Raw genomic sequence first — 121735 nt, 5'->3', positions numbered from 1 at the left:
TACATAGAGTAGAATTCACTGAGCAAAATGCCGAAAATTTCATCAAAATCGAATAACAAATAATTAAGTAATTGAAGTTTAAAGTTTAGCAATACTTTGTGAAAACAGTCATGAATATTCATTAGGTGGGCTGATGATGTCACATCTCCACTTTCCGTTTTCTTATGTTATAACATAAAATCATATTTTTTTCATTATAAAATCATATTTTTTTCATTATTTCATACTTGTGTGAATGATATGTCTCTCTTATAATGAAATAAGTTGCAGCAATAAATATCTAATGCACAAATCAATTGTCAATCCAATTTTTCTATTTCTTGGAGGAAAAAATGAATAAACCTAATTTCATGTAATAAAACACAAAAGAACAAGTGGAGATGTGACATCATCAGCCCACCTAATTAATATTCATGACGACTGTTTTCACAAAATATTGCTAAACTTTAGAATTCAATAACTTTGTTATTTGTTATCAAAATTTGATGAAATTTTGCTCAGTGAATTCTACTCTATTTATCAAGCTATAAAAACTTTCAGCCTGGACCAACACTTTAAGCATTACTTTATGTTTCTGGATGCGTCTACGACTGTATCTGAATGTGGAAGGGGGTGCTGGGGGGCATAGCGGTCTGTGTAATGTTGGGGGAACCTGGACGTTTCTTTACAGCATTGACTTTGGCTAGTCATACATACCTCCAGAACATACCACTCTTGGGTCTCCTGTTCGGTTGCATTCAAGAGATCCGTCACCAACTCCAGGACAGTCGAAAAAACTATCTTCAGTTCCAGTACAGTACACGTTATCAAGTGTGACATCGTCATGGGTTTTATTTTCTGTATTGGATACGATGATGCTTTGCGCATTCCCGTAACCAAGACTTCTGCAGAAAATGTCAGCGTTTGGCATATTCCACTTTTCACTGCAGACGGATCGCCATTGTTCGTAGTGGTAGTACAATATCTTGCCTTCGAACATATTGCCTCCACCCACCAGACTTAAAGCTGCATCTGGAGTGGATGGGAAAGGGGTCATGATCTTTCACAGAAAATTAAATTTTGTTGTAAATCAGAAATACATCTTTACCATATCTCATGCTCTTAAGGAAAATCTAGTCATATCCATCTTTAACTTAAAATCACCCTTTAAACAAAATTTCCTGCATTGTTTCAAACAGACCACTGTTGATAGAATTACCTTTCTCCTCTTTCTTCAAAAAAAGGAACGATGGGAGCAATTCATGAATGCAATTTGGGTCATTTAAAGATGAGATGCTTCATTCTTCCTTACACAGCTATTGTCCAATTACAATGTGTAAATTGAAGTACAATATCTTTAGTATAAAATAACCTATATATATCTTGGATAATTGGCTTACGTCCAGTCGTAGGCCCATGGACTTATATTGCAAGACGCGTCTTTCTTTGGAAACCAGGAATGGCACATTGACAATGAAACTGGAATCGGTCGCAAATTTCACGGTTGTTTCTAGGGTGCGTTTTACGAAATTATTGTATTTAATATCAGAGTAACATTTATACAATGATACATCCGACAACCTTCCGGAAGAGAAATCTCAATTATTTCCGCTTCAAAAAAGAAGATTTAATCCACTGACTGTTCTTATGCCATTATCTATTACAATTGTTGATGACCGTTCGTGACACTATTGCTACAGTCGCACCATTCAATCAAACTCCAAACTGACCGATGGTCTATTTTTGATAGTATACAATTAATGCACATTTATGAGTGTGTTATGACGATGCAGCACACTCGAGGGTATTTACAATTATGCGAAAGCAATTAAGAGGCGCTTGCGCCGAGTGCTTTTGCATAATATTGTGAATGCCCGAGAGTTGCTCGCATCGTCACTAACATCACGAATCTTAAAATGTGCATTAATTGTTTTATAAAACGGGTCGGCAAAATGATTTTTTCATGGAAATCTTGTTCAAATCCCTCCAACTTGTGTACGATCGCACAGACGAAGAGATCACAAGACTGTCAATTATGACATCACAGGCGTATCTACTATGCGCGCCTAAGTAAGCGCATCAAAATCCTAGCCAGCCTCTTTTACTGAACGCGTATCAGTTTTTACGCGCAACTGGAACTAATGCTGCCAAAGACCTTATAATATATTACTAGACCGAAAGCTGCGCGCGCGTTCAGCACAAAACAAATGAGATTAGACTCCGCCTACCGCAATCATTTGAAGACAAAAATAAGCCCCCATTGACATTCATGAGCTTAAATATATTCATATTCCGGCCTTGTCATTGGCTAAGAGCGTCATTAATACGCGATTTCCCCGATTCTTTGTCATCGATACTAGTGGTATCGTGTTACAGAAGTAATTATTCATTTGACCTCATTACGTCATCTAATTTATTCATTCTGAAACTTTTCTTTCCACACAAAAATGGACCTACGAACACTCCGGTGAGTATGATGGTGGGCCCCAAGTCTGCGCACCTAACAATTTGAGTTCAGATTTAACATGATTTTTTTCTTATTACACAAAATCTTTGAGTTGATAATGTTCCTTATATTATTAAGAGTAAGTGTACCAAATTTCTCATTAAAAAATAAAAGAAAATATAGGATTTTCTTGAAACAACTGGGGGCAGTCATTTTCAGATTGAAAAAAACAATGGAACCCCATGTCTGCGCACTCATTCAATTTGCACACGTTTCAGGGATTTTGATGACAAAGGCTGCATTTATGAGGCTGTCACATGAAATGCCCTGAATTCATTATTTTTCCACCATTTTGAGTCGGATTTTTTAATGAATACCTGCCTATGTATTGCATTTGTAAAGTTCGTGCTCGTTGCGTATCTTCTTTAATTAGAATCGCGCAGATACGCGGGTGCGCAGACTTGGGAGACCGCGCAGACATGGGGGAACTGACCATACGTATAAATTGATATAACCACATGAATTCAGTGGACTATTTACAAATTTCACACTGTATTTTGTGATCTTAGGTTATTTCTCTACCAAATTAGAGAGTTTACTATCATTCTTCTGTTAAAGGAAAGCAGAATTTGGTCTTTGAAATTGAAGTTAGATTGTCATCGTCGCCCAGTGCAGTGCAGCCTGTATGTTGCAGTGTTGCGGTTATGCCGCTGTGTTAACCACATGTATTTTGTACGGGCTCCTAGCCGATTGGGCATCGAGAGAATTTCGGGCCGGTTTGGTTCACCTCCAATTAACAAGGACCAACCCACGATTGATTAAAGCAAGAATGAAGCTTCTTTTTGTACACTGTAACGTTAGATCTAGAGGGAGATCTGCATCTATCTTCAGTAGATCGAAACCCAGTCAGGAATAAACTGTGAAGTGGAGTGTGGATGAAGATATATTGCCTGTCATTGTGTCAATCCTCACTTTCAGTTTCAGAATATCAAATTTATTTTGCATAACTTCAGGCTTCTTCATTTAGCCCCCACCCATTTTAACTTATTGTTATTTATAAATAGGGTCTATAGTTAGACTCTAGACCAAAAGCTTCAGTCTCTCTATTTTGGTTGTTCCGCTGAACTGTGTTGGCTCACTCACGAATAGTAAAAAAATGTCAGAAATTGTTGAATAAATCCCCAGAAACGACGGTTATTCCTGTAGGCCTATACGAAATAATATGCTGCTCTGCATGCATGTTTGTCTTATTATCAATAGGCTAGCTAGATCTAGGACCTAGATCTAGATAGGCCTAACGTTAGATCTAATTTCTAACTTGGTTAACAGAGGATCTAGGCCTAGTGTTACTGTTGCTTCTTATTAATATTATTTTAGACTTAGATCTAGGCCTACGGTACTTCACTTTTATTCATCGATGCTTTCTAATTCTAGGCCAACCTAATTCAAATCGAGTCATCTAAATTATACTTTGCCAACCCGCGACACTTACCCAAGGCCCAGGGCTTATGATCTAGGTCTGTAATTTAGGCCTAGATCTAGGTCTGGGCCTAAACGACTCCATTTACATGTACGAGTATGCCTGTCAGTGTCAGTGGACCAAGGACTAGATCTAATCTTGGTCAATAATGGCAATGAAGTTTAAACTTTTAGCCAGGAATAAAAGACATCAAATCCATATAGGCCTAGATCTCAGTTTAGAACCAAAGCTTTACTTTCTAGGTCTAGATAGATCAAGAGTCCATTGTTACTATCTAGATCTAGACCTACGAGTAATTTAGATACGCGAATGCTGTTGCACAGCTCTGAGTCTTGGACTAGATCTATACTTTCTTACAAATAGATCTAGACCTAGTGCATGAGATGAAATTATGTTAAAGTCAAATGAAATAAGATTCGGAAATAAAAAGATGCAGATGTTTCTTTTTGGGGGGGGAGGGCAGACATTTGAAAAAATTTAGAGAAACCTAAAATTCAGAAAGCGAGGGCCAGAAGTAACCAATATTACCTATGGCCGTTTTGTGCATTTTCTAAAATAAAATTGAAGGATGTCATGCAATTCTTTTTTTGATGAAGGTTTTCACATTTCATCTCTTACCCAAATCCCTCCCCTATACATACGGCCATGAAAAATATCACTTCTTATTATTGTACTCTCTTTTCTTTCACAAACAGGTTGAGTTTGAAGGACAAGAAAAACGGTATAGAGGTCTACCTATATGGTTCAAGATGATGATCATAAGTGCATGCATCATCTTGCAGATTCTCATCCAGGTACAAAAGTTAAACTAACCCATTCAAAATTACAGATACATTACATGCATTGAATGTTAACCATGTTTACATTAAATAAAAATAACCTGAGCCACAAAGAGGTAGGATCTGTACGGAACATACACTTCTTAAATATACAGGCTGTCGAGTCTAAAGTAGAACCAATGTCAAAAGATGTACTTTGGGCAAATTTATAAAACTAGGACATGTCCTTGATCTACTAGTAATTAAATTGCCTTTTTATTTCCTATTTGTTTATAAACAAAGCAAGATTCATTTTTCATGAGTTATATTTTATAAAATTCATTTTATTCATGCTTTAGTGTGATATTCATATTTCATATTTGTAGATTTACTATTTTTTTTGGGTTTTACATTTTGTCTAATAGGATGATGCAATTTGACAATTTCCATGGAGGTGATTGATGATGATAAATAATTGGTGAAGTAGGCCTAATAGAACAGTGCCTGGACCACAGAGAGAAATACAAACTACAGCAGTTATATGAGTGAGTGAGTTAGTGATTATTTTTGATAATGGAGGTTGTTCACATTTTTTTGGCAACAAATAGACCTGCCTTTGAAAAACCCATTTCAATTTTGTTTCTAGATTATAGTTAGTGTCGTTTTTAATTACAGATCAAAATATTCTGCGCAACAAAACATATCAACTTTAATTCTGACTATTCATATAATTTACATATGTTAATTTATATATTCATATTTACAAGAAATTTCTGTCATTTTTTCGAAGAGTACATGTAGTTAGAATGGAGAGTGGTATGTAAACTGCAGAGAACATGTTTAAGTGATATGCTTTATAGAAGTACAACTTTATAATTAGAAGTAAGATTTCCTATGGTATGTGTTGAAGAAACATATATACCTATGCATAGTCTCACTTTTCTTAAAACATTTTTTTATAAATCATGACAATTTAATAGATTTTCTTTCTCTATTTTTTTCAATCTGCAGGACTGGTGTAACAGATGTTTTCATTCAAGAAATCCAACTATTCAACATTGAAGACTTAGGAACCACGTGATGAAGATGGAAAAGGTTTTTTTTTCCAAGTCCAATTAAAAAAAAAAAAATTATTATCACACCCCAAATTCATGACGTATGAAATTTCTTATTGATTTTCATTAAAATTGGTTGCAAAAAGAGAAGCTATAAACATACAAATAGGAGCAGCGGATTGAAGTTGCTTGAAAGTGGGGGGGGGGGGGCACAGGGAAAATGCTGTTTTATGTGAAATTTTTAAAAAGTTGCGAGCAAGCAAAATTTTGACATTTTAAAAACAAATATCCAATTTTGTGATAGATTTCGACAAAATATTCAAAATGATATATTCACCCTTTGCTTTCCTTTTTCTTTTTTCCCCTTGGTCGTGATTTTTTTTTTTTGGGGGGGCTAGAGCATTGGCGGCGGAAGGCAAAAAATTTAGGGGGGTCCACCTGAATTTATCCACCTAAATCTTAGAAGGGACCACAAAAATTTCCAGCAAAAAAAAGGTTGTCAACCACAATTTTAGGGGGGCACAACAATTTTAAGGGGGGGTCTACCTGAATTTAGGGGGGACGCAGGATAAAAAATTGACGAGCAAAAAAAAAAAAGATTCTCAACAAAAATTTAGGAGGGAGGACTGTCCCCCACCTCAAATTTAGGGGGGGGGACAGGTCCCCCTATCCCATCGCTTCCACCGCCTATGGGCAAGAGTCCTTCAAGCCCCCCCCCCCTCCATATGTACGAACCTGCTTATATACTCCACTCATATGAATTATTAAACTTAATGCACACAGGATTTCCTTCAGAAGTATATTATAGAAATGAAAATATTGTTTTCTTGTTTCAAAGGGCACTCGTCATGGTGACCATAAAACAGATCCTTCTCAAGTGAAAGGGGCACAGAACAAATTCTTTAGAAGCGCTCTTCTTGGGTAAAAGGGGGCAGTGATTCAAGAAAGGGCACTTTCAAGAAGGCGAGGGGGCACTTTGTATTACATGAAACGGGCTCTCAGATGGAAGGGCACAGAAGACGGGGGGGGGGCATTTTTGGGTGAAAAATTGCATATAAGGAAGAGCACTAATTGGTATTACCTAAAACAGGTTCTCATCAGGTGAAAGGGACACAGTACACGTTCGTGAGGGGGCATTTTCTTGCATAAAAAGGCACTTTTCAGTGCTTCAAAAGTAGGGGGAATTGTTCCCCCCCCCCCCCAGCACACAAAAACTAAACATATTTATTTTGGTTCAAACTATTAACATACGCTTAAGAAAAAGGTAAAGCTTAATCCTCTGATAATGTGATTTTTTTCTGGATAATTAATAAAATTCACCACTAACCAGAAAATTCCTTCATGTCTTTCATTTGTGTTCATATAGTATTTGTACCGAGCTAAAATGAAAGGGATTTGGAATTGGCAAAATTCAAAGTGAGACGGAGATCGAGAGAGGGAAAGAGTGATGAGAAGTGGGTTGAAAAGAGATGAGAATGAAATGGAGGGGCACATAATTATGAAGAGATAATTTAGAGGGGGTGGTGACAGAGCTGGTGTTGGAAGTAGGAACAAAAGGGGTGGAAGAGAAATAAGACGAGATTTTTGGAAACCAGGAGACAGATAACAAGTGGGAAAATAAGAAGGAAATATATGAAAAGTTAAGTTGCAAAAGGGGCTAGGGCCACTCCAAGAAAATTATTTTTTTTTATTCTCCCATATTGCAATATTCTTATGCGAAAATGAATTTTCATGATACCCTACCATTAGAAATTCAAAATTGGGTATAAGAGAAATCTACTTATCTTCATATTTTTTTAAGATATTTTTTTTCCAGAAAAATTATGAATGGACCTAACCCCTTTTGAAAAAAGTGAATTTTCTTTTTTTAGTTCACTTTTTTTATGGGAATTTCAAGTTTTCTATGGTATCATCTTATAGAGCTACTAAAAATCAATTAAGACATAAAAATCAAATTTGATTAAAAATGGACCTAACCCCTTTTAAAACTGAGCTCTTCATATGTAGGAGAAGGGCGGCACAAAAGAACATGAGTGGGAAAATGATTAAATGGAAAAAAAAAACAGAGTAAGAAATGCTGGAGAATAAAGGGGACAGGAAACATATTGAGCATGCCTAAACTGGGGCCCGTTTCATCATGAGTTACAAGTATGGTAACTACGAATACCAATCATAATCAAGGTTCCCACGGTTATCACAATAATAGCGATGTTTAAATAGCTCAGTGTAATTCATTATGAAACGGACGCCAGAAGAAAGCAGGCACGGGGATCCATGAAGATTTTTTTTTACTTCTCCAAATTAAATTTGTAACAAGAAATGACTCTGTTAGTGGTGAAAGTTATTTTTTTCAGTATTCATACTCAACCAGTGAAAATGAATACCATCATTGTAATAACCATGATTTTCCCCCACCCCACCTCCACCTTTTTACCTAATCGCGACTTGATCTACTCTTTTCATCTTCCCTTTTAGAATTAGCATAGGCCTATAAGACGCAATACAAACATTGTTTTGTTTTTAAGTGATATCGCTTGTGATATCGATACTTTATAAAGCGCAACGTATCGTCTCAGATTTGCGCTTGCTTGATTCGCTGAATCCTTCGCGTCACGAGCGCGTAACAAAATGAATACATTAATAAATTTGCCAAGTTGACCTTTGCCATTGCGCTGGTGTGCGTATTGTCTAATACACGTACAAAACCACAGTTGACGAGGGAGCATCGTACGAAATTAATATTAATGGGGGCTTATTTTAGCTTCTAATGGATTAAACAAAATGGCGGTAGCTTCGGGGGCCTGAATGCTGCACAAAAATTGCACGGTGTTGCACAAAAAAAGGACAGTGCTGCACGAAAAATGCACGACTGGAAGGTTGCGCATAATTAAAGCATGAACACGTGACTTGAATACGCACTCACCATTGGCTACATCCTTGAACCCGTTTTATAAAACGAAATAACGGTCGGTTTTGCGGGTGCAATGTTGCATATAACTAAAAAAAAGCTTGCTAAGTAGACCTACATGAATCGACACATTCTTTATGTCTAAAATCAAACAATATTATTTCTCAATTCAAGATTTGAGAAATATAATGTATTTCATTTCCATCCAAAATTTATATTATACATCAAATGCATATACATAGCGAATACAAAATAAGTACAGATCGATTATGAGATTAAAATAGCCTAACTTTAGGATGAGGAAAGCTTGTTCAAAGTAATGCAGAAAGTGTATGGAAATTAAGGGATCCACTAAGAAGTGCTGCTTGTAGAGAGAGGGTCCTAGCTCAAGATTTTAGTCACTGAATTAGCCGGGCGTCACATTTCTCGTTTCAGTATTACCGACAAATAGTTACGAGCGGGCAAACTGAATGTCTTGGGTGATACGACACCAATAAAGTAAAAAAAAAACCAACCATTTACTTAAATTTTAGAAAAAAAAATTAACTGACAAAATATAAGAGCCATGAAAAATAGCACGAACCTTGCGATAAGCAACTAATGTGAGTCTTATAGGAAAAACAGGCGTCAATTCCTGATCTGGCAAGGTGGCAATCAAAAATGTTTGTCTCGTCTCCTGTACACTGTGCCTCGGTCAAGTATGTATTGCCATATACTGAAATCGATCGAAAATCGTAAGATATATCTCCAACTCCAGTAAATCCCAAACTTCTGCAGATCACGTGAATATTAAAAGAATTCCATCGGTTCCCGCATGTTGGGATCCACCGAGACTGGTAGAAAACCTGGACTTGGCCTTCATGGTGACTTTCACCACCAACAAGACGTACTTTAAAGAGAAAGAAAATACACATGATGGGAAACATGTACATGTATTGTATCATTCATTGCAAAATATAAGTTGATCTGAATCATATTTTTTCTTTAATCAATCAATTAATGATGTATTCATTGGATAATTTGGGGGAAAATGATAATCGAAAAATTCTGAAACAATGATGGAAATTTGGTATTATACATTAGTATAAACATATTCTTCATGAACCGACGAACCTGCGTTCTGTATTAGCTGCGCAGATTGCTGCTGAAAGATGGATCACGGAAATATATGAGACCCCTTTAGGCCCAAAATATCAAGCTCTTGATTTAATAATCTACAAGGGATACTTGCGTGATTTGGAATAAAAGATGGAGATATTTACATTACCACCAACTAGCCCCGTCCTTACCTCCCACTGAACATCGTACTTCTGCCAAACGGGATGAATTGCACATGTCTTCCCCTAAGGTTGAACCAAGACAGTCGAATATACTGGATTCATTCCCTCTGCAATGTATATCAGTCAAGCAGCTGCCGCCCTTGCCCTCAATATCGGTGATCCCTACATCTAGACTTTTAACTGTTCCTAGTCCAAGCTCTCTACAGACGACCTGTGCTTCAGTGATACCCCATTGATCGTTACAGATTGGCTTCCAAGTTCCTCGATGGAAAACTTCAACCTTGCCCTCAGATGGGTAGTAACCACCAATGAGACGAACTGAAATAAATTCATTGAAATTTGGCTAGTCAATTGTCACACTTCTGTTTCACAGCAAGTAGAGAGATAATGTGCCAAGTAATATTAAAAACTGTAGGAATATTTGATTTTTTAGGTTCTTGGTTAATTTTCGGTTCAATCCATTGGAAAAAATAAGTATAAGTAAAAACACTTTCTCGAAAACACCAGCCATGGTGCTTGGGGGAATAAATGCACCGAAACCAAACAAATAAGAGATTTTCCTTTTACCATTAGCAATTTAGTGTATTTAGCATATTTTCTTGTTCATATAACTTCTTTTTTAAATTTTCGAATTTTACATCGCCAAGGAGACGAACATGCAAGCCGTATAAGGTGAAAGATTTTCCTTCGTACGGAGTGTTGCTTTTTAAAATCATGAAGATGATATAATACATTGAAAGATTTTAAAAGTGAATGCATACTGAACAAATGTATCTTTCCAAATATTCAATCTACATGAATAATGAACACATTTGGCTACAGGAAGGATGAAAACCGACCCTAAATGTTGTTAGAATCGCTGCGAAAGTCATTGATGGGCTATGAAAAGATCAACGCTTGGAAGCATATTTGGAATGCTATTGTACTTTTGTCAGAGTCAAGTGCACGAATCAATTACAATGTTGGTAACGGTAAATGTCCAGTCCCATTAGAATCCATGGTTCGACTGAGTGTTCAAATGGGTGTTTTATAAAGCTGTTCGTAAGTTAAGAGCGACTGGTAATCTTTTCTTGTGGTAAATAGTATATTCATTGGAGATGGTTTAGCGCATAAGAAAGGTTCACCAGTCATTCTTAAAGTCGCTCTGAACATCTTTATGAAACAGCCCCCAGCTGCAGATATTATATGCTTACCTTTGTAATTTGAGCAATGCACTATCGCTTTATTTAGAAATGAACAGGTTACAAAACCTTGATATCTGCTGTGATTGCATTCCAAAATATTGGACTCGTTCCCGAAGCAGTGTACATCCTTCAATCCACCCTGGTAATCCAGCCACATGACCTGGCTGGAACCCATTGTCCCGCTAAAGCCGAGACTCCTGCATACCACTTCTGTATTTTGGATGCTCCAATCATTTTGAACGCAAACAGTTCCCCAAGATCCGTTCACGGAGACGTTGACCATTCCTTCCATCGGAAATGTTGCATTGCTTTCTTTGTTTACCAGGCGTATTGTCCCATCTGTCATAGGACAATTGTTCAAAATGATTGAAATAGAGGAAAGAGAGAGTGAGGGAGAGAGGGGGGAGGGAGAGAGGGGAGAGGGTGGGGGGAGTTTTATTTGAGAAGAAGGATATTGTTTAAGACGCAGAACCACGGACGACGCAGACATGTTTGGGGCGATGATGAATGACAAGAAAGAGAACATGGATATTATAGATGGTAGAGGAATCAGGATAGGAAAAATTGCATAGAAATAATGATTTAGCAACAATAAAATGAGAAGACAAGTAAACCTATAAACTTTAATTCTTAGTCTTTGTTTCATTATTTCAATAGTACCGCAACCAGTGTTATGCTAGAGGCCAATCTTGGCTTCGAGAACAATCGTATGGCCTTGGCCTTGTCATTTGCCTCGATCGAGCGTATATTAGTCCTCGACCTTGGGTTCTGGTACTTGTATCAAGCTGGGAGGAGTCCAGGAAATATTTCAGAAATAAGAAGAGAGCAATAAGTCAATAGTTGTTTTTTTTAATGGAAATTCATTTGTAGTATTCTCAGTTCCAGCCTTCGTCTTGAGGGCAGAATGCGGTCCTGGCCTTGGTCTCGGGTATAGTCTAAGGCATCGCCTTGCAAATTCAATTCAATTCAAAATGTTAAAGCTTGCATTTCAAATAAATCATCAATAACAAGGTTGGAATAAGATTCAGGGTATGAATATTATGACTCAATGGAACAATGAAAAATGCTATCTACTAATTTAAAAAGAATATCAGATTTTAAACATTAAGAAATTAAACATTTTCATTTCATTTATTTCCTCAAATTAATCAAAATACGAAGAAAAACATACAACTCATTCCGAAATACTATGCATAATTACAATATAATGCAGATTCTAAGTGGGTGGACCTAAAGGAAAGCAAAAGCTTGTTGTGATAGGCCCTTAGCAAAAAAGGAAATATTTCAAAAATAAGAAGAGAGCAATAAATCAATAGATATTTTGTATGGAAACCCATTTGCAGTATGCTCAGTTCCAGCCTTCGTCTTGAGGGCCACTTATGACTAAAGACCGCTTTGCTATCTCTCCAGAAGTATCCTATTATATTTCATGAACCTCACGAAGATTTCGCGTTTATAAAAACCATTATACTCTTTATGCAAATTCTTCTGTTCTCTCCTGATTTTTCTGCTTTCAAATATATCTATTTTGTTAAACAAAAAAAGTAATTTATATTTGACATTTAAAAAGGCATTTGTATGAATACAAAAAGTCGTTTATTATGTCTCTTAAACTATCAATAAAGACTCTTGTATTTTACTCACCAGATATCAACGAGCTAACAACTGATGAGTTTGCAGCTTTCTGTCCAAAAATGATAAATGCAGTTATCACGACGATTATTCTAAATGATAACATCGCCATATTTCAAAATGTTTTGATCATTGTACAGCCCTTAACCAAACGCACAGCCTGAAACGTATAAGATCGCAACAAACGTATCAATGGTAACATATCTCTGGTACCCTGGCATCTGACTTGTATGTACCTTCACCCTGTTAAACCTCGATAGAATGGTATCCCATGGTCATGATGGTATCGGTTCATTTCATCATGCTACCCCATCTGCCTGTAGAATAACGCCTTTATTTATCGTGTTTTTAGCTTTTCCTACATCTAAAATGGTATCCGATGCCACCATCCGCATGGCGTGTAATAAACATTTCACGTCACCTCGTTCTTATTATAAAAATCGTGTTTCAGATACAATATCACGATATATTTGTATTCATACGTTTAACCTAGATTAAACATCCTGACAATTTTGCTACTGGGGTTAGATTTCCCTAACAGACTTCCCTCATAAATTTTGAAATATTGTTCTTTTTTAGGTAACAGTATCCCTATGTTTGATAGTTATTTCAAAGTTTCAGTGCGAGAAAATTAAAAAAAAATGTAACCTAAATTGTATTGATTACTAAGACAAATTTTGTAAGCGAAAAGGATGTGTAAATTTGGTGCAAAGAAAAAAAAATAAAGAGTGAGAGAGAGCACAAGAAATACACAGAGTGCGAAAGGGGGACAGATAGATAGAAAGGAAGAGAGAGAGGGAGGGAAAGAGAGAGTGAGGGTATCAAGGACACGTATACCGCCGTCGAAGGACGAGATCTTGAAGGTGGAAATTTTAATGTAAAGTAAATAATTCCGAAATCTGCTATCAGGTCTATATTTTCATATTCTGTCACGTACACACGTATTTCAGTGAGCTGACGAAATTCAAAGAGGAATTCTATAAGTACAGCAAACAATGCTGAAAGCTGTTATCTTGTCTACATAGTCATACTCCACTTTGTACACACCCTTATAGCTGACGAAAGAAACTCAAGGAGGAAATCTATAAGTAAAGAAAATATAGGACTGGACGCTGGACGTTTTCCACATTTCCTTATTCTATATCTTTACATATCGAATTAGGTACTAAAGTATGTCCATCAAATACTGTTATAAACCGGGGGTGAGTAATAGGATACGGTATAGGATACTGTTTAACTTCCTAGTCAGCAAAGGGGAATAAAACAGCAAAGTCCACACTAATGACAGTTTGATTTGGGGTAAAAAGAGGGAAAACGGACAACTCATAAGGAAAGCTTATTGATATGACGCAAATAGAAAAAATGACACAAAAATCTGTTAAAAGAAGCATTTGATAAAAGTAATATAAAAAGCTTGGATTTTTCTCAGGTTACGAATACAAGCATATAAAGCAATTTAGACCGATAATTTTGAAAGCTCATATTGATTAACCAATGACTTAAAAAAAATATTTACCTTTTATTTGGCGCGGAGTTTAATTCAACAATTCACATTGTGAAAAATACAGAAGGGACCACAATATAATGTATTGTAGTCCCTCCTGTATTTTTCAAAATGTGAATTGTTATTGTTATTATATTTGGATATGAGGGGCAATGAATATATTCAAGTGTATTTATATATAGTGAGAAGCAGGACTCAGTGAATAAAATCAGAAAATTTGCAACCCCCCTTAATCTTTAGTTCTTTCGCTTTCTGGATTTTTTTTCTTTCTTTTGTAATTGTGTGTATGGTTTTTAATGTGAATAAATGAAATGAAAATATTCACATATTGTCGACCATGTGAACACACTTTGAACAGTCACACTGTCGGATTGTGCACAGTGTGAAAATATCTTACACTGTCGAGCATTTTAGAAGATTGAATAATATTTTAACTCAGTCCACTTTGTGAACACATTTTGTGGTGCTGCGTTCATTACATCAGGGACGGATGTGTGTTGTGCAGAATTTCCAGTCCACCATCTTTGAAACACATCCATAGCATTTACGAGTATAATCAGGTCCATAATATTCCAACGTAAAACGATCAGGTAAATATACAAAGAGTAGAGCAGGAAGTGTAAACCGACCATTTACCAATGTAAGGGGCTGTTTTCAGCCCAGGAATGGGTAAGTCACAGTTGGTGGCAGGTCACCAGGGGTAACCGAAAATAGCCGATGAGGTGAGCATTTTGTTGTTTAGTGTAAAAACGCGCTGAAAGTTGTATATGCTAAATGACCACGTTTATAAGGGGCCCCCGATGAATCTATGATCACCGAGCGATGTCCGGCAGATGTCAGTCACATTGGCCATACATCGATCATACACACTGTATAAAATATTGGGTAGAATTTTAACCAGCAGGAGGGGTAATTATGTGTCTAATTTGGGGCAGTATTTTACCCAACGCGGGAAACACATTGTCCAGTAAGGTAAAAAAACATATATGCAAAAATTACTTTAGAATGGGCAAAATTTACATTACACTGGAGAAATAAAAATGCCCAAAAGAAATGCCAAATGTTGGTTGGACACAAAATTGTCCTAATGGGGCATTTTTACTCAATTTTTTTTTAAAAGTGTATCGATGCGTACTGATCGGATATCAGTCGGTTAGTGACTGATGTTCGGACAGACATCAGGCAACAATCGGCCGATGTCTGTCCGATATCTGCTCTCAAGGACCTGACCTCCGATGTTAGGGACATCGGTCGACCGCGGCCGATTCACGACCGAACAACTGACGATACTTGAACGATTTGTCAAAGATGGGCCGGCGATTAGAGAAATAAGTGGAGTACTCGGAAGATGTTATAGCTCCCAGTTACCTTTGTTTCCCGAGAGCACCGGGCATCGTACGAACGCCCCGGATGTCCTGCCAGCCAAAATGACCCTAAAACACATCGCAAGTACACCGTAAACTTAATCGGACTGAAATGTCTTAACGATCACACAGGGTATGAGAGACAGACAATAAAGACAAAAATGAAACGCACATGATTTTTTTATTGTCAGATTTAATCACAGCGATTAGCCTTTATTCCAGTTTTCACGAATACCGTCTGAAAGTAGACAAAATGTAACATGATTTCACCCTATGTTGTCTAATTAAAGAGAAGGACATACACAAGACATATACTTATTCCGTTGAAATAGAAAGATTATCCTTACAATTTCTTCGCGTTTCACTTACTCTCTTTATTTATCAAACTTCTGGAAACTTCAGTCTTCTTCATCTATGTTTCGTATAATGAGAATATTTCATACTTCAAACTCCAGTGTATAAAGTTGGCCAACTTTTCATCAGTCAAAATAATGTTCAATATCAGGGTGATATTACACAAACAGTTGTGTTGGTCTTTAGTAATTAGCATCATGATTAATTTGATTATTATCATCATGATATCTTTATTGTTAACACAAGTTGTACTAAAAATATTATTCAATTATTATCATTATTACTAACATTTTATTACTATCATTGTCATTATTTATAAATAGTAATAAAATCATCATTATTATCGTTTTTCATCACAATCATCAAATGTGGTTCGATTGTTGTCCTTAAATGTTTTGCATCACTGCACAATAAGTATTCCAAAGTCCCCATCCCCTCACCAAGAAAAGGCATATAAGATTAATGAATTCATACATGAAAATATGGTTCAAATATCAATACTGAAATAAGCAGGATAAGCAATCGGAAATTCCAGTTAAATGATGAATGCTAATTATACAAGCATATATTTACTACTTATTCACACCTATGAACAAACAGCTTTTGCTTCAGAGCGTCGCTACGTCTAATAAAAAACCAAAACGCCGTTTCATTTTCGGCTGACTGATATCAACGAAATTGACACTTTGGCTATGTCATCGCCAAAATAAATTAGGTTGTGTCTTTAAATTTTATATATTCTAAATACTAACATTAACAAACAAACCTAACGCAACTTGTCCTTTGACTCAAATTTTATTCAGGATTTTTCATACGGATATATTGCTCAAAGTCAGCTAATCAAAGAAACGTGGTTGTCTTATTCCTAACGTATTAAACACACTTTATAAATATTTTCAAATGCATAGTTTCAATCTAGAGAAATTTATTAGACGCATCAGGTAAGCATTGGTATCCATCATTATAAGTGGAAGAAGGGTCCTATGCCTTTATGTAGGAATTTGGCATATTAGAACTGAGATTTTCATGAATTTTGACCTTTGCCTATCTTGCGGTCAATACTTCTCTCACTTTATTCCGAACCATGTATTGTGGAACTATTTCTTCCATAATTATGAAATACTAAATGTGAAATGATGTTTAGAATGGTTTTAACGATCTAGACCCTCTCTTGTTACTGGTGACATAATTATTTCCCCCAATAGGGACTTAGGCCTACATTACACTTCCCGCTACTGTCGTAATATTCTTGCTGTCGTTCATGTAATGCCCATCATTACTGAGCTGTGTCAGGGAAGTATTGCTAACAGTGGCGCCTGTGCGTTTTGTAGCGACAAGCCCTTCAGAATTTGACTTTGACTGCATGTTTTTCTTTGGCTTATTCTTACCATCCATGTAGTTAGCAAACGTGTATAATATGGGATTAATGGAGGAGTTTATTGGGATAATGAATATTACACACCATGCATACAGGGATGTTGGTAGTACAACCAGACCGGATTGTGTGAGGATACCCATGATAATAACCGGCATCCAACAGGCGAAATCGGTTCCTACAATCAGCGCCATTTTTCGTGCTACTTTGATTTCTCGGTTGCGGATTGTAGCATTACCGACACTCTGGGTTGATTTTCTCACTTCCATAAACATTATGACATAGCACATCAGAATAATAAAAAATATAATCAAGTTGACACCTATGAATGTTATTATGGAGTAGATCCAGGATGGACGAGATGTACTGTCGGTTACTATGTATTCGGCTGAAAATCGATTTTCGTGATTTTGTATGCTGGTTTCAATATGGAGTGATCCCGTCTGCTCTGATTCAGCATGTAGCGGTAACCCGATACAAACATCGGATAGTCCGTAAAATCCGGGGAGATCGGCCGGTACCACGAGTGGGATTAAGCTCAGGACGCCTACCAGGAACCATAATATTGCTATCATTGCAGCTGCGGTTTTCAAAGTAAGTCTGTATTTGCTGAATGGAAATTTAATGCATATAAGTCTATCACACGTCATTAGAGCCAATGTAAAAACAGAACATTCACTCGATAGAAAAGCCAGGAAGTTGGATAATTTACACAGAAAGGACTCACGCCAAATGGGAGCGCTTAAATAGTACATCTTACCGAAATAGAAATCAACGGAGGTGATTATGATCATGTAGATACCCATTATGCAATCAGCAAAGGCTAGATTCATGATCAAGAGAGTTTGAACACTTAATTTTGTTTCTTGACGGAATCGAATTATTAAGACAACAACGTTGCCGACAAGAGAACAGAGTCCTATGGTCCAACCAGCGATTCGCAAAATGACGCTTGGAAAGAGTCTACCGCAGGTTTCCAGAGGACTTGTGGGGGTAGTCCTTGCGCAAGTTACGTTTTCCTTTTGATCAAGAAGACAACATAGCCTGTTGTCAGAGGTGGACCTGAAAACAGATTACAAAAGTATGACTGAATAGAACGAAACGAATTGCAATTCTTTAAATGATGATGATAATGAATGTTATATCCATTTCTCAACTTCTTATGATTCAGGCACCACTTGCCCCTTTCCTTGACTGATAATTCAATATTTCAATGTAATATCATAAACCCGGGGGATTCAAATCAGTTTAGCATTATTCCTGATGATACTTGATCATACTCTAATGACTATTTAATATTAACCTAAGAACGCAATTTATACAAATGAAAAAAATATATGGGCTCATTTTCTTGATCTTCTATCAGTTCTGCCTCTATGTTGGCATATTGATTGGTTGAGACATGGTCCGAACCAAGATTTCAGAATATTAAAGAAGGGTATAATTAAAAAAGGCAAATAATACTAGTATACACTCCAAGATCAGTCCTCTTTTCTTTCCACAAAATCATTTTTATGTCTAAGGACACAAAAGACACCACTAAATAATTATCCAATCTACTTACAAGACTTTCAATGAAGAGAGACCAGTAAGTGTGTTCTCGTGTATGGATTGCAGATTAACGTTCACGAGTAACCTGTGAAATAAACAACATATTTTATCAATTAAAATGTAACTATAAAACGTTTATTTGCGAAGACACAACAGTATCATATCCAAACACATTTGCTAAATGGGTCGTGGAATGTTCCTTCACTCTTTGGAATGCGTCTTAAATATTTTTCAAGTATATTTCATTGTATAACTCCCCATACTGGAGTATTACATTAAGTTATGCATTAAATTGCCACGTAGAATTGCTGATAAATTGAATGTAGATCAAAAATAAAACAAACTATCGAGTACCGACCGAGTGTTTTACTTACGTGTATTGCAAATTAATTGCATAATCAAATGCCATAGATTCGATGACTGCGATCGGGTTATTGCTAAAATCACTGAAGATGAGAAAAACAAACGGATTTACAGGTTATACAGAGTCGTACGTATAAAACCAGCTCCAATATTAGGAGATATATCATGCCATGAATACTTTCTACGCTTGGTGGATTTGGAGGATATTCTGGGGATATCTGATTTTGACACATATTTTGATATTATGTGAAAGGATATTAAACTTTCACCAAGTAGAAACATGAAAAAAATGGAGGGGGGAATCATACCCAATGGTTACTTTTCAATCTATTGCTGATAACAATAATGTAACCAGCAGCATTCTTAAAACAATTAAGTTCGAGATCTTTTTGTGAAAAAACGTATCATATCATCAAATATGGGTTATGGTGTATAAACTAAGCAGTGTCTCTATGATATCATAAAATGGTATTTCGAACATACTTTATCAAATCAATCATTAATTCAATCATTGTGATTCGTAATGAAATATATATCACTATGATAATGAGTACTGTGAGACCATCTTCGCCATCATCAGTTTCACCAACAATACCTTCATATCTTAAACGCTAATGATTATCATATAGCAAGCATATAACTTACAGAATAATCAAGTTTATTTGGTATTTTAGGTCTTCCTTGCCAATGTATTTGATGTCGTTAAACGAGAGGTTCCTGGAAGGAGGTGAAACATTTATAAAACTAGTTTTATAAATGGTGGATTTGGAGGATATTCTGGGGGATATTTGATTTTGACACATATTTTGATATTATGTGAAAGGATATTAAACTTTCACAGCGTTGATAGACTATCTCAACGCTTTGGATTTTCTGGGAGTGTCCTTGACTGGTTGAAATCTTATTTGAATAGCCGCAGTCACACAGTAAGAATTGGAAATGCTGTATCAAAACAAGTAGATGATACATGTGGAGTCCCACAGGGATCGGTCATAGGCCCCCTCCTCTTTACTCTCTATATTGCACCCATACAGGACATCATCCGTGCCCATAACATGGAATCCATGTTCTACGCAGATGATACCCAAGTGTACAGCATTTTCAATCCTGACGAGAGAGACTCTGTCATTACTAGAGTCAACAACTGCCTCCGAGATATCCGAGCGTGGTCTACGATGAACAAACTGACTATGAATGATGACAAGACGGAGGTAGTACATTTCACCTCAAAGTTCCTTTCAAGGTGTTGTCCTGATGTCAGCATACACGTAGGAGGTGAAGCAATACTCAGTAGAGAAGTTGCCCGAAACCTCGGAGCCATGATTGATCAGCATTTTACCTTGAAGGCCCATGTAAATAGAATATGCAGTTCAGCTATGGCGGCCCTTCGCAAGATAGGAGGTATTCGGGACTATCTTGATCAGCATACTGCAGAAATGCTTGTTCACGCATTTGTGACTTCGAGGCTGGACTCATCCAATGCACTGCTTGGAAATTTACCTGACTTAGAGATCAAGAAGCTTCAACGGGTTCAGAATATAGCTGCAAGGATAGTCTTAAAGGCCCGCAGACATGAGCACATTACACCCCTTCTTCTCTCTCTCCATTGGCTTCCTATTCATCTACGTATCCAGTACAAAATCCTTCTAATTGTCTACAAAGCTTTGCACGGTAACTCTCCTTCCTACATCTCACACCTCATCAATTACTATGTACCTAATAGAAAGCTCCGTTCTGCCAATCTAAACCTTCTCCAAACTCCCAGAGTCAACACCCAGTACTATGGAGAACGTGCCTTTACCACCCTTGCATCACATCTATGGAACTCTCTACCACCTCAACTGCGTGAAGCCACTTCAATAGCTCATTTCAAGACAACAATCAAGACCTATCTTTTTTCAATGTTGTAGCTTAATATACATGTATTTTAATATAGTTTTATTCAATATGTTTAGTACCAAATTAATACCATGCAATGATATATGTATATTTAATGTTTATCACAATGTAGCACAATGGATTTTAAAGACGGCTTGACGATTTAAAATGATTTATTAGCGGGCTAGCAAAATACACATTTTAGTTTGTTTTGATTTTGAAAGGGGGCGTGGTTGCCCGAGAAAGGGCTCGTGACCCGACCCGTAAAGGGCGGGGCAGCGCTTTTTGGCGCCCGCGCCAAAGAATTTGGGCACAATGCCAGACATTTGCCGCGGTTGAGCTATGCGCGGATAAAAGTGCGGGGAATGCTTCATTTTCGTTTTGGCTTTCAATGAAGAGAGATGACGGTGCATGTGTAAAGCGTGCTTACAAAATTTTTTGAAAATTTTCTTTCGGCACTGGCAACTAGGCCTAGGTGGCAGATATTTCGACATTTGTCTAGCTACCTATACCGGATATCTACACAAAGGATTCATACTTTTATTGGATTATACAGACGCTGATTTCAGTTTTTTACTGTCTTCAGACTTCAGCCTCAGGAATTGTTGCCGTAGAACTAAGACTAAGTTAGCTGTGCCGATTTGTGGACCTAAAAGATTCAGTTTGCAACTTCAGGATTGAATTTTTTCTTGGCGGTTCGCTTGATTGAACTTTGGAGGTGATTGCATCCAGGATTCATTGGACTTGGGCTGAGTGACGGAGCTTCGAGTCTAACTCTAGTTTCGCGAGTTGATCATGCCAAAGGTTAAGGCCAAGAAAATAACGACCGCAGGTGCGAGGAAGGGAGATGACACACCGAAGAGGAGGCCGGGTCGGCCGAGAGGTCCACGGGCGACGTCAACCCCCGCAAGTGTGGATCTGGGGCTGGGAGGCGGCAACAACGGGCCAGGAAGGAGCGGTGAGTTGAATCCCTCTCAGTCTCAAGTTGTCGATGTTGATGAAAAAAGTGGTAGGCCTAGGTCTAAAGTTGGTGATAAAATGGCAGAGCTAGATCTAGATCTAGTGGGGCGGGAAGGCCAGGCGCCCGTGGGCAGATCTATTGCTTGGCATGAGATAGTAGCTCAGGAGTCGGATACCGGTAGCTCGGGGCAGGCTCAGCCAGCAGTTTCAGTGCCGGCGCGGTCGGCAGGGGTAGCCGAAGATCTAGGCCTAGATCTAGTGGAGGTCGGTGTTGAGAGATCTGAGCCCCAGGCGCCTAGGCTTTCTGCCGTGTTGGGGCACCGGAACCATTTATTAGCGCATGCGACCCACTAGGTGTGGAAGTGGCTATCTCACTGAAGGAAAAAATTTGGGCAAGTGAATATATAGATTTGGGAGTGCTCCTTAAGCATAATAATGCACGTGATGAGTTTGGGGCCTTGAGTGTAGGTGACACCACTTTGAGTTTGTGTCAATCGGGATCTGGTCTTGGTTTGCAACTTCAACCTCAATCAAAGGCTAAGAAAATCATGTCGGTAGAGCAGTGGACTTCGGTGTTTCTAGTATTTGCCTCAATTTACGCTGAGAAGCACATTGAAAGGAGCAGGGAGCTCATGAAATATATGGATTTGATAAGGCATGCAGCCCGTGCGTTTGCAGGTTATGGCTGGCGTGACTATGACACTCAGTTTAGGAGCAAGCAGGCGCGTTTACCCGGGCGATCCTGGGCGAGCGTCGACGCCGAGTTGTGGTTGATGCTGGTGGCCTCTAATGGTCCGCGGCAGCGCCACAATTTACCCCATGCCCCTCGCCATCAGTTCTACAGAGGGGAGTACGGCGCGAGAAAATCTTTTCCCTTCGGAGGAAAGGGACCCGGAGCCAATGGCACACCCAGCCGAGGCGTGTGCTTTGCCTTTAATAGAGGCAAGTGCATGCGAGGCAAAGCTTGCATCTATGAGCACAAGTGTTCCCGCTGCCAGGCGACAGGTCATGGGGCTAAGCAGTGTAGCCAAGGGCGGGCCGGTTCCAGTCCCGCTGGCAGTAAATAGGTCTACGGCTAGTGCGGTGTCGTCTATTGCTCCGACCCCTATTAAGTTAGCACGTTTGGTGCCCATGTTAGCTACTTATCCTAATCAGGAGCATGCTCAGTGCTTGTATAATGGTTTTAAGTTTGGTTTTTCATTACATTTTGAAGGGGACAGGGTCCCATTGGTTGTTAAAAACCTGAAATCAGCATTCGAACACATGGATACGTTGAAAAAGAAATTGAGGGATGAAATAGACTTAGGTAGGATAGTTGGGCCTTTTGTTGTTCCTCCCTTCGAGAATATGAGGTGTTCACCAGTGGGGTTGGTGCCCAAAAAGGCCCCAGGGGAGTTCCGTATGATTCAACATTTATCGGCACCCAGGGGAAATTCAGTTAATGATGGCATACCGGAGGGGCAGTGTACAGTAACATATTCGTCCTTTGATTCGGCGGTAGATATTGTGACGCAATTGGGGCGGGGTGCCCTTATGGGAAAGACTGACATTAAGTCAGCTTTCAGGCTCTTGCCTGTTCACCCAAAAGATTTTGAGTTGCTTGGGATGTATATAGATGGTCGTTACTATTTTGATCGTTGTTTGCCGATGGGCTGCGCAGTTTCTTGTTCCACTTTTGAATGTTTTAGTACTTTTTTAGAGTTTTGCGCGAGAAAAGTTGCGAAGTCGCAAAATATTGTCCATTATTTGGATGATTTCTTTTTTGCAGGCGGCCCTGCCTCGGAGGATTGCAGGCGGGCAATGCATTGTTTTGAAGCAATTTGCGAACGATTTGGGGTGCCCATAGCGCGAGAAAAAACGGAAGGCCCGACCACACAGTTGTCATATCTTGGGCTGGTAATAGATAGCGTTTCTCAGCAGGTTCGGGTACCGGAGGACAAAATTGAGAAATTAGTAGGGAAATTAAATTGGGCGGTACAGAAACAAAAAATTTCCCTAAGAGACATTCAGTCGATTGTAGGTAGTCTAAACTTTGTATGTAAGGCAATTGCTCCAGGGCGAGCATTCATGAGACGGCTCATTGACTTAACTAAGAGCGTTAAGCGTCCTTTTCACATGGTTAGGTTGACGAGAGGGGCTAAGGCTGACTTGCGGGTTTGGTTGGAGTTCTTGGCACATTTTAATGGTCAAGTTTTCTTCCGGGCTCCAGGCTGGTTTGGAAGCGAGGAAATTCAGTTTTTCACTGATGCGGCGGCTGGCATTGGTTTTGGAATTTTCTTTGGAGGCAGGTGGGCTCAATCCAGGTGGCCTGCTGATTTCCAGGCCGGTAGGAGGTCTATAGCTTTTTTAGAGCTATTCCCTATTTGGGTAGGCTTGGAGATTTGGGGCATGGAGCTAAAGGACAAGAATATATTGTTTAATTGTGATAATCAGGCCGTGGTGGCAGTACTTAACAAGCAGTCGGCGCTATGCCCTGATATTATGGTTTTGGTGAGGAAGGTGGTGATTATATGTTTAAGCAATAATATAGTGTTGAGGGCTAGGCATGTACATGGATGTGATAATGGTATAGCTGATGCACTATCTCGATTTCAGATGCCGAGGTTCCATGCGTTAGCACCGGGGGCCGCCCGGGAGGGCGTGGAGGTTCCAGTCCGTCTTTGGAAGAGCTGGCTATCGAGAGAAGTCGACTGCTGATGGCTTCTAGGGCAGCTCGAACACACACAACTTACTCTATTGCCTTGGGGGCATACGTGAAATTTTGTAAAGTGTACGGATACGACCCCCAGCTACCCCCTAATGTAGAATGGGTGGCGCAGTTCATTTCTTATTTATCCTTTATGGGATATGCAGGGTCTACTATTCAAACATACATATCTGGGTTGGCATTTTATATGAGTTCATCTGGGCTAAAGGATGTGACCAAGAGTTTTGTGATTACAAGGTTAATTGAAGGGTGTAGGCGAAGTACTTTGAGAAGAGATGCTAGGCATCCAATCACATTGTCTGTGTTAAATAGAATGCTCGCCTACTTGAGGCATGTTTGTGGTAGTCATTACGATGTTTTGATGTACTCTGCTGCTTTTTCAGTGGCATTTTATGGTTTGTTGAGAGTTAGTGAGTTGACAGTAGAGTCCAGGCATAGATGTGAGTCTATTCTGCAGCACACAGATGTTAGGGTCACTGGCGATGCACCGCATCGCAGGGTGGAATTATTCCTAAGGAAGTCAAAGACTGACCAGCGGGGAAATGGGTGCACCATTTCGATACCAGAGTTGGGGACAGTTAGCTGCCCTGTGATGGCGGTTATTCGTTATTTAGAAATCCGCCCAAAGAATGGTGGAGCCTTCTTTTGTTCATATGGTGCTCTCCCGCTAACTAGGCGTGAATTTGGAAACATGATAAAACGATGTTTGACATACGGGGATATGCCGGCGGCAATGTTTTCATCGCATTCCTTTCGTATTGGGGCGGCTACGACCGCTGCCATGGCCGGTTGCTCGGATGAGGAAATCCAACGCATGGGGCGTTGGGTTTCGAGTGCACATCGGAGATATATAAGACTCGACATGGTTAAGTAAAAAAATAAAAAAAAAAAAAAAAAAAAAAAGAACGAAAATATATATGAAATGATGATTTTAGGTTATTTGACATTTTGACCAAAATCAGGTGTAAGTTATCTTCCAATAATGTCACAACGCGTTTACTTTACACGAGGACATGTGCTTTAATCAAAGCCGTGGCCGATGGGTTGTTGGATATTTGGGTGTATAATTCTCAATATATCTGCTTACATGGTATTGTTTTATTTTATTCAGCCCTATTCAGAAGCAGGGTGGTATGTTCAGTGCCAAGAGGCTTGTTTACAAAGGAGCCCTTGTTACAGTATACATTATACATTATACATTATGCATCATATATTATACATTATACATTATACTTTATTACATTCTTTATACAAAATGAAGAAAGAGATGGTACTATATTGATGGGAATGTGTTTATACGTTATACATTATACATTATACCTTATACATTTTACATTATACATTATACCTTATACATTTTACATTATACATTATACATTATTATAAATTGATTGGAATGTGCTCAGACATTATACATTATACATTATTATATATTGGTTGGAATGTGTTTATACAATATACATTATTACATTATACAAAAGGAAGAAAGGGATAGTACTATATTGATTGGAAGGTGTTTGGAACATCAGATTGATCATAACGACCCCCCCCCCCCCCTGTACATGTTGATATCAATATACATGTATCATCAAAATAACTCTGGGCTTAATATTGAATGAGTAAGTGCGGGTTTAATGATATCACACAATTACGAGCATTCTGCTTTTTAGAGAGAATGTTACAACGGTATAATGACGTGTTTAATATCAATGCTTTCAGGATTAAGGGGAGGGGTCAAAAATGTGATTACATACATTGTATCTTGGAGGGGAAAACCCCGTGATGAAGGGGTGGTGAAGGGTAGCAGACCTTTCAGGGGGAAATTTTCATACTTCAAAATTCTGCCCAGCCCTCTTTTCTTGTTTTCTATTACAGGACCTGTGGTGTGGATCATAGGGGACTCGATAGTGTTTTGGGCACATCGCAGGGCGAAGAACACCGGCGAGGCTGACCTTGGACTTGGAACGTCGGTCCGCTGGTTGGGGAAAAGGGGGCTACGAATCGAAGGGGTAAGCGATTGGTTAGATAAGATGGGTCGGAGTGAACCAAAGCCTTCAGTAGTAGTATTGCATGTAGGAACGAATGACATTGAGGCACTGTCCAAGAAGAAGCTGGCTAGTTTGACGTATAGACTTTTTGACGCCAATAAGGACAAATTTCAAATAGTGTGGTCGGACATTTTGGAGAGGGTTTGGTACCCCGCTGGCTGTACAGGAGATCAAGGTAAATTGGACTTAAAGAGAAGGGCGGCCAATAGGTACGCCAAGGCTTTAGCTGCAAGATTTCATGGTAAAGCCATACCGCATCCATCAATATCCCATAATGACATTTCGCTGTACAGAACTGATGGCCTACATCTGGCCGATGAAGGGTTGGACAGATTTATCAGTGAGTTAAAAGTTGGTCTTTCATATCTTCGTTGAGTATGTATTTATACATTTTACCTTAGTCGCTCCGGCGTGACCGACTCCAGACCGTCCGATCCGATAGTATGAATAAGGGTTTTGGCTGGTCTGGAGCCGGTTTCACCAGTGTGTCTATGCTTTCATAATGTATCATTTGTTGTTATTTAGCTGCTCATGCATTTACGTTCAATGTATGCATGCATTAAATCATGTTGGGGTCAGTTATGGATAACCTAGATATACATTGTAATGGAGGAATGAGCAATGTTCCCTGGTACCCCCCCCCCCCCTGGTAAAAGCACTAAGGATGATAACGTTGGTGAATACTAGTAGAATGATCCTGTAATGGTTGCTAAGATTTATTGAATATCTTGGTAGATACGAGTAAAATTTTGACGTGTTTGTTGGCGGTCGATCATATATAAATAAATTATATATTCTCGTTTGGCGGTAATTTGGCAATTAGGCCACCTGAAACACGTATTTTCCAAGAATAATTGGGTATTTCTGGTCATGCCAGGGCAGGCATGTGGATTTTAATCAATTATGTTATGTTATTATGTAAGTTGCAGGTCCCCACTCGTTACCTAGGTGAGGGGGACCTATTTGTACATACAAATGTTTGAGAACGCTGTTAAACTGAAATAATTGTGTCATGCTTAAAGTTTAATCTTAGCTTGACCTGATCTTAAAGGCGGGCAGGCTGGTCTATAGTCATGGGCATTCATATATCTCTATATGCTATATTTATGTCATCTGTAATCCACCGATAGCTCATAATTAATAGCTGTGCTGGGATTCCGGTCCGGCTAGCAGGGAACCAGTGGGAAAACAGCCATGAATTTTAAACATTGAAGAACTTACGAGGGGGGCCTTCTAGCCGGGGGTTTAACCCTCTCCGAGGAGCTTATTAAACAAGGGTATCGGTTGGTTACAGACATTATCGGTATATGTATATGTGATGATATTCATACACTGTACACAAAAAGCAGAATTGGTAAAGATGCACATTCATCTCTATTTTCATTAAAGCCACGACAAATCGCAATTCACTTGTTCTTGTTGTTTTGTTAGCCGTGAATAATGGATTTTAAAGACGGCTTGACGATTTAAAATGATTTATTAGCGGGCTAGCAAAATACACATTTTAGTTTGTTTTGATTTTGAAAGGGGGCGTGGTTGCCCGAGAAAGGGCTCGTGACCCGACCCGTAAAGGGCGGGGCAGCGCTTTTTGGCGCCCGCGCCAAAGAATTTGGGCACAATGCCAGACATTTGCCGCGGTTGAGCTATGCGCGGATAAAAGTGCGGGGAATGCTTCATTTTCGTTTTGGCTTTCAATGAAGAGAGATGACGGTGCATGTGTAAAGCGTGCTTACAAAATTCCCACCTCCTCCCCATTACCATCCTCTAGTTATAATTAAGGGGGATGTTGACATATATATCGTGGGGGGATTCTTGCATATTATGGATATTGGTTGTGTATTTATTGTACTTGTGCATTCTTAATGTTATTTTGTTTATTTAGTTTTTGTTTGCAAGGAAGAAGTCAATTCGAAATTACTATGAAGCAGGTTATGCCTCAAACGTTCATGTGAGTTGTCATAAAAATCCAAGTTATGGATGGTTATAGAAAAAATCTGGGGATTGAAATTATAATTTTCTCAGGTCATTTGAGAAGAAATGTTTATGAATTCATAATTTCTATGTATGTTTTATTTTCCTCTACCATGAGCATTATATATGAAGAAATGTTTGATAAGATTGCATAGGCTTCATTTCAGATAAAGTTATTTCTCGGGTCTGCATCGGACTCCTTAGGAATTAGACGGAAGTATTGTCCCAATTTTTAGTCTTCTTCATGTTCAGCCGCATGTTCAGGTCTTTAGGCGTAGTATGTTGGTATACTTATGTGAATTTGTATGGTAATTTTGTCATGGTGTATTTATTATTAATACTGCCCACCTTTGGTATAGGAAGCAGCTCACGCATCAGTCAGATTTGAGTTATGGTTTTTAAATATCTGTTGTGTGCTGCCCGTTCAGGCAGAAATTGTGAAGAAATGATCGTTTTGGGGAAAGATATTGAAGAAAATATTATTTAGTTTAATTGCATTGATGTATATGTTAATGACGAACACACATTGGTCATTTACAACGAGTGATACTTTCGTACCTTGCTTCCCTTTGCCAGAGTATGGCCATATTAGTGAATTTCGTTTGGTGAAACAAATTTCTTTCTGAATTCAATTTCCTTTATTAAAGTTCCTTTAAGGGGCTCAATATTTTCAGTGGGATGAAAATTGGATACCTATAGTTGGCTTGAATACCAGCAGTAGTTGATCTTGGCAAAGTGTGTTTAGGGGGGGGGGGGGGGTACAAGTACTTTTGCATTTATATTTTCCAGGGAAGTTGTATTTGTTGAATCTATATGATACTCTATAATGAATGGGGTATGAAGTAGTTGGAGGGTGATGGTATACTTTTCATGGTTAATTTCAGAATCTAGGCAGAGCCTAGGCTGATAGAAGAGCGTAACACGAATCCAAATTCGAGGGTGTTTGACCTGGTCGCACACCAATCCTAACAACGATCGTCGTGCATAAGTGGGCCGTAAGGGAATTTTATCCTCCTGTCCTATTTTGGCCAGTGGGCAGGCGGGTTTTCGCCCTTACTCGTTTTTGGGAGGAGTGTTGACGCCTTGTGTGTTGTTGAAAAACAAGCAGTTGAAGTTCTGGGGGCATGATTTCAGTAAGAGGCGCATTATTAAAGTACCTCCTTTTTTCCTTTCCATGCCAGGGCAGGCATGTGGATTTTAATCAATTATGTTATGTTATTATGTAAGTTGCAGGTCCCCACTCGTTACCTAGGTGAGGGGGACCTATTTGTACATACAAATGTTTGAGAACGCTGTTAAACTGAAATAATTGTGTCATGCTTAAAGTTTAATCTTAGCTTGACCTGATCTTAAAGGCGGGCAGGCTGGTCTATAGTCATGGGCATTCATATATCTCTATATGCTATATTTATGTCATCTGTAATCCACCGATAGCTCATAATTAATAGCTGTGCTGGGATTCCGGTCCGGCTAGCAGGGAACCAGTGGGAAAACAGCCATGAATTTTAAACATTGAAGAACTTACGAGGGGGGCCTTCTAGCCGGGGGTTTAACCCCTCTCCGAGGAGCTTATTAAACAAGGGTATCGGTTGGTTACAGACATTATCGGTATATGTATATGTGATGATATTCATACACTGTACACAAAAAGCAGAATTGGTAAAGATGCACATTCATCTCTATTTTCATTAAAGCCACGACAAATCGCAATTCACTTGTTCTTGTTGTTTTGTTAGCCGTGAATAATACTTAGTTTAATGTAGAATAGTATTTTATTTTTCATTGAAAACCATATTAATAATTTGATTTCGTTTGTAATGGATAATTCTTTTGTTAAGCGCATAGAGATTACAAATATTATGCGCTATATAAGTACAATATTATTATTATTATTATTATTATTATTTGAAAAAATACTCTAACGCTTTTGAAGAAAACACTGAGAGTGGACTCAGTGGGGGCCATTCTCAATGTGTGCAGAATCGCATGTATATAGACTTCCCCCATTTTAAAAAAGGAATATTATAGAAACACGAGATAGGAAATCTTTAACTATTGATGTGGTCTTCGAAACTTTTCACTGATATATGTGTCGTTACGAAACCTACGGATATATTTTTTACAGGTCAAAACGGTCATAATAATTTGGCGTCATTTTTTACTTTGTTGTTTTTAAGCGAACAATGCCGATGTTTCATGTTCAACTACTGACTTTCTTGCCAACATCAATTGTATTTATGTATTGATTTTTTTCTTTATTACCTCTCACCTTTATAATAAATCCTAACTTTTTTCTAAACATTTCATTGCAGACAAACAGACGTAAAAACACGTAGATACACATTTAAATGCAGTTTTGCAAAGTAAACAATTTAGATAAAATGATAATACAACTGGCTTGCTGTCAATATTTCAAGATAACCGTAAGATATTCGTTGTCTTACAGTAATTGGAGTTCAGGCAATCCATTGAGCATTCCTCTGATTGTAATAAGTCGGTTGTGTTGCAATTTTCTGCGTGTTAATTAAAAATGATATTGATATGTTTGTGTCATCTCATCGGGTTATCGCGTCGGGTCGGTCGTCAATCGCGGAACCCGACGATTATAGCAAAATTCTCGAATGGTCGGATGAACTGGGCCCGACGTTTCGGAAATTTATGGGCCCTTTTCTTGATTTCTTTTTCATGAGTGCGTGCCTAGTTACAAGAATGCATAGAGCATTTCCATTTATGAAATAGCACTTTTGACGCCGTGCCCGGGAATCGAACCGCGGACTTAAAAATGTCTAGTCAGGCGCCTTAGACCACTCGGCCACGGCACGGAACGGCAATTTGTGGGTACAAGCGTCCTTACGCGATAACCCGATGTGATGGCACAAGTGCAGAGATAAGAGGCAGAACACAAAAAAGAGAAACTTGCCGAAAATATTGTCTTGTTCACTGAAGTGAAAAATAATTGTCGAGAAATTTCTCCAATCGAGAAAAAAGTAGCGAAATATAAATAAATAGGTGCATAATTATAGACATATGAACTGATAATCAATACACACACACATATGGAGAAAGGGGTATCGAGTTAAATAAAGTGAATTGAATGAATAAGATCCTTAGAAAAATCTTCCACATTTTGACAATCACAAGGACAGGAGTGTATCGTTTTGCAGCATCCAAAAGTGTAAAACTTTGTTGATTGTGGAAAATGCAATGTTTCCCTATATGTCAGGAATTAGAATTATATAATACTAATCTGCATTAACTCAACTTATCATTATCATAAAATACAATAGATATAAAAAAATGAATCAGTTCCAAGATCTTACAATTGCTGAATGTGAAGGCCGTCAAATGATCCATTGCCTATCTTGTGTATGCGGTTATGATCTATGTCTCTGGATTATGTAAGATAAATGATAAGATGAGTTCTTGACGTTAGTTTAAATTGTGATAGAAACTGCCTCAAAGTCTTTGCGAAGGTTGTTTATAATGCGGGTGTTTGCAGTAAATTATCGAAATAGTCAAAATGACAATAACTCATTAGACATGTTAGACAAGTTCGTATGTTACTGCCCCATTTGCTCATGTCCAAGTGACTCTAATATCCATAAATAATTTTAAACATGGTTAAATCATATATATACTTAAAACTCACTCGCAAAGTAACATACACGACTATGAGCCCCCCATTGGAAATGAAATACCTCAACCGTTATCATGGAAAGGACCAAGGTTTTCAGCTATCTGCCTTGTTTCAACTTTTCTTCCTTATTATTCGAACGTGAGGGAATTTTAAGGGTAATAATTTTGAGTGGACAATATTTATCCATATTATCCCAAAAGAAGAATAAGCAAGATTTGTTTTCATATCTGCTACTAGAGCTTAATACGACCTTTAACCATTCGAAGTAATTAAAATTACATAATTAGCTTTCATAGTTATATAGTTAAAGAACTGTTCCGTGTGGTAAAGTGCAGTATTTGTCCGAGGGCACTTTGCTTTTCCACAAGTTATATTGATCGATAGTTTAACTTTTCAATGCGGGTTATTTTAAGATGCTATATTACATTAAATTGAAGGTAAGATAAAATTATGTCAAATGTACCCATACTTTTTATTAAGGAATTCAATAAAATACACGTTTTTATGCACTAGTTTGGCATAAGTGTATTTTGTATTTTGAATATATGTTGCTTAGATCTTGTTACGAAATACCTGTTTATGACAAAAGCTTCATGTCATCATCGACATCATCATTATCAAAGGAAAATTAAAAAAAACCCTATCAACAATGAAGAAAAAATAAATGAAACTTACAGTACATTAAGCTCAGTTAATCCCTTTAAATTGCTACTATTCAGTTCGCGGAGATTATTGTTGTTGAGCCATCTGCAATTTTAAAGGAAAATCGAAGGAGCTTATAAGCCAACACTCAGTCAAAAATGTCTAGTAAATAGGGTCAGCTGGGTGAAATTGTTATTCTAGTTATATTTGACTATTTTCTAGTCGCATTTAACTAGAACAGAGTTTTTTTACGAGAATATATTTCAGAAATTTGGACTAGAAATATCAGTTGCACCCAGCTAACTAATGGTCTAGTTAATTTGACCGACTTGTTTCAAGAGTGAAGAACTAAGTTAACTAGTTATGCAAATGACAATACAATCAAATATGAAAAATCTATACCTTGCTGTGGAAAGAATAAATTCGAAGCAGGTGGTGAAAGCCATAATTATATTTTCATGTAGGCCTATCACCTATAGTCAAAATGCACAATGCATCAAAACGATACTCAAATTAGAGATGCGAATCAATAAAGCCTCGATTTATCATCTAAAGCGTCTATTTAAAACACTTAATAGAAATAAAAGCGCAACAGATTTAATAGTATAATAGTTCAAATATATTTCCTTATTATATATGCGAGTACAGAATTATATGCTTGAATAATTAATGAATATTTATCAATGTTCCAATTCTAATAATCCTCCATAGACTTTCTTATAGACTGGTAAATTTGCAGTATCATACAAAGATCTGCAACCGAATAACAAGAATATACTCTTACTCTATATTTTTTTAGTGTAATATAATTAAAAGACTGTGGGAGAAATGTGCTGAAAAATTAAACTTACCGTTTCTTAGGAGAATATCTTGGAAACAAATTCATATTGGAATAAATGGGACTAATGTAAAAACAGAACAATTATTAACCACATTATAATTTTGATAAAATTCATGATCTTCCATGGTAGGGAAAAGGGGTTACCTCCAAATGTAAAGGAAATTAGAGATAAATTAATTGAAAGTAGAAAAGAAGAGAAACGGCTTGCAACGGAAAGGGGAACCTTGGCATTTCATTTAAGAAAATGGGAGCACTTTGACGAATCAGCCTCACAGTCTTCCACCACTTAGGTTTTTTTTTTCTTTATTACCATTATTATTATTCTTTATTTGTAGTTTATGGGGGTAGGGGGGTTAAGTGTAGCTAAGGGTCTGGTTTTAAGTTGTGTGTATGTTTTTTTATTAATATAACTTCCTCATTAATCAGTTTAATTGAAGAGTATGGAGAATCTTAACTTGAGTTTTATATACAGATTATAAGTTTATTTCCGTAATTTAGATTTTTGCTGTTGTACCCGGATTCTGTTCTGTATTTATCCCTTCGTGATTATAAGTTGTTAAAGAAATGTGAGCAGATTAATTTTAAGTTTACATTTGAAATTCATATATATTCCTTTTCTCACCATGTTAAAATGTTAATGTGTAAACTTGAAACAATTAAGTTTTAATGATGTCATGTTATATATATATTTTCTTTACATGTGATATGAGGAAGAAATAAATATGATTTAAAACAAAAAAAATACTCACAATCCATATAAGCTACCGAAGTATATTTCGTTTGTTAAAGCTGTTACCTTGTTATAGTCGAGATACCTGTATAAAAGAAATGTAATCAGAGATCAGATATTGAGTAACGTTAAATGACTCTTTACATAAGGAGAATTGAATAATACTTAAGTCGTGATATGTAAAGAGTCATTGAAAGTTACTTTTATATTTACATTATAAACAAGACTTAACATGACGTCCGTGTAGCTGGTTATACTTTTATAAACCGCTGAACAAAATTCCATTGCTCAAAACCTACCAAAAGCGTAACGTTATTTTTACTGATAAGTTTCACTCGTCCTTTACAAACATCCCTGTTTAAAGCTTTGAATGAAAGCCTATTACTATGACGCACGAATATTCACTGCTCAATGATACGTGCCGTATAAACAACAGCAATATTTATTTACTTCGCTCTGGTGAACCCTAGACTCATGTTCGTGTAGTAAGTCATAAATACATTTGCTATGACATTTAATTGTGTATGAAAGTATGAGGTGGGTAATAGTGTTCCAAGCATTGATTGCAGCAACAAATGCTATCTCAGTGCACCATAATCCTGTTTACATGTAGATGTATTCTATCAAAATTATTTTAAATCTATGAAACATAATATGGATACTGAAATGATAAAGTAAAAGTTGTAATCAGCACGTATCAATAGGAATGAATTTGAACTTGGATTATCTCGTTCCTTCAGTTAGATCTTAGTAAAAAAAAAAAAAACAGTTTTAGGGTTGTTTTAGTTTACTTTGTGAAAAAGATTTATCAAGGTTTTTTTTTTAGGTAGAATTGCCTTTTAGGGCTACAAAGTTCACTTTTTTCAGTTAAAAGTATCGGGGTAATCTGAATATTTCATACTCACGTTGAATTACTTTGTCATGTTTGTCATAAGGTCATGCCTTCATAAGGCAACGACTAATGAAATAAGATTATTTAATGGCAACGCTGATCTTTGGCTGTCTGCAAATCTCTCTGAGAGCAAAGCAATATGAAAGAGGTATTAAGAAAGAATATCGGACAATCTGTAAGCAGATATATAATCCATGCAGAGTCAGAATCTATCTCTGTCGGGTCTATGCCTGTAAGGAAATCTGGAAAAGTTGATATAGAAGTCGGATGACACGATATTTTCAGGAAAATTTGGGCGAACACGTTTATTGTAATGATAAATTAGTCAGTGTACTCACAGATATCGCAGTGACGGTAAGACATGAAATGTTCCACTTTGAACACGAGTGATCAGGTTTCTTCCAATAGACCTGTAATTTGTGAATACCGTACATAGAATAGAGTATTGTCTACATATTTTAACACATCCTTTCTCTTTCTTTTTTATTTCTGTCTCGCCTCGGTCACATCCACACCTCATACACATTCTTATTGTGTGTTACATTGGAGACCCATTTATCTTTCACATCAAAGTGGTGACGTGCGTGTTGGTGCGGCGCTGCATTCGAAATTTTGAATTTGACCCACTAACCGGGCTCAAGTTCAGACATAATACAAGTAAAAAACAGGAGCGTAATCTCTCAAGTGACCACACGTGCAATTTGTGGTGTTTTTATTTTCTTTTAATTTCAATTAATTAAAAATAATTTAGATTCATACCACATGGAATAATAGAAATGAACGGTAATGAGGACTACAAGGAATAATACAAAAGGCTTTAAATACTTACAATGTTCTCAATCGAACAAGACCAGAAAAAACCGCCGAAGAAAGGGACTGGATACGATTCTCAGACAGGTCCCTGAAATTATATATATTTTAAAAAACGATATTGTTCAGGAATATGTTGTTTGTTGTCATGGAAGATGCAAAGAATTAATTTAATGGAAATACAATACTTACAAAAATCCAAGTTTCTGCAGACCATCAAATGTTCCATCTTCAATATACTCGATGACGTTTGCGCGTAGAATTCTAGTACAAAGTACAATATTGAAATACATGTACATCATTTTTTTCTCTTTAAAAAATTGAAGTATTTCTATAAGTCTACCTTTCACTTATACGATTCTTACTTCAGTCATTACCAAATTCTCTCATATCTTTACATGTACATCATAAAATAGCAAAAGTATATCAAGTGGAAATACTTGGTATACTATTCTGGAAGTCTAATGTATTCGTTGACAGTCATAGTTAAAATGTAAGTAATATACGGCAAACATACGGCGCTATCATTCTACATGTCAATCATATCATACACGGAGTTCATAGAGTATAAGGACGAATTATGGAAAACTATATAAATCAGATATGGATATATTAAGTAAATGCGTATATATATTCTGCAAATTCAACAAAACACCTTACATCAGTAGTGAAAAAACGAGACCTTGATCACAACACTAGAAATTAAGTTGGCACAGGTGTTTTAAGAAGCTGAAAAGATTAAGTTATAAATGATAAAAACAAAATTAACGATAACAAATAATCAAATCGAATTACAGTTAAAGCAATTTAAATTCATAAGAGCATTATAAATTAAATTTATCAAGTCATTGCCGTTTAATGACTTGGAAACAAGACTATACCTAATTCATCTAAAAATATTTCAAATACAAATGTATATTTGTTTAGAACAGAATCAGCTCTCTGTTTAAATGATTTCCTTTTGTAATCCTTTCATTTTAACTCACTTGGAGTCAATGTGTAGATCGTAATAACCGAAATGTATGATGACACCATGAAAAGCGCCCCTCTGTCTCTTTTACTTCAGACTTTGTAAAACAGTAGCAAAGAATAGCCATATATAGCTTGAATGCGAGAATTAACCCCATTTAGTACTTACAGTTGCTCCAGGCTCACCATTCCTGAGAAGACTTGCTTTCCCAATGAAGAGATCTTCTGTCCCGTTCGAGAGCTGCGTGGAGATAACAAAGAAAACAGAAGTTATCGGAATGCTTTCAGCAATCGGGTGTACTGATTGAAAGGCGAAATCTCACTGCCCTGTGCGTGCGTGATAGTGTGTGTGGGTGTGGGTGGGTAAGTGGGTGTGTGGGTGGGTGTACGTGAGCAGTTTGTCAAAGTTATCATATTTTTTTTTCTATTCTTAATGACAGCCTATGTCTTCATTTTAAAGGAAGCATTATATTACCCTTTTTTCCATTGACATGAAATATAACATACGGCATAGAGATGGTTCAGGATAATTGTTTCGCATTATTCCAAGTGATATGAGCTTATAATTTTTAGAGAATGTCAATTAATGTCTAGTGCCATTCCGCCCATCAACAATTCGTCTAACAACCATTTGGTCCAATAATCAATTCTTTTAATCACTATTTCGTCTGTGACGATTTGGTCTCATAACCATTTGGTCTACTAACAATCTCCTTTTTTTTAAATTTCGCTAAATAACATTTAGTCAAATTAGACCAATGGTATGTGGATTAAATGGCTATTGGACCTACTAGTTATTAGACGAAATGGTGAGTCCTCTGTACTTGAGAAATTTATTTTATCTTCACCGCTCTTTTAATATTGATTGATTAAACATACTGGTAAATATACTGTATAAACACTTGCCAAATGAGAAGACATATCATGTCGGTCACCATGGTCCCTGAAAGCTATTGGCATACTGTGCCAACGTGCGTACGCGGTAAATAGACAAAATGTGTAGGTTTTTTTTTTACATGTTTGTAAGACGGAAATGGATTAATGGATTAGGTAATGATATAATTATGTAATATGTCTTTCATAATCAGTTGTGTATTTTGTTAGCAAAATTTGATTTTTCATTTTGATTTTTTGTAAGAAAAAACACTTTTGAAATGCATTGGCTTCAAAATTAAATTTAATTAACTGATATGATTTTAGAATTTAAATATAATTTCAATATTCTCTCCAGATACCAAATTCATCTTGTTGAGTTAACTCACATTGCTCTTTCATCCTCTTGGCACTTCAGTATTTGTCCAAGGTTAGAACTAAATAATTGCAGCTCTGTTGAAGTCCTTGAGGAAATAAGAAAAAAATTATTGTACCCGATTATATATCAGTTCAGGGAGGTATACTACATTAATCATTATGATGAATACTTGAAAATTCGATCAATATGTTTTAGATCATTGCAATGGTACAAAAAGAGGAAAAAAAATCGCACATTCAAAGAGATCTCGCAGTGCAGCATTTGTTCACCATTCAGAAAGTCGAGCCCTTTTTTTATTTAAGTCTTAGAGTGAAGAAAGGGTTTTCTCTCATCACTTCACAATTTTCATGATTAATTATAAATGACGTAACACTCTTTCGCAAATGAACTGGAAATTGAATACTTACATACATTTCAATGCCGCTGATGTATAAGAAGTTTCAGACAAATCATATTGATAGCATTTTCCTAAAAAAAGTAATGAAAAAACCCCGGTCATAATCGTTTAATTTGAAAAGGAAATATATTTCTCTTCATTTTTCGTGATAATAGATATGCCAACTGGGCAGCTTGCCTACAAGTGCGTGTAATTTCTTTAATATATAATACAATGTAAAGGACTTGTAGATTCCCCCCACCATAAATTAAAAGTTTGTTTAAATGTATAATTCGAAGTAATTTCGATTAAATAAAAGGTTCAATGATCTTACCTGAAGACGGGTCGTTTGCCTTTTGCATAAGAGAGTGACACTCACTTTCTTTGCGGAAAAAAGACAATAAAAATGTTATTCTTTAGGACTTGTATTTGAATAAAATCTAGAAAAATATTTAGTACAATTTCCATTTGTAAAATATTTGTCGCGTTAAGCCTATTTCAAGATTTGGTCAATCCTTCCAAACTGTCAGCAACCTAATTCATTATTAGATTATACAAATGGGTATGCTCTAAAAGAGTTACGATGCCGATGATAAAGAATACAAATGGATTTTGATAATTTCCATGACAATTTATTCATTCGGGCGCCCGACCCCCCCCCCCCATAAATCACCTTTGTTGCTTTCTGATATCCAATCACAAATTTTGTAAAATACTTAATCAAAAGAACCGTTTAGAGAAAACTAAGTTCACTTTGGGAGATAGATAAATAGATTGATAGATGGATGGATCAATAGATAAAAAGTGGAGTGTTTTTTCATACCTTGCAAATTCATTCCAGAGGTACATAAAGCGGTAATGCAGATATTTCCTGCAATATAAATTAGAATATGTATTTACGAGTTTTGATTACTATCCATAGTGACGTATCGAGATCGTTCTCAGTAAAGACGCTGTTTAATGTTTGTTTATATAAAGATGCTCACTCTAATGAAATTTACCCCCTTAAACAAGTGTTCAAATTTAGAATTAACATGGATGTTTAAACTGTTAAACAACTACTATTAAATTCATAGAGTAAACTGCGTTGTGTAAAATTTTGAACAGCGTTTTCAATGCGTTGGTATAAGAGTATCATGTTGTTTCCAACTTTCAAGGGCATAATAAACAGAGTAATATACAAATATGACTTCATCATCATATAAGTGTGCGCTAATAATAACCTAGTGTTTTTACTTGGTATTTTTGCTAGTTTTAAAGCTAGATTAAATATTTACCTGTTTTTCTATGGTTACTACGTTGAACAAACATTTGTAATTCATGTATTTTTAAAAAAAATTAGGTTAACATTCTTTCCCATTACTTTATGATTTGATCTAATACAACCATAATTATTTTGGTGATATAAGGTTGTCTTGTAATTCAGATAAGAAAGAAAATGATGAAGGTTTAAAGTGTTCCAGTGTTCTTCGCTCTCCACATTATCTGTTTGGCAAAGTTATCCAGAGGCAACGATAATTCATACATACCTCCTGAACAAACAACCCTTGCATCTTGAGAATGATTACATTTGTCTTTGTGTGCTATTCCCACTCCAGGACAATCGAAGAATCTGGATTCATTCCCAGAGCAATTGACATAATCAAGAGTAACATCTATCCGACTGGCATCAGGAATACCCCAAGAAGAAATTTCGATCGCATGTCCTTGTTCAAGACTTCTGCAGACAACATTACCGTCGTTCATGTCCCACGAATCCGCGCAAACTGACCGCTGTTTACCATTATAGTAGTACATGACTACACCGTCTAAGAAACTTCTACCATCAGCTAGATAGATTTCTTCGTCTATAGATTGAATGGAGACATACAGGAACAAAATTTTGACTTATGGGAAAGATATTTATAATTACGGCTCAATAAACCTTTCCAGGGCAATCAGCTTTTAAATATATATAAACAAAATAGACACATCAAACAATTACAATTCGTTCACCCATAGACCCTATTGGTCTTGGCTGAATATAAACCATGATATAAAAGAAATATAGTGCGTTGACATCACATTCAAGCAGGTATTGCTTAAACACGATTCCCCCTTTCAATGTGTTTTTATTCTGGTGGAAATCACTCCAGCAAAGGGAATATATTGGTAACTTATTTTTTTTTGTAATGAGTTATCATGCCAGAATACAGATTATGTGTTGATCAATCTATATGTATATCTTTCATGGGATGACAACTTTACAAGTCGAAGTGTAAAAATACAGGAACAAAATATAGGTAAATACCTTTAGAGGAGCAAACAACCTCAGCTCCATGGAGAAAACAATAGTCTGATCGTCCAAGTCTTGCATTCGGACAGTCCAGTATATTGGTTTCCTTACCAGTGCAACGGGTATCTGACAGGTATACATTGCTTTCGCCAAACCCGAAGGAAAAATCAGTAGGAACTTGCAGGGCGCCGGCGTAACCCAAACTTTTGCATATGACATGTCCATCATTAAGGGTCCAGTCTGTGTAACAAACAGTGCCCCATGTTGATTTCGAAAACACTTCTATTCTTCCTTCACTCCTATTTCTGCCATCCATGAGACGAACTGCGATAAGAACAATGAATAGAAAAAAATCCTTCTTGACTTCATAGAAGTTGTGAAATGTTATATAAATGTTCGATTAAGACATATAAAACATATTATGAAGCTCTGTATTGTTTTAGGGCTATTATCTTTTTCGATCGGTCATGGCCTCTTTTCCTCTTGGTGACAAAATACATGTATAGGTACAGGGTGTCGGTTACACTTCGTAATTCCGAAGGTTCTTTGTTCCGAAGGTTCGTAATTCCGAAACACGTAAATTGCCTATACCTCGATGTTCATTAATCCGAACATTTGTGGCGTTATTCCGAAAACGAAATAAGGTTCGTTTTTCCGAAGGTTCGATAATCCGAAAACGAAATAAGGTTCGTTGTTCCGAAGGTTCGATAATCCGAAAAAGAAATAAAGTTTGTTGTTCCGAAGGTACAATAATCCGAAAACTATATAAGGTTCGTTGTTCCGAAGGTTCGTTAATCCGAAAACAAAATAGAGTTCGTTATTCCGAAGGTTCGTTTATCCGAAAACGAAATGAGGTTCGTTATTCCGAAGGTTCGTTAGTCCGAAAACGAAATAAGGGTCGTTAATCCGAAGGTTCGTTAGTCCGAAAACGAAATAAGGTTCGTTGTTCCGAAAACGAAATAGAGTTCCTTATTCCGAAGGTTCGTTAATCCGAAAACGAAATGAGGTTCGTTGTTCCGAAGGTTCGATAATCCGAAAAAGAAATAAGGTTCGTTGTTCCGAAGGTTCGTTAATCCGAAAACAAAATAGGGTTCGTTATTCCGAAGGTTCGTTAATCCGAAAACGAAATGAGGTTCGTAATTCCGAAGGTTCGTTAGTCCGAAATTGAAATAAGGTTCGTTGTTCCGAAGGTTCGTTAATCCGAAAACGAAATAGAGTTCCTTATTCCGAAGGTTCGTTAGTCCAAAAACGAAATAAGGGTCGTTAATCCGAAGGTTCGTTTAATACTTCGAAAACGAAATAAGGTTCGTTAATCCGAAAATAAATAAGGTTCGTATTTCAGAAAATGAAATTAATTCATTTTGGTAACAAGAACGGTGCTGTTCTTGCAAAATAAATAAATAAATTATGCAATGATAAACTATCGAACGATGATATATGTGTGTGTTGTGGCAAAAGCATGTATTAATTTAAGAATAGGCGCCCGGATCAAACATATTTTTATATTAATTTCGATTTTATCTGAGCAAGTGTGTCGGTCGTTTGCGAGTAACCTCCAGATAATAGGATTTGTATTTGAGGGATGTCAGTTTTAACAAGAGCTTCTCCTGAAAATTAATCTAAAATGTATACTTTAGAAAGAGTATTTATTTTGAAAAAAAGGAACTTCCCATTTTGGAAAAAATAGCATTTCCCAGTTATTTCTTTATGGGGTACAAGTGCCACGTGCTACCCCCCCCCCCCACAGGAGGATCCAACAAATATTTTTCACCCATAATTTCCCGGATCGGCAGCTTTAAAGTTGATTTTTGTTTGTTTCGCTGAAAGGGTATTGCTAATAGCCAATAATTATTATAAAATAAATTAAACATGTAAGAATATCATGAGCCCTTGTTAAATAATGCGAGCGCGAAGCGCGAGCTACAGTTTTCGTTGAAAATATGATGGGATATATGTTTGTGATCTTCAAAACAAGTTGGCTATGTAACTAGATAACAGCTGCGAGCAAGAAGCGCGAGCATAAATTCTAATTATAAGCTCTGACCTGATCTAAAAGGGACATGTTAAGTGATTCTTGCAGTTAGCCATGAAGACGATACATGTTTCAACCATGGGCGGTGGAACGTATTTTCCTTTTTTTTTGGGGGGGGTAAAAAAGTGCACTTATTTACCAAAGAGGGCATTTTGGTGCAAACGAATATTTTCACCATGATATTATCATTTGTGCAAAGAAGTTGTGTGTTTTGTAGTAATTAAGTTGAGCAAAGTTTTTTCATTGATTTCTGATTGATAACATATATATTTAGGTTTTATTTTTCGCGAGGAGCGTAGCGAGCAAGCGGTTTGGAAAAAATTCAAATCTGAAGTTGTAAATTCGCTCTTTAGTCAATTATGGACTTAATTACTGTTAAAAGGGCATTATTGTGAGATGTTGCGAAATTTTGGAAATTTCATGTAGGCCTAATAAGACATAATAATAACATTGGTACTATTTACCAAGGGAAGCCACCTCAGTTCTGAAAAATGTTCTCCCAGCGGGCCCTACTATTATTATTACCCCGGCTTTAGCCGGGCTGTCTAAGCGCCCAAAGGAAGGCATTTAATTAATTTCTTTATACTCCATGGGTACCCATTCATCTCACCCGGGTTGAGTGCAGCACAGTGTGGATAAATTTCTTGTTGAAGGAATTTACGCAATGGCTGGGATTCGAACCTACGACCCTCTGTTTCATAGTCAGAAGACCAAACCCCACTGGGCCACAACGCCCCACATAAAAAGTTAACATTCCGAGCATTTTTTGTAATGATGAAAAACGGATTAACATTGTTAACACTAGGAAAGCGATCAATAAAATTTTATTAACATTTATATTCTTTATCACCATTTTTGCGATGTTTGCGATTATTATGTTCATCATTAGTATTTTTTTTATTACCAGCAGAAGCCCCTCCAATACTAATCCTATTATCTGGAGGTTACTCACAAACGACCAACACACTCAATTCCCTGCATCTTTAAACCATTTGCTTGGGCAGCATTTGCTCAGATAAAATCAAAATTAAGCGTATGTTTGATCCGGTCGCCTATTCTTAAATCAATACATGCTTTGGCCACAACACACGTATAAATCATCGTTCGATAGTTTATTGTTGCATAATATCCTGTTATCTTGCAAGAACAGCACCGTTCTTGTTACCAAAATGAATTTATTTCATTTTCTGAAATACGAACCTTATTTAATTTTCGGATTAACGACCCTTATTTCGTTTTCGGACTAACGAACCTTCAGAATTACGAACCTCATTTCGTTTCGGACTAACGAACCTTCGGAATTACGAACCTCATTTTGTTTTCGGACTAACGAACCTTCGGAATTACGAATCTTCGGAATAATGAAGCTTCGGAATTACGAATGTATGCGCAGGGTGTCAACCATCGAAGAGTGACCACACGACCACTTGTAAAAGCCCCTTTACGATTATCTTTTAAATGGCACTATTGCTGTAGCGATAGTGTATTCATAAAGAAAAATATATATATTTCATAATGGCTTACTCATTCGCATATAACTGTGATCAACTTTGTCGTGGAAAAAAGTTATATTGATGAAATATTCCCTTAATAAGATTAATATGGAATATGTATGATACTTTAGAATATACTTTGGAATATCGGACTAATTTTATGATATACCTTTGTTCTAATAAATCTACCAAAAATACTGAAATAGACATATCACAAATTCGATCACAAATACAACGGTCCCTCTTAGCACTTACAGTTATTAGACATCAAAGCGTTACGGGCAAACACGTCCTGAAATTTCAGCCTATTCCATGCTTAAGAAATGGTCAACTTAAAAAAAAGCAGATATCACATCTGTTAGGGCAGTAGATTCAAACAGATTACAATGTGAAATCGCAAAATTTATCAAGTAAAACCCATTTTATAATGTAACCCTATGATTTACCAAATCTTTAAAGTGTCTTAACAAAAAATAATTTTCATGCAATTCATTGCACACAGAACAAATCTAGCATTTCGCATGGATGAAAAATTGTGTACATTTACATTTTTATCATTTTAACACTCGAAACGATATCAAAATAACACATAACCGATTTGTTAAATTCTGGAAGTTACACTTTCAACGAAACTCACCTCCACTGGAACACCGTACTCTCGCTCTTCGAGTAGAGTTACACTCGCCAAAGCTGAAAGTAGATCCAGGACACGCCAATAAACTGGATTCACTTCCATTGCACCTTACGTCACTTAAAATGTAATCTTCACTCTCGCTTGTAGAGATATAACTTTCGTCAATGGCTAAGGCTCTACCAAGTCCAAGTTCTCTGCAAATTACGTGTCCATCGTCTAGATCCCATTGGTCACTGCAAACCAGCCTCCAAGATCCGAGGTAGAACAACTCTACCCTTCCTTCGCCCAGAAAGTGGGAGTCCGTCAGGCGAACTGCAAAATAAAAATCCATGATTAGGCCATATGATTTACCGGGAACCAAATAAATACGAAATGCGATTATATTGGAATGTAAGATTTGTGGAAGGATTGTTATATCCTTATCATTCCCCCCCAAAAAAAATGTTTTGGACAATGGATCGAACAATCCAATATAATATAGAGGAATAAATAAATATATATGAGTAAACAAAACATCTCCAGGAATGATTATCCGTTGCCTAGTGTGAAATTGTGACGATATTAGAGGGTAAATGTCAGAGGAAAGATCCGTCTGGCAACGATCATAATTATGTCCGATATAGCAGCCCTTGATCAATTGGTAAACAAGAAATGTGCGATCATTTCCATTTCATCGTAAAATGCATCAACGCTATCTTGATCAAGCATTAGCAAGTAAAATGTTTTCCATGTACATGATGTAAACATTATCATACAATACTCACTTGTGTAATTCGTACAAACTACCGAGGCTTTCAAATATTTATTACACACTCCAAATAGATCGACACGACTATTCGGACAATCTAACAAACTAGTCTCATTCCCGACACATCGCACATCATAGAGAAGAATACCGGGATCCTTTTTGTAGATGTAGTTATCATTAAAAACTGCACCGCTGAACCCAAGTTCTGAACACGTAACTTCAGCATCAGCGAGACCCCAGCTAGGTTCTTCGCAAATGCCTCCCCAAGTTCCATTTATATTGACCAGAACGAATCCTTCAGACGATTGGTCATTGCCGTATTTGTCAACAAGACGGACGTTCTTATCTGTTGGAATAAAATATAGAAAACATAAAAGGGAGCTCAAATAAGCGTTGAAAAGGCCTGCCTAAATGTTATATACAAAATAAACCTATCGTATTTCTTTTACATTGGATAGAAGACGACAAATAAAATTGAAAGTCATATTAGGAACTTACCAACTGATTGACTAACATTTTTCATGTTAGACAAAGAAACATTTATTCTTTCTCCCAAAATACATATCATAAATGCACCGTAAATAAATGGAAGTGAAATTTTACGAAGAGGCATGGTCAATTTTGCCGTCTTTAACAGTCAAAAATCAAAGGAATAAAATCTTTTCCATATGAAACATTTTCTACTGCACCTCGAGATGAACGTATTTATACCATTTGATGGCTTCTAAAACAAAATAAGTAATCCCTTGTATGACATATTTGACGTAAGCACATCAAGGAACGCCATAATGGAAGCCAATAAAGATGTTTACTTTACGATTTCAAAGCTGTAGTAAAGTGTATTCTGGATAATGGTTGAAAAGTCAGGAGCCGTGAAGAAGTCCAAAGGATACGGTGATGTCTGTCCGAGATCTTGTATGAGTTTTTATTACATCATGTAGATTGTGTGAATTAAGATTGATGGGCACTTGATATACGGAGGTGTTTGAAGTACTGAAGAAGGAAATGGCTGCCGTTATTGTCAGTCATATCTGTACCCTAAATCTAAAAAAACAAGATGACAGAAACAGATTGGGGACAGGTCACTAGTACACCCACATTGCTTAGGCTTCTTATCCGAGGTTGTGCAACATGTTTTTGTTTAAATATGGATCCTACTAGAACTATGGTTCGAATAATGCTAACGATCATTCCCACACATATCCAACAATCAACACAAATACTCCCAAACACCCCAACACATCAACACATCTTACATAACACTTTCATGCCTCGATGTGTCTGAATTAGTACGCTACCCAAAGGAACGAAGATAAAGAAAGTTCTCCTAATCTATATTATCAGAATCGAAATTGAAACAGAGATCCGTGATGCAGTTGATCTCAAATTATTTCCCCATTTCTGTTTGATTGAGACAATTTCATTCAGAGAATAGAATTTTATCATATACTGCAATTAACATTAATTCAGTACCATGATATATTCTGTAAATGCATTCTCGAAAAGTTGTGAATAAACGAACACTTTTTTAATTAAGAAGGAAAATTTCATAATCTATTTTATAAAAATCATATCAAAACAAATTTGTCACTAAACGATGACTAATTTGACACTACTAAAATTTATTCTTTTTCTTTTATAGCAAACGTAATCACATAATCTCTACATACTATGAAATATTACACAAAACAAACACTCGTGTAATGCAATATCACACAGTCCTCAAATTGATCAAAGGATATTTGACTAAAAACATGAAAAGAAAAATAAGATGACACTTTGATTACCCAAATCCTTGTTAAAAGGTAGATTTGTAGCATTATTATACGAAAATGGGCCATCACAGCAGTGATTTCTTTATGGTAAGTACTTGTCATTACAAATAAGAAGCATCAAAAGACAGGGTAATGAGTGACTGGCACCTTAATAATTGAACAATTAAACTCTCTCACTATACTATCACAGATAAAGCACATCGGCTGCAATATGAGACCAAAAGAGATAGAGAAACTAAAAACAGGACCGTGCTTAATTGTGACGGAAGAAAATTTGGCCAACATTAACCCATATCGCCGAGTCAAGATCGTGACAGATCGGAACGAAATCACGTGTACTAGTAAAATTATTAGTACCGTTTTGTCAAGCGAAGGTTTTTTTTCTACACAAAGCACACACGCTTCAAGATATGGTAGACTTTCTGATGCGAGCTTATCAAGTAAAACTTTATATAGAAAAAAATCCTGACTCTCAGTAACTTTGATTTCCGACATGTTGCTTGAACTCTTACTCTTTACTCAAAAAGTTAGAACATAACTTAATGTAAACCATGTAAATAGACATAGAATGCATGGACACAGGGGAGTTGAAAAAGGATGAGCAAAAATGATGGTTGCCTTTTTAGAGAAAAGGTACTTCAAGTCACTGGTAAGAGTTGAAAAAAAAGCAAACATACAGATAGGGAGAGGGAAAGAGAGGAGATAGTGGAAATTTGACAAGAGAAATGTGTTATAGATAAGAATCTGCCATTTTTCGTTTAATTCTAAGATTGCAGTGCAAAACCAAAGGTAATGGTAAATGCTACAATTTTCTTCAACTTCGTTTTCAGAAGGTCCCCATTCATTGCCTGTGTTTCGAAATGTATTTTTAAAGAAATGATCATCTTTCTGTCTACAAACTTTGTTATATGGGAATTATATGGTATGTTTTTTACATTTACCATTTATGTATTATGACGTCATTTTTTTATTTTCTATTTTGTCTGAAGAAAAAAAACAATAAGCAAGTCAATCAACCATATTGTCTGATGTGTTTCTCTCAATATGGAATATGGAGTAAGAAATTAAGTGTTTTAGTTCGATAAGGTATCCACTGTATAACTATTAATTATGATAAAAATATTACATTTTGGGTAATGAATCCAGTTTAGCTGACGTACTTTTTCTTTTTCAATACATAGATGTAATTACATTTGTTTTCTATATAATTGTGGTTAAGGTAAACATAGAATTGTGGTTAAAGCAAACCTACACTAGGTTTAACTCAATCAATAAATTCTGTGTCGTTTCATATCATAATGTCCAATATAGGCTCTTGTCTCCATTTGATAAGAAGATGCCGTCTTGAAAGTTGCATCTGCATCAGTGAGAATGATGTATGGAATACAACTTACTGTTGTTTTTTAAACCATGGAAGAATAGAAGAACTAATCTGATTCCATAATGATATTGTTTGAAAAGTAATATGTATAGATTAAGCACATCGAATGCCTTACTCAGGTCACAGAGCATTCTAATTACTTGCACTTTTATATATAATGTATATATTATACATATATATATACATATACACACACACACACACAACACCCCCCAAACGCACACGCACACACACACACACACACACACATATATATATATATATATATATATATATATATATATATATATATATATATATATATATATATATATATATATATATATTGTGTAAGAAATCAAGTGGATGAAGAGAACGAGAGAGCCTCTGTGTCTAGTGGTTATAATGAACAGGCGTTCAAAGCTGGGGGCCCCGACTTCGATTAATCCCGGCAGAGACATTTTTTCGGCATCACCAGTTTTCCGAAGGGTAGATAGCTCTGGGGAACCTTGATTTAAGCTACGCCTACCACTGTTCTCTTCATCCATTTCTTTAACAAAATATTTAAATAAAAGAGTTGCCAAAGCTGTTGTACATGTATAATTTCACACATTATTGTGACGGCCTCGAATCCAACCTTCAGCTGACACAGTTTTCTTGTCGGGATGCCACCGTGCCTGACCGTAAGTTGCGTTCGTTTGGTCAGAATATATGACCGTTGCTGATGGTTTATAGAAAAGACAGGTAAAAAACCATCACCAACCGTCGACTCTTGCCTGGTTTCTCTATTCAGATCATCCGTCAACTGCAGTCGATCACCTTTCACGTCTCACTTCAGTCAATCAAACATCCGTCGACCTTCCATTCACCAGCATTCATTAAATCACTTTCCCTTTTTATAACACTCCAAATCACGTAGTCTAGGGTGTAGGATCAAGTTTGATCTTTACTTTTAATTTCTCAAAGATTAATCAGTGCACAGAATATAATAAGACCCATGAAAGAAGGACGGAGTATGTGTAATGGCGAAGCCTTGAAACACTATCCTATGCATTTACGAAAACTTCGATAACACAGTTAAAAATGGCTCTAACCGCTACAATAACTCTCGCTGAAGTCCCCTTTTCAGGTGCGGTGTCTTGCACCATTCGTTGCTTCGTCTGCGGAACTGTTGCCTGGAGGCTCTCCAGGCATGCCAGGTACCTCGTCATTGGGCGGAATGTCTCCTGAGGAGCTTCCCAAAGTGTGGTCGTCTGTCAAGGCGTCATCTGGTTCACCTGCAGCCTGGATTAATTAGGTCTGGTGAATCTCCAGGCACATCCTCATCGGGCACGACGTAGTGAAACTTGCGGTATCATGGTCTGTTGTCAACGTGTCATATTCTTGTCCCTCAGATGCCTCTTCACCTGCTGGTGTCTGGCCCGGTGGGTCTCCAAGCACATCGCTATCAGGCAGGATGTCTGCTGGGGAGTCGGTTGCGTCGTGATCGTGTATGCTGACACCACCTGATGACCTACTTTCAACACCTTGATAGGGTTTCAGCCAATCAATTTGTACTTCCATCGTTTAGAACTTAAGACCTCCTAGACTGTTGAATCTGATAGGCATCTGATAGGCGGTAACAACCAGCTATGGGCCAAGCCATCTTGGTTGCAGTATGGGGTAGCGACCTTTTCTCTGGTATTCTTTCGTAGCCATACAAATTGTCCAACAGCGTAAGGAGCTGTATATGCACCTTCCTCTCACATATTATTCTGAGTTTAATCCGCAACCATAATTCAGGGATCGATTGCTTGAATAGCCATGCACGTTTTTCCATGTATTTTAACACATGACTATCGGCTGAAAAACGGATGTTTGGATGATAGCAGCATTTGACAGTCATTCTTCAGAGAAGGGCATTTTTGATTAAGAGTATTAGCTGTATTTTTTTTCCAAGACTAAAAAACACAAGAGTCATTTGATCCAAATATATGTAAATTAATAAGGTTAGGGACGATGTATCCGACCGTGAGAGGGCCTTTGCTAAAGGGTGAGGGAGGGGTGCGACACCCCACAACTTGGGATATCTTCGGTAAATCTGCGCTGACGTCGTGAAAAAAGTAAGGAAAAGGGGCGAGAGAAGAAAAAAGAAGAGGTAAGAAAAAGGAAAAGAAGCGAAAGAGAAACACATATAAAGAATGAAACCAAGAGGGGGATGAGAAAGAAGAAAACGAATTGAAAACAAAACGAAAATAAAAGGGAGGAGAATAATCAGAGGGGGAAAGAAGGGGACAGGGTAGAGGTTTTGATTAGGTAGGCATACGTAAAGAAGCGGAATCCGTAATGTTAGTGTCGGAAAGTGGAATTTTCATTGAGTTACCCGAGAAGAATGTGCCTAATTTGCATAGTATTTTCGTACAGGTGTTTGGAATTTTCTTGATCGACCGGATCACTAGATAGGGTTAGGATGATCGATGTATGTACGCTCGAAAAATATAATTCTAGTTATTTTCAAATCCTTAAAATCTGTAAATTACATAACAAGGATTTGAAAATAACTAGATAACTTGTTATGTAATTTACAGATTTTAAGGATTTGAAAATAACTAGAATTATATTTTTCGAGCGTACATACATCGATCATCCTAACCCTATCTAGTGATCCGGCCGATCAAGAAAATTCCAAACACCTGTACGAAAATACTATGCAAATTAGGCACATTCTTCTCGGGTAACTAAATGAAAATTCCACTTTCCGACATTAGAAAAAAAAATATTGTCTGTTACATCGAGGCTGTTAGACTGATGCCTGTCGGGAAATTACAAACCGTCGGGTCACAAAAGATTGTTTTAACTGCTCCAAAAAAACAATTTCTTACTCGGTCTTTACATCTGTCAATAAATGTCAAATTGCATTCTGTTATCTTTAAATTGTATTATCCTTAATGCGAACGTGGGGAATTCTCTCTCTGTACCGACAGTGATTTACAATATCAAAAGTTGTCAGTTTCTCTACCGACAGTGATTAGAATGTCCCGGATTGAAGGTATAAATCTAAAAAAATCAGCTCGCACCAAGTATTTGGTGAGATCGATATCCTATCTATAGTTTTCTATCATATTGGACAGTGCTTAATATTTCCCTTTCTGGTAAAAAAATTCACCTCGTGCTTCACGCTTGCATTATGTTTATTACGATACACCTCTCGTTTAATTACAGATGCGGACTCTGAGTTTGTTCTTTATAAAAAAACTTTTAGAATGTCCCGTGTTAAGGTCAAAATATCCACACAAAATAAGCTCTCGCTTCGCGCTCGCATCATACATTTAGTGAAATCCATATCCTCTCCATAATTTTCTTCACTTTGGACCGTGCTTAAACATTTCCTTCGGGTCAGTATATAAAAACTTCAGCTCGCACTACGCGCTTGCATTATTTTTATTAAGATTTACTGCTTGTTAAATATTACAGATGCAACATCTGTATATAAAAACGTCTGAAAACGTTTAGTATTCAACTCAAAATATGAATAAATTCTCAGCTTGGGCTTCGCGCAAGCATGATGTTTATTGAGATACACAGCTTGTTCAATTACAGATTTTGAATCTGAGTTTGTTCTTTATTTAAAAAGTGAAATATTTAATTTTCAAGTTAAGATATCAATTATTTTCAGCTCGCGCTTCGCACTCGTTCTATTTGATTAGTGAGAAATACATTTTATTCATAAGTCGCTGCAGTCATTAACATGTTCATTTTCAGAAACAGTCTTCCATCAGTTATATACGCATATTAGTCATATAAAAATAATGTCTAGAATGGTCAGAAATAAAAAAAATTAGCTCGTGCTTCCTCGCTCGCATCGACTGTTTGGTTGATACATCCTCTTCATGGTCACAATCGAGTTTAAAGTCGAAATATAACAAAATTTCAGCTCGCGCTTCGCGTCAATTGTTTCGTTAATATATTTATCCTCTTCATGGTTACAATCGAGTTTTCAGGTCGAAATATCATTTTTCTTTAGCTCGCACTTTGCACTAGCATTTTTGAATTGTTGAGATATATATTCTGTTCATGGATCACTGCTACATGTAACTATCTGTCACATGTCTTTTTACAGGCCAGTATTTCATCTCGCGCTTTTAGCTTGCATGGATACTCTAGTTAGATACGCATGTATTTCATGATTACAAATGCTACTCAAAATGTTCAATTTTCAGTTCTAACTAAGTAAAATTTTCAGAAAAATTGAGCTCGCTCTTCGCGCTCGCATGGTACTTTTTATGTTCAGGCTACGTGAAATGCCTCATCTTGTTTCTATGTATGAAAATTTAGTTAGACTACCCCCCAAAAAATATCAGATTTGCGCGGCCGCGACGGGGAAAATGTGAATGAAAACATATTTCGCCCGAACTATTGATTAGAGCTTGACATGCCCCTGGGTATGAAGAAAGAAAATGTTACTAAGGAGGATGAGGTATTCTAGCCTGACACATGGTCTCCGGACGTCGGTAATTGGTACCGATATTTGTCGGTAATCAGGGCCTCCCCCCCCCCCCCGGAAAAATCCTACCGACGCCCGTGGTGAAAACTATTCAGTATTGTATGTCAGTACAAATAACGACTTTATAATGGAAATGGAAATGCAATGTCCTCAACCCTTTACACTTAGAAATTATAGATATTACACTCACTTCACGTGGGGTGAAAAGTAGTAATTAAAAAAAATCATAATCCGGCAGAAAGTGATTCCTCACAAAGCTGCATTGACCACCGGAATCGGTAGACTAGCTTAGCCGGGGTAACATCGGAGCGCCTTGAGAGCCTACCAAGGTGGATAGTGAGCTATATAAATCCTGTAATATTATTTTTGTTTATTCATTTATTTTATTAATGAACATTTACACTGCTTATATACTTTCTCCTGGATTGATCTTTCTTTAGTCATTTTCAATTCATAACGGCATGCTATTGGAAAATAGAGTGTTTCTCCATCGGGTAACATTTTTCATGGGATTGCAAAAAATAAAATGATTTTTCATTAAAGAATGAATAGGATGATATATACGAAGATTTAGTTTTTAAACACTAAATTGATATTAATGATATTTTGCAGTTGTAACAACTAAAAGACAAATGTTCAGCGGTCTAAATTTTGAATCTTGAATTTAATTATTAATTCTAAAATATATTAAAGCTTTGATAATTGAGCCTATGATTAAATAATTAATGACTCCTTTCTGGTAATTATGACATGTCCATCATAGATAATCATTTTAATGATGAGCATTAATTTCGGTCAGTGAGGTGTCATTTACACTCACATTTTTTGATGTTCTACCACCCCCTTTAGAATTGGTTTTTACTTGCTGTGGTTTTTTCTTGTTTTCGATATAATTCACGAAAGTGTACAAAATTGGATTGATTGAAGAGTTGATTGGGATGATAAATATCACGCTCCAAGCATAGAGGGATGTCGGTAGTACAACTAGACCGGACTGTGTGAGGATACCCATGACAATGATCGGCATCCAACAGGCAAAATCTGTTCCTACGATGAATGCCATTTTTCTAGCCACTTTGATTTCTCGATTACGCAAAGCAGCGTTTGCTACTGACTGGGTTGATCTCATTACCTGTATAAACATCATGATATAGCATACCAATATAACCATGAATAAAAACATGTTCACACCAATGAATGTTATAATGGCGTAAAGCCAGGATGGACGCACTGTGTGCTCTTCAACTACATATTCGATCAGAAATTTATCATATCTTCTCTCAACTGTATACACGAGCCTTCCAATCTCTTCAGACTCGGCGTGTAGTGGCAACCCAACACAAACATCAGATAGTCCATAAAACCCAGGTAAATCAGCAGGAACTAAATTCGGTATGATACTAAGAATGCACATGACCAACCACAGAAAGACCATGGCAGTACCCGCTGACTTAACGGTCAAACGATATACACTGAATGGAAATAAGATACAGATGAATCGATCAACTGTCATGATTGCTAGTGTAAACACAGAGCATTCGCTTGATAGAAAGGCGAGGAAACTCGAAAATTTGCACAAATACGATTGACGCCAAAGTGGTGCACTCAAGAAGTAGAGGTTGCCGAAATAGATGTCTACCGATGTGATGACAATCATGTAGATACCCATGATGCAATCTGCTACGGCCAAGTTCATGATTAATAGTGTTTGGACTGTCAGTTGTTCCTGACGAACGCGTAGAATCAGTGCTGTCAGGTTTCCGACCAGGGAGGTTAGACCAATGATCCAGCCAGCAATTCTTAAGACGACGCTCGGATAAAGCCTTCCACAGGTTTCGAGAGGACTCGTTGGAGACGTCCTGGCACATGTTACGTTCTCCCTTTCATCAAGGAGACAACATAGCCTGTTATCGGATGTTGATCTGAAGTACAAGAGGACATATGCGATTTCGTATTAGATATATATAAGATCAGTCATTTACTGTCTGTCTCTTAATTATCGCTATTCCCGAAATAACTAACAATCATCAATGACTTTAAAGATCTAATTAGGAGATTTGGGGGAAAAATCATCTATTTTGCAGCATGCACACTTTTCTGCAACAAGTAATCAAGGCAGTTTGCCTTCTCCGCTCCATATCCACATTTATATATAGCGCACCCCCACTCCCACACATATACACACATTTCGATTATGGTACAGTGCCAACAACAGAATTAATACTTACATAGCCTTCAAAGAAGTTAATCCGGTAAGAACATTTCTTTTGATTGAATGTAATTGTAAATCCACCATGAAACTGTATTGAATTAAGAAAATTTAAATACTCAGTCATGATAAATTAAGTACCTAAGAAAACAGATGACAGAATTTTCTAGCTACTTAAAATTGATTATTGCATCTTTGAATATAATACTTCCACACATGCTACATGTTAACTTTTTCTCTTTCCTTCGAGAATGAAATTTCGTTGGGGTAAATATCTACAGTCCATCTGCATGTGGGTATAGCGAATTGATTTGGAGGTCCTTAAGATTCAGGTTTCATTAACATAATTAAAGTCTTCCGGGTCGAGATGTTAAAGGTTTGACCCCACACATCCTATTAGACACACCCTTACCCTCACCAACGTACACGTTTTAGCCAATTTAGTTTACTCAAAATAAGTATTCCACAAAACAAATGATACAATGACGGGTAGTTAACCGTAAATTAAGAAAGCTCTATCTACTTACATAAACTCAAGATGTGCAGTGTTCAAGAATACGCCAGGATCAATCTGAACTATTGGATTGTTGCTTATATCACTGTGAAAGAAGTAATTCAATACATCATTCACATCATCAAAATACTATACAGTTGCATATAGTTTTATGATGTAACTGCGAATTCATATGAATGTAATTTGTCAAGCGCTTAATTCAAAGCAATCGCATTTTATGATTAAGTCTATTTGTGTATTAATGACCATCAGAGTTTGGTCTCAATCTATATTTTTAAAAAAAATCCATGATAGCTGACATTACCAAGATAGATACATCATCATGCTGGTAGTATGATTCATACATTCCTCCGATTTTTATGATTACCTTATATAAGGGAACAAAACTGTATTTCTTTGTCACACAGGTGAAGACATGTCGACTTACGTGACGCTTAAATTCAATGACGTTGATTTTGTATATTTACATATAGTCTTATTAAATCGATTCAACAAAGAAAGAATCTGACGAAAATGGTCAATCTCAAGAAAAAGATGCCCCTAAAGAACACCTCTCTGATTATGGCCCCATATTGCTTATTTATGTTTATTTAAAATTTTGAATGAGAATCGAATCGCATTTTTATGCCTTAAATTTTTCCTTGAAAAATAGATGTACTTCGTATTAACTTCATAGTTTGATTTACAAGAGTAAAAAAAAAAATATTTTTTAAAGCGTTTATATAAAACTGATTTTTGAATACGAACATTTAATTTCTTAACTCACAGAAAATAGAGAGTACGTAGATCCCGGAAGTCTCCTTTAGCTAGGTGTCTGATATCATTGCTTGAAACGTTTCTAGAAGAAATGATGAGACAAGCAATAATTTGATATAATCAAAGAAGCATTTCCCAGGCAGGTGACTGCTCGTCAAGCGAAAAAAAAAATACTCAGTTATTAACAATGTAATAATGGTGGAGGTAGTTTATAGTTTAATACTCTTCGTAATTGAGTAATTACATTTTTGCAGAATATTTATACGTATATGGGCGAACGTCACCCTTTTATATAATAATCACAATGAATAAGGTCTATTATCCAACTTCTAAAAACTAAGCAAGCTGCCACCCGACGCGGTCTCGCTATAATCTGTCCCAGAGCATCATTTGTCATCAAGCCTATAATAACCACTTATATGGTTTGCTAAAAGAATACACGAAGCAATTCAGTAGTATATTTGTTCAATTCTCACAAGTGTTCCAATTCATCCAATCCATCCAACATTCCATCTAATGAAACTAGGTTGTTGACCTGAAACCACCTGTATGCAAACGAGAGGACAGAAAAGAAATATGTATATACATATATTGATCATAATTGATAATTAAACTGCAGATATAAACTCTCATTCTTTTTTCATTATTCAATCATATGGCGAATTTCATACTTTCAAAATAAATTCATCCCATTATTATTTTTTTGTATACCAATACGTTATTCATAAAACAATACCATAAACTGCCAATTATAAAGATGTAATATTCAAAGTGGCCATATCAAATTAAAACAATTGAGGATGTGTTGAATCGAATGAATATCTTTCTCCTTGATTACAGGATTGCAACATGGCGTCTGATTATTTCCATAATACTTACAATTGATAGAGGCCCATTCCGTAGAGTGATCTATTCTCGATTAGACTTATCCGATTGTCCTGAATGTGTCTGTATCGAATGAAAACATTTGATTACCCTACATAGATCCAAAAGTACTGTTCATGGATAAATATTAAATAACAATTTTACTTCAACACTCATCGGAATGCTCTGGTACTCAAACCCATACATGAATAAAACCACTATTCTCCTAAAATACATTGATAATGAAACTGAACGAGAAAACTATTGAGATAATTACGTTGAATCTATGAATAAACAAAACAACGATGACTTTGCGTCAACATAATGAGACGTTTTGGCGCCACCCTCGGTCCTCTTAATCCATGAAGATTAGGATTGTACCATCGGTGTCGATTCGAGTTGTGAATTTATTGTTCGGGGGGTCCATTTTTGCCCCCCCCCCCCCTCCCCCATTTAAAAAGTATGGCGTCACAGATCGACACCAGTGGATTTTGCTATACTCCTCTCATAGCCTCATCTTTCAAAGCCATAATCTTGTCAAATCATGTCACGGAACGTTTTTATCCGATTCGATGGTACGTCATAATAATTAGCTGGACCTTAGGTTGATATGGCACAAACATGCACTGTTCTATTCGATCATTAGCATTATATTGTTTAATGAAAGTTGGAATATTGGGTATTAGACTGTAAGGATACATTATCAAAATACTGCATTCTGGGTGAAGAAACTGAGGGTGTTTTACAAAGAATTAAGTGTGACTAATAGTCTCACTTAAACACCCATTTGAGCGGTATGAAAGGCATCACCGCATTGGTCAAATCATGCGTATTAATCAATAAGATTGCGCGTCGACATTCAAGCATGACTCGAAGTCATACCGGACTCTGTAAAACTCCCCCTGGCATTGTTAACTACAATTCTATTCAATGTGGATGTGGTATGATGACTTACAGATTTAGGTAAATCGAACTTACAAGAGATTGATAGTGCCATCGAATACGTCTTCTGTTATCGTCGTAATATTGTTGTCGTTCAGATAACTGATAAGGAAAAAAACTCTTAGAAATAAGCAAACCTATATGTAAGAACTACCCTAAACCTTACTTGCCTTACAAAATCCAATTTGTAACATGGCCTAGTACTTTGGCATTCACAGCCGGCTAATTTGAAAATATCTTTTAAATCAATTTATTTCACATGAAACTTTAAAAATATCTTAAATGATAATTAAGCATGTATGTATTAAATACATATTTTTTTTAAATATCATTTTAATCATACCACTTGCGCGTCTGTTTGTCTTTGTAATGCTTTCTAATTATTGTTAGATATATTTTGGAACTTCTGATATCGTCAATAATTGCTATTCTTTTTATGGTAATTTAGGTCGGCCGTATTATAAGGTAATACTCTCCTTCTTGGCTGTTTCCCTCTCAATGTCTTTGATGTTATGTGTATTCTTTGTTCCTCACGTAGTTTATGTTCATTTAATGCAGGGAGACAAAAACTTAAATTGAATTGAAATAATGAACTCGATATTTCCCAGCCAATACTGACTAGTACAAAATAGAAGCTATAATCAGGGTATTGTTATATGCACGGTGATGCAAAAAACTACCTCAACATTTTTACTACATAAATTTAAGAGCGTAGGAAAATTGATCAATTGAAATTATTATAAGATTATTGGATTAAAACAGACTACTCAGCAAATTAACATGTCATTTATTTATTCAATCATGTACTCTCGTTTAATCATTTTAAAAAATACTAACATGTTTTCCAAAGATGGTAATCCATGGAACGCTCCGCTATGTATCTCTTCAATTTTGTTGTATTCCAGGCTCCTGTAAGATAAACAATATCATAGCCTGTTAACTATTTTTTTACACAATCATAGATGCTCATTTAATTCAATCGGCAACAAATAAAATTAAACTTATCTTAAATTATATAAAACAAATATACATAAAATAATGATAAGATGTTTTTTAATAGACAAATATTAACATAGATGGACTCATACAAACCTCTCACCCACAAATTTCCGAAGGTATATCTCTGTTCCACACAAATGATTGAAAGGGAAGGAAGCGAGCGTACATGGTGTAGAACTATCATTGAACATTAAAAAAATGCATAAAAAGAGTATGCATGCGCGTGGACTTGCCTTTACAAAATTATGGTCGATTTGGGTCGTTCGCGTTGCCATGAATGAATCAGCACACTAGGATTGCCGACACCCTTCTAGGCCATAGGATTAGATCTCTAGATCCAATTCTTAAACACCTTAAATTGCCATTGATGACAAGGCATGGAATTCCGTGCTTATTCTGCCAATTTCTCAGCATTTTTACGCATTTTCTTTCAGAGCTATTTGGCAAATATAACATACAAACACTTTGGTGGTAATTTCATTTGACTCTGGTTGAGCTCATTTTGAGATCGTTACAATTACTGGTAGGCCCTATTTATCTTTAATTCCGAACTTTGTGTTTACTTATGTTAAACCAATGAGATAAAGTTAATACACTAACCTACGCTTTTTGTCTTGTTATTAATGGCAACTTGATAAGTTTTTAATAATTGGATCTAGATACAGACCTAAGCCTAAAGCTAAGGCCTAGAAGGGTACCGGCAATTTGAGTGTGCTGATTCATTCATGGCATGCATCTTACAACGTGAACGGCCCAAAACGACCACGCGCATGCAAACTCTTATTCTGAAGACGCCAGTCATGAATATTCATATTGGGGTCCGGGAAAAAATGATTTCGCCATCGGGTGATCTCCGAAAACACCTACTCAATGAATATTTATTTAATTGTTCGAATGGGTGAGGAATTCATTTGTATATATGTAAGACAATTATCAATCAAAACCAAATAAATTTAGTAAAGTCAAGGTGTTAGTGAATTCAGGGAATAACAAAGTTATATTACAAGTTCAAGGCTAAAGCATTGGGTTCGATTGTCGGTTTATGTGAAGTAGAGATTGGGTTACGTGCCCACAGTTACATAAATAATGTTACATTATATAATGTGTTTATATTATCTTATGATGATGTTCATTATGTTTGCACGGAATTCAAGTCTTTGATAATAATTCGTCGTCTTCCGTATTAGACTAACGTATACTTACACGGTACCGAGATTTGGCAAGTTTGCAAAAATCCATGCAGAGATCACAGTGATTTTATTGAATGATAAGTCGCTGTGAGAAAAACAAATGACGAGGATTTATTATCAAGGTTCTAAATGATTGTTATGATGCAAATCTGTTAAACAAAATTTTCAGTTTCAAAGTATTGTAAGATGTCATAAAGATAAACGTTCTGAAAATCAAGATGCAAAATATTATTTTCTATGTAAACAAAGAAACTGAACAATTTTATATCAACATAGGCAATCTTCAACAGATCTAAGATATGTAATTCACACTTGGCTCTAGACGAAAACCTCAGTCTTGAAACCTTTACACCCGAAATGAAAAGCCTTGCGCGATGTAAGCATATATGAAACGTGTGATATCAGTAAATACTGTACGTGGTAGTGCATGATATGCGATCATAAACTGACCATTCCAGTATGTTTTACCTCTATTCATCTGTGATCAACGGGTTAAGTACAACGGTAAATCTGACTTAATATTTTAGGAAACAAACTCCAAGTTGTCGACTGGATGCATACGTTCTGTATTTATACGCATACTTACTGACTCCTCATTACACACACATACACACTCACACCCGCACACACACACACATACATATATGATAATAATAATAATAGATTCAAAATGTACTAAAAACTCTGTAACGATTTTCACGTGCCCCCCCCCCCTCTCTCTCTCTTATTAAGCTGGTTTACTCCTATGATAATAATATATTCAAAATGAACTAAAAACTCTGTAACGATTTTCGCGTGCTCCCCCCCCCTCTCTCTCTTACTCTTGCCTACTCCTCTCCTTTTCTTCTCACTTCTTCTTCTTTTTCTTCTTCTTAATTTTCCTCTAATATTCTTCATCTTTTATCTCCCTCTCTTACCTCACCTCTTTCACTCTATTTTACACTCTGCTTTTGTATTACCCCTCGCTTTATGTTTTTGCTTCTCCATTTGTTTTGCCTTCTTGCCTCCTCTCTGCCCCCCTCTCTCCCTCTCTCTCTCTCGCTCACTGTTTTCTTCTTATTTTTCCTTGTTACGTAACAAGCACCACTCTGTCTAGTGCTTCCGCATCCAAGGCGGTACCTGACAGAGCTGGTACGCGCTTAACTGTTTTTATCATGACGCATTTTCAAATCTTGGTAAGGCCCTATGGCAAAAATTCGTGAAATTTCGTAACGGACTTTTTATTTCATCTTGAATTTATTTTATTTGACTGACTCCGAGCAGAACAATATCACCTTTGTCTACATATATATATATATATATATATATATATATATATATATATATATATATATATATATACATAAATGTGTGAAGCTATACATGTACAACAGCTTTGGCAACTCTTTTATTTAAATATTGTAAAGAAATGGATGAAGAGAACAATGGTAGACGTAGCTTAAATCAAGGTTCCCCAGAGCTATCTACCCTTTGGAAAAATTGGTTATGCCGAAAAAATGTCTCTGCCGGGAATCGATTCCCGGCACTCCCGGCAGAGACATTTTTTCGGCATAACCAATTTTTCCAAAGGGAAGATAGCTCTGTGGAACCTTGATTTAAGCTACGTCTACCATTGTTCTCTTCATCCATTTCTTTACAATATTTAAATAAAAGAGTTGCCAAAGCTGTTGTACATGTATAGCTTCACACATTTGTATATACTTTCTCACATACGTGTACTGTATCGAAGCAATAGCTTTGATCCAGCTGAGGCATGACGGCTTGTCATTGTTCAAAACCCACCTTCACCCGACAAAGGTAATTGGTATAGTGTCGAAAATCTGTCTTTCTGACGGTCAATCAGATCTCGGTCGGCCTAGCCACTAGCCCGTCTCTATGGTCTAGTGGTTAAGGCACCGGCATTCAAAGCTGGGGGCCCGGGTTCGATTCCCGGCAGAGACATTTTTTCGGCATAACCAATTTTTCCAAAGGGTAGATAGCTCTGGGGAACCTTGATTTAAGCTACGTCTACCATTGTTCTCTTCATCCATTTCTTTACAATATATATATATATATATATATATATATATATATGGTATAGTAAATGCTGTAGAAATAAAATCAAATGAAAGGTAAAGTCACATTCTTCGTCAGTGCCCATGATGTATATATATATATATATCTATATATATCTATATATATATATATATATATATATACATATATATATATATATATATATTGGGAAGAGAGAGTAAGGAAGAGCAGGAGGGCATCAATGGCCAAAACGAAGTTATTTTTTTTTTATCTTACATAAATTCCAGATTGTCGAGTCCTTCGAAAATACCGTCTGGGACACTTTCAATAAAGTTGGAATCGAGAAATCTATGAAATTAAAGGAAGATAATTGATTTTAAAAAAGGATAACCAGGGCTCAGTGTCATTCAAAACCTGATATCGATAAATAGCACATGAGAATTATGTATGTGAATTAGAACTGAAATAGCATAAAAATCAGTGAAATTACTCAAATGCATCAAAATCAATACATCTGCGAGGTTCACATCTTCTTTAGATTTCAAATCCCATCTTCGCCATTTCTCTATACCGCGTAAACGTTCTAGTGAAATAGATCCTTGCTGGAGAGAACACGCCATTATCCAAGGTGTTTTCACATGATGGACTCTGTGAAATTGTATTTCAATTGTAACAATCTGAAGGTAATTTCACAATGTTGGGCCATCTACACCCTTAGATAAAAGGTGCGAATAGGAACCCTTTTGTTCCGTATTTTGAAGCCTTGAGAAAAGGGAATCTAAAACAAGTGGCCGTATAAAGTTTTCAAATACAGGACAAGCTCTGGACCCCATGAACCCATTTTGCTAAGAGTATAAAAGGTGATTGTTTATGGTGTGGTCACATATTGAAATCTGTAAATACGAGACTCACAGTGTTACATATTAGAGGGTTGTAATAGTGTGGATGTAATTTCACATTGTGTTACACAATAATTGAATACGCTGTGGTACGCCGATCTTTACAGTAGGGACAAATTAATATTTCCGATAAAATCGTCTTACTAAACTTCCATCCAGTACCTTTGAGGATACCTGCGAAACAAAAGAACATTCTTGATTAGATGAAATTTTAATACAACTCACAAATATTTTAGGAACTTCATTTCTGAGAAAACCTCTTGAGCTAATAGAGTAATGCTGCTTGAACTGAGACGGCTGCATAATGAAAAGGAGGAAAGAATGTGGATTATACAAAGAAGCAATGATGCACTAATGTATCAATGCAAGTGAATAATAAAACACCGTTTAGATTAATGATGTGTTTCGAGTATTCGGTTTTTTACTTCAGGTTGTTATAAAACTTATCAAATACCAGTATTTATAATCTATATGGGCTTTCAATAATGAAAGTTAACAATTGCAAATGTTTTTTATCTTGCCAACAATGGAGAGATCTTCGTAAAAAATACATCAAATCCCTTCCGTAGGATTGTAAAGTGACTTTATAACTAAGTAGTAGCTAATCCCATCGTATGTGTTGGCACACTTATACATCACAGTCCCGCCAACTACTCGTTTTCCGAAAGACAACTGAGTCTAGAAATTGAATAATAACCCGTGTCATACAACTTACACAGTTTTAAGTTCTTTCTGACAGTCAAGGATTTGTCCAAAGGAAGAATTTGATGACTCGTCTTCTAAATGTGAGCTATTTATGTAGAGAAGAACAATTCATAACTAATGTAGTATTGTCAGTTCTGCTAAGTATGAATTATTATATCTTGTGTTATCGTGGATATTAATTTTTCAGAAGTTTTAAGAGCATATAAAATATCAGGTATGTCTTAAGTTTGTAAATTATGTCATAAATTAGTTCTTGAATGATGGATAATAATACATTGATTACAATAATATCTATTCCACATGTTTATAGAACAACTAAATCATTTTTACATTTCATGATGAATATTCTGAAATACGATGAATTACAAACGAAACAGCGAGTGCGAGACATCATTTACTACCCCTTTTCCATACTACCCGCGTAACTTATTCGGCGAAATTTAGCAAAATTTAATTTTACCTTCGATTTAGTTAATTTTTCAGGTTTTCAACTTCTCTTTCAAATTGAATCGACCTTCTTGTCCGCTGTAAGTTTGTCACAAACATAGCACAGGAAGGGTTTTAATTTTATCATTATTATTTACACATGGAGAAATTTGTATAAAACAAGCACTGACAAAATATACTTACAGACAACGTAGAATAATTGTTCCACCTCCAACGTTCCTATGTACATACTGATAGCAGTGACCTATATGAAAAGTAAAGGCAGTAGATTATTCACTCTTGACTAGGACTGATGTTCATCGACAATGACAGTTATCACTCTCAAATAGTTTTATAATCTGTTGGCATCAAGGACTGTAATGACAGAACATTTTTTTTAAATTGACGTTATTGATAAATGAATTATAATCAATGCATTGGTTATAATAATAATAATAATAATATGAACATTTGTAATATGATATTAATATAATGAGTACAAGCAACACAATATTCATCCTTACCTGATATTGGTTCTAGATATTGGCATCCGTATCCTTGAATTAGAAAAACAGAATATAAAACAATATTGTGTAATCATACAATTTTTATGAAGCATCAAACTTTTATATGAGCTGTGTCTCATATAAGAATTGATGTGTATAAGATATAAAATGAACATAAATTCCCAAGGATACCAATATTTTTTTATAACATGCTTACATATATTTTGTGCCTGTACATATTATTTGTTACTGCCTTATATCTTGTTATAATATTTGCATTATGAATTATTTGTGTTCCTTTCGTTAACAGGGCCACATGGAAGACTACCAATTGTTGATATGTCCTACCCTGTATAATTTTCAGAAATAAATTGAATAAATAAAAATACAGTGTTTTCAATAAACTTTCTTTTTGCTCAAAGATAGGCAAATCAAAATTGAGATTATACTTCTAGATATAGTTTAGGTATTTGATAATGACCCATTTTACGGTGTCCAACGTCTTAGACCATGAAAACTAAATGCAAACAATTAATGGTTCCATACCCTGTATTTGAGGGTGGCACAAGCCGGCCACGCAAACATCTCCTGCAATGAAAATACCATTGAGAATATTAATTTAGTACGTTGCACTCTTAAGAAAACATAACGGTAACTCTACAAAGCTGGCGGAATTAAACGGATGCATCACGGTCCCATGAAGGAGGTATACTTGCACTGCGGTTGATGCGGAGCAGAATGTGGGAGCTGCAGCTGAAAGGCGCCGCGTTTCGGGGAGATTGGCGTTTCGACCGCCAAATCCGCAATACTGCCGTGATAAAAATTTGTTAGGAACGTATAGCATTTAAGTATTTTTTGCCATCTTTGGGACATATTTTTTACAAGGGTTTCAGAGGAATCAGAGCAGCCATAAATCCCCATCTAAACCGGTTAATGATCGCCCTCTCCTACATAAGGACCATAAAGTTAAAGATAAATGAAAGTCTGTAAAACCAGGCTTAATTGTCAGTATATCAACGAGGATTTAAATCTGGTACAGTTACATCAACTGAAATTTGTGAAATCTTGAAATCTACGCTGAAAAATGTTAACATTGAAGATCACCAACACAGATAAGCGCACGTGGGACAGTGTATGATTATTGCTTTGAATGTCTGGCCGGCGCTTGACCCAAATCCCGTGCTTATTTGCTAATTTCTCAGCAATTACACATTTTCTTCCAGAACCCTTTGGCACATATCTTTTATTTATGCAAACAGACACTTTGGTCGTAATTTAATTGGATTCCGTGCGAACTTATTTCAAAATCGTTACCACAACTGGCATTTATTTTTTAGCGACGGTTACCTTTTTGCCTACTTTGTGTTGAGGAACATGTTCTTACTGTCTTACACAATACGGCGCCGAAAGGACAGAGGATTAACATTTCAATTCATTTATTTGACATACTTTAAAAACATATAAATATATATACAAGTATAATATGATACAACAACAAAGGAGTAAAAGAGTTTAAATCACGGTATAAGCAAAAAAAAATAAAAGAAATGAAAAAAATTGTAGCGGATGTTGGAAGTCAGGAAGGCCATTGACCTGTCAAAGCCGACTCCCTTGCTTACTACATCATGGTACGATTAAAAATACAAGTAGAATAGTGGCCAAAAAATAACAGACACGAACAGGTCGACAGCACCCCCCCCCCCTCCCTCTGGAGCGTTGTGGCCCAGTGGATTAGTCTTCGGACTTTGAAACAGAGGGTCGTGGGTTCGAATCCCAGCCTTGGCGTAATTTCCTTCAGCAAGAAACTGATCCACGATGTGCTGCACTCGACCCAGGTGAGGTAAATGGGTACCGGTAGGAAGTAATTCCTTAAGAAGCTGTGTGCGCTATGAACGCCTAGCTTAGCCGGGTAATATAGGAGCGCCTTGAGCACCTAACAAGGTGGAAATGTGCGCAATATAAATATCCTATATTAAATAGGCAGTTGGCTGGCTAGCGCCACAAAGTGGCGCTGTAACACATTAGGCATACACTAGGCAAAGTGTAATAGCGATACGTACCTCCGGAACAAATGACTCGAGAAACTTCGGACACATTGCATTCATTTTCAGATCCGATTCCTACACCAGGGCAATCGAACAGTCTGGATTCATTTCCCGTGCATTCTACTCGGTCGAGTGTGACACCGTCATGACTGCCATCAGAAATATGATGATACACGGGAATGTGTAGTGCTCTTCCTAATTCCAGACTTCTGCAGACAACATCGGCGTTATTTCTGTTCCAGAAGTTTACACAAACTGATCTCTGCCGACCGTTATAGTAGTACATGACAACACCGTCCAAAGAGCTGTTTCCGTCTGTAAGATAGATGATCTCATCTATGACGCAGGAAACAAAGGCACATGGTAAATTAAATATCTGTGCTTAATAGAAGATACATGTAATTTACCAGCATCTTCACTTTAATCCATTAATTGTCAAATCATACCGTAACTGAGGCTGACTTGTATATCAAGATCATGAATCCTATTCCTAGTAAGAATACTTTCCGCTCAGTTAAAAATATTATTGGTAAAAGCTGAAAATATTGATAAACTTAAAGCAAATGTAAGGCATATACTGAATACATTTGACTTTCAGACGAGTATTATAGATTTCTGACCCAGAATTGTAAAGAGAACGTGGAGCGTTGTGGCCCGGTGGATTAGTCTCCGGACTTTGAAACAGGGGGTTGTGGGTTCGAGTCCCAGCCATGGCGTAATTTCCTTCAGCAAGAAATTTATCCACATTGTGCTGCACTCAACCCAGGTGAGGTGTATGGGTACCTGGCAGGAATTTATTCCTTGAAATGCGTGTGCGCTGTAATCATAGTAATTACGGCAGCCAAGCTACAGCTGGGGTAATAATATCCAAGTCCTTTGGAAGCGCATAGAGACATTATTCATAATTGTGATATGCGCTGTACAAGAACTGTTTATTATTATTATTATTATTGGATAAGCGTAAACATGGTTAAAAAAGATATAGGTTTGGAGCACAGTTTACACGCTGTCATTAAACTCTTCGGCCTAAGGTTCGGGTATTGTCGGCCTGAAAATGCGAGATTTTGAGGCAAAGTGTGGATTATTCAGTGCTATACACAGTGATTCAACTACAGGGGCACGAATGCCCCCCAAAAAATAAAAAAGGGGGAGAAAGGAGGGAGAAAGAAAGAGAAACATAGTTAAAAGAAATAATATTTTTTCATGGTTTCATGAAACATAATTTGCTTAGGGCCTACGTGCTCACCACCCATGCTGCTCGCATTGCTTGTTTAATGAGATAACTAATCACTTTCAAGAAAGTTTGAATGGCACTAGAACATCCCGTTTTCAAGTCAATATAGAACTTTCCTCGCACTTCGGATTTTTCTTTTATTCTATGGCACATGCTTCTTTTTCGTGACTACTTAGAGTGACTTCCACTTTTTAAGGTATGAATAAAAATAATTTTCAGTCCGCACTTCCAGTTCGCATTAGTGTATTAGTGAGATATACATGCCCTTCATTAATTCCTTAAAATAACAATACTCTTTGTGGTCTGAATATCACAAATTTCTGAAAGACAAAAAAAAGTCCTATGGAAATCTTTCAATGGTAACATGTGATCTATCAGAATTCTTTCCATGGACTCTTTCAATGATCTCTCCTGAATCTTACAGGGATCTCCGCAAAATCTTGAGAGACTGTTGAAAGATCATGGAAAGACTAGTAAGGACTTTGAAAATTAACAGAAAGACAGCTGAAAGACTGCTGAAGGACCACCAAAAGACCATTTTCCTGAAAGACCGCTGAAAGACCCTTCAGGAATCCTGAATGACCTCGTAGATCTTTGAAAGTTGATTGAAAGACCTTTGAAAGTTGAAGCAAGTTTCATGTTCTTACAGCAGTCTTTTAGAAGTCTTGCTCTCTGTGGAATGAGGTTTAAGTGAGATATAAGGAATTCCTACAAAAAAAACCTTGGATTGCCCTCTTCAGGTCTGAATATCACAAAATTTCAGCTCGCGCTTCGCGCTCGCAATATTTCATTAGTTTGATACGTATCACATTCATGATTACAAAAATTTCTTCATGTATTGAAGTGTAATTCTAAAAAAAAAAACGCTCTCGCTAGGCGCTTACACTAGTTGATTATGGTGAGATATGTATGACTTTCATGAATTCCTAAAAAATATATCTTAAATGTGTCTTTGTGGGATCAATACATACAACAATTTTAGCTGGCGCTTTGCGCTCGTATAAGTAGTTTAGTGAGCTATGTACTTAGCATGATTACAAAAATTGGATTATAATGAGATACGCAGCGTTATCTTCATTTAAAAAGAGCTTAAATTATCCAGTTTCATATCAGAATATCCACAATTTTTGCTTGCATTATTCATGTAGGAAGATGCCCTTTCTTTTCATTTTAACAAATATAAATAGAGCGTACCATTTTAGGTCAGAATATAAAACATTTTCCGCTCATAATCGTGTTCTGTGATTAGTGGCATAGTCTTTTAGATATATGTTTTAGGACATTGATGCTACTGAGCGCATCATAATCATCATCTCCAAAGATCGCCCACCAACCAATGAATAACTGTCTTTACCTAATCACGTGCAATGGTATTTTTATTAATTATTCTTATTAAATAATTAACTAATATTAAGTTATTTACCTTGTGTTGAGCACTGAACGCCGGCACCATCGTAATATAAGCAGAAATCGAACGTTTCAGATTTTGAACCATGACAATCGAATATGTTGTTTTCCCTTCCAGTGCACTGTGCATCAAGCAAATGTATGATATTTATTCCATATCCAAATTCAGGTATATCGAATGCCTTTAGAGCACCTGCAAATCCTAAACTTTTACAAATAACATGTGCGTTGTTAAGGGTCCAATCACGGCCACATGTTGTTCCCCAAGATGACCTTGCAAAGACTTCCACTCTTCCTTCACTGACGTTTCTACCGCCAACAAGACGAACTGCGGTGGAATAAAAAATGTAAACGATTCACATCTTCTGATTTATCAGTGTAGACTATTCTCATCTCATGAAACATGGCAAAGTACATTACATAATTGGTTCTTTTTGCAATAGTGATGAAGACCGTTACAAAGTCGAAAGGACGTACAGAAATGAAAATATGTTCATGGGAATACATGCAATACGAAGTAAAGAGCACATCCCCTAATGTAACACGTAAGTCCCAAAAGGCACACACACACCCTCACCCCACACACGCACACCCATGCACATTTATTTTAAACAACACGTGCAGATGTTGATATCAATAATGTTTCATACATTTTTATTCATATTTACGGATATCATATCATATAAAAGAACAGTGTAACAAATACGACCTTTCGAAGGTGCCGTAACCGAGAATCCAACCTCTGAGTTTCAGGTCTCAACCAGGCGCCCGGATAACTCGGCAACGGCACCTTCACGCCCAATAACGCACATTCACTATCCATGCACAAGTTCTAACGGAGAAGGAAGGAGAGTAGGCCAATCAACAAGGGATTTCTTCACGAGGTAAGTATTACCAATCTTCGTCAATTCATATAGAAAATTACATCAACGCTACTTTCATTACTCATCTTGCACTCCGATAGGATGTTTCCAAGCTGTAAGCTTCTTGTTTTTCAAAGGAATAAAAAAAATCTACCATGCCCAGGTCTGAAAAAGTTACCCTTTTGGGAACTTTTCTCACACTCCTCAACAATAAAGCCACGCCAGTTATGTAGTTTTAATGGTTGAGTCACCAATAGTGTATTGGTTCATGTAACCTCCACCAGCTAATGCTTTATCTTACATGACAGAGTGAAGTGCATCTCACAGTAGATGATTTAATTTCATTTATTTTTTCCTCGTGGCACAGCATGATGGATGTTGCCTCCAGAAAAAACGGTAAAGGGTGTTACGTCGAACACTCATAAAATAGGATGATACAATCAGCTACAGTTTTCAGTAATTAGGGAGTTTTCGCAATTATAACGCAGAAAATCTTTAATCAAAAGCCCTTCATTGAAAAAACAACCGTTGTCGAAAATCGGTGAATCAAAACAGCAGTGTCGACCAGGACTCTGGGCAAACGGCATATTTGCAATTTTCATCCAGTCCGATCGAGTCTTCGGAGGATCTGCTGTCCCGATCAAACTTTCGACAGAAACATCTTGGCTGTCCATTCTTATTTGACTTGCATTTTCAAAGGAATTGATACATTGTAGAAAGAGTCTGCGTAGTTATTGCGAAAATTCCATATTGATGCAAGTACCAGTACAACACAATTGCAACTTACTGCCATTAGAACACCGGACCATTGCAAATTGGGTCGAATTGCACGGTTGCGGATTATACCACGGACATTCTAGTATACTCGATTCATTCCCTCTGCAATGAATACCATCTATCATATATTCCTCGGCCAGTCTCTTGATATTGCTAGCATCATTCGGATGTTGGTCAGTATCGAGAGCCCGACCTATACCTAGGTATTTACAGACAACATGTCCGTCGTTGATGTCCCAGTGGTCATTGCAAACTGGTCTCCATGAGTCATTATAAAACACCTCTACTACACCTGCCCAAGGGTATCGGCCACCAGTCAGACGAACTATAAAGTATAATTGAAACAACATTGATTTAATGGTAGTGCGTAAAGTGGCAATGTGCTATCATTTTTATTACATAAAGAGATTCCACCAATACTTTTTCTCCAATTACATTGGATACGAAACTGATGTTGCAGACTGCCCGCCTTTTTATGTTGGAATGTTGTTGGTTTTTTTTAATGTACAAGTGATTTAGAGGTTTAATATCATTCGAAGCGACATATAGGCGTGTATACCAATAAGGCAGATTACCACTTTGAAGTATTTAATTCCGATTTTGGAACCGCATCTGGGTCGAGTGTGATTTGATACCAGTACTTTTGCCATGGATATTGATATCTATTCTTCTCAATTCGCGTGACATGGGATAAACGGATTTTAGTATCTTGAATGGTTTATTCATGATACAGCCCTTTTTGCTGATAATGTAGTATGTAACATTTCCTGATCAGGTAAACAAAAACTTATATGACTGACCCCCTAGTTTCCAGCATTCAGAGAAAATTTGGTAATATCAGGAGCTTACTTGTAAAATTGGTGCATGTTGCTGAAGCCTTTAATGAAACTCGACACTCTTTCGGTGCGTTGGTACGGCTGTAGTTGCACTCTGCGAACGAGGACTCGTAGCCCGAGCATCCTACGTCAAACAATACATTAGGTGAAGCTGGTTTATAATCGTCAACGTTGGTCGCGTAAAACGAGCCGCTGAATCCCAGACCTCTGCAAGCTACATCTGCATCACGCCTATCCCAATTAGAGAAACAGATATCGCCCCATGACCCGTTCAGAAACACCTGTACTATTCCCGAAGAAGGCAACACATTCTCATAGGGATCGACAAGACGCACTGCCCATTCTGTAAGGAAGGTAACAATGATAATAATTATTATAATATCACTTAAGCTTATTATGGTAATATACATGTCTTGTTTTTCCTACCCGCCAAATTTATTATCCATAGCAATATCTAGTCTTATTTTACAGGTTCCTATTTATTTCTTTATCAGGTGTTTCATGGACAATGGACAAATCTGACGATCGAGCTCTCATCCAGTTTCCGCAGCTGGAAGTCATGAGACCAGCTGAAACTTGGCACTCTTGATGGGTTACCCATCCAATTTCTTGGAACGATTTGTGATAAGAATGGGGTTCATCACTATTAGCATGAGACCAAGGAACATTAAAACAATGGAAGCATCCCGTGCCATCAATATCAAAGAAGGCGAACTGTTTGTCCATTATTTTTTTTCATTAGACACTGTGATACAGGAACCTGCAATATCAGATTAGATCCGATTGCTTAGATATTGCTATGACCAAGAAATCTGGCGGGTAGGATTAAGAAATGTGAATGGATAAAATTTGGTCTTTATGTCTTAATTCGTTCCACATGACATGTTGTTAGACTCAAAACATTTCAGTCATCTACCGTACAATCAAACTGATAGTAATTCGCCTTAAGTTTGTATTGTCATGATAATAACTAAACATGGTTTTCTTCTGCATAATAATTGCTTTTCATTTCATCTCTCTCTGTTCCTCTCGTCTGTATAACATACAATAAGACGTTCTCGTAAGAAGGTCTCATAAAATAGAAATATAAAAAATAAAATAAAAAAATTCACAATATGATAAATAGCACGTTGTTTAGCCCAGAGTTTAACCCTGTCACGGTAACAACAAAAAGTTGTTTAAACTTTTTTTGAAAATGTTTTAAACTTTGACTAGTTTACACAGTTTAAACAGTTGTTTAAAAGGTAGCTGTTCGAGTGACGGGCCCTATGTTTTAAAAAGCGTTCTTTGCGTCAGATGTCACCCCTAAAAGGAACAATAAACTCACCATCGGCGACATTTCGATGAGGCAAGAAGAGAGACGCATGTTTTCCAGATGTTACGAATATTAATATGTAAACCAAATGACACCAACAAATTACATTTGATTTGTAGGGATCCATTCATAGCGTTCATTTAGACCTGATGTCTTGATGTAGGATCTTCACTAGCGGATTTTCAACATGATTTTTAAAAGAAATTTACTGTGTGCATGTATATAAATGCTTTTCTCACAACAACCAACTGTCATAAAACGATGATGGTTGATGCAGCAAGGAGTGCGCTCCAAAAAAAGGTTCGCTTGTGAATTGACATTAATTAAATTAAATCATACGTTAATGTATTCAACTGAAAAGATGTGACGGTAATAAATTCACGTACAAGTAAAGTTGTAGGCGTCTACAAATTTTCTTCAACTAAATTCAGAATCATTTATTTGGTTCTCTGAAAAAAGAAAACACTGGAAAGGCGAATGAGATAGAAATTGGGAGCAAAGGAAGATTAAGTTAAATTCATGGCAGACATTTTTTTTGTTAGAGATATCTCTACTTCTCGAGATGGAAATGTAAACAAATAATATACAGAAGGACAACTTTCATCCCATCACACTCCGTCCTCATATGTTCTTGTCATACCTGTATAGTTTGGTGTCGCAATATTTGCAATCGCTGAAATTGATCGCGTGATGCTTCAAGAATTCTTTATGCTCCATCTAGCGAAATGAATAAACAAAAAAATGGAAGATAAAACGTACCAAAGGGGGAAAGTGGTACTCAAGGGGAAACGCGTGCCGAATTGATCTTAGAGACAGTGGATGCAAAATATGTTTGACGTATCTTTAACTGGCCCAGTTCGTGAGGAAATAAAGAGAAGCAGTATTTTTAATTAAATCTCCCATTTACCACTTGAACCTAAACTAACATTGAGCCCATTTGCTGTTCTCTTGTTTTGGTCTGGAGAACAAGAAGTACATGATGTAATGTAAAAACAAATTTAACTAGAAACGATAAAAACCTTTCGGATTTTGCACTCATCTATCTATCCACCGAATATCTTCATGTATAAAGAGAGAGAGGGGGGATGCAGGGAGGAGAGAGAGAAAGACAATGCATGCCGTAAAAATGTAATTTTAAGGATATGGCATAGTTTCGGATTTTGCACTCATCTCAACCGAATATCTACCCATATGTAAATAAATAAATGTATATATATATACATATATATATATATGTATATATATATATATATATATATAAAGAGAGGGGGAGAGATGGTGAGAGAGGGGGCAAAGGGGGAGAGATGGAGAGAGAGAGAAAGACCATTCATGCCGTAAAAAGTATAATTTTAAGGATATTGGTACTCTCATTTACTACTCTATTTGGTCACATGGAAAATGATCTAGCCATTCCAATCTGATTGATTTTGATTTTAATCCTCCGTGAAGTTACTGTCTTTTATATTATTATGCATTTAAAGTATTATGTGATGATTCCGTTCGGCGACAATCAAGCACCACATTTTCAGTCTTCTAAATGCTCTTTGATTTTCCCAAATTCAATGACTCACATTCCTTAATATCTGAAACTGATCTAATCAGATTTGAATAGATTTCCGGGTCCGATTGCCCTCAAAACGAATCTACTACAAAATAATCTGATTCCTCAAAGTCGAAGAGAACAAATGCTACTTTATTATAATGTTAACTAACGCTAACACTTTTATGTCAAATTTGCTACAGTGCAAGAGCCAAATCAGTTAAGAGTGGGCATTTTGTCCACCCCGTCACCCGTGGTTTCCTATGTTGAAAGACCTTACCCATCCTTACCCACTTTTTTTTTATGTGTTCCTTAGATATTTTAAGATTTCTTGAACGATGTCATTTTCCCACAAGGGTGCTATAAAAATACACTTTTTTTAGAAAAAGTGCGGGTACGATGCGACGTGGCATCCTTTTAGCGATTACTACAAAATCAATGATTTAAAAATGATTTTGTGTGAATGATTTTTTTACTTAATTATTATTCCAGAAGATATTTGATACTTCCGATTTTTTGGACAGCTCTTACCAAAGAGTACTAGGAAATAATATACGTAATTTCTTTTTCTCATCCGTCCATGACATCCAAATTAAGCTTGATTCATGCAATGTATCTTTTATTGTAAAAAAGAATCTGTATGGGGACTTTTTTCCTCATTCTTTTATCTTCTTTTTGCATGCAAACCAAAATTACAAAGATACCCCCTAAATATTTGACATTATCCTAAGGAAAAAAACGTACTTGTACACGAATCGATATTTGGAAGTGTTTACAGGAGAGGAAGTAACTGGAAGAAAAAGTGACTGGGAAAAAATATTCGATGAGTGGATCAAATGTGGAAATTCGAAGATGGCGCACTTAACAGACCTCAGAAAGTTGATATCAATTTCAAATAAATGAACACTCGATAAATTTGCAAAGTATAGATGAAGAGCTCATTTGCAAAAGGTTTCACGGGCCTAATCACTAGTGGCAGGCCATAAATACTCATTCGAGCCAACCCATTGCTATTTTTTTTATTTTGATATGGCTGATTGACAAAGTGTATGCATGTGATTGTCCATTTAACACTGATTCTATTTTTGGTAATTACTGAACTTCCTTTTCCCAAATTGGGAAGAAATATCACCAATTTTGGACTATATTTTCACTGGCGGAAGGATTAGGGCTATTTTGCTGTTTGAGGTGATGAATCTGCTCCCCCCGAAGGTGTCTTCAAACACGCCAATTTATTTTTAAAATGAGCCGGTCGAGGGACCCTTTTCTGGTCAGATATGGATTGCCAGATATAAATCCTATCCACTGGTAGTGAACATTCAACCCCCGAATTTCATCCTTATTTTTTATGAATTTTTTAAAGTGCCAATTTAACACATGAGTCTATGGGGAATGAATTAGGCCTGTGAAACCAAAAGGGATTAGATCCATTGTTCATCAAATTTGATTTTGTAGTCCCAATGTATAGATTTTAAGTCGCTCTATATAATGATACCAAAGAAAAGTTGAAATTCCCATTGGAAATTGAACAAAAATGGCAAAGAAAAATTGCTTTTCAAGAGGGGTTAAATCCATTTCAGTTTGTTAGCAAAACAGGCCATATCCACAAAGGTAATTTTTGGAAAGAAATATTTTTTTACAGTATGAAGACATGCAGATTTTTTTTACTACCAAATTTTGTGTTTACATGGTAGGGTATCATAAAAAAATTGTTTCACCTGAGAATATTGCAATATAGGAGAACAAAAGTGGGATTTTCTCGGAATGGTCAAAAGTGGATCTAACCCCTTTTGCAAACAAACTCTTCAAATATACAAGTCATCATTTAAATACACGGCAGTATTTTTATCACTAGACCATGAAGCCTCCATGACAGAGGTTCAAAAGACAAAAGGACGTGCTACTATATTTTCATATTTATTTATTATAAGTATACAGTTTAAGCAGAATTGCGTTTTCCAAATGTCAAACAAACAGAGTTTATTATTCGTTTTTTTTTAGGCTAATCAAATTGACCAGGAAGTCTAATCTAAATTTATTTGAAAATTATTTTTATACCTTTAAGATATACTGTTTGTCGAAGATGGTATATATTATGTAGATAGTGATATCAGATTTGCATTTTGCATGTTAGAATTAATATGACTAATAATATTGTAGAAATAAGTACCTTGCCTTTAAATTTTATTCTTGGGAAATATTTTTCACCTATATATCACTTTCTACCCCCTCACTGAAATTCATTGTAATCTTTGAAAAAACGATGTCAAATGGCTCAACTTGCCCCATATGCGGCTTAAGTAGTGCCACCTTCTGGGGTAAGTTGAGCCGCCAAAACTTTGTACAAAATGTATGCGGGAAGAGGCAGCATGTCATTTTTTCTATTTCAAGTCTTTTTACTTGCTAATTCTCTGTAAATACTAACATTCTATAAAAGTAAAAGAACTGTCCTGTGAATTTGCACCTTTCTGCCTGCATATCAATGGCTTTTCATTTTTTTTTAATTATTATTATACATTACCATAAGAATTACATGGCTCAACTTGCCCCATATTGGCTGGGTCAAAGTACCCTATTTTCACATCCACACATTTCTTATGCATCCATCATTTAAAAGACTATGACAAGAATGAAGATCCATACCTGGACTAACAATATTGTTCTTATTTCTTTATTAAATTTAAAGACGTATGTGGGTGAAAAACACTCATCTATTTTACACCCTTTTTACTTTTTTGGCTAAAATTTGTATATTTCCCGTTTAAAAAATTACTTTTTGTTTCAAAGTCAAAAACAATGTGGTTGGGTAAAGGAAAATGTCTGACTCATTCATTATTGGCCTGGGGATGGTGGCTCAACTTGCCCCTATGCTCAACTTACCCTGCCTTCCCCTAATTGATGAAAAGTACATGTTTAACGTTTTAAATAAAACATTTCGAGTAATTCCTTTTTTTATGCAAGCAATGATACTAATTATTAAAAATGTGATTGTGTCATGACTGTGAATTTTGGTAATGTTTGTAGTAAAGTTTTTACAGACATATTTGAATCTGATGTGATTATTGATGTCTAGGATCGATCTTCAGCATCACCATCCAAAAGACGCGAACCAGGACTTGAACCACGAACCTCGGCATTAATTCGGAATCTACCCCAATGTAGCTTTACTTGGATTAAAATGGCACACAACTCCTTGTTGTGTCGTCTTGGCACTTCGGGTTGTGGTCTTGAGATCTATGATAGTCATTCAGCAATTTATGGAAAATTCGAAAATGGAGTATAAGTGTAACATCCAACGCCCGTTAAGAGACAAGGAACAACTAAAAAAATCTTAGTCGAAAATCTTTTAACCGAGACAGCAGAGCTGACGACAGATTGCCAATATGTTGTTTGTCCAGAATCTAGGACTAAATTGCTCTTTTGATTCCCAATTATTGTCCGTCCCTATGCAGAAAACTCCCTAGTCTCAATAAAAAGTGATAAAAACTATCTTTAATGTATCCTTTGATTCGTGTCAGTAAATTATCATCGTCCATTGATTGTTATATTTATGTATTTAGTGAATATGGTTAACTTGTTTTACATGGGTGGCGAAACACCAGAAGACAATGAATAATTTCTCCTGTTATAACTGCGTTTATGGTAATGGATTGAGCACACACATTTTTAAAGGCGAAATGATATGGAATACGGTAAGCATTCAGGTTATAGGTTCCTTCAAAACTAAACAACCAAAGAGTGTGTACCTTGAAATAAATAGTAAAAAACAAACAATTGACTATTATGGAGAAGTAGACGAGTTGAGCACGAATCGCTGAATATCTGATTATTTTTCTACCGTTGTCGATCCATATTCATGTGTGCAAAGAAACCTTTACCAGTCTGTCCTACAAGCCTCTCTTTCACGAGCCAGATAAACTCTTCACCTTTCATCAGCGGCTTATGTCGAAAGGGTGGGTGCTGTCGCGTTAGGGTGCGTCAACGCGAACGCGAAGATTCGTCCAAAGCACCCCCGGTTTGGCCGAAAGGGTGCGTTGGGAGCGCCACGTCGCGTCGCGTTCACTGGAACGCGCCCTTTCGTCCAAAGCCCCCCCGGTTTGGACGAAAGGGTGTGTTTAATAATAATGAATAAATAAATACAAATTTTTATAAGAAAGCTGAATATAAGGTATTTTGTCAAACATTGCCAATTTGCACGTAAAATAGTGGATTTTCAATCATTTAAAGCATTGACAATTTGAGGAAAAGAAAGAAAAGTTCAACTAAGAATAATAATGATAATAATAATAATGATAATAATAATTATGATGATGAAAATAATAATGACAATAATAATAATAATATTAATAATGATAATAATAATGATAATAAAATCAGATACCCACCCTTGCAATAAGCCACTTGGCGCCAATTTTTCACTCCAACTTCATTTCCATAAATTCACTCTTTGGGGTGAAAATTATTATTATTATCATTATTATAAGTATTATTATTATTATTGTTATTATTTTTATTATTATAAGTATTATTATTATTATACAAACAACACGCACATATTATTATCATTATACACACAACACGCACACATACACAACAGATACATCTCACAAAATATACTGAGGCAGGGTCTCAAGTGTAAAATATAGTAAGGTATAGGTCTGAAGAGTTAGTTAACCGTTGTGAAAGCTGACCCGACATCAATTTTGGTCTTGCCCTTCCAGGACACATCTGCCGTAAGTTTTATAATTTGGGGGACACCAAATATCTCCAGGTATACGAATGTTTTCCTTTGTAATAAATACACACCTGCAAAGTATACAATAAAGGTAAGTTACTTTTTTTATTTGAAAGTACCTTGAAATCAGTCATAATTTTTACATGTATCAATATTACACCATAAAACATTTCCACCGAAAAATCCTCATGCAGCATGCCGTCGTTGTTTTTTTTTTACCATATTTTTTTACCATTTGTGCCATATGATGATTTATGTTCCTATGCAAATTTCACATATCACTCGTCTTTTTTGTTTGTTCAGCTTTCTTATAAATATTTGTAGTTATTTATTCATTATTATCAAACACACCCTTTCGTCCAAACCGGGGGGGCTTTGGACGAAAGGGCGCGTTCCAGTGAACGCGACGCGACGTGGCGCTCCCAACGCACCCTTTCGGCCAAACCGGGGGGGCTTTGGACGAATCTTCGCGTTCGCGTTGACGCACCCTAACGCGACAGCACCCACCCTTTCGAAATAAGCCTTCATCAGCAGGGTCTTATTTCTCCTTTCTGTTTCCTTTCTAAATCACTTTCTCTTAATAATCTTCTCGTCTGCTGACATTGATCAAAGTTAAGATTATAATCAACACTAATACTCACATGTTACCATGTTTGATGAGTAGAAACCAGACCCTAACCGAAGTTTAAACATTACACTGTATCTACAAAATGTTCAAACACTAATCCATAACTTATGAACAATGAACCACGTCGTATTGGGTAAGTCAGCTAGGCTCTTAGTTAAGTTGTCCATATCGAATCCACGTTTTCCACAGATATTTTTACCCAAATGATATGCGATGGAAAGGTGCGTGATCACTTCTGCTTCAGTGGTTGAAAAGATGAAGTTGTAATGAGTTGGACTTTTCAAAGATTAGAGAAGAACATGTTTACAGGGGTCGCTAGTCATTGGATCGGTTTTATTTTCAGCTTTTGATATCACATGCGGGTAAGTAAATCAATGGAGACTATTTCTGTCATTCATATTCTGTGTGAAATTACAAATTCTACTTGAATATAGCAGAAATATTGAAAATACAGACGTAGATTTTTTGTAATTGTGATTTTTTTTATTATTTTGATTTCAATCTTTTTTATTCAGATCAACTTTGTATTTGAGTTGAATCGCTGTTCAAATCAAATTTATAAAAATGAAAAGGAATAAACAAATGATTACACAGGAAGTACTATACTGTCTGACTGAGCAAATAGTAAAAAAGTAAAGGTAAACATGGAGTGTGTTACATTAAATAAATTTCAACTGATCTCGTAACATTACGACAACAGACGATACTCTAGAGAACTATATTGTTAGAATGAAATTTTAATGAAGTATCCCTCGATGACATGTAAATTTTTATAGGTATAAACTCAAATAATGAACACAGTGTCCCGCAGTGTGTTCACAGTGGGGAACACAATCTGAAATCACCTTCACACTGTTGACGTTGAGCATTGAACAGCGTGAATCACATATTCACATACTTGACTATATGAACATGTTAGGAACAGTCACACTGTCAAAGTGTGTCCACAGTGTGACAATATTTTCACACTGTTAAATATGAGCACGTCAGCAGTGTGAATCACATTTTGACATACTCGACCATAATGAACATATGAACATTCACACTGTCGAAGTGTGTCCACAGTGTGAAAATATTTTCACACTGTTGAATTTGAGCGTTTTTAAGAATGAATAATATTTTAACATAGTCCGCTATGTGAACACAGGAAATTATTCAATTCAATTTTAAATTTATGTATATTTTGCCAGTACCATCCAAATTATTTATACGGTGTGTAAGGGAAATTGATATTTGTAATAATTGTGAGCAAAAGGGGGATCTAAATACATGTCTTTCACTTTTTGTGAGTCGGTTTTATTCAACACTATGTATATGGTGATACTGAGTGTCTGCTGTGATTATCTCTTTATCAGAGTAATGCTGTATATAAATAAGGAACCAAAGCAAAAAATTTGAAGTGATATTGAATGGAAAATAGACAATTGAGAATAGAGATTAATTTACAGAACATTGAATAGTAATTAATATACTAAAAAATATTTTTTTCAAACAAATCGTGTAAGTTTCGTAACAAGAAAACTCAGTCATTACGACTCCACAAGGTTCAATTTTCGGACATATGCTTTTCGATATGCTGTGTTTTCACATCATTAGCAGAATTATGCCAGATAAAAATTAGGAACCAATGCAAAAAAAACCCGAAATTATATGAAATTGTTAAAAAAGAGAATAATTGACAGAAGATTGAATCGTAATAAATCTACTGAAAGATAAGTTTGTAAAACAAATCGTATAAGTTCCGAAACACAATCACCCATGACAATTCCTCAAGGTTCCATTTTTGATCTATGCTTTTCGCTATACATTAAGACCCTGCAGCTATGTGTTTTATCTCACAGTTACTATGCTGTATGAGTATAAATATTTCATATGACATAGAAATTCGTTTTTATACAGCTATACTGAAATAAATTTCAACCTAAAAAGGCTGTCATACCGGAACGTTAGTCAGCGTATCTGTAGGGGCTGTACGAGTGGGCTGGCTTTGGGAGCTCAAACAGAACTGAATAATGCAGAACCCAATTCGTGCCTTTATTTGCTCTTACATGAATATTTTTCCTTTTTTTTATTCGGTTGCTACCTCGCAATATATTGAGTCAATTTAGAATGATTCAAGCGCGAGTATAGCATAGTGTTACCCAACTACTTCAGCAACCGCGTCGCGGAACTCTTTCAAGAAGAAATACAACATTTATTGTCAAGTGCCCTTCATAAAAACCAGCATCCCCCTCCCCGCCACACCGTGAAATGAAATTGCAGACCCTGTGTCAAATAGGTGCAATGGTTGTAAATTACATTTTATCAGGTTAGTTTTAACATGAATGTTTTTTTTTACGTTACAAGTAAATTATCGCCAATACGGTGTAAGGGGGGAAACTGATGTTACAGACATCTTTGGCTAAAAAAATACATTTATGTGCTCAAGAACCTTTAAAAGTTCCATATACGAAACCTTTAATTCTAAGAGTGTAATATTGATAATAATAAGAAGAATTTAGTATAGAAATCGCTATTTCTTAGTATGCCGCCACACGTAGGCAACGACAAGCCGTTTCCTTAATCGCATTTCTTCATATCAATAATTGTCTATTAACAAAACAATTTTTTTTTGTTTAAAGAAACTGAATTCTTGATATCAAGGACGTCCGCACAGGCTGAGTAAGACGTATGGGTATGACAGCCCCTTAACATATTATTACAGTAAACCTATACTGTATAGTATCATAAAGAAGATCTAGTGTCCATGTTCAAACAACGATGCGTCCTCAGAAAGCAACTTGCGTATGTGCGGGCATCGGGAATCACCAATTTTCTAGTCAGTAGCATCAGTTGGCGCGGAAGGCTGGTTTCCTGTTTGCTTGTTTTGGACCTGTTGCAAACCAACTCGTTTTTCCTTGCTCTCCATCTTCTTCCTTTTCTTTTTCATGGCATCGATGTGCACTATGAAGGTGTACAAGAAAGGGTTGATTGACGAGTTGATAGGGACAATAAGAATTACTGTCCAGGCGTAGAGGGAAGGAGGGAGGGTGACGGCGCCACTTTGAGAAATAATTCCCATGATGATGACCGGCATCCAACAGGCAAGATCAGTAGCAACGAGTAGCGCCATACGAACAGCCAACTTGGTCTCTTGCTTATTGGATTTGCTCTTATGGGCTTTCTCCGAGGCTTTAGAGGACTCGATAAAAATCATGATATAACAGATCAAGATGAAAGCGAAGGAAACCAGATTAAAACCAATAAAGATTATGATGGAGAATAGCCATGGAGGTCTTGAACTGACATCAGTGATCTTGTAATTTACCTGATATTCAAAGAAGAAATCTCCAGTGATTTCCAATACCCCTGTGTCCACAGCTTCGACATGCAGCGGGAGACCAAGGCACACATCGGAAAGTCCGTATACATCAGGTTTGTATGATGTAATAATCACTAGCCCTAGACTCAGCAATATGGTGAACACCCAAACTGAACCGACAAGAATCATGGACCCCTTATGCTGAATTTTGAGCTCTGGCCTGAATGGGAACACGATGCATATGAACCGATCCACTGTGATCAAGGTCAGGGTCAAGACCGATGCCTCACTCGATAGGAATCCAAGGAAACCAGCGAACCGACACATATGAGAATCCCTCCATTGAGGAGCCCTGAGGTAGAACCCATCCCCATACCTCAGATCGGCTGAAGTTATAATTATCATGTAAAGCCCCATCAAAATATCAGCCAATGCTAGACTACTTATCATAGTATTCTGGACCTTGTTCTTTTGCTTTTTCCTATCCCGCAGTCGAATAAAGAGAACGGCACCATTGCCACATAAAGCCAGCAACCCCATGATCCAACCGGCAAATCTCAAGGCCAAATTTGGATATAACCTACTACACGTATCCAAGGGGCTGGTCTGAGATGTCGTAGCGCAGGTGACGTTTAAGCTGACGTTTTTCTTGTCATTTAGAAGACAACACAGGCGATTGTCAGAGGTAGACCTGGATGGATATTGAAAAATCGATTGTAACATGAATTATTGCTTGCAACGAATTTTTTTTTTAAATTTACATACATCTGTTTTTTTTTCACTCCGAAGAGCAAGCTACAAACTAATATTACTTAAAATTGCTTTAGAAGTTCAGTGAACTGATTGATGTTTACTAACCGTACTAGTCAGGAGTTATTTAGTTCTAATAAATTACTAGAATATAATCAAATATGATTAAAATACACTTCATAAAATCATGTTTTCATAAGAAGTTCTCATCATAAATTACCATACCTAATATGGCATATTATTTTCACATTAGATTTACGAGTCACCTACATGTGGCCAGATTGAAAATGCAATGCATATTGCTTTTTTATGATAATGTTTTTTAAGTAGCCTACTGTTCCAACAAAATTTAATTCAATAAACAACTACCCAACATACCCGAGGTTCAAAATGGGCATTTACACAAAGGTTTTTATATACTTATTGTAAACAAAATCGGGAAATTTCCTTACATCTTCTCCAGGGAATTCAACCCAGCAAGTGCATCCGGGTTTACAGGTCCTAGTTCAGTTCCAAGGAAGAACCTGTCCACAATCAAAATAAAGAACAGCTTTTGCATATTGTATATAGGCCTACAACAATCATGATAATTCCATTTTAAATAGTGAGATCCTAAGAAAATCAATTACCAAAGTTAACAGTAAGGAGTAAAATACTTCAATACCATTATGTTGCTGGAAAAGAAGTTTTGAATAATTTGTGCATAGATGATACCATTACATATTGGTGTGTAAATCATGATGAATTCCAGATTTGAAAAAATGTTTCATGCATGTGCAATAGTAGCGTTGACATTACTTACAGATATTTAAGGGACTTCAATGATCCAAACGCATGTCCGTCTATAACGTGTATAGAGTTATCAGTTAGAAGACTGCATGAAAAAAATAATAGATTTAGGAGTGTACGTATATATATATATATATAATATAGATACATACCTAAATAAATATATTATATAGATACATACATAAATAAATATGATACATGATGAAACGAAAATTAAACTACATTTGAAATAACCATGGTGCGCACGTTGCGTTACCGATCTATTGCACCGGCGCGCCGGCTCCATTGCTCGAGCGTGCAATACAGTGAGAGAAGGCGGGGTAAAGTGTGACACCTTTTGGTTATTGCATGCTAGAATTGATATGGTTAATAATCTTGTAAAAAATAAGTACCTTGCCTTAAAATTTGATTTTTCTTAAATATTTTTCACCTATATATAACTTTCTACCCCCACACTGAAAGTCATTGTCACCTTAGAAAAAAACGATGTCAAATGGCTCAACTTGCCCCATCTTTGGGGTAAGTGAGCCACCTTCTGGGGTGAGTTGAGCCACAAAAACTATGTACAAATTGTATGGGGAAGAACCAGCGTGTCATTTGTTTTATCAAAAGTCTTCTCAGATTCACTTGCTAATTCTCTATAAATACTAACATCCTCGAAAAAGAAGAGAAAAGTCGTGCTAATTTGATCTTTTCTGTCTGCATATTGATGGTTTTTTTAAGGTTTGTTTTTTGTATGCATCACCATAAGAATTACCTTGGCTCAACTTACCCCATGTTGGCTGGCACAACTTAACCCAGTCCGAACTTAATGCGGCAATTTCGCATCCACACATTTCTTATGCAAGCATCATGTAAAATGACTATGACAAGAATGGAGATCCATACCTAAGCTAACAATGTTGTTCTTATTTCTTAATTATATTTACAGATGTGTGTGTGTAAAAAGCACTTTTTCACACCCTTCTTTTTAATTATTACTTACTTTTTCAAAGTTCAAAGCAATGTGGTGGGGTTATATGCAATGGGTCATCGATGGATAACACCACCACGATATCTGACTCATTCATTATTGGCCTGGGGGTGGTGGCTCAACTTACCCCACCTTTCCCTAGACTTTTGCAAGGCTGGCCTTTGTTACATGGGCATAATTACAACTGGCAGGCAAAAGATATTCATTCGAGCCAACCCATTCTCAATTTTTCAATTTTATATTTTTGATTGAGAAAAGTGAATGAGTATGATTATTAATCTGACACTGATACTATTTTTGGTAACAACTGAACTTCCTTTTCCCAATTTGGGAATATATATCACCAAGTTTGGAACTAAATTTGACTGGTGGAAGAATAAGGGTCATTTTACTGTCTCATGTGCTGAATTTGTTGTTGGTGTTTTCTTGGGTTTTAATGCGCGTACCATTCAGGTGAATATTTGATCCTGTTAAGCATAGTCTTCATAAATGCCGATTTATTTTTAAACTGAACCGGTCGAGGTACCCTTTTCTGTACGGTCAGATATGGAATGCCAGATATATTTCCTGTCGACTGGTACTAAACATTCGACCCTCGAATTTCATCCCTATTTTTTTATGAATGTTTAAAGTGCCACTTTAACACACGAGTCTATGGGAAATGTTTTAAGCCTGTGCAACCTCTTGTTGAAGGTTGCAATAGCCGACTATTGCAAGAATGTCATGAGCTGGCGTGCTTTAGATGATTCCTCTGAACATGCTGAATGTCATGTGACACGCATTCATCCAATCAGCTGTCAAGAATTTATGTATGTGTTGTGTAAACAGGGATACATCATGAGTGGAGCTTCTAATAAATATAATAATACTCTATTTCAAATAATTTGATAAACATTATTGGAGTTTATACGTAACAAACCTAATTCACTGGGTATTACCATGGACCTATTACGAAACTTGACCTATTAATTTTCCATTACTATCATCATCAATACAATATCATCCAACAAACTTTCCATTCTTGTCACAATCATTAATGCATTAATGTCATTGCTATTACTGTTATAATTATCGTAAGCGTCGTTAATATTATTGTATCGTTATATTGACTTACAGATACTGGAGAGACGAGAGACCGGAGAATATCCCACTTCTTAAATACTTGATTGAATTCGAAGACAAATTCCTGGCGGGTGGGGATTAAAGTATACCATGAATTTAATAAAAATCTGTTTCTTCAGTCCATGGGTACATCTTTGTCACATTGGTGATTTTTTTCATTTGTGTTTCTGGGTAAGTAACGAATCGAAGAACGTGGAGGGAAGTGTGTTCCAGAAACGCATTTTGAGGAACAATAACTAATCATGTACTTGAATCTATCTTGTAAAATGAGGTTGAGCATGTAATTAATTTCGTATCATAAATTTCAATTTCAAAATGTCACTTTGAATAACGATTAAAAAAAGAAAGAAAAGGAAGGAAGTAAGGTTGTGACTAAACAGGGGTTTGCGGTTTGCTAGAAAAAGCGATACAGGTTTTGTTCAGTAGGATAAGATTAAATCAAGAATAATAATTGTACATTTACAACATTCTTTGAAAACACAGTCCCCTTCCTCCTTTAATCACTTATCTATTGCACATATAAGAAAAGAGTTTATATTTCAGGGACTTACAATATTTGAAGGTCTCCCAGTTCTGAAAATGCTCCAACTTCAATATCGCTGATGTTGTTCGATTGCAAGTACCTAATTGTGAAAGCAAAAATTTCATTAAGTCACTCATCTCATCGTAAGAAGCATTTGCATCACGAGCTAAACGAAGTAAGAGTATGAGAACATGCCGAAAAGCGGCCGAATACAGAAGACACGTCTCATTTGTTTTGTCTGGTAACAATACAAATTATGAAAAACAAATTTTCCCTAGATCCTATGAAAATCAGATTGATCTAACAATTTATTTTAGTGCAGGGGTCATTAATTATTAATTATGTCAAAGATGGCATATTTATTTGACATGTACATCCCAAAGCAACCATTTCGAATTATATCATAAAATATTCATTAGTGAATTCATTTGTTAAATCATAGATTCATTAATTATAAATCAGGGCTTGATTATCTATGTCTTATTTCAATATCTTATATTTTTATCAACTGTTTGTGTTTTGTATCTTTGTAAATCGTATGCAATTAAGCCGTACGGCTGCTATTTGCAATGTTTTTTATACCGAAATAAATAAAAATGACAATAGACGATATTGTTTTATCTGTAAGGCGCGTTTCTTGTATGAGATGACATCCATGATTTTATGAGCCCCCCCCCCCCCGAAAAAAAATCCCGCGGTGCTCCATATAACTTTATAATTCATCCCCCATTTTACATTAATGTATTCCTTACAAAAACTGTAATTTCTGCAGACCGTCAAAAACTCCTTTCTGAATGCTTCGAATCTGGTTGTGAAAGAGAGCCCTAATCGGAAAAAAAACATGAACAACGATAACGACTACTGTAGATTTTATTTCATGAACATTTATCATGTTGCATAATGTTTTATTCAATTTTAACTCTATATGGTATTAACCACACCCTCAACACAGGACATAACATTGACTGCCTTTAAAAGCAAAATATTACCAAGAAGAAAGAGTATACATATGTCCAGTGACCAAAAGATGTCAGGCAGTACATCCGATATGTGTAATTCAAGCTCGGGATAGTCCACAAGCATGGATAAAAGCATGCCAGTAAAATATCGAGGTTCATGTTTGAAAACTTTAACGTGTCATAACAAAATAATTTCAACCCACTTGCAGTTCTCTGGATCGGAAAATGATAAGTCTATAAAAATGTGGGGTTTTTAAAAAATTGTACCCGTTGATAACATATAGATTGTTGTACGAAATAAGAAATTTAAAAACTTATATGGGTTGTCAAAATCTTGGTTGTTTGGTAAGGCAGTTCACAAGTTAGAGAGAGATATTTTTTTACCATTGAGGTAATTCAAACAGAGATTTAATAAGTTCAATTAGCTGATTTACGTTGCTATGATGGTATCATTAAACTGGTAAAAATCTTAACTATTCATTTAAAACTATCAATATATATTTTTTCTCTTACAGTTCTCGAAGGTTTTCCAAACCTGAAAAGACACCAGCTTGTAGAATTACTAAGGAGTTGTTTTCGAATTCCCTAAAGTTTAACAAAACATGAAAAAAATTGAGAACATAGAGAGTGTATTAGTTATGAGTTCATAAATTCATGTCACGTGTGTTTCTAAACTCTTGACTATCGGTTTAAAAGAAAAACTTTCACTTTTTTTCCATTAGTGAAAATCCATTTGATTCAAGCTGGATTGTGACTATAGAAATATAAACTTATTGTTCAAAGTGGGCCTTGTCTACACTTTTGGAACAATGTTAAAATTGTTTTATAATTCCTATATCTTCTTCTTCACTTCCTTTTTCTTCTTCTTCTTCTTCCTGCTCCCCCTCTTCACCTCCATCTTCTACTTTTTCTTCCTTTTTTTCTTCATCTTCTTCTCCGTAGTCGACTATTCATTCACCTTCCTTTTATTTATTTATTTATTCTTCTTCACTTCAGGTAAAAAATCTGAATGAAAAACGAAAAAAAGAAAATGATAATAACTTGTTATCGACCTCAAGTATCCCATCATTTATGAACTCTTGCATCTTTCTCTGTTTTTGCTGTACTGTTAAAGATACCCCCATCCCCATAGGATAAAAATGTACTCACAGAAACAAAAGAGCTTTCATATGCAAAAACGTGCCGTTTTCAATATCGGCTATCTTGTTGTGACGAAGATTTCTATCAAGAAATATCAAAATAGAAAAGCAATAAGATACACACATGAAAATGGTAATAATTCAAAGCAAGAATATAATTCCCGTCAGGCCGAAATAAATTTATGCATCTGAATTCTAAAAAAAAATGTATTAAATGATGATTCACTTGAAGATATATTCGTCAATCAACATATTTGTTTTCTCCTAAAGGTCAAGTCCACCCCAGGAATATGCTGACTTGAACAGAGAAAAATCAAACTAGCATAGTGCTGAAAATTTTATCAAAATCGGATGTAAAACAAGACAGTTATGACATTTTAAAGTTTTGCTCATTTTTCACAAAACAGTGATATGCACAACTAGATGAGTCAGTCGATGATGTCCATCACTCACTATTTTGTTTTTTATGGTTTGAATTATACAATATTTCATTCTTTACATATTTGACAATAAGGACGAACCTAGCTGAACCATAAAGTATTAAACAATGCTAGTTCCACATGTTCAGGGAGGAATTAATCGTTGTCTCACTTGACAGTGAGGAGAAAAATATATTTCATATAATAAAATACAAAAGAAATAGTGAGTGGATGACGTCATCAGTCTCCTCATTTGCATACCGACCAGGATGTGCATTTAACTGTTTGTGAAATTAAGCGAAATTTTAAAATGTAATAACTTTCTTATTTACATCCGATTTTGATGGAGTTTTCAGTGTTTTGCTTGTTGGATTTTTCTCTTTTTAGTCAAAAGAACTTTTTGTTTGAGTGGACTTGTCCTTTAAGTACACACGGAATAAATTCCCTAACATTTTATTTTCATGTCATCATATAATGAGAGAGTGATCACTGGCATTGAGAGGATGATCTTTAGCGAGGGTGAAAGAAGATGTGTTAAGATGGGTTAGATATATACTCGACTGTAATTATGTAATTAGATATTGACTATAATTGATCATTATTAAATAATTTCATTGAATAATCTCATGGGGGGTCCACAATTTTCAAGCAGCTTCACAGTGGACCTCACCATTTATAAAATGTTATTTTCAGCTACAAAATTATTTTCTCATGATCCATCCAGTTGTAAAATGTATGATTAAGATCTATATTATATACGCAGTTCATCCCACATAAATGATTAATCATAAATCAACAATAGACAAATGACCAATCATTGCAAATCTTAGAATATCCTATTTCATCTGGTACAGCGTACAATTTTTCTCATTCACGCATGAGTGAGTAGAAGCAATTTTTAATAAATTGTACCAAACAGTCATTTGGCGTTGGGTATCCGAATTTGAAAAAGAAAACCTCATGCTTAAAAAGTTCAATATCTGCTCTTTATTTTGATGCCTCAATCACAGAAAATGGTTAAGAAATAACACACTTCTGTTCTTTAGAAACATTGCTTGTATTGCCATTATTTCAATAACTCCCCTGACATACATATTCATGTTATCTTCTTAATGTGTATGAGTCTCTACTACACTAAATCATTACCTCTTGAGTTTAGATGTGCATCATATCATTTCAATATTTTTTATTTCATTATTCTTGCATTTACTTGTAGTATGCTAAGCCCCGCACCATTAAAATCCACTTTATATTTTTCTGCCTTTTGTGATGTCAGAAATAAGCAGAAAAATACACAATGCTATGCAACTTGCCATAAGTAATTAATGTAACATTGCTAACAATCACAAACAAAACTAGGACCTGCATGGCAACCAATTAAATGTTACTTAGTTACTGCTTGTGAGGGGGTATTTTATGAAGACTTGTGATTGTTAGCAATGGCACATAGTTTCCACAAGAGGCAAAAAATAGTCTATATAGGCGATTTTAAGGAAGCGGGGCCTAGCATATTGCAGAGAAAGGCAAAACAAATGAAATAAATTATTGTTACATTATGCACATTTATACAAAGTAGGACATGATTTGGTGAGGTAAAGACTCATACACAATGACAGAAAATATTCTGTATTTTCATGTTAGGAGACCTTTAAACCAACGTGTTTTCATCACTTTCCAACCGAAGCTATCGCACATTTGAATGTCAAGTCCACCTCTAATAAAAGAAATGTTGATTTGAATCAACAGAAAACTCTCATAATGCTGAAATTTTCATCAACTCAGATGGAAAATAAAAAATTTATGACACAAAATATGACATAATTTAGTCACATGGAAATGAGAAAATCGATGATGCCCTAATACAATATTTCGGGAAAGCAAATGTTAAAAAGTACTTACAGATACTTTAATTGTTCCAAACCAGTAAAAGCTGTATTCCTGATTTCCTGTATTCCGTTTTCCCCCACGATTCTTTGAACACAATTAGAAGTAGAGCATTTAATTAAGAATTTAAATTTTCACTCAGTTTCTCATAATCCCTCTTATTCTCCCCACCCCCTCATTTTCTCTGCTCGTCTATATTTATCTCTCTCTTCCATTGGCGGCGGAAGCCACAAAAAATATGGGGGGTTCTACCTGACATTTTGTGATAGACACATGTAAAAAAAAATTGACAAGCAAAAAAAAACAAAACGGTCCTCAACCTAAATTTTAGGGGGGACAAGAGACATTTTAAGGGGGGTCCACCCAGGGTGACCAGACGTCCCGTATTTCCCGGGATTGTCCCGTATTTTGCTCCTTTGTCCCGGCGTCCCGACAAACCCTTCGCGGGACGCCTATTTGTCCCGTATTTCATATTAATAACAAAATGTAGTTAATACAAAAAGTGACGAATTTTCATTAAATAACTAACGGATGACGAAGCAGAGACAACAATTAGATTGATAACTACAAACTTTTGCAGGTTCTGCGATGATTTTCTTGCTAATTCATTGCAAACGAACTGTCCTCCTGCCTAGCTGTGTGTGGCAGGCTACAACCTAGGCATGTAGGAGAATTTGCTCTGATCCTACTAGGATCAGAGCAAATTCTCAATTGTGCAAACAATGTCACATGATAAATAGTTTTTCCACCAAAATAATCACAAAATCGGCGGGAAATTTTTATAATTATATTATGGATTCTCAGATTAATTATTTGTAGATGTAATCGGAGGAACAAGTTATTGACTTTTCATAGATCTAATTGTTTCAGCTTTCATTTTAAATTTTGATGTGTATGATGCCGCGATGTTTTATCTAATTTTTAAGTTATGTTTCACTTTGAAATGTTATTCATTTCTAAAACATTTTACTTTTTGAAATTTGTAAAACGCATTAAAAAAAAAACACGTTTAAAAAAACACCAAATAACATGATTTTCATTAGATGATTGGATTTTTTTTTTGGCTTGAAGTTTGAACTTTTTCCCTTTTTCTTTCTTTTCTACCCTATCGTTCCTGCTTGCCCTATTTTGTTCCATCTATCTTTATTTCCTTTCTTTCTTTCCTGAACATTTTTTTCTCTCTCTGTTCATTTTTTCTTTCTTTCCTTTTTTCTCATACTTTCATTTTTTATCAAATTTCCTTTTTAATTCTTTCATTCTCATCTTTAAAATTACCTTGGCTTCCTTTTCTCTTCCTCTCCTTTTTTGTTTTTGTTTTCTGTCTCTCCTTCCATTATTTTCTCTTTTTTTCGTTCTCTCCTCTCTTCATTCTTCATTCCCTCCCTCTCTTTCTTCCTTTCTTTCTTCCTTTCTTTATTTTATTTTTTCCTTTTAATTCTTTTTTCTTATTCTTTCTTTCTTTCCCTTCCGTCCCCCCTCCCTTCCTGTTTTCTTCTTTCTTTCAAAGAATAAAGAAAACATATTTCTTTCCTTCGTTTCTTTCCTCCTCCTTTTTTCTTACTTTTTCCCTATAATTCTCTCCTTTACTTTGTCTTTCACACATTTATTAATCTTCCCTTCCTTTCTTTCTTTCGTTTTCTTTCTCTCTTTCTTTCTTTCTTTCAAAGAATGACGGAAACCTTTTTTATCTCTTTTATTCTTTTTTTATCCTTCTTTTATTCTTACTTTCTGTTATTGTTTCCTTTATTTTCTTTCCTTCTCAATTCATCTCTTTTCTTTCGCTCCTTCATTCTTTCATTCACCCTTCCTTCTAATTCTTTATATTCGTTTTTTTCACAAGTCTAACACTTTGTGTGGGCTTCTTGGTTGATCTTTGTTTGTCAATTGTCCCGTAATTCATTTTGTGAAATCTGGTCACCCTGGGTCCACCAGAATTTAGAGGGGACGCAGGAAACAAAATTGACAAGCAAAAAAAAGACAAAAGAAGGTTAGCAACTAAAAATTTAGGGGGGAACCGTCCCCCCCCCGCCTCAAATTTGGGGGATCTGTCTCTACCCCCCCCCCCCCGCTTCCGCCGCCTATGCTCTCTTCCTCCCTCTCTTTCTTAATCTCTCTCACCCACTCAATAAAAAGATTATTTAAAAGAATAAACCCATATCGATTAAAAAAACATGTCCATTTCCCATTTTTATTAAGTTTAACATCATGATTATATTCGCGGTTGTTTATTTTTGCACAATGCATTTTGTTTTTATTTTCATACAGTAAATACAACCAAACCAAACACCTTTCTATATGAAAATAATTTTGAGTGCCTCTAATTCAAAGAATAATCACTTTATACAATGGAAAAGAAGAACAATAAAAAAAAAGACAAAAGAAGGTTAGCAACTAAAAATTTAGGGGGGAACCGTCCCCCCCGCCTCAAATTTGGGGGATCTGTCTCTACCCCCCCCCCCCCGCTTCCGCCGCCTATGCTCTCTTCCTCCCTCTCTTTCTTAATCTCTCTCACCCACTCAATAAAAAGATTATTTAAAAGAATAAACCCATATCGATTAAAAAAACATGTCCATTTCCCATTTTTATTGAGCAGTAGGACCTCCATGAAGAACAGCGCCATTTGTACACTGTATATCAATGGCTCTGAAATGACTGACCAATCTGTATCTTTTTAAGTTTAACATCATGATTATATTCGCAGTTGTTTATTTTTGCACAATGCATTTTGTTTTTATTTTCATACAGTAAATACAACCAAACCAAACACCTTTCTAAATGAAAATAATTTTGAGTGCCTCTAATTCAAAGAATAATCACTTTATACAATGGAAAAGAAGAACAATAAAACAACAAAAAGCTAACCCATATGATAATAGTATTTACTGCGAATTATTCATCAAAATAATTTCTACAATATCGACTGAAGTATGTTTAAAATGAGATCTTGCTCTCATCCCCACAAAATACATGTTTGCGATGTATTTCAAATACGAAAGAACAATTCCGATTGACTCTTGATTAATGCTTTAAAAAAAGCGCATGGAACAATGATATTGATTTGACCTTTCAAGGTTGTGAATGATTACAAACCTATGTATTACGGGACCCTGTTAAGTCATGCATGAAGGGCAATTATTACTTTTCGAGAGGTACAGGGGTCATGGTTATTACGCAATAATAACCAGGATCATGGGAACGATATTTTAATATGGATGCTGATTAAAATTTGGCAGGCAAAAAAAGAAAGAAAGATTAGCCCATAGGTTCATTACAAAATGCAGGTTACTTTGTACAGGAAAAATTGACAAGCAAAAATTAATTTAAGAAAGAGTTTTCGCTACAAAATGAAGGCGATTTTGAAGAAATTTTCACTATTTAGCATACCTACTTGATTTCCAGGGGATGCTACCTACGGTGAAAAAACCCCGCCAAAACACAGGCTTTAGTATAAAATGTAATAGCAGAAGAAGCAATATCATCATAGTAAAGTATAAAGAGGAATCGGGACATTTTCAACATGTAGATGACAATCTTCCGATCACGGAATAGCAAAATAACTCACAGTGATTGGAGGCTTGGAAATCCGGTGAAAGGACTATCTACAATATGATGTAAATCTATGTGAAATAGAAATCTGTGGAGAAACAAAACAAAAACATTAGCTTACTGCTTATCATAATAATAATAATCATCATCGTCATCAAAATCATAAAGATAGGCATTTATATGGCGCCATCTCAAGAATATTCTATTCCGAAGTGCACAATAAAAAGAAGGAATGAGAGAGTTTGGATTAGTGTCAAAGTGCCAATAACTAATACTGTTTAAAAGATATCACAAGGTTCTATAGATATTCTGGCGCCATACCATTTAAAATTTTGCAAATGAGAAGTATTTTTATATACATACGCTTACGGATTGGCAACCAATGTAACTTTTGGATAAATGTTGATGGACGTTCCAGTTAAAACCCTGGCAGCTGCATGTATTCTAAGCATATTGAAGTTAATTTACATTGCGTAATTAATTCCATCGACTTCTAACTCATCTGCGGGGGGGGGGCTAGAGAATTTCTATGATTTCTCTTCGCACTGCGGTTTTATGTAGTTTTACTTATTGTTTTTCATTTTAATTATGTATGTCTTATATTATGTGTTACTGTAATATTTAAAATATTTTCGTATTGTCTCACTTTTACATGTTTTTTTAATGTTCACGGACTTGCTGAAAAGCAGTCTGTTATGACTGAATGTAAGTTTTACCGTGATTAAATAAATAAAATACAATACAATACAATACAATAATGTTATATTAAACAGAAGAGCATTACCAATATCACAATGATATAGTACAAATGAGTGCATAACCAAAGCAGCAGACTTATGGTAAAAGACTTTCCTAATGCTGTTAACATTATGAATATTATAATATACTGATTGAGATATTTTTTAAATGTGCATCCATGGACAAGTTTTCGTCAAATACACCGAGATTTTGAACTGGTGACAATGCCTTATTCAAAGTGTACACAACCTGTATAGCGCGGTTCTTAATTAATTGACTTTGTGATTTAGAACTAATTATCAACAACTCTCCTTTACTTTCATTTAATTTTAACTTATTATTAAGTATTAATGACCGCATATCATATCGTGTTTTGTAAATTAAGCTTAGCAGACATCTCACTAGCAGGGTCAGTTGGATCAAACGAAACATAATTGTGTATAGTCAGCAAACATGTTAATGTGCAATTTTGTAAAATAAGGAAATCTGTCACTAACACAGAACAGCATATGTGGGACAGTGCAGGCCCTATCAATATTGCTTTGAAAAAATATCCGATATTTTATGGAATTCCGTGCTTATTTTGTTAATTTCTCAGCACTTTTACGCAATTTTCTTTCAGAGCTATTTGGCAAATATTACATACAAACATTTCATTGGATTCTGTTGGAACTCATTTTGAGATCGTTACAACAACTGGTAGATCTAGCCCTATTTATCTTTATTTATTTATTTATTCATGTTTCATTTAACAAAAAAATCGAAAAAAAAAAGAACAGTGGAGGGTAGTCCGGTTCAGTTAAAAACTGTTTTACAACGGAGCCATCCCCGAATAAAAGAAACATAAACATGATAAGAAAAGCAGAACACATACATAGTAAATGAATGAATAACAGAAAATGATTATAATGAAATAGTTAACATAACACAAATCGTAATCAAAATAAAAATTTGAAAACATAACCAAATATAGACAAAAAAATATAGACCAAAAAAAATATAGACAAAAAAATAATAATTAAGTGTGAACCTTACGTTTACCTACGTTAAACCAGTGAGAAAAGATTAATGTCCTAGCCTTTCTAACCATAGCCTGGCCTAGCATATTTTATCTTGTAATTAATGGCAATTTACTAAGTGTTTAAGAATTGGATCCAGATTTAGATCTAAGTGAATGCTTAAAAGGATACTGACAATTTGGTGCGATGCTGATTCATTCATGGCATGCATGCAACACGAACGACCCAAAACGACAACAATTTTGTATAGATAACATTCCGAAGATGCAATTCACGAATATTTATATTTGTGTCCGGAACTATTGTTGGAAAAATAATTTCGCATGCGGGACATCATCCGGTCCCTTTATTTTGCCCAAGATGCCGATACTATACTGTACACATCAATGTTTTGTCGCATTGAGTTAAAATTTATGACGTTACATTTATGGAATTCATATTGTGATAAAGGAAATAAAGAAACTCCTGAAATGGGTCTGTCATGACAACAAACATTGACTCACAATACTTTAACCTGTCTCTGACGATCGTATATTTGCCGCGGCGTGAGCCCTTCATTCGTCAATTGGTCGAAGATGCGAAAAGTTTGATCTACAGTGAAAACTATATCTTCGTCTACTGTCGATGTAGTATAGGCAAGACCACTTATTGTAAAATTCAGTTTGTGTTTTACTGTCAGGGCATCTAGGTTGGTCTGTTCACGCTCCTCAAAATGCCTTTGATACAAAAATAGAATGTAGAGGTGTAGGGTTAAACAAGGCAAAAAAATAAAACGGTACAATACTTCGAGTAGTCCTAAATAACGACTAAAAAATATGAGTTTTTTCCCCGCCTTCTCATAATCATAATAGCCTACAGCCCTACACCATAATACATTCCCCTAATTTTTCTTCTCCCTGTATAAAAAAACAGAGATCTTATTAGAATGCTATACACACACATGCACATTCATTCTCAACGTTGTTATTCAACCAACATTTTATTTCTCTCTCATCCGTTTTCACCGTAACTATCATGAGTTACCCTCAACTATTATTTTGGTACCGTATAGGCCTATTTCTAGGCGAAAATAATTCTTGAAAAGGAATATTTCTCCGTTGTGCGCCGATCATTCTATCATTTTTAAAGATGCATAGGCCAACCGTAATCTACCCTGGTGGATGTTTCATAAAGATTTTTGTAAGATACGAATGACTTTACGCACGACTGGTGACACTTTCTTGTGCTAAATGATGCATCCCTATGTCATTCATTTAGGACATAAGAACATGTTCCAGTCGTTCGTAAAGTTGTGCGTAACTTTACGAACAGTTTTATGAAACACCTACCAGGACGACTACCAAAAAGTTGAATAGATGCTACTGAAATAGATAGTTGCTGCTAATGTCACCTATTGGAAATATTGAAATGAATAATGTGTTTGTTGACCAGTTCTTTAAAAAATAATCTACAATCAATTTCTGGGATCCTAAAATGGAAACAAATTTTATGCCAATAGATACTTTATCAAAAACCACGAAGAAAATGAATACAACTGAAAGATACACTTACATGCATCGGACAGATGAAGGGGTGGGACTTGTTGGTGTAGGTATGCATATGAGCCCTTCAAATAATGATAAAATATGAATGATGAACTTAATGATCCTCTACAAATGAATAGGAAATGATTAATGATATTATAGGGGTGTTATACCTGCAACAAAATTTTTTTTAAAATCCATTCGGCACAATAAACAGATAACTGATAATGAAACGTAAAGATTTCTCACTCAATTATGTTTTTGTCTCGCGAAAATCATTAAAACACTAATATCAATTTCAAAATGCATTAAACCATGACTAGTAGCTCTTTTAACACAGGTTTCAAATTATACTTGCTTTTTACACATATATAATCATTGAAGTTACCAATTGTGTTTACAGTTTTTTTTCTTCGTTTGTGTTTGCAGAGGTTGTTTTTAATAAAAAGATGGCAATAGAGACATGCAATAAGGAGAATAAATACACTCTTAAAATGTTGGGCAACATACTGTCCACACGACAATTGGTTAAAAAAATTTATCCAACTTTGGGTAGTTTTTAACCATTACTGTGTACTTTTCACCAAAAGCATACATTATTGGTTTAGTAGTAGTAGTAGTAGTAGTAGCAGTAGCATTAGCAAGAAGCTTTCAGTAGTAACAGTAGTAGTAATAGTAGTAGCAGTAGTAGTAGTCGTAGTAGCAGTAGTAGCATTAGCAAGAAGCTATCAGTAGTAATAGTAGTAGAAGAAGTAGTAGCAGCAGCAGCAGCAGCAGTAGTAGTAGTAGTAGTAGTAATGGTGGTAGTAGTAGCAGTAGTAGTAGTAGTAGTAGTAGTAGTAGTAGTAGTAGTAGTAGTAGTAGAAGTAGTAGTAGTAGTAGTAGTAGTAGTAGTAGTAGTAGTAGTAGTAGTAGTAGTAGTAGTATAAGTAGTAGTAGTAGTAGAAGTAGTAGTAGTAGTAGTAGTAGTAGTAGTAGTAGTAGTAGTAGTAGTAGTAGTAGTAGTAGTAGTAGTAGTAGTAGTAGTTGATGGTACCTTCATTATGATCATGATCATTATTAGGATTATCGTCACCATCATCACGAGTGTTGCTTTCACAAGAATAATCATTGTCTTTAGCAGCTTGCGTAATTTGATAAGAGACCAATATATTCGTTCTTTTTTACACTATATAGGCTTATACTTTATTATGTCAAATGAAACTGTTAGAGAATGTGAGTTCTACAATAAAACAATTCTTACCTTGGTACCATCCAACTGTCACACATAATTCCACAGCTGGTATGCATTTGTAATCTGTTTGGAGTTGATAATCATAAAGATGATACTAGTCATAAAAGTAAAGCAAACTAAATGACAGTAAAAGCATCGGTATAATGGACATTATTCCACCATCTACAGTGCTGAAAATAACCATTTCGAATAACGACTGAATGGATATTCCCTATTGTATTTCAATTACAAGAAAAGAAATCAAATAATGACGAGTTGAACAATGACAGATTAACAACAATTAATCTGACAGATTTTAAAGTCGGCCAATTCTAAACAAAATACAAAGAAATTAGTTTACGTTCGCAAGTCTTGATGTGTCTTTTAAACATGAAAATACATGTACAAAATAACAGTAATCATACTTATTCATGAAATGATTGTGAAAATCATGACACTAAGGACAACAATGCGTATTTCATTAAAATAAGTAGCTCTTAATGACAAAAATTGCAGCAAATTTCATGTCAATCATCAGTGACTCGCGCTCACTTGACAAGATATATGATATGATGATTACGAAGCCATGTCACGCAAATAATTCAATGTTCCCTTTTCTATCACTTTTTGATACAATTTCATACGTTCTTACCGTTGTTAGAATCCAGATAGCAGTGCCCAGCCACACATGTTTCATTCATAGACAGGTAGGAAGCTGAATCTGCACAGATAGTATAAAAGTTTGCATGGTTGGTAAAAAAAAAATGCATTCGGCAATATCTGTTTCATGCAGCCGATTTTGTGTATTTATTGACATGCTGTGGGTGCTCATGCAAGCAAACATGGTATATCTGTAATCTATTTAAAAAAAATATGTGTGTGTGTTTTTAATGACACGACAATAAAATTATGAATTGAATTCAACTCAATTGAAAGTAGGCAAAGCATATTATAATAATGAGACCAATTCGAAGAAAATATTATTTCATGATCATATACTTGATAAATCATAGAAGAAAGGAGAAGAAGCAGCAGCAACAGTAGTAACAGTAGTAGTAGTAGTAGTAGTAGTAGTAGTAGTAGCAGCAGTATGTTAGTGATAATTATATCAACATGCCTTGGTTGGAGGCTTTTCAAAGTTCCTATATCCCACTCACCATCAATGACAGTTGTATTACACTGGTCACAGCTTAATTGGCAGACAGGAGGAACTTCTCCTGGGTATGACTCGCAAGCATCCTGGTTGGCCCATGATTGGCACCGAGGATTGACATCTCTACAGTCTGAAAATAAAACAATGAAAATACATGTATGACCATCTAGAAGAGTGAAAATGTTATCAAAACGGGGAAATGACAATTTCCAAATACAACATTCAATGTATATTGAATTATCATATATATATATATATACGTGTATAACAGAATAGATAACTCATCACACAAAATGATTACTTTCCTGTTGTATTGGTAAAAAGTAGATATATTGTCGTTTGGATCGTCGATCACCAAGCATGTTTTTTTGATGAAGTAAATGCATTGATATAAATTTTGCTTGTGTCTCATTTGAAAAGCTATGTGTTGCAATTACTTGATATTTACCTGAGCATCTAACACCAGCTTCATGGGACGAGGAGCATATTGTTTTGGGATCAGAATTAGTTCTCAAGCATTCTAAGATGTCAGTTTCTGTCCCATTACATCGTAAGATATCTGAGTGAATCTTTCCTGAACTCGGTCCAAACTCAGACTCCGATGTGGTACCAAGTGCTCCACTGAAGTTCAAACTTCGACATACAACGAGGGCATCATTGAACTTAAAGTTCTTATCACAAATAGTACCCCAAGTTCCATTGATGAGAATCTCAACTCTGCCTTCTAATTCCGATAATCCATTCCTTAACCTAACATCTTCAAATATTAGCGATAAAGACAATAGAAATCTTGTAATATCACATCATATTTATAATAAATTATAACCAATTCACTGGCCTATGATAATTATTGCACAGGAGTTGTTTAAAGACCAACCTGGGACTATCATTTATAATAGACCTTTAACTAGCATAACATCTTGCAATGTTGTACGATAAAGAGAAGTTACAATACCATAGACATTATCGAGCATTTATAATACATGCAATCCGTTCACAAGCCTGACATCGGATTAAATTTGTAATAAACAAAATAAAACATAGCAATACATAACAACATTATCAGAAGTTGTTATACATTCACTGGCCTACATATTAGTGTTTGGCATAAACATACGAACATTGCAGTACCATAGACTAGTTGTCACAACTCACTTATCGATGTGCAACAGACATGTTAAGATGCTACAAGTGATAGCTTGAAAAGGATCTTTAAAAAATTAAGGATATCGTGGATCTTTAAATCTCGTGAACTTTAATATAAAAACAAAAATATTTATAGACGCTCGATTATTCAATGTTTGATATTGGATAAGTAAGCACAATGATCAACTGCTCAAAAATAAGGTTCAATTATCGTTAAACTTACTTGTTTCTCTGCCAGATATTATTCTGGTAAGGATACAAACAGCTACCATTAAGTTGAATCCAGTAAGTAAATGGGCCATGTTTCCTATATTTTCTCCAAACTCTTTAGTCAATGTAGTTCGGTAAATTACCAAACACCATGAGTATCAACAAACAGGGTGCGGCATAAATAGGTCGAGCAGTATTCAATATCTGTCTTTTGCCGGACAGTATCTGATGTCATTTTAGCTGAATTACTTCGAACCAACAACATTCAAGTAAAATCGTTCTTGCTGGTAGTGCGTATTTCTCAGGTTTCCAGTTCAAGGCTACTTATCTATTTATTAGATTACATGCATTCCGGTTAATGAATCGGCGAGAGCCTTTATTAAAAACAACATTACGTCGGCCTATACTAGACAAGGAAATAGCAAATAGGGTACATTTTATAAAACGTTGGTACTTGAAAATTTGATTTAACTGAAAGAAAATTATTATTCAATAGATTATGAATACAAAATGCAATACGTATTGCATCTTTTTATTATGGCTATCAAAATCTTCTTACATTTTCTTTGAATCTGCCTTTATACAATACATGATTTTACCGTAGTTTTTGTCCTACGGTAAAATGATGTTTGAAGAATTTCTCTATATGCACGACCTTACAAAATGTGAATTAAGTTAAGTAAGTTAAATTAAGTAGGTTATGTATGCCAAGTATTATTTACTGAAACTCATTATTTTCTTAACTGAACTCGTCATAAGCTGATTAAGATTGATTAAATATGATAAATCTCTTTTTTCATATGTGCTCTCCTATGCGCAAACACCTGATAGTATTGCATAAAATTCAACTTATATATACTTTTCCTGCTCAAACATCAATACAAGTCACAATTTGTTGCCGGTTTTTCGTTTGCAACGTTTGAAAATGAAATTTAATGTGTTTCGCCACGATGGGCCCATCCAACTGAAACATGTGAAATGAGCTCTTGAAAAAGAAATCTTATGTAAAACCAGCCCCCTTTGAAATGCTGAACAGATTCTTTTCTTCTTTGTCTTGTGCTCGCTGAACCATGAAAATGTCCATTCACGTGATGTCTGTGTGTTTGAGTTTTGTCAGACGTGTATCCATCAAAAATGATTATTTACGTCTGGGACCGACCTTTAACGTCACCATCCGAAAGACGTGACAAGGGCTCGAACCTCGAACCTCTGCATCAATTTGTAACTTCCCCACAGCTTGGATTACAGGCGCATGCCACAACGCCCAGTTGTGGCGTGATGAAATTCACGTGATGGAATCTGTTTGGAAGGTATATATACGCAAAACATATACACACACCCCCTAACACATACAAATGCATGCACGCATGCGCCATGGCAACGAAGGTTGAAAGATCGAGTCTAATGATGAAAAAGAATCAATAATGATACTGGATACATGTCAGCAGTTTTTTTTTAATTATTAGCAAGTAGTCATTAAATGCAACCAGTATCCTTGGTTTCGGTTGGTTTGTACGCAACATCGTTTAAAATACATTCATTGTTTGTTGTAGATTCCAACAATACACTGCAATGATTGCATGGTTATATACAGGGTGTTTCTTAAAAAAAGGCAACCTAAGTTCAACGGTCAGCCATATAAAGAATACATAATTTGTTCTATTCATTTTTATTCTAGATAACTGAGTAACTAATCAACTTTAAAATTGGCACCTTTCTTGCGTCAAAATTGTAACGGGTCACAGAGTTATGCTCATTTGAATGCGAAGGGTACAAACATACTTTTTCCAAGTTTTGGTGGTTTAAATGTACAACAGCTTTCGGTTTCATCACAGTTTTTCCCTCCATGACATTGTATCTGGTGTCTAGTTGGAATCTTGGTTGAGTACCACTTGGTAACTTGCAGGCCGATGCTTGGCATGTTCTTCGTCACTATCCCGCAGTGGTTTCAAGTGCAATGCAAGACATGCAGCGTCGACAGAGGAGGGAGTGTGTAACGTTGAAGGTGATAGTGCAAAAGATAGGTCAACAGAGATTGAAGTTCGATGTCAATATGTAAATGCCAGTTACTCACAAAAAGCTAACACAAGGGATAGCTTTTCACTGGAATTAAAAGGGTAAACTCTGATGAAACCCACGCCATAGTATACAACAAAGTTTACCTCGTGCTTGTACATAAAAAATCAAATGTGGAAAAGGTAGGTTTTGTACCCTTCGCATCTGAAGGACTATAACTCTATGACCAGTGACAATTGTGACGCAAACAAGGTGTCAAATAAAAGTTGATGGGTTTCCCAATTATGTAAAATAGAAATCATAAGAAAGGAACATGTATTTTTAATATGGCTGACCTCTGAACTCCAGTTATTTTTTTTTAGAAACACCTATAATTGATTGATATATAACGTATACATTAATGTCAATATATATTTACGTCGACTTACAAGCTCACAATTAGGAAATGTGTAGATTCTAAAATAACACTAACAAATAAAACACATTTCCATTTAAGTGTCAATATAAATGTACAGTCATTTAAAATTTAAATACAGTACGTTCAGGGTAAAACAGGGTAATATACGAGTATTTCATCGTACTCAGGTATATACGGAAGCTTTCAGTGCCATCTAGTTGTCAAGAAAGCGATGTTTTAATCTGCTATGTCGACTTAATAAACTTATCACGTCAACATGGCCGGATATATGATCTTGTCATGTCGTATTATTGCGACATTGGGAAAAACGTTGCCAAATCTTGCATAATTTACTTTTCATGATCGCGAGAAATACAAATTGACATGAAGCCATTCATGTACGTGTGACTTCTTAACAATAAAGATTTGTATTTACGCGACAATGGTGGAACATTCACCCGACCCTATAGTTTCAAAGGTCTTCAAATCTTAAGAGTGATCATGGATTATCGAGTAACTTCGATTTCGACAATTTTTATGCACGAGTTTCCCTTGTAAGGCTATTATTTCTTGAACGTCTATGTATTCTTTTAAAATCTACATTCCTTGAAACAGAATTAAGAGCCGACGTGTCCCTTTTATTTCTTCGTCTTCTGACATGAAGATTCAAGAACGTATAGATGATCGGGTTAATTGAAGAGTTAATAGGTAATATGAAAATGACGACCCAGGCGTATAACGACGACGGTAGGACCACCAGACCTGTCTGTGTAAGAATACCCATGATAACAATCGGCATCCAGCAGGCAAAATTAGTTCCTACGATAAACGCCATTTTCCTGGCGACTTTGATTTCCCTCCATCTCATTTCCGAGTTTCCGACAGATCGAGTTGATCTTTTAACTTCGACGAACATCGAGATGTAGCAGATTAAGATGAACAAGAATAATATTGCGTTCACACCGATGAAGATAATAACTGAATATATCCAAGACGGTCGGATGTCACTGCTGATTGCCTCGTAGACGACTATGAATTCCTCCGACCAAGGTAATTCTCTCTGGAAACGTAATAACCCGGTTTCTCCTGAATCAACATGAAGTGGTAAACCAAGACAAACATCTGAAAGGCCATAGATGCCGGACAGATCTGAATAAATTACATACGGCAGGACACCAACTACAAGGACAGTTAACCATGCAACGACCAGAAACACACCAGTTATTTTGACATTCAAGTGGTATTTCCCAAATGGAAATATGATACATATAAGCCTGTCAAGGGTAATGAGGGCTAATGTTAGAACGGATAGTTCACTTGATAGGAAAGCCAGAACACTTGCCACCTTACATACAATAGATTGCCGCCACCAAGGAGCAACTAGAAAGAAGATATCGCCAAAATGTATATCTGCTGATGTTATAAAGATCATGTAGACTCCCATTAAACAATCGGCAACAGCTAAATTTATAATCAGAAGAATTTGGACACTTAATTCCTGGTGCTGGTGAAATCTCAGAGCGAGCACCACGATGTTTCCAACCAGAGCAGTTAGACCTATCATCCAGCCAAAGATCCCCAGTACGGCGCTTGGGTAAAGTCTGCCACATGTTTCCAGTGGGCTCCTAGCAGAGGTCCGGGCACAGGTGACATTCTCTTGGTCGTTAACAAGGCAACAAAGCCTGTTGTCAGACGCTGAACTGTATGAAGTTAAATTATATTACAAGGCAATTATATTAATCTACGCAAGAAAATAAACATCGTACCGAGCACGAAAAAGATATGCACATTTCATTAAGAACACAGTAGATGGGTACACATGTGATCAGGGTGACCAGACGTCCCGTATTTCCCGGGATTGTCCCGTATTTTGCTCCTTTGTCCCGGCGTCCCGACAAACCCTTCGCGGGACGCCTATTTGTCCCGTATTTCATATTAATAACAAAATGTAGTTAATACAAAAGTGACGAATTTTCATTAAATAACTTACGGATGACGATGCAGAGACAACAATTAGATTGATAACTACAAACTTTTGCAGGTTCTGCGATGATTTTCTTGCTAATTCATTGCAAACGAACTGGCCTCCTGCCTAGCTGTGTGTGGCAGGCTACAACCTAGGCATGTAGGAGAATTTGCTCTGATCCTACTAGGATCAGAGCAAATTCTCAATTGTGCAAACAATCTCACATGATAAATAGTTTTTCCACCAAAATAATCACAAAATCGGCGGGAAATTTTTATAATTATATTATGGATTCTCAGATTAATTATTTGTAGATGTAATCGGAGGAACAAGTTATTGACTTTTCATAGATCTAGTTGTTTCAGCTTTCATTTTAAATTTTGATGTGTATGATGCCGCGATGTTTTATCTAATTTTTAAGCTTGACATTATGTTTCACTTTGAAATGTTATTCATTTCTAAAACATTTTACTTTTTGAAATTTGTAAAACACATTAAAAAAAAACACACATTTAAAAAAACACCAAATAATATTATGATTTTCATTAGATGATTGGATTTTTTTTTGGCTTTGACCTTAAATTTTATCAGTGAATGTGCATTCTAGGTACTTAATTTTATTTTATTTGATATTCTGGTAAGAATTTGTGTATTTTGACACCATTATCACCAACCTGCGCCTTTCCATCTCAGAGATACCATTATACAGTATATATGAAAAGGTCATTGACCTTTGACCTTGAAAAAAAGCAGTTTCCCCAACCCGCATTCCTCCTAACTTTTTTTTGGTAAATGTTGACACCCATACCTACTCAAATCAGTTGAAAAACCTTTTCCAATAATTTTATTCCAGATTGGTTACTTTGGGGTCTAATTTAGGGATACTAATGATATACGTTATGTACAGAATGTACGATGGCGGATAAGATGTCGTCTCTTCGTCGTGTTTTGACAGCGAAAATGACGATTTATCACTAGCAAGTATATGCTACATGCACGTTTTACCCAAGGAAAGAGGGCCAGTAAATTCCTTTCAAGTAAAGAGCTAGAACAAATTTAAGCCTTTGCTGCATTTGTTGATGTAGACTACATGGGACTTCAGAATAAAAATGGCTATTCGTGCAGCAGAGAAGTTTGCGATTGACTTGCATGCAACCCGGCCCATCCCAGGGAGCAAATAGTGGCTTAACAGTGCAGGGGGGGGCAAGCTATCCCCCCTGGCGTAGTTCACCGGGAACTTAAAGGGGAAAAAAGAAAAGGGGGAGAATGAAAGGGGAAAAAAGAAAAGGGGGAAAGGGAAAGGGGAAAAAGAGGAACTGGAAAAGGAAAGAAAGAAGAACAGATAGATTGTCATGAAAAGGTGATTTTATTTTTTTTTTAAATAAGCATGCAAAATCATAAACAAAATCTTGTTTACCGTGGCGTACAGACCAAGAAAAAAAAAGGAAAAGGAAAGAGAGAAGGGTGAAAAATATGTTCTCTTCTTTAACATTATGTCAAAATCTGAAATTGGATTTTTGTAATAAAAATGTATAATTTTTTGCTCACTCGCATTGCTTTTTTTACCCGATACACCATATCGCCCCTCAAAATGTTGCCTCATGACCCCCTCATGACGCCATTGCCTGCCCCCCCCCCCCTTTGAGAAGCAAAATACTAAAATTTGTAATGGAAATATGCCATTAAAACAAAGGTGTGCCCCCTCTTTTGAAATTGAAGACCCTTTTTTTCGTGTACGAAATATACTTCATTTGTGGGTGAAAACCTTTATTTTTTTTTGCTTGTCAATTGGTTGAAAAACTTTTTTTCTGGGGGGGGGGGGCCTGGTCGAAACTTTCCTCTGAAAAATTAGCCTCCTTTTGGAAAATCATGGATCTGACCCTGATAAGACCGGAGATTTTTTTGCTCTTGCCCCTCCTGCATGGCCACCGACCTGTTACGCTCCTGCCCAGCCCGACAAGCATTGCAGCAAGATCCGAATGGATCAAACTAACGTTATAGATGTATTAACGCGTTACATCTTGCCCGGAGCCAGGTCAAACATCGTTCGTATCACCAGCATTCCAGCAATCAAGCTATCGAAGGTGAAAAAGATACAGAGGATGATTTTGAGATGGTGATCCTTGTTATAGCGATCTTTGTCCATGCCAAAATTGTTTCACTTTGTGCTTTTGCATTTCATTCTCTGCAAAAGTGAAGCAGTACAAGCTTTGATGACATTTGTATAGGTCTAGATTTCTTAATTGAATCGATACATAATGTGACTCATGTCATGACTTAGTTCACCGCCACATTTACAGCCTATGAATAGAAGACGAAGTAAGTCATGAGTCACATTATTCATCGACTCAATTAAGAAATCTAGATGTAGACCTATACAAAAATCATCAAAGTTTGCACCGCTTCACTTTTGCAGAGAGTGAAATGCAAGAGCACAAAGTGAAAACAAATTACCTTTGATCGCTTGATTGCTCAATGCTGGTGATATACGAACGATGTTTGACCTGGCTCTGGGCAAGATGTAAACGCGGTAGGCCTACATCGAACATCTATATTTATTTTGATCCATTTGGATCTTGCTGAAATGCTGGTCGGACGTCGGGCTGGTCTCCCGGGGCCGGGCTGCATGCAAGTCAATCGCAAACTTCTCTGCTGCACGAATAGCTATTTTTATTCTGAAGTCTCAGGTAGTCTACATCAACGAATGCAGCAAAGGCTTAAAATTGTTCTAGCTCTTTACTTGAAAGGAATTTACTGGCCCTCTTTCCTTGGGTAAGACGTGCATGTAGCATATATTTGCTAGTGATCATGGTGATAAATCGTCATTTTCGCTGTCAAAACACGACGAAGACGACGACATCTTATACGCCATCGTATATTCTGTATTATAACGTATATCATGCACAGCGAATAAAAAAAAATAAAACGCGAACGAGGTTACATGCATTGTGCACGCTTGCGCGCGTTCACGGAAGTCCTTAACACACGGGGTGAATGGCGGAATTTCCAGTCGAATCAATAGTACGATTTTGCATATTATTATTTTAATTTTGAGGTCAGGAGCAAAATTTACCGATGGCAACATTGTGCATGTATTCACTCATAATATTTTACATATTATCATGTCCAAGAACCGTGGTTGTATTTGCCGCCCCAAGGAATGTCACAATTTTAGCGACCATCCCACCGTCTATCTCTTTCTTTCTTTCTTTCTTTCTTTCTTTCAAAGAATGACGGAAACCTTTTTTATCTCTTTTATTCTTTTTTTTCATCCTTCTTTTATTCTTACTTTCTGTTATTGTTTCCTTTATTTTCTTTCCTTCTCAATTCATCTCTTTTCTTTCGCTCCTTCTTTCTTTCATTCACCCTTCCTTCTAATTCTTTATATTCGTTTTTTTCACAAGTCTAACACTTTGTGTGGGCTTCTTGGTTGATCTTTGTTTGTCAATTGTCCCGTAATTCATTTTGTGAAATCTGGTCACCCTGCATGTGATGTTTGTTGCTTCCATAAAGATCGGCAATATTTCTTTCCTAGTAGCTTAAATCCTTCTCATTATGCAAAATATTGCAAATTTCATTGCTGGTAATTTAATTTGACATGAGTAAGTTAGGAGGGGTAACATTAATTTTGTTTGTTTATAGTTTTTGTCATACGTAAATTTCTTATAATTTTCCTCAAACAAAATAGTATTTACAATGAAAAAGAGAGTGGAATAGTTCTCTTTCAGAAGATTCTACCATTACAGCACACAGTTCCTTTTATCAGATCGTTGGAATGTGGAAATTATATACATACACTGTCGTGAGAGAAGAAAGATTGCTTATGACATCTGGTTCTAGAGATGGTATGTATACTTCAACAAAAAATCTGAAATTGAAAAAAAATAGATAAATACAATAACCAGTCGATAAAGGGCTAGAAGCTTCAAAGAAAATATTAATTTGCATAAGAAGCATTTGTTTTAATATAGAATATAATAATTGGCAGTTCAAATCAACATTGAAATTGAAAGAGGGATTGAGGTGTAAATACATGTAGTGCAATTCGCTTACCTAACGCTATGGCATTTCGTGTAGAAGATACGATATATTTGCCCATTATGATATATATATATTTATATATATATATATATATATATATATATATATATATATACATATATACATATATATATTGCATTGCAGACCAAATTCCCTTTCTTTCTTTGGGGTGCAAAGACGTCTTGTTCAATTGATTTAGAGTCGTTTTCATTTGTGAGATTGGGACATACTTACAAATATATAATGTTCCTTAATGTAGCGAATACTCCCTCGTCGATATGTAGTATGGGGTTGTAGCTCAGATCCCTACGAAAGGAGAAGCATTAAAAAGTACTTTTTGGAACGTCATATAACTAATCCGATCAAGGGGCAATGTCATAAAGCTGTTCGTAAGTTACACACGATTTACACACAAGCGGGTCATATTCCCTAGTGCTAATTAAGAGCATCCATTATTTCATGACAGGAATGAAAAGAAAAATAGTGGGCTCTTCGTCTACCATCAGCATCATCAGTGTCGTAATGCACTGGAATTACTTTCAATTGTTTTACCCCAAAGATCTAAGGTGATCATCGACAAGCCAATACATATATCCATCGCTGGCGTTCAATTTTAATTAAATGAAAAAATTATAAGGTTTAGATTATGCAAGATTTATTGTCAAATAGGAAGTGGCCTAACTAGTGATTTATGAAAAACGATAAAAAGTGATTTGTGAAGAGGTTAAAAATATGAAAAAATAAACCGATTTCAGTAAAGATGCTGATATATAACCACGATTACTTCCACAAAGAATAAGTAGGCTAAAATTTATCGAATTATTTTATTGTATTTTATTTTATTCCATTCAGCTGGAAGAGCTTCCTTCCGCAATATTAAATGAAGACTTCACTAGAAAAAAACAAGATGCAGAAGTTATGGAAGACTATCTGCTAATGGTATTTTCAGGCTGCAATATGGTTATATGGTGCCCTTGGTTAATGAGATACCTCATGCCAACATGGCGGGGCGATATACCCCCAAATTTTACATATATTATAAAAGGAGAGTTATTTCCTATACTCCAAAATCGAACCAAGCATTCTGATGCGAGTAGAAATCGCAATTTCACTGTACAACGATCAGATTTCGCCTGTATCTGATGTGAATCAACATTACCATTACTCATTTAGCACAAATTCGTAAGGTCTTGTGAACAGCTTTCTGAAACACCAGATGACCTTTAGGTGGTTGCATCTATTGCTTGTACGTCTAAGATCCTACGATTATACCTCTTATTAGGATAATGTCAGCATGTATCTGCGCTTGAAGTGTAACATTGAGAAATCTAATACGAGTATTGGCGAGTATTGGCTTGCTTACATTGTATAAAGACTTCAAGAGGGGAATTAAGCAGGACTTCATATTTGATTTTATCCTAGACGATTCCCATGGATGTGTAATAGGTGAAGGTGACTTTCAAACTTACAACATTCTCAGGTTTTCCAGACCGTCGAAGATTCCATGACGTAGATACTTCAAATTATTTGATGATAGATTCCTGCTCAATATAAAAAGGATATGAAGGATCCAGAGTGAAAATTATCAATCATGACTTGACTTGCATGTATACGTTACTAACACTAATTTGTAAACATGAAACAGCAATATATCCAGTTCCGGGGATATAATTACTATTGTGATCTAAAATGCTTTTCATTTTGCTTCAAATTTACAATGAGCCCAAAATAACACAGATGACATGATGATGATGGTTGGTACGATGGGCAAAATAAATAGAGTAAATTAGAATTCAATCTATAGTTCAAGGATCAGAATTATAAACTGATTATTTTTAATGACATTTTCCTATCAATCTAAAGGAAATACCGATCTTTTTTTCTTTCTGTGTGGTAATGTTTATTTATTTATTTATTTGAATTCATTTATACAGGATAAAAAACATGATCAGCACAGCTGTTTTACATCATGGTCCTGATACAACAGGTTAAAAAATTGAATATATATATATTTATAAAAAAATCATCACATAGATTAAAAATAACAAATACAATTTAACAAAGTAACTAGGGAATTCATGATGTAAAATATATCATATTTTCTCTCTGATATAAAACTACAAATAATAGTATAATAATCTAAGAGAATTAAAAGTCAAAACAAAGTATACATCGATAATTCACAAAAAATATGTAGAAGTGAGACAAAATTAAAAGTAATGAATAAAAATGAATTTGCATAAAAAGGATTACAGTTATATTTTGTATTGTTCTCTAGGCTACTTTACTACTTAAATCTTGCAAAAAAAACTTACAAAATTCTCAGTGACAATAATCCTTCAAAGGTTCCCTCCTCTATTCCGCTAATGCCGTTTTCACTCAGAAACCTATACGAATAAACATAATCATATTTTTTCATGATTATTTTCTAAAAGACAGGTTTATTGCAATGTTAACTAAAAGAGATTAAAATTATCATTAGTCAAGTATTCTAGTAACATCGTGAATATCGTACAACGGTTTAGAAAATAAGTTTCGTATATAACGTGAGATTGTAAGCGTAAAGTGTGTGTATGTGTGAGTAAGGTGAGTATGTGTGAGAAATGATTTGTGTTTTGTATGCGTTTGTGTGGGTGAGCGTGTGTTTGTGTGTGGGTGTGGATGCACTATGCGATAGGACAGAATTTGACCTCCGAAGTATATGTGGGCAAAAAAGTTACTACGACCTCTTGGTCCTGGAACCCGTTTTTAATAGCTACTTGCAACTATGGTTACATCGCCAATATATTGAAGTTGCCATAGTAACAGTTAAGGGTTTTTTTGTCCGGGTTTTTTGTAATTACAATAGATGGCAAATTTGCCACTGTTGTAGACCTAGATGGTTTGCCGACTTATGCTGTAGCGGTCCGATTTTCAAGATAAGATGGGAGGAATGGGAATTTGTAATGTTGCTGCTCTAATCTCGAGTTGGCACGGTCAGTTAGAATTTGCTTTACTCTTCATAATAAAAAATACTTTTGAATCTATATTTTATGTTGGTCTGTATCTGCAGTAAAACTTGAACTCTCCTCACACATTCAACAGACTACCCTTACTTATTCGAAAGCGTTTGAAAGCACGAAACAAAAAGTAATAAATGTCATTTAATTTATAAAAACATTTACAAGAAACATTAAACTTATAAAACATAACTTACAGAAAAAGTAGATTAGCATAATGCCTGAAAAGTCCCGGTTGTATTGACAAGATTTCGCTGTCGTCAAATGAGCTAAATGATGGCCAAAAAAAATACAGTTGGTGATAAGATTAGCAGTGACAGTATGGGAAATGGAAACTAAAATGCGATATAAATTATCATAGTAAAACAATAAACCCATGTATATAAATTGTTTTAAGTAACTGATGATTTTGTTTTATCTGCAGCATCCTATAGATTAATTTACATACACGCACACACCCACCTTCACATCAAACTACACGCACACACAACTTCATACACAGGGAAATGCGTGACGAACACCCACACATACACGCACTCTCATTTACCAAACCACATTATATATATGATTTTCAGTTTTTGCAGTATAAATGAAAACTAGTTAAAGGCAAATTTTGTTTGACTTTTGTTCATTATTTTCTATCGTTATTTCATCTCATTTTTTCGTGTATACACACACACACACACATATATACATATATATATTTATATATAGATATATATATTTGAAAGTGATCTTTACGAACTTTTCACATAGAAAATCTCACAAAATATCCTGATAACCTGAAGCATTTCTTTTTAATTCCGTTTAAAGTGTAAATTACGTACATCTGCGCAACTCTTTCTTCATAGAATATTTCTGAAGGGCGGTAGGATGCAGGTAGATTCTTCCATTTTCTGTGAATCAAAATTATCAATAGTACATTTTTTCCTAGAATTTCAATTAACTTAGTTATCGATCTAGCAAGTAATATTATAGGCAATGACATTAAAGGGGTATTCCGGGTTGAAAATGATATGTCTGAAAGAGATACACAAAAATCAGACAAACACGACACGGAAAATGAAATAAAAATCGGACATGGACTAACGAAGTTATGACATTTTAAAGAATCGAAAAGACATCATCATATGCTAAAAAAAAGTGCAAAAATATACAACATACCATTCACAATTTACGAACTGGTTCATTTTTTCAATGGGGTGAGACAAATGCGATGTTATAAAAACGGAGACTCATACTGACTCACAAATGTATTATTCATTCATCGATTTAAAAAAATATTTTCCATTACCCATCTGCAGATAATGTGCAACGTTAATGAATGATTCAATGACGTTAATCAATAATTTAATGAAGCATCCATAATTTTAAAAGTAAATGAATAAATGAACTCTATCCATCTACCCTTTCCCAGACTAAAAAAAAAACCTGAAAAGTGAAAGATACTGAACAAACTACCTGCGCATATGCTTCATTATAGTATATCGATTTTTCTTTTAAGAAAAATATTATTTTCTTTCCATATCTGACTAAAGAAATATTATTCTAAATATTATAATTCTTCATGCCAGTGTTCCTTAGTATGACGACATATTAAAAGATTGACATAATTTCCTCCAATGATACTTACAAGCATTTTAAGTGGACCATTCTGAGGCTCAAATGAAAGCAACTTAGCATGTCTGAAAGAAATGTAAAATAGAATTCAAGTACACATTCATTCAAGAAATGTTGATTTATATTACAAATCATATAATATACGATATAATGTCTAATTTTTTCCATTACTCACAATTAATAAACCATAACTTTTCTGATTTTAACTAGTAATCCAGGAGGATGTTTCATAAAGCTGTTCGTGAAGTTACACAATCTTTACGCACGACTGGAACATGTTCTTAGGTCATAAATCAATTACATAGGGATATCACATAGCACAAGAAAGGATCACCAGTCGAGCCTAAAGTCATTCGTATCTTACGAACAGCTTTGTGAAACACCCACCAGTCTTGTTATCATGATAAGCGTTGTAATTATCATATGAAATGATACATACCATTCCATGGTAGTATCCAGCATCCTTTTGTCAGTGGATAACAAACGGTTCCTGAAATGAATATATGAATCAACAGCATAATTGAGTTATTAATTGATATTATATAGTAAAATCAATTTTTGAATGTCAATTAAAACAGTAATGGAATGTGAAAAATAACAATTGCAGGTCTCTTTTTCTTTTAATGTGTTGACAAGGAATTTTTTTCCATAAATCCAATGCAAAACCAGGAGTTTCAATACTACTTTATCTTCCACTTGAAAACTTTTGTTTTGTTTCATTATTTTGTTTTTAAATTACACCAGGTCACTGATTCCTATTTGCTTTGAGAACAATTCATGTGATTAAGACAAAATATAATACCAATAAAACCAGTGGTTAAGAAAAAAAGTTGCAAGAAAAGTTTTCTACGATCGCCAATGATTTTTGACTAAGCCATGGATCCATGGAAGATAGTGTAAACCTACCTCCTACAGTGCTTTCTGAGCAAAGTCCTGCAAGACAACTTCCCTCTGTCAACGAAACAAATTTACGCTGTACATAAGATTTAAAGTAACACAACTAAAGTATAATTTTGATATAATCAAAACATAGTAAATTGAATAAATCTACCGCCAAGTTTTGAATCCCCGATCAAATTATAGAAATCTGCTACTTTTAACATAAATGTAATGTTCAATAGAGTGATAAAAATTCAACATACATTCAATAGCTTTTTGAAAATGCACGATTTTTTGCATTATTGATTTAGTAAATCAAATGACCGTGCGCATATCAGTCTCAGTTATAAACCACATAGTGACAGGAGGTCGATCCGAGCATTATTGTCACTAATACTACTACTACTGCTGCTGCTACTACTTCTACGTCTATACTTCTACTACTATCACTATCATACTACTTCTACTACCACTACTACTACGACGACGACGATGACGACTACAACTATCACTACAACTGCTGCTGCTGCTGTTGGTACTACTAACTACTTCCACTTATGCTTCTTTTATTGTTTCATCCCCCTACCACACTGAATACTATCCTCATTCATATCATATCATCAATATACATGTAGGTGTGTAAAATAATTTTTACAATTTAAAAGAGCTAATATTCATTTTAGACATACTTTTCAAGCCAAAACTATCCACGATTTGTCAATTAACATGACTTACCGCCATCATTCGAACACTCAACACCAGCAACCGTTTCTTCCAATTGATGGGTATTCCCTGTGGGATTTTCATCATTTTGGCAATCATAAAGGTTGCCCTCATCCCCGATGCAATCCACGTTATAAAGAAACATCTCGTCGTTGATAAGTTCTTTTGGTCTTGAAGTATAAGATCGAATCGCCCGTGTGAAACCAAGACTTGAGCAGACAACATTGGCATCGGCTCTGTCCCAAGAGGCACCACTCAAATACCCCTGGGTCCCATTTACACAAACTTCTACGATCCCATCAGACGTGTCGTTAGCCAACCGTACGGTCCATTCTGTATAAAAGATACAAGAGCCATAGTTGTTTTCTTATCACCATGACTTCAATCTAATATTTTGGGGTGGGGTCCCATTTTATCAATTGGACCGCCGCGCCGTAATACATTGAGAGAAAAAAAATTATCTATATACATTTTAAGGAGCAACCTGCTTGCACTTGTCTTTTCTTTGAGCACATACCTTGGCACAACTCAGGACCTTTCAGACAAGAACGGTACATAATTGCACTTGCAATACTGAGGTACCCCTATTTAGACATTGCTGAAATTGTTATCTATGATGAACCTTTTTGGGGGTATCATTAATTCTCAAGGATGTACACAAGAAAGTTGAAATTATTCTACAGAAAAATCGAGTGAAATTTTAAGAGTTCCATTTATTTGAAACTTCAATTGTTTTGTATTTAAAGCTTTGAAAAGGCAATGGACCATTGTTGGTTTTTAAATGACTACAGTTTTGTGATGGATAACCAGCATCCACGGCCATACAAACACGATTCAACTGATTGACATCAAATATCGTGAAGTATTTTAAGTGGTGAATGTCGACATATCTGTTGAAAGAAAGACTTTGTGGATCCGAGTTTATTTGCATGCAGAAACTAATGGGGTCTCGCGTAAATGTTAGCTATTGTTTATTTTTCATGAAGTATGTATATCAGCATGATCGGACCAATGTTTATTTTGGTCGAACCTAGAAGTGATTTCAATCAAACTGCATTGATTGCTTGCTTCCTTGATTTTTTAATATTATTTTGTTGAACTGCAATTACAATTTAAATAGGCCTAACGTGCACTTATGATGGTAATAATGAAAATAAACATAGGCCTAATGAAAATGGTAATAACAATAATATTTTAATTTTGACGTATCTAGAAGCGTATTCCCCTTAGAACATTTATAAATAGGACTAAATTTATTTTTTTATCCTCGTGATAGTGAACAATATGAAGTTCTTGCCCCATGCATATTTGAATGTCTCCATTTATATATCTACGTTTTTATCTACATATTTATGTTCGTCTATCTGTATTTGTCTATCCATCTGTCTATCTATAAATTTATATAATTATATATCTATAAATCTATCTCTCTCATATTCAACCCACAGATGACTTCAGTTCATGGTTAACTACACATAAGGCGTAATCATAATTATGTAACTCCAGAGAGGCTAAAAGCGGTTTATTTATACAGCATGAACGTGTGTTTTACGTGAGCCTTTTTGATGGAAGATGAACACTGTTTTTCCATTATATTGGAAACGCAAATATGGAAAGCTCCAATTGTTCAAACACCCCGCATCACTTTAGAAAGTTCTCGCAGAGTAATTCAATATATAGACCGAGTTTTCTGGTACTTGAGGAGCAACACTCGAACTGCATCTTTGACCCGGCATGCCCGGAGCGGCACCGTGGGCAGGAGGCGTTATTGCAAAACATACAAAATCGAGCAGGAAGCACTTTTCTAAAAATTGGTCCATATTTGCATATTTCAACCTCATACAAATATGATATAGTGAAATTGAAGCATTTGAATACTCGGCAGACAGTGTTCGTAATGGTGTTTACAGTTTTGAATATTTTTTTACCCCGATGCATGAAAACCTCATTTTCTCATAAGTCATACCCAAACTTTCTGCGTACAGAAATTCACCTTGGTCTTTAGGAACGGATCTAGCATTTTTCCGAGGAGGGGTTTGACCAAAAATTTGACAAACAAACAAAAAAGTTTCACTGCCAAATGAAGCTCATATTGGCGGCGAGAATTTTTTTTAAAGCAAAGAAAACAAATGTTCACTATAGAATGAAGGTAATTTGGGGCTCCCCTAACCCCTAGCCCCCCCCCCCCCCCGGGAAGATCCGCCACTGGCCTCCCAAGACCAAATTGTCAAATAGATGTAAACGAATATTTGTGTACACTCTTAAAATGCTGGGAAACGTATACTGTCCACACAAAGATTGGTTAAAACTTTATTCAATTCTGCATGGGTAGTTATATCGTGTGCTTTGGGTGAATACTACACAGTATTGGTTGAAAACTACCCAGAGTTTGATATTTTTAACCAATTATTGTGTGGACAGCATGTTGGCTAACATTTTAGAGTGTATAATCAATCAACGATTCCTTGTCTAGTTCAACGATCCAGTCCATTAAATCCAATATTCATTATTTTTAGTTAGTTTTTCGTAACTGTGGTTGGGGTACGGCAATTATCTTTCTATAAGTATTGTGCATATTTATTGTAATTATGTAATTTATTTTATATGCATTTATTTACGTTAAAAAGGACCCCATGGAAGAATATTGTTAATTTGTAAATGCCGCTAAAGTGGGCTATCCTCCAGTTCATATGATTTATACGATTTGTAAGATTTGAACCTGTTTATTCTTTTATAAAGAAATAAATATAAACAAACAGACTGGGGTAGACATCCCCAGGTCCTTTCAAGAAATCAAAATATGCCAGAAAGGGGAGAGGCAAATGAAAAAATAAAAATGAAGACGGATCACTTTCTTGATAGAGTTGGGTCGTTAATTTGTATACCTCTATCACCTTCAGCCCGTCTTGACCCTTTCTCAATGCAATGATGCCGCCTGTGTTTTCGTCCACATTTTATTCAATATTGTCATAAGCGACCGCCATTTTAATCACAATATGGAGATTTTCAAAATCTTGCCAAGCTTCATTTGTCAACCGTCAAATATTCTAAAGCCCCTAACATTAAAATAAATTGTATTTGTCATGTAAACATCGGCTCAGATCAACATTTCATACCATGATATACATTCTACATCTCTATCGTGAAATTATAATTTTGAAATACATATCAGAGATATATGTGGTCACTGTGAGGATCATATTTGTTTGGCTAATCGAGAAGTATTTACACGTTCCTTCACATTGCTTTCTGTTTCCCTCGTACATAGATCTCGATAGACCTATTTTTTTAACATTCGCAATTTCTCGACCAGGGGGTCATTTCACAAAGTTGTTCTTAAGTTACGCACGACAAAACGCACAATTATTGGTGACCTGTGATCAAAATGATTTACCCCGATATGTCGAAGTAGGGTGGATTTCATATAACCAATTCAGATTTTGATCAATAATTAACAGTGCATTCATGCATGCTTGTTTACAAGTAAATGGTCGTTTGAAAGCTTGGATTCTTAATTAGCTATTGAAATAAAAAT

At 35.9% G+C, this 121735-nt stretch overlaps 7 protein-coding genes across 7 annotated transcripts; all 7 read right to left on the bottom strand.

Annotated features, from left to right (window-relative positions):
• Positions 1-682: 682 nt before the first annotated feature.
• LOC121406949 (lysyl oxidase homolog 2-like) lies at positions 683-11265 on the bottom strand. The gene is made up of 4 exons (XM_041597824.1): positions 11157-11265; positions 9916-10224; positions 9396-9515; positions 683-1011 (listed from the first exon to the last, which is right to left on the bottom strand). The coding sequence occupies exons 1-4, from the start codon at positions 11263-11265 to the stop codon at positions 683-685; spliced, it is 867 nt and encodes a 288-aa protein (XP_041453758.1).
• A 4528-nt stretch (positions 11266-15793) lies between these two features.
• On the bottom strand, positions 15794-50474 carry LOC121406948 (relaxin receptor 2-like). Its single transcript, XM_041597823.1, has 20 exons — positions 50358-50474; positions 46145-46535; positions 45384-45692; positions 41237-41545; positions 40476-40793; positions 39770-39817; positions 39281-39328; positions 38978-39038; positions 38581-38655; positions 37488-37559; positions 36542-36613; positions 35878-35949; positions 34667-34732; positions 33110-33181; positions 32118-32186; positions 31242-31310; positions 19879-19950; positions 19245-19316; positions 18884-18955; positions 15794-18381 (listed from the first exon to the last, which is right to left on the bottom strand). The coding sequence occupies exons 1-20, from the start codon at positions 50472-50474 to the stop codon at positions 17160-17162; spliced, it is 3606 nt and encodes a 1201-aa protein (XP_041453757.1). The 3' UTR covers positions 15794-17159.
• A 4044-nt stretch (positions 50475-54518) lies between these two features.
• Positions 54519-58167, bottom strand: LOC121406947 (G-protein coupled receptor GRL101-like). Its single transcript, XM_041597822.1, has 6 exons — positions 58105-58167; positions 57702-57770; positions 57236-57307; positions 56483-56554; positions 55975-56046; positions 54519-55668 (listed from the first exon to the last, which is right to left on the bottom strand). Exons 1-6 carry the CDS (start codon positions 58119-58121, stop codon positions 54519-54521), a joined length of 1452 nt encoding a protein of 483 aa, XP_041453756.1. The 5' UTR covers positions 58122-58167.
• Positions 58168-66702: 8535 nt separating this feature from the next.
• Positions 66703-76073, bottom strand: LOC121406946 (scavenger receptor cysteine-rich domain superfamily protein-like). The gene is made up of 6 exons (XM_041597821.1): positions 76070-76073; positions 75157-75207; positions 72948-73277; positions 72109-72423; positions 67833-68153; positions 66703-66719 (listed from the first exon to the last, which is right to left on the bottom strand). Exons 1-6 carry the CDS (start codon positions 76071-76073, stop codon positions 66703-66705), a joined length of 1038 nt encoding a protein of 345 aa, XP_041453755.1.
• Positions 76074-83528: 7455 nt separating this feature from the next.
• Positions 83529-89502, bottom strand: LOC121406945 (G-protein coupled receptor GRL101-like). Its single transcript, XM_041597820.1, has 6 exons — positions 89363-89502; positions 88639-88710; positions 88080-88151; positions 86006-86077; positions 85656-85727; positions 83529-85144 (listed from the first exon to the last, which is right to left on the bottom strand). Exons 1-6 carry the CDS (start codon positions 89500-89502, stop codon positions 83968-83970), a joined length of 1605 nt encoding a protein of 534 aa, XP_041453754.1. The 3' UTR covers positions 83529-83967.
• A 406-nt stretch (positions 89503-89908) lies between these two features.
• Positions 89909-103785, bottom strand: LOC121408915 (T-cell differentiation antigen CD6-like). The gene is made up of 11 exons (XM_041600633.1): positions 103573-103785; positions 102652-102960; positions 102208-102333; positions 101703-101771; positions 101081-101134; positions 99866-99920; positions 98818-99030; positions 96574-96645; positions 93027-93098; positions 90719-90790; positions 89909-90154 (listed from the first exon to the last, which is right to left on the bottom strand). The coding sequence occupies exons 1-11, from the start codon at positions 103649-103651 to the stop codon at positions 90079-90081; spliced, it is 1197 nt and encodes a 398-aa protein (XP_041456567.1). The 5' UTR covers positions 103652-103785; the 3' UTR covers positions 89909-90078.
• Positions 103786-105936: 2151 nt separating this feature from the next.
• LOC121409628 (G-protein coupled receptor GRL101-like) lies at positions 105937-114360 on the bottom strand. Its single transcript, XM_041601532.1, has 5 exons — positions 114295-114360; positions 113449-113520; positions 112214-112285; positions 111735-111806; positions 105937-107672 (listed from the first exon to the last, which is right to left on the bottom strand). Exons 2-5 carry the CDS (start codon positions 113451-113453, stop codon positions 106508-106510), a joined length of 1314 nt encoding a protein of 437 aa, XP_041457466.1. The 5' UTR covers positions 113454-113520; positions 114295-114360; the 3' UTR covers positions 105937-106507.
• Between the last annotated feature and the right edge of the window lie 7375 nt (positions 114361-121735).

This window comes from Lytechinus variegatus, chromosome 2, assembly GCF_018143015.1.
Source record: "Lytechinus variegatus isolate NC3 chromosome 2, Lvar_3.0, whole genome shotgun sequence".
Classification (NCBI taxonomy): Eukaryota; Metazoa; Echinodermata; class Echinoidea; order Temnopleuroida; family Toxopneustidae; genus Lytechinus; species Lytechinus variegatus.
Note: the sequence above shows the minus strand (reverse complement) of the source record. Positions and strands in the feature narration are given on the sequence as shown.

Excerpts from the sequence above, each read along its gene's own strand:
- LOC121406949 (XM_041597824.1), bottom strand. The coding sequence starts at position 11,265 with ATGGGTTCCAGCCAGGTCATGTGGCTGGATTACCAGGGTGGATTGAAG. Across the intron at positions 10,225-11,156 it reads CAATCACAGCAGATATCAAG|TTCGTCTCATTGGTGGTTAC; the intron begins GTTTTGTAACCT and ends AATTTATTTCAG. Across the intron at positions 9,516-9,915 it reads AGTACGATGTTCAGTGGGAG|TACGTCTTGTTGGTGGTGAA; the intron begins GTAAGGACGGGG and ends TTCTCTTTAAAG.
- LOC121406948 (XM_041597823.1), bottom strand. The coding sequence starts at position 50,474 with ATGACGAGGTACCTGGCATGCCTGGAGAGCCTCCAGGCAACAGTTCCG. Across the intron at positions 45,693-46,144 it reads AGTTTGTACGAATTACACAA|TTCGCCTGACGGACTCCCAC; the intron begins GTGAGTATTGTA and ends TTTATTTTGCAG. Across the intron at positions 33,182-34,666 it reads TTCGGTAGCTTATATGGATT|ATGGCTCAACAACAATAATC; the intron begins GTGAGTATTTTT and ends TTAAAATTGCAG.
- LOC121406947 (XM_041597822.1), bottom strand. Across the intron at positions 56,555-57,235 it reads CTACGTACTCTCTATTTTCT|TGATATAAGCAACAATCCAA; the intron begins GTGAGTTAAGAA and ends CTTCTTTCACAG. Across the intron at positions 55,669-55,974 it reads TTAACTTCTTTGAAGGCTAT|ATCAACATCCGATAACAGGC; the intron begins GTAAGTATTAAT and ends CTTGTACTTCAG.
- LOC121406946 (XM_041597821.1), bottom strand. Across the intron at positions 73,278-75,156 it reads TGTTAGTTTAGGTTCAAGTG|AATGGGCAGTGCGTCTTGTC; the intron begins GTAAATGGGAGA and ends CCTTCCTTACAG. Across the intron at positions 68,154-72,108 it reads GGTCCGGTGTTCTAATGGCA|ATGAGATCATCTATCTTACA; the intron begins GTAAGTTGCAAT and ends CCTGCGTCATAG.
- LOC121406945 (XM_041597820.1), bottom strand. The coding sequence starts at position 89,502 with ATGATAAATGTTCATGAAATAAAATCTACAGTAGTCGTTATCGTTGTT. Across the intron at positions 88,711-89,362 it reads CTGCAGAAATTACAGTTTTT|GTACTTGCAATCGAACAACA; the intron begins GTAAGGAATACA and ends TTTCACAATTAG. Across the intron at positions 85,728-86,005 it reads TTGAAGTCCCTTAAATATCT|GTTCTTCCTTGGAACTGAAC; the intron begins GTAAGTAATGTC and ends GATTGTGGACAG.
- LOC121408915 (XM_041600633.1), bottom strand. The coding sequence starts at position 103,651 with ATGGCCCATTTACTTACTGGATTCAACTTAATGGTAGCTGTTTGTATC. Across the intron at positions 101,135-101,702 it reads CTATCTGGATTCTAACAACG|ATTACAAATGCATACCAGCT; the intron begins GTAAGAACGTAT and ends AACTCCAAACAG. Across the intron at positions 96,646-98,817 it reads CAGAGACAGGTTAAAGTATT|ATTTCTATTTCACATAGATT; the intron begins GTGAGTCAATGT and ends GTTTCTCCACAG.
- LOC121409628 (XM_041601532.1), bottom strand. Across the intron at positions 111,807-112,213 it reads TTAAGGAACATTATATATTT|ATTTTTTGTTGAAGTATACA; the intron begins GTAAGTATGTCC and ends TTTCAATTTCAG. Across the intron at positions 107,673-111,734 it reads CTTTCTTCTCTCACGACAGT|TTCAGCGTCTGACAACAGGC; the intron begins GTATGTATATAA and ends AACTTCATACAG.